Source organism: Aptenodytes patagonicus, chromosome 13 (assembly GCF_965638725.1).
Source record: "Aptenodytes patagonicus chromosome 13, bAptPat1.pri.cur, whole genome shotgun sequence".
Classification (NCBI taxonomy): domain Eukaryota; kingdom Metazoa; phylum Chordata; class Aves; order Sphenisciformes; family Spheniscidae; genus Aptenodytes; species Aptenodytes patagonicus.
In genome coordinates this window covers 17,666,323-17,809,829 of record NC_134961.1, presented here as the reverse complement: position 1 = coordinate 17,809,829, position 143,507 = coordinate 17,666,323, and the positions used below count along the sequence as shown (strand labels likewise).

The 143,507-nt window shown below is 40.6% G+C and overlaps 2 protein-coding genes across 3 annotated transcripts; one reads left to right on the top strand and one right to left on the bottom strand.

Annotated features, from left to right (window-relative positions):
* The first annotated feature begins 21,891 nt into the window (after nucleotides 1-21,891).
* LITAFD (LITAF domain containing) lies at nucleotides 21,892-35,590 on the top strand. The gene is made up of 5 exons (XM_076350924.1): nucleotides 21,892-21,987; nucleotides 30,195-30,313; nucleotides 32,522-32,587; nucleotides 34,268-34,427; nucleotides 34,904-35,590. Exons 2-5 carry the CDS (start codon nucleotides 30,208-30,210, stop codon nucleotides 35,010-35,012), a joined length of 441 nt encoding a protein of 146 aa, XP_076207039.1. The 5' UTR covers nucleotides 21,892-21,987; nucleotides 30,195-30,207; the 3' UTR covers nucleotides 35,013-35,590.
* Nucleotides 35,591-41,672: 6,082 nt separating this feature from the next.
* USP7 (ubiquitin specific peptidase 7) lies at nucleotides 41,673-116,102 on the bottom strand. Of its 2 annotated transcripts, none has more exons than XM_076351279.1 (31): nucleotides 115,721-116,102; nucleotides 83,527-83,631; nucleotides 77,406-77,604; nucleotides 75,811-75,949; nucleotides 74,994-75,082; nucleotides 74,171-74,279; nucleotides 67,902-68,032; nucleotides 64,992-65,046; nucleotides 64,386-64,466; nucleotides 64,201-64,291; nucleotides 63,284-63,366; nucleotides 62,173-62,282; nucleotides 61,180-61,336; nucleotides 59,919-60,063; nucleotides 59,092-59,222; nucleotides 57,869-58,003; nucleotides 57,577-57,678; nucleotides 56,764-56,869; nucleotides 56,270-56,362; nucleotides 55,293-55,360; nucleotides 53,989-54,089; nucleotides 52,450-52,603; nucleotides 51,062-51,129; nucleotides 49,801-49,909; nucleotides 49,628-49,705; nucleotides 49,166-49,266; nucleotides 48,440-48,539; nucleotides 47,487-47,606; nucleotides 46,163-46,234; nucleotides 45,155-45,245; nucleotides 41,673-42,297 (listed from the first exon to the last, which is right to left on the bottom strand). In XM_076351279.1, exons 1-31 carry the CDS (start codon nucleotides 115,800-115,802, stop codon nucleotides 42,191-42,193), a joined length of 3,312 nt encoding a protein of 1,103 aa, XP_076207394.1. In that variant the 5' UTR covers nucleotides 115,803-116,102; the 3' UTR covers nucleotides 41,673-42,190. The 2 variants fall into 2 exon arrangements, with proteins under 2 accessions (XP_076207394.1, XP_076207396.1); XM_076351281.1 differs by lacking the exon at nucleotides 115,721-116,102 and adding an exon at nucleotides 101,264-101,282.
* Between the last annotated feature and the right edge of the window lie 27,405 nt (nucleotides 116,103-143,507).

The window sequence follows — 143,507 nt, the reverse complement described above, 5'->3', positions numbered from 1 at the left end:
AAAACAAAGTCCCAAATCGCCATATAGTCATCAGTAACACAGTGTAGTAAAAGTAGCACTAACATAACCTTCTCAACAAGAACTTAGTCAAACATCTTTCCACCTTTCCCTCAGGGGGAGGATTGAGCCCCCAAACTTAGTTATCAAATCCAGAGCATTCTTAATGGCAGGGTGAGAAATGAGTTCTAGAGCCTCACAGCCAAACTTGGGACACTCCGTCATGGACAAGGAGTAAGTCAGCTCCAGGTTGTAATCATCTCCCATTTTGTACTCCTGGAATGTGTACCAAAACCCTACCGAACAGGTATTGCTTAATTCTTAATTTGGCCAGTTGGCTATTTCACTTGGATAGTGAAATAGTGAGAGCTGGCATGAGCTGGCCTTTAAGCAGGCTTATCTTCTTATGTTCATTCTTCCTTTTCTTATACTAAAACAGCTCCATGCTCTTCCTCTCATGATTTGCATGTAGGTGAAATTTAGTTGTCTTTATTAGGAAGCAAGGGACTTCGTACCAGTGCAGGAGTCATCAGTGAACAGCTTGGCAGGAGGCATAATCCATCTAGTTGCTGCAGATCATTTTTTCTCTTGGCTAGCATGTCTTCAGGTTCCACTCCTTCTAAAGAAAGATTATGTTTATCATGAGCAGAGGAATCTTTTAATGCATGAAATCAGACAGAAGCTACACAGCTACCAAATATTTTAGGGTCAGTCAGGTTGTCTGTCCGTTGGTCCTGAGGCAGTCACCTAATATCCAGCTCCCAAACCTGTTCTTTCACATCGCTTGTCTTCACAGTCAAAAGGATGTTTTTTTACTTCAGGAAAAATAACATATATGGATTGTGCTGAAGTAGAAACACAGAAAAGCTGAGCTTTTCACCAAGGTAAGCTCCAGGGAAATTGTGGTGTTTTAAGACCAATATGTCCTGTCTTCTCTGTGTTTTTACTTCGCATGCAGTAGGCACCCTTAAAATAACCCAAACCCCATTCTAGTAGCAAAACAAGGCCTTAAAGAAGAACTGTTTACTCTGCCCTTTGCTTTTTATTTTGTAAATACTGACTACCTGTCAGAAATAAAATATTCCCCCCTGCTCCCTCTTCAGTTAGCATCTTCTATCCCTTACTCCTGTTGTTTATATTTACTCTCGATCATTATCACAAGTTGCCTCACTGGCCACTCTGCTTGCCCAGCTGCTCTGTGGAAACTCACATCCTCAAGCCGCCTCAGCCTCTGCCCTTCCTGAAAGCTTCACCTATATTTTCAGTTGATGCCCTAGCAGACTCAGCATTGCATTCACGATCAGGCCTGTTTGCTATGAACTTGCCATAAAAAGTCAAGAAGCCAGCTTGATTTCCGTTTTTTACAGGGATCCACACATGAGCATGTGCCAAGTTTTGCATTATGCATGCTGGAAGGTCAGGCCAGGAACTGATAGGCAAAGGGCATTAACATTTGAAGACAAGATGCAACGTCCCAGCTGAAGTTTCCTTTCTAAGGTACAGTGTATTAAGGAGAAATTAATCTACGTGAGCGACGCAGGGCACAAAGCAGTCGTTAAGCACTGAACAGTGGTTATCCTTCTGAGTATACAGCGTGTCACTAGAGACACTAACACACTACGCCTCACTAGTACATAGCATTGAATTAGGAAACTACTTTTTGGAATACAAAATATAAAAGCAGCTGCTCAACAAACATATTACTATGGCCTTTATACAGATTTCCAATTTTAAACAGGGACAGAGATCAAACTGACTCATATTTTACTAGTTCTGATGGATGTCATGATCAAAAGATGACTGCTAGTTAACCAGTCAGACTACTAGGCCAGTCTGACAAATGCAGCATATATATCATGTTGTGTTATCTGTAGTTATTTAAATACATTTGTTTTACCACACACTGGATGATAATATTCATCATTCACAATGATGAATAACGATGATAATGATCACATAATTCATAATGATGACATACTGATAGTTAATTATAGCCAAAAAAACCCTCAAAATGGAAGCTATCCTCTGTCCAAATGAACACACAGAAAAATCTTTATTGTGAAAAAGAGCCTACAAAACAATCCTATCACACAAGTGGGGTGGGTTGTTTTTATGACCTGCCTCAATAGATGGCAACTGCCTGGAGGAAAACCACAAACACCGAGTGTGTAGATAGCAGCATCACTTGAACATATGACAGCTGCAGCTGTTAGGAACTGAAATACAAAGGCTGGCAATTTTCATGGACAGCTAAGATGTTTCTTATTCCCTCACTATCTGTCCATCTTCAGAATATGCACCATTGCCCTCTTTTCCCAGCTCGTCTATTCTGTTTAGATCCCAAACTGCACACAGAGGTCATGTCTGTGCTTAAACTTTACATCCTGCAAAGAGCTCTGTCCATTATCAATTGATTCTTTGCGATAGCTGTGATTAAACTGATATAAATATCTTTACAACCCTAGGGCTGAGATTACTATTTCTTTTGGAAAAAGACTGGCTCTTACTAGCAGCATGACTTGACTGGGCAGCTAGATTCTTCCAAAACGCTTGCAATTGCAACATCCTGCACAGCAAGAAAAAACGGTCAACAACTGGAATTTTGTTCCTGAAAAAAGGATTAGATAAAAATTCCCATGGTGCTAGAACTATTAAGTGAAAGAAAACAGAGATGGAAAAGAATACGATGGAGAGAGATCAGTACAGGACTCCAATGTCCTAGCATCTAGAGGATTCTCTGTACTTCTGTATCCAGAAGTTTGTAGCAGAAACTGCATTCACAGTCCATGTAACAAGACGCTATTTCCTGTGTTTGTGATCAGTGTGATATATGGGTTAGAATATTTGTGTTTGTTTCATTTTGGGTGCTGATCCCATTAGCATTTTCACTCCTACACCAGGGAGAGAAAAATGCATTCTCCCAGCTACATTTCTTCATGTATGATTACTTGTTCCAATCTACAAGACGCGATTAAAGGCACACTCCTTGCTTGCATCTCTGTCCTCATTTTCTCTTAAAAACCACTGGATATAAAATTTCATGTACACGTTACCTCAAGTCTTCTGAAAACTAACAATGGCAAGTTAGATCTGGCGAAACAAGGGTGTTTTCACAGGCTATCAAGCCTGCCAGTCTTGAAAGCCTGCCGATTTTAAATATTTAATGATCAGACATGGCATTCATCCTCCTAATCAATTCTTTTTTTAGATACAAGTCTGAAAAGTCTCAGAAAGTGCAATCAGGCAGTGCTGGAGACCTGCAGAGGCTTCTCACACCAAACAGTAAATAGCTACACTTGCTAGGAAATGAATAGGGGAGGCAGAGTTCTCTGCCCTGTTCCATTAGAGGCACATTGAAGCCATAAAAGGGGTAGATTGCCTTGAAAAAAATTGGCTTTTCTAAAGCCTTTTCTTTAGATCCTTCATGTTGGTGGCATTTTTTACTTAGAATTAAATTAAATGGAAACTTTTACAAAGTTGAAATAGGCAAAATTCTTTCTTGGAAGGCAGTGGACAGGTATAAGTTCTACACATGCAGAAGAACATCTACAAGACGTCTGCTTACAGACCTGGCACGTGCAAACCATGCAGTGGATGCGTGCAAAAGTAGGCATGGGTTTTGGGTTTGGCCAGGGAGTAGGTTACACTACCTGTTTTAGAACCACATAGAGTATGCGTGAGCTGATGTAATATAAGAAATGTAAGTGACAGAAAGTCAGAAAAGCGTGTCTGAAGTCACCTTTTGAAAAGAACTTAGGTACTTTCAGGCAAATGCTCCTCCTCCTCTGATTGGGATTCCTAACCCTCCCTCCCTTCAGGAGCCAAATATTTATCCCATTCCTTTCTGCAAAACCATAGCCAGAGGAGGGTTAGTGCTTTTCCTCTTATTTAGTAGCTGAAGGGACAGGACACTCAAGCTGAACGTGAGAACCTCTAACTAAGGTGATTCCCAGGGGAGACAAGACTGTTCTTCAAGTGTCTGCCTCTCAGCTGGTCTCTGTTGGCCCAAACAGACTGTACAAGTCATCTGAAGAGGGTCTTGAGTACTGGACTCTCCTCATCCAGAAGATTCCCCTCATCAATAGACGATACTGTAATTCCTTCACAACTGGATTAATAAAAATTGGATTATTCTTAGCAAAAGGAACTGCATCAACAAAGAACTCCGAGACTGAAGACCACATAGATCCACAAGAGATATACATGCCAGATGTAAGCTCAAATCCATTCAGACAGAAGAATGGACTAAACCCCACTTCTCCCATATCTTTGGTGAAGTGTTGAGTTTTATGACATCTTTTATTGCAGAGAATAGTTCCTAGGAAATTATTATGCTCTAACTGAAGCCAATAATAAAATTTCTATTGTCTCCCAATGCAATTCAAGCAAGGCTCATAATGCATTCAACAGCTAGAGAAAATATTTGTGAGGATGGCAACGTTAACAGATAATAGCGCTCTCTACCCTCGCATTTCTCTTATGGGCCCCATGGATAAAAGTTTAACTGTGATAGTTCATTAGCACAGCTTTCCTTTGGGCCCAGAGTTTTATATTCTGCATTTGACACTTAGATTATGATGCAAATACTCATGTCTAAACAATAGAAGGGATTTATTATGTGATGACTCAAAGGGCATCAAAAATTGGTTTGAAAGAGATTCAGTGAGAATTCTGGTTTGCAGAAAGAGGGGAATGATGTATACGAGGATAAAAAACTCCCCTAACAGAGCAACAGGATTGATCTGACTTATTATACCCACCCAATAAACAGTGGTGCTGTTGTTTTTTTAACTGCGGCTTGTCCTTATGAAAGAAGCTTGTTTATGCTTTCCACAATGTTCACAGGTTCTTTTTATGGCACTTCATATTTCTCTACTGCACAACAGAATAGAGACTAGGAAAAAAATGTAGTTGTGCTTTATTTTAAGTGCTGTACAATAAAGACTATTGTTCAGTCCTTTGGGTGAAGTCCAGGATAGTGACAACTGATGTCATCTTCTTGCAGGGAGATGAATAGGATGAGCTGATAAAGGTGAACATACTTAAATGATTGTACAGTTATCAGAGAGTGCTTTTATAGATCAGATGCCTGATAAGAAAGTGGATATTAGATTATTGGGATGGAAAATGCATGGGGACATTAGCAGTCATGTTCTTGTATAACTGCATACTTCTCCATTTACACTGCTGCTGCATCTACTTTGGAGGAAATCTTTCCAATCATTGGATAAAGAGGGTCCCAATATAACAAACCATTTAAGCTTGTAAGTTGGTATGTAGTTGAATGCATGGGAGCACTGCGCTGCACTGAGTGGGTACAGACGTGCTCACTTTCTGTATTTTGTATCAGCAGAAACTTTCACGTAAGGTACAGGAAAATGTAAATAATCCTTGACGCAAAGAATTCAATGTACTTTCTGCAAGTCTGTGTACAAGATAAGACCAAACGCTGACAAAGAACTTGACAATTAGAAAACTGAATAAAAAGAGTTCATCTAATTTTGAATCTTCATCAGGAGATCAAATATTGGAAAAACTGCTCAAAAATGTTGGGGGTGGGGGCATCAAGGACAAGTCAAAATCTCCTGGACAAATTTGAAGGAGAAAGGGAGCAAATGTTGCTTTAAGTAAAGAAGTAAATAAGATGTAAAATTTTCAGGCAGTGCCATCTCCATTAGATGAATGTGTATTGATACTGCCCCGTAGCCATTACTGGAGGAAGGATCTAGAATAACTGTAAGGGTGCTATAGCTTGTCCAGGAAACTAATCGGTTACTTGAATTGGTGCCTGCTACCGTCAGTACTTACTAAGTTTCACTGTGTTAGTGTGACCTCGTTTCTGCAGAAGCTATTACAGCACCAATGAGCTACAGAGTGGGCTGGTTACAGTTATTCTCAGCTCTGATTAGCCAGAAAGGCCCTTGTGATGATGTTAAACGTACCACATTTCCCAACAATGACCGTGATCTCATCATCAAGAGGAAATACTTTCCAACCCTTTTGTTTCGAACAGATGAAGCAAACAGGAAATACTCGGCTACCTTGCTCCCAGTCTTTTGCCATCCATTTCACTGCTTCCTGCCTATGTCTATTTTGGGAGAGAACTGTTTAAGAAAATTGCTTCTTTAAAAGTTCAGGTTTCTCTTACGCGGGCAGCTTGAGCGTTCAGTATGCCACTGGCTTCTCCCTCCTCCTACCCTCATAGTGGGGGGAAGGGCAGGAGCAAAAGGAGGATTAAAACAGGAGTGTTCACAACATCTGCTGCTTTTAGTTATTGCCTTTCCTTCCTTTTAATTAAGGGCTACTTTTCGTAGCAGAGAGAAATGGTTCATTAATATTCTCTCTCTAGTGACAGTCTGGGGTCCTCTGACAGTGGGAACTGGGCATGCAGGAGCAGGCATCACGGTATTTTTTTTACTCTTTAAACTGACAAATCCAGGTGTCTGATTCCATTGGTTACTTGAGGAGAGTTAACCCCTGGCTCTGTATTTTTGAAAAATTCAAAGAATTTCATGCAGTCCAACAATTTCCTGTTGTTTTCAGAAAATTTGGAGGCATTAATGCAACATTAAAAAAAGAAAAAAAAGAAGAGGAATTCCTGTTTGAATGATAAATGAGAAAGGATAGAAGGATTTTGTGTTTGTATCATACTAGTGTATGAAACAGGAAAAGAAAGGGAGCATAAGAAAGATCTTCGCACAGAGATGGTAGCCTAAAAATGGTTGTGGTTTCTGCTTATGATGAGCTTCAGGGAGCTGGAAACTGTGGTGCAGAAATGTCACATCTTTGTTGTTTTCTTAGGGAATATTGCATTTTTTTTATGCCAACATCATGGCAGCTGACAAGGAAAAGGCCAAGATAAGAGTGCTCTGATCAGGGAATTTTCTATACTTACTCTCCTTCCACCAGTCATATTTCCTCAGGGGGAAAAAAAATCAGTGGGAAAGTATAAGAAATTCCCAGATACATTGTTTGAATTAAATTGTGTTCAATATTAAATTATATTTTTAAAAGTATATTTTTTCAGAATGACACTGTATTCAGTTCAATTACAGATTAAGATGATCCCAGGACTTACTGCCGTTTCAGTAAATAGGAGTGTTCTCACCAGGGGAGTCAACGTCACACATAATAGGCACCAAGGTAAGAAGAGGGCTCCTGTTCTTCTCTAGGGTTTCTCTGTGTATCAGAGGTGTACCCAGGTGACTACAGTAATGCAGTAGTCCTCTTTGCCTCTTCTTAAAATTTTCTCCTGTTAAGGACAGTAGCCTCATGTTTTTCCATTAATCCTCTACCTGCAGCCTCAAATTCCAGCCTGACGGACTAGAATTTGCTGTATGAAGGATGATTTTATTAATCATATAAATCTTTGTATGTGGTGCAATACTTAGTCCAGACACATAAATGTTTCAGTGGGCATGAGAGAAATAAAATCTTAAGGCTGACACAGAAAGAAGTTCTCACTGAAGTCATTACAGTGAGCAATGAGGTGATTCCCCACTCTGATGTTAAATCTGCTGCAATTCCACCAATGCTATCATTCAACAGCCTCTGGCAATACCACCTCAGTAATTAGGTTAGAAAGCTTAGTTTAATTATTATTATTATTAGTTTGTGAATGTCTTACATTCTGCATCATGGCACAGATGCTTTATACCAAATACAATGTTCCATTTGGTGCAATGTATATTTTTCAATTCAGTTTGTGTTCTGTTTTGAGCTGATTCAAAGTGAAATTGTTTTCAATTTTTCACTTTGGCCATGCAATTGAAAAAACAGTCCTTCAGCCTTACCACTCTGTTGCCAGGTACCAAATTGTTCAGTGATGACTTACAGACTCAGTTATTCTTCTGAAGAAATTGGCCAGTCTCAGATCTCACTCTTGTTTGAAGTTATTCACAATCTATTCATGTCAAAAAGAAAAAAGAAAAAAACAGATATTCATTCACAATTATTTACTCAGGTGCTTTCGTAACAAAGGAAAATGTGCTGACAAAACTGACTTGCAAATAAAGATATTTAAACTCGACAGTGTTTAGATACCCCAGAACACCTGTTCTTTAAAACTAGGAATCAACAGAAACATTGCGTGGTCATGGATTGCAGCATTCACTCCCCTAATTTTCCTTAATTTGGTAAAGATACTCAGTCTGTATCCCAGCTTTTCAGACCATCATGTGGGAGAACTCAGAAGGAAGATCTTTCAGCTTAAATAGCAGAAGGGTTTGAATCGGCCAGCTCACAGCCCATTATCTGAGGAACAGCCATGCTGAACATACAACAAGACTCCCTCTCCTTGCATCCCAGGCCACAGACTGATGCAGTTTTTCCATCTTCTCAAACAACACATATTTCTCTGCTCTTTAAGTACTGTGCTGTCTCTCGAGCAGAAGATCTAGGGGCCGCCAGTTGTCTGGCACAGAGAGTAAAAGAATCAGTGTGTTTTCTGTGGAGCAAAAGGAGACTGAGAGTGAGCACAGGAGTAATGTCCCTTTGACAAGGCAGCTTCCCAGCTTTGATGTTTCCTCTCTCTCCTTCTCTCTTTTTAATTAACTACATGGCTACTCGTTCCACAGAACATGGGAAACACTCTCGCACTGGAGCAACCTTGGTATTATTTTTGGGCTTCTCATGTTGCTGTGTAAGTCTAGTCTATACCAGTGTTCTTCAGTCTGTGGTCTGCAGAGATACTATGGACCTTTTCTTAATTTGGCATATTGGAATACGGAATATTTGGGATACTATGGACTATTTCTTAAGGTAACACAGAAAATTAAGATATTGTCAGTTAGTGCAAATTCACTGTCCCAGGGCCAAGAGCTCAGTGATCTCCCAGTCACAAGAACTGGGAAGCTGCCAGGCCAGGCTGTCTCTACTTCTGCCAGTGCTGTGCCCTATTGTCAGGCCTTTTGTATTCAGCATCACCATAACAGGTAAACATTTACTCTGCAACTATCACATACCATGTTCCTGCCTTCTAAAAGATTTAAAAGCTCACTAGCAGACAGTGAATTTTATTCAAACAACACACCTATCTTGTGGCTCCATTCTTGACTGAGAAACTGATTATATTGGTTTTCCCTCAAGGGCTCCACTTACAGTAAACACAATTAAAGCTAAACACATTATCTACTGTATATCATCATTAGAAATTGCCTTTTGCTTTTAGCTTTGTCTTCGGGTACAGTCTGTTCTAGACGCAAGCCATCCCTTAGTCATTAGGATGCTGCACTTCTGCACCTTAAAACCCTTTTTAAGTTTAAGCGGTGGACAGGATTAGATGCTGCAGGCTCTAAATCACAGTACAATGACATTACTCAAAAAATACTCCAAAAGATTTTAAATCCTGTTCCAAATTTAAGCCGGAAAGGCTGTACTACTACTAGCTGGCACACCAAGCTGGCTCAGAAGGGGGACAGGATGGTAGTACAGGGTTCCCAGCGATGTAGAAACCCATCCTTGCATTTTCCTTCTGCATCAGCCTTGTTTTTCTCGTCATGGTGAGCGACTTTGTCAGGAGTACATGTAAAAGGCCTAAATCAACATTTCCTGGCTTTGTCCTGAAAGTGACATTTGCTCTCTGAGGATGCCAGCAGGACAGGGTACTGATAAACTATCCTTCCAGATTAACTGGGAAGGATATAATTTTTCACACTTGTGTGTGTGTTTGAGTACGTGCTGGTTTAGTTTCACTACTTCCTCTGCAAAAGGTATGTTGCAGAGACAGACATATGCTATGATCACACCTCCTTCCAACAGATCTTGTTAGTCTCTCCTTATGAGAGAATGAGAGGGAGGATCCAAATCTGAACTCTCTAACTCTGGATTGCTCGGGTGTCTCCTCCCTCACAGAACTGCTGAAATACCCAGAGGTACCTTCCTAAACCGCACAAAGGGAGAGCTGACAGTAGGTTGTTTGGATCTGTAAAGCTACTCTTCATTTTCTCAGTCTCTCTTTCTCTCTTCCTGCCCTCCACGCTCTGCTTTACCCTAGCAAAGCCCCACGCTATGCCCCAATGCAAGAACACGGTGTAAGTGCAGAGCAGCGAGCTGACGGGATCAGGCAGAATGTGGCTGATCAGCCCATGCAAAAGCATTGATGAGGTAACATCTGGGTCTTTCTCTGCTGTCAGTCATGTAATTTGGTTTTTGTCGATTCTGCTGATTAATGCTGTTACAACAAGCCAGAGACAGGTTGCAAGGGTAGATGGGAAAGTGTCACAGCTGACAGATTGAGGGGGGGAAGTAGTATTTCTGAGCTTCTCAACGCACTGGCCTGTCTGACTGCTACAGGAAACTATAGCCATTTTACCATAAGCCATTGAGAGCAGCACTCAAACAACAGCAGAGCAAGAGAAATACTTTTATTTGCTCTGCAGAAAAAACTCTGTATTTCACAACAATGCCACTGGCTGATCTATTAATCACTGATTTGACCGTTTCCTGAGAAATAAAATGAATTGGATGCCAGGGACAAATGGGTCAAGGAAAAAGACTAGGTTCAGCAACAAAAGGCTGTATTATTTTTTAATTTCTTGCATAATGTCTTTGTTACGTTCCTAATTGATAGAGGCACCAGGAAACAGATGCATTATAATATATTGCTCTGACCAGTATTTTTGCAAGAGTTAATGAGAGACAGAGCAGTGCAAAGCATTTCCAGAGGTACATAATCTAACTTACTCTTGTTTAATTATTGTTTTTGAGAAGAAACACTGCCCCTCCAAGCAGGGCTGCTTGAGAGAAGCATTCTGTGTGCAAATTAATCTGCTCTCTGATCTGTCACTTGCATGAATTCCTTATGCTCCAAAAGTGAAACCATTTGGTTAGGAGCACCAGTGTGTCTTTTGATCCTTCAGTACATAATCACTGGGCATCTTGTCTGTCAGAAACATCTGAGAAGCAAATAGAGCACCTCATGTACAGCAGTGAAATCCTCCTAAAAACAGTGCCTAGTAAAAGACAGGAAAGATCTGGGAATGAATGAGGCTGGCTGTGCTCTGGTAATAATGGTGTGCTTAGTGCCACAGTGTCACAGTAACAGCACTGTGACTGAGTGCTCGTGATTTCAGTCCTTGAAGGAAGGACTGCTCATGTCAGTAGCATGTTGTCTTTGATGAAAGGCAAACAAATGACAAACCTCTTTTACCAGGGACAGATTTTGCCACTTCTCTCTGCTCACAATTCTTATTTGCCCACAGATGCAAGGCCGGCAGCAGAGACATTCTTGATTAATTTTCTGCATAGAAAATACTGCTCTCTGGCATGAACTTTAAGTAAAAATATATTGAAGTGATGATTTAGTACCTACTTCCCAAGTTAAAGTAGGAGGCAGGTGTGTGTATACCGAGACCAATCACATAAGCATTTCCTTTTCGCTTGAAGAGGGATCAAGAGGACTGAAGACAGGTGTTGGGAGTGGGACTGGGCTGCTCAGCGGTGACTCAAAGCCAAGGAGCCCTTCTCAGGACTCTGCTTCAACTCAAATCACTCCTAACTGAGCAACAGCTTCAACCTCCGGCATAGCACAACTTGCTGCAGCTGACTCATGTCAGAGTTTCATGCGGAAGCAGTTCCCTGTATCTTCTTTTTTCAGCCTAACATAACTCAAAAACATTTAAAAATTAAAAATGGCATGACAGAGCTTCAGAGACTTCAAAACTAAGCTAAACTGCATAACTGGAATACTCAGCTTGTGTTCGAGATACCCTATGCTGGCACAAAGACATCTTCATCTCTCAGATACTGCCTCCTAACAACACTCATGCAAACCAATTAGTTTTGGTTGTGCTATGCTGGCATTATCTTCATCTGCTGGGGTCAACGTTTGAAGGACCTTCCAGGAAAAAACCCAAGGAGTTTAGAGCACAATGACTCTTTCTTTGGCTTATTTTTTGTCTTCTCTTTTTCTTTCTGTACAAATGCACACACTCACACAGACAGCCAGGACAATTCCCAGTTCCTGCACTTAGTGGACTAACTAGCCTGGTCAATTCTTAAGGGTGTATAATTTCTGGTCTTTGGGTGGTGGTTTTCAATTATTTTTCTATCACCAAACAAAGGGATGTTTAATGACTCTCTCAGTAAGCCAGAACAGTTTACTGTCCAAGTGAAAGACATGGTAGCCAGCCAGCTAGGTACCAACGATGGTACACTGTGCACAGGCAGAATACTTGTCTCTTCATGCCAGAAAAGGAAGTGGATCAGTCTGGTTTTCACTTGACCATAGCGATCACAACTAGCAGCCTCTCCAGGGTACGTGACTGCTTTTTCATGTCACAGTGCCTGCAGAATAAGGACTGCATTGAAAAGGGTAGAATTTCAGCAGTTAAATAGGATTGAAACCTGAAATAGCAGAAAATTTCTTTAAAATACTCCACTGAGCACAAATGACTTGTAAATTCAGAAGGGACATACACCAACGTAAGGATGTGTTTTCACAGCCTGACAGGAGAGCGTTAAGCAAGTTCTACAGTACAGTAAGTACCTTAACAACCATCCTACTTACAGCTGATTTCAGGATAATTCCCTCTCTGATCTCCTGTACTACTATTGCACACCTTTAATTCTCTGGTCTTGGCATAGTTCCAGATACAGACTGATAAACATTTGAATATTGCTGGACAACAGTTTCAGGCTCTAACTTCCTCCACAGTGACCTATCGTGTCTTTTGTTTCCATCAAGAATATAAAGTAGATGGGATCATTTTAATTAGTAAGGAATTGATACCTCAGCTGCTGCTCCAGGCTCAACAATAGGGTCATTCAGATGTGAGAGAGCTCTGGGAGCAAGTCCAAAAATAACTTTAAAGGTACATAAATTATAAGGAACAGGATTATGGAGGACTGTAGATTCTGGCCCCAACTTCAGCTACAGAAAAAAAACTCCTCATCCTGTCCCTACACAGATCTTTGAATGGCCAATTTTGAACTCAGCAATGGAAAGGATTCATAGCTTTTAAATGGTAGTCTTCATGTAATACATAGCGAGACGAGATACTGGATTAAAGGCTATGTGTGAGTGACCATTAATAAGCAATACTGTTTCTTCTTATATTTCTGATGGAATGGATGGTAAAAGATCTAAGTAGATGGCTCTGGGGTTTTGTGGGGTTTTTGAAGTTTTCCTTCTTTGTTTGTTTTTGTACTTCTGTAATTTTGTTAATTATTCTGTAAAATCACTTAGAAGCAGGTATTTCAGGATAGCAAATATGAATACATTTAAACCTGAGGCTTCTAAAAGTGAGAAAGGGACCTAACAGATTTGTACTTGTTTTGTCAGTCACTGAATCGGAGAGATCTGGAGCGATGCAGACTGCAGGTGGCAGCATCCAGTAACCCAGCTGCAGGGTGAGCGGAGCCCAGATGAAAGGCAGTACGGGGGTTTGCTGGTTTTGAATCCATGCCCTATACTGCAAGTGCTTTGGTATCTGTACAATTTCAGTCTGACTTTTCCATTTTAATACAATATTGATTCTACTAATTAATGTATCATTAATCTGTATTTTAGTTTTTTACTTTTATGACTTTGCTTTCTACATACTATTGTCACATTCTCATATAACTGTAGTTGCATACTTCGCAGGTAACTTGCATAAATTACTCTTTGACCAACACCATCTTCACCAACACACCAACCACACAGAAAAGCTGTTTTGTCCTTCCTGCCAAGCACAGAGGTACAGGGAATGCTGTTCTCCCAAGTGGAACCTCTTTTCTGGCAGATTTTTAAGTGCTCTGGAAGCTCAGTCAAGGGAAAGGGCTAAAAAAAGATGTGATCCTCTACTGTGAAAAGGGAATGTACGTTCTCTTATACAATGTCATTCTCTACTTACTGAGCAGTTGAAGTAATCTTCCAAGAAAGTCTCAGCTTAGGAATTTCAAGAATGCTTAACATTTCCACGAGTTAACTGATCAGGCTTTCTATCTTTGATTATGTTAGTAGTTCAGCCGTAAACCAACCACAACTAATAGCAGCTGTGCTGAGCTCTCTCCACCTTTTCTCTTTTAGATATGATGCTCTAACATACCGCTTCTTTCAAGTGAAGAAATTGAAGGAAGATCCAGGAGTTCAAGATTTAAAGTTATATTCTCCTCTTGGAAAGAAAAAAAAAAAGTTTCAGATCATCTTGTTCGCTTCCAGAACCTAAAACCGTTAGTATCATAGAATCATAGAATATCTCAAGTTGGAAGGCAAAAGGCTGCATTTGTCAGTGCAGCGCCCCACACTGGGACTAAGGTTAATTACTGCCCCAGTTAATTAGGGGACTCAAGAGCCTCTGGGAGCCTCCCCCAGGCAGGTACTGGACCCTGCAGCATCTCCCTTACCCTCAGACTCCTCCTGGCTGCAGGGACCTGAAGCCCCTCTTTATGAGAGATAGCAGGCAATAGGACTCTGCGTATTTATGCCTTTCATGTCCTTTTCCTTTGTGGTACCAGATAGGTGTGCATTGACCTTTTTGTGTATGGCAGGGTCCCCTGGGAGGGAAGCAACCTCTAAAGTATTTTGATTGCACACACAACTAGTCTTTGCAAAGCCTGTGCAAAGTCAGCACAGTCTTTGCAAAGGAACAGATATTTTTGGCCTATTTAAACTATGTTCAAACTCCTTTCCACATTGTCCACTTTTATAATTAAAACAAAGTAGAGTTCTAGGGACAACTGAAATACTGAGATACTTATTCTTCTGACTGCATCAAAGCTTGTAATTAGACAATAATTCAGCCATCTGAATTTTCAGTGATTTTTCAGATTCCTGCGTGGCATGTGGCTCTTTCTCTTTTCTACATCTTCTTTTAATGGGCAAATTACTAGAAAAAAGACTATGTGTAATACTCTTTCTTACATCAGAAACATCTCTGGCTTGCAAGCCAGCTCTAGCAATCAGCTCTTCCCAGCATCTCAGCCCTTACCATTGAAGTTAATTACTTGGCTGTGGATAATGAACTTTCCAAAATGGCCCCGAGGGCTAATGGTCCAGTCCTCTTCCTTCTGAGATCAGTATGATGATCTATAAGGTGGTTTTGTCATATGCATCACGTAGATGGAAATTCTGTTGATTCCCATTGTCTAGAAAAGTCAGAAAGCCCATTAATTCAAGCAGAAAATTTTACAACTCTTGGACATGCCAAACACAGCCCAACTGCATAATCACCAGTGTCAGCACCACGGTCATGCCAGCAGAATGGGCTTTGTCCTCTCTGCATGAAATTTCTCAATTCTGTATTTTTTCCAGTCTGTGAGTCTACTCCTTCATGGTTGTGGCTGTAGCAGTTGTTAAGGTGTGATAATACCAGTAGATGCAATTTCATTCTTATAGCAGGATCTCTCTGTTGCAGTGTTTCATGCTGTGGTCCATTACCCCAAAGCATGAAGAGCTCAGTAGTAATCTCGCAGCTCCCAGCTGACTTCCTGGAGCCTTGCCTGCCTTGTCCAAGCCAAACTGTGTGGTGCCAGGTTGAAAGCACAAACATTACTGTCGGTAGCAGGGATGTATTAGCATGAAAGTGGAATTTGTTGTGAATGTGAGGACTTGACTTCTCAGCTAACAGAGCAGAGCCTCCCCTTGAAAACCATTAACAGCCAAGCTAGTCAAAAAGAGCAAGAATTAACAACATACTTTAAATAACTTCTCCATCAATTTTGAAACGTTCTCACTGACTTTTTCCATGTACTGTTTCAAAAATATGATTTTCAAATACCAAGTTAGGATTGTGGATATTTTTCAACATCCAAAATAAAAAAGAAAACAATAAAATATTTTTCATAAAGGTATTCCTTGCAAACCAAGGCAAATGTTCACTAATTTTCCTGTGATTCAATGATTAACTTTGAATTAAACAGCTAAGCTTTTTCTGCCTCACACCGTCAATAAGTAAGACTGTGTGAATGCTACAACCATCTTTCTGACACCAGGCTCAGAGCTTTTAGAACTGTTATATTAAAAGGAAAAAAAAAAAAGAAAGGAAAATCATGACTTCTGTGCTACTAACAAAACTAAGTAACGGTACCCACTGTGACTAGGCACACAATCCAGCTATAGCAGGCTGGGGTTTCAGATCAGATTAGTTGTGGAGCATACAGTGATTTTTCAGATTCCTGCATGGCATGTGGCTGGTTCTCTTTTCTACATCTTCTTCTAATGCGCAAATTACTAGAAAAAAGACTATGTGTAATTATTCATATTGGAGATCATTTTTCATTTGGAAACCATTGCGTGTAAGTGGTTTCTGCTTTGTTCTGAGCTATGTGCCACGTGTCACCCAAATATTTACTTTGCACATTAAAGCAAATCATCTCTAGATCTTATCTGAAAAGAATGATGTTTCATATTTGAGTCACTCATCCTTCTTGTGTAATCAGTGTTCTAAGAAATATGTTGCATTCAGGTACCTAACAGGAGAGGCAAGTTCCCAGTCAATAGGATGTATGCTCAGTAATAGTAAACTGGCATTTTAATTGGGAGAGGAATTTTATTTCTAAAAAAAATGTATTTTTTATATAAGGCACTATATTTATGGTAGACAATAGCAGGGATATTCACAGACGTTGAGATTTCTTGAATTACAAAACACTTCCAGCTCCAGATACCACTGACTGCAAACAAATACTTGCTGGTGTAAACAGGAGGGGAATTGTGTGCACAAGGTTTCTGTTTTTTATAACTGGAAAGATTGTTCAGTTTTTTCTCCAAGCTTTATTAGGAAAGGACCTTTATTCATTGTTAGTTTTCCAGTAGCAGAGAAGCTATATCAAAATATGGCTTATCTGTAATAAGATCTCAATTCAGCTTTATTTTTGTCATGTTTTAACAAAGGTTTCAGTCAACTGGGCTAGACCCTGAACACAAAACAGCAAGAAAGAGACAATCTGCCTTCAAAGAACATATGAACTATTTAAAAGGGAGCAAAGGGAGGAACACATCTCACAATTTCATCCACCTACAAGTTGGGAGCACAGCGTGAGCCAGTTGGCTGAGGCCCCCCTAAAGTCAATGGAGAGATACAGAAAACTCCACTGTGCTCCATTATTCCACCCTCACACGTGGCGTGAACAAGGCCTGGCCAAGGAGGAGAGCTGCCCTGCCCTAGCAGGGGCTCGCTGCGCTGCGAGCTCTGTCCTGTGTGCATCCTTGGGATGCTCTTAGTCCTGGGCCAGGCTCCAGACCTCCCAGAGCTTTCACTGCAGCAGCTTCCCCATAACACTGCTTTATATATGCGCCTGTATAGGGCTCAATATCCAGAAGTGCGCTGGCTCCACCAGCAGCTATGCGGGAATCCCCGGGTGAGGTTTTACAGCCTGTATCATACACAGTGATCCTTGTCTTAACTCCACGGTTACAACATCCGCAGTCAGAACTAGGGCAATCAACTACACACAGAAAAAAAAATAATCTTGAATCCAGTTGTCCCATCATATGAGATGATAGGAGAGAAGCCCCCAAATAATTGTCAATGTAGCTCCTACAGGCAACAAGAGGCTATCTTTTGTGATGATAGGAAAAGCAATCAGCTCTGATGGACTCATTTATAATGATTATTACACCCTTGTTTGTCTCTGATAGCACACATGATATTCAGGGGATTGATATAATTATTCAAGGGGACTGATATAATCTTTCTCTTTGCTAAGTATCACACTGTTGCTCTTAGAGCAAACAGCGTAATTAAGATTGCAAAAGAAAGCCAGTGATACGCATGTAAACAGAAGTTTAAAATCACTCACTTCCCCCATAGGCTGAAGAATCACAGTGAAGTTGGTGGGTGACTCCAGCAGGGAGGGAAACGTGTGGCAGGAGACAAGAGGATCTTTGTGTCCTCTCATCTCACCTATAATAAAGGCTGAAGATGTGAGAACACATGCATGCCCTGTGCCACTTGGAACAGGCGAAACAGATCTGGCTCTCAAGTGAGTGCCTGCCTCCTGTATGCTCGTAAACAGCCCTAAGAGCTTAAACAGCTTCAGGTTCTTTCATGAGCATCAGCTTGGCAGTATGTTAAGCGTATTAAAGCTGTTCTAAATATTTAAGCACTTAAGCCACCCTACACCACAGTAAGAATTTCTTGTGCATGAGCACTTTTGGATGCACTCATGGTTTCATCACTTTTTTTCCTCTACTCTTCAGGGAAAAAAAAAAAGGTGCCCCACCCCAAAGATATGGGCCCTTTCTTCCACAGATTCATGTCCTGCTTAATGGTAGTGTCTCTGATTGCAATGTTACAGTCGCTGAAAAGCAAGGAGTGAAAGATTTCAGGGCTAGTGATTACCATCTTCACAATATAAACAAGAAGAATATACATAATTACTAAATTAACATTTTTATATGTCAACATAGAAGAGGGGAACTGTGGCTGAGTCTAAACTCTGTGCCCTCCAGAACACCCAGTATATGTTCAGAGAAAAAATATTTCATAAAAAAATATATAGTCTCACAATATCCTGCCAGAAAGAAATATTAATTTGATATGCAACCACGGCCATCCTAAAATCTATCTTTAACATACCTTATCAAATGTTTCCATGAACAAAAGAAAATCCAGCCTGTGCCAAGTATCCACCTGGTTCCCCACGGAGCTGGGCAGGAGCAGGAAGGGCAGGGAGGCAATCCTGCACAGACAGCCCCTGCAGCACACATCTTGGTAGCCATTCCTCTTCCCCAGTCTCATATGCTATGGACACTTAACTTGAAATCAGAGAAAAACATATGCACTTTTTCGTATGCATGGCTTTTTTCCCCATACACACATGCTCACAAACCTATCGCTGAGGTTCAGATCGCAGGGGACCATCTCACAAGCATCATTTCACAGATACTGAGCTACCATATATATAAACAGACATACAAAGGGACTATCCTTGACTCCAGTTTGTTCTACAGGTGTTACTGTTTTGACACTTCTCTCTTTTCTTTCTTCAATACAGAGTGTTTTCACTAGGGCCTAAAACACCTTGTCAAGGAATGGTATGATGCAGTATGAACATGCAATGACTAAACCTATCCAGCCTCTGCCTATACTGACAAGTAAGTTCTACTACGGAACCCTAAAAAGTTAAGAGCACATTATGTACTTCTCTAGTGCCAGCAGGACATTTACCAGCACAGACATGAACACCCAGAGATGTATTCCGACATCTATTCTCTATATTCTGTAGTGTTCTGTGGTTTCCTCTGAGTTCCAGATTCATTCACAATACGTCGGTTAGAATATCAGAAGGCTCACTACCCTTTCCATTTTCATTCATTTTATTATTTTGTTCATCAACATCATTACTTCATTCTTGATTTTCACCAGTGCAAAGCATGTCATGAATGAACACAGATAAGATGTTTCCAAGAAAAACGTACAAACGTCTCTAATGTGCTAGCGGAGGGTCAGATTTTTATGGATGGATTTGTTGTTGAAGAATTTGAGGCAACTGTCAACTGAAAAACTTGGGCTGATGTTTGTATCTCACAGGAACCATGAGTTGTTAATGACCGCAGCTGCAAGGAACAGAATGAGTAAAGACACACATAGAGTGAGAGTTTGTGGTGGGTTAACTGTCGCTAAAAGCCAAACTCCCACCCAGCCACTCGCTTACTCTGGAATGGGGAGAGAAAATAGGAGTAACAGGAATGAGAAAGCTCATGGGTCAAGATAAAGATGGGGGGATCACTTACCGATTACCATCACGGGCAAAACAGACTCAACATGGGGAAAATTAACTTAATTTATTGCCAATTAAAATAAATAATTTCAGGTAGTGGGAAACAAAAAGACAAACATTAAAACAACACCTTTCCTCCCCCCTCTCCCAGGCTTTGCTTCACTCCTGACTTGTCTACACACCCCGAGCGGCACAAGGGGAGTGGGGGGCTTACGGTCAGTACACAGCGGTTCCTCTCTGCCGCTCCTTCCTCCTCACAATTTTCCCCCTCTCCACCGTGGTTTCCCCCAATACAGTCTCATTCCTTTTACTTATCCCAAATTTCAGCCTCTTCAACACCCTCTTACTACCTGTTGTATTTATACATTATAGCTATACCTCTTGACTTTTAACCTCATCTATGTCTTCACATTAAATCCAAATATCCTCCATCCCCTACCATATTTAGCCACATAAATGGGAGTGATCTTCTTTCTCCCTCATCAGAAATGACCAGTGCACCCTGAGAAATAAAACCTTTCCTAAGAAATGTTGTCAAAATAATATATCTCCCCAAAGCATTTCCGTTTGAATAAAGCAGCATTTTAACATCTGTATTAAAATTGTGTAATAATATCATGATGGATCTATTATCCCCTTTACACAGAGAGAACGTAGAGGAATGAGTAACTTGCCCATTATCACACAGGAAACCTGTGAAAGAGCAAAGACTTGAAATGAAAAAAAATAGGATCAGCCACGGTTACTGTCAGCCATCCTTTCTATATTTTCAGTTTAGCCTAGAGATGTGGCTCTTGTCAGGGGAGTCTGCAACTATTTTGATGGTGGTCAAATGGAAATCATAGTATTTATGTAGTGTACAAAGTACTGAACCTTAATTCTTGCCAGTGAGGCAAATTTGAGCAAGTGCTCTGTACCTGGTCCTTCAAGTCCAGATGAGAGAGGCAGGTGACGCGCTTTCACCATTAACACCATCCATTAACAACAAATCACCCATTAACAACAAAAATCTGTTTCCAAGACTTTCCAAGTTATGGTGACAAAAGGAGCATGAAAACCTGGAGTACTCAACTGTTCGCTCTCTTCTTCCTTCACCCACGTTTCTCAGCCGTACCTTAGTTCAAAAACTATTTTGCTAATTATTGTGCAATCCTGACCACTCAAGGTCAGGGGCTTCCTGCATTGCTGCAGCTATTTCTTGGGTAAGACTTTGGTTGCCCAGGAGCTGAGCAAACAGCATGTTTTGGACCGGCAATGCAAGTCCCCCAGGCAAACCCGATGCATCATGCTCTCTCCTTGTTGGGAGCACTGCGGATGGGCTCCTGTTGTGAACAGTCTTCGCGTGAAACAGTTTTGCAGTGGGTTTGGATGAAGCGAGAACGATCCTTACTAAGAAGTTCATGTGGCCACCATTATACTTGGAGATGCCAAATCTGTGGTATCTGGGGGAGGTGTTTTAGGTTTTGTCTTTGTTTCTCACCATCCAAACATATTTTAATTAGCAATAAATTCAATTAATTTTCCCCAAGTTGAGTCTGTTTTGCCTGTGATGGTAATTAGTAAGTGATCTGCGTGTCTTTATCTCGACCGAAGAACACTTCCATCTTATTCTCACCCCCCACGCCCTGTCCTGTTGAGGAGGAAAGTAAGAGCGTCTGGGGGGGGGGGTGTCTGGCAGCTGGCCAAGGTCAACTCACCACAGAGACAAAGCATCTATTTAACAAAAAGTCCAGTTCAGCCACAAACCTAGTTACCAAGAAGATCCCAGCTATAATGTCAATGGTTACCACCCTGCACAGATATCTTTGCTGATCTAAGTACAAACACTTAATTGATCTGAAAGTTAAAGTGATCATTGACTTCAATAATAAAATATCAGAGCCCCATATACAATTGTACCTTATGGCTTTTCATCATTCTCTGTGATGGTTTGTATAGAATCGCAATGGTTTAGGATATACACTTTTCTCTCCATTGTCCTCAAGTTATTCCTGTGCTTCTTCTAATTGTCTTCATCTAGCTTTCAGGTTAGCACAGAGTAAAATTTCTGGGATATTAGAAAACTGTCCGTGGAAAAACCCTGGTGCAAGCCTGTCACACAACATTCCTTTTGCTGCAGAGCAGGTGTGAGCAGTAGGCTGGGACTGTGGGCAAACTGGGATAATTATACACTGTCTACCAACCTGACTTTCAACTGGATATGCTACTGAGGCATGACAGCAAGTCATGTCGCTGGTCATGTGTGCTGCTTTCTTTCCTAGACACAGCCGCGCTGCAAAGATGGATGAAGTAATCAACTTTTGAAGCGCTTTCGCTCCCCAGATTTGCCAGAGCTACCTAAAGGTAAGAGCTTTCAAATTTCTTGGGATCAATACTATGTTTACTCCTTAGGAAAAAAGGAAAGGGAGGTGGCAAGGACTAAAACAGACAGTGAGCTCGAGGAGTAAGACAGCTGTGGTTCTTGGTTGTAAATGTTAACTCTTTATGATTAAATTGTCAAGCTTTCAAAATCTGCAAGCTCTCTCTCACGTTCCTAAAATCTGGAGGCAAAGATTTTTCTCAGGATATTTTAACTTTCTCCACTTAAAGATTTCCATCAGAGATGGAAAATAGGAAAACTAGCTTTCTGATAAGGTGAAGATGAGAACAGTAATAAGAACAGAAAGTCAAACTAATGCACCATAGGAAAGGGCTTAGCTCACGCATAAAGGCAGGGCACACACCTGCTTTCTTCAAATGAATGTTTATTCATAACTTTTAAAAAGTTGCTAAACCAGGTCCAGATGCTACATGACACATTATTTAAGCTGTTCTATCAGTTTTCAATTGAAGGACAAGTTATGGACATTATTTTTACATGGGTATAAATGAAACGCTGGCTACCCATGATTCAATGCTGTTGGTAAGGGAATGTTAATCCATAAAAGAATTAAATGAAAAATGGCAAACATCAAATTTTAAGGTAATGATGAAGTGCTGGAAACAATTGTGTAAGGCTGCCCTCAATTCCAACAACTAGAAGGGAACATGAAAGACAAAATTGTGTCAATAGAGGACAAAGGCTGAATCTAAACTCGGCATTTCCTATCTTCTGTTGTTTGCTCAAGTTTTAAGACAAGGCATAACCAAATGTGGACCATGTCACTGCAGAATGGTCACAGTGTCTCCCCAGTACAGTGTTTCCGTATACAACAGAGCTGAGCAAAACCAAGACTAATTAATTTGCTCGTCGTCACTGTTGCAGAACAGGAACTGAGCCCATCTTTCTGCCCCCCCCAGTCCAGGTTAATGCACAAACCACCGGACAGTACTTCCTTTTAGTGGTTAGTATTCTATTTTTGGAATGGTAATTAGGGAGGGACAAGTTCTAGTGCAATCCCAGGGCCCAGTTGTGCTCATCCTTCAGAATAAGGGCCCTTTAAATGTGAGTGAAGGTGGTCATCTGAAGGAAGTATGGGATTATACCTCAAACAGTAAATTAAAGAACAATATTTAAGAGATCTATCTGGTTTGCATCAAAGGTTAACGCAGAAATCAGTGATGGAGATTATTCGGTATTTTGATTAATAACCTTGACAGAAATATAGGAGTGGTTAATAAAATGTATGAATGAAGAAACAAATTATGGAAGCAGAAAATCTATCACACAGAATGAGAAAACGTAGAGAACTGCTGTGACAGAATTCATATGTATTATAATGCGACAAAGCAGTGCATTTAGAAAATTGTATCAGGAATTTCAGCTACAAGCTGGGAGTTCATTAGTAGAAAATGACATTGGAGGAAAAAGAGCTACTGCTGGGTAATAACAGCATAAATACAAACCATCAGCACGATGTGGCTGTGGAAAAGGAAAAAGTGCTACTGGATTGTTCTAAAGACAGCATTTCCATTAAATATGAGATGACATTCATACCATTATATAGGCTGAGGACAGCTCATTGGCCACTCATGGCCAAGAAGGATGAATTCACTGTACAGAAACGAGAAGGACTCAGCAAGCTTGCTTAGCCCTGTGAAGGAAAGGCTGCGAAGAGACAGGAATGTTCTCTGGGCCGTCTCAAGGGGAGAAGGTTTTTTTATAAAAGCATGATGCTGGCACAATAACAAACAGGGATAAACTACCGTGAATAATTTTAGGCTAGAAGGTTTGTGAAAGTTTACAGTATTTTGAACTGCTTTAGAGGTGAGAGCAACAGGAGCAGCAAATGTACTAAATTATAGACCGGAGCTCCCTTCATGAAGGAATAACCTAACATAAACGTCTGACCTGGGACAGGACTGGAAAATCCAGGGAGTCCCTGCCGATCCAGCAGCCTTGCGAGTCCACGTAGGCAGGGCCAGGCTGCCGATCTGCATGCACAAGTGCTGCAGCTGCCTGCGCAAGCCCAGTAACCAGGCGACCAGCCCTCCGGGCGCACATCACAGCAAACGAACACTGGGTTGCACTTTTAAACAAAACAAAACAAAAACCAACGCCCAAACCTTCCAAATCTCTTTGCGTCTGTGTCACCATTTACAATAGCATGAAGAAGAAAAGGTATTCTCCAAAATGGAAAAAGCAAAGAGCTCTTTCTTTCTCAGTAGAGCTCAGTTCATGAACATTTCACTCTTCAGTATATGCTTCCTCCTGATTTTGTGAACAATGGTTATGCTCATTTTACTCTAAACTTCCATGTAAGCCAGGGGGACTTGGATTACACATAAACATCTCCCTTTCCACACGAGAGGAGGAGAAGCAGTATCTACACGGTGACTTTCTGGCTTCTGCCCAGCTCTCTGGCTCAGTGACAAAAACATCCTGATGACTTCAATAGATGAACAACCAATTTCCTCCACTGACCACTTCAAGCAGTGGCTAGTGAGTCAACGCAGTCAACAGACAAGCCAATGGAACCAGGTGAAGAGTTTGCAACAAGAAATACGGTTTGTATTCAGTCGAATCCTCCATAGCTGCATCCTCTCCATTTGAGGAAGGAAGCTGGTAGCCTGCTACAGCTGGTAGCCTGCTAAAGACTTAAAAGCCAGAATAACTGTAGGATTAAAAAATGAAATTCGGGACTAAGAATAGGGAATTGGCAGAGCATCCTTCATCTCATTGAAAAGGTTGTCTACTTCAGACATCCTGAATACTTTTTAATGTCCAACTTCTAATTTGCTACCGGCAGTCATCTCTTTTAGCTTCTATTTTAAGAATAAGAATATATGAATACCTGAATGCTGCTTCCCAACTCTTTGTTTATCTGTATTAGAGCTGGAACTATTCCTTCCTGAACATCTGAAAAGCCTCAGCGCATTGTGAATGTTACTATAAACGACCAACTCAGGGATAAAGGGAAAAGATCTTTCCACTGAGGAATTCAGTGTTTCATTGCTAGCCGAAAACTAGAATTAACTGCCTCAATAAAGTAAAACAGAGGCACTCGATATTATTCAAGCCACAGATGCAATTGCATGCCAGCAATGGCATTTTATGGTCACTCTTTAAAATAGCAGAAATCAAAATTGTCTCATAAACGCAGCTGGAAGGGCTAAATGCCCAAGAAAATATTAAACTAGTGATGACAGGAGAACAAGAACACATTACAGCAAACTGAAAGCCTTTGGACTAGTAGCCTACAAGCCAACAGATCACTGGTGAAAACTGCTATACCTCCACATGTCTGTGAAATCTGAAGATCACTTACTATAATGTTTTAATGTTAATCTTCCAAAATACAAAACTTTTGAATGTATTACCCTATCTTCTTCAAATACCTGAATCACTTTGTTTCCTCCCAGATGCTGCATTCCCTTTTTTCTGTCTCTGAACCCGCTCTTACTGAAGTCAATGGCAAATCCCACACTGACATCAGCTGGAGCTGAAATGGAGATAAAACACTTTTCTTATAAAGTCACTGCTTCTTGTCCTGCCTGAGATTCTGGATGCCATCCTAGTACATGATGTGATAGCCAAATATGATAACCTCCCGCCAGATGACATGATACTGGTCCAGCCCTTACTGCCAGCTGTAGTACAGGCAGGGCACAGAGACAGCCCTTTGCAACTTTAGTCCCTCTCTCACATATCCAAGCTGTCCCTACATTTTCTCCTCTGCTCCCAGAAGTGCTAGGTATTTTGTGCTGTTACATCCATGTCTGGGTCTTGGGAGCAGCTCCACTGCTTCAACTGGAATAGAGATAGGCCAGTGCCAAGAACTTTTGAAAACTTTTTAGAAACTTCATTTGGAGTCTGCAGTACAAGACCAACAATTAACCTTCTTGCGAAAAAAAGCCTCAGTTAAGTAAAAAAAAAAAAAAATTAGTAAATCTTGATCAGCTTTCACAGAGGTACCACGTCATTTTTTTAACTAGGTCAATCTACTTCCGAGGAAGAACTGCAACAGAACAGAATACCAAGGTAAGGGAAATGTTACCTGGACTCTGATACACATGGACCTGCCAAATCCCATCTGCATCCTCTCCTTTTCAGACTATAATTTCTGAATCTGAATGGAGAAGAATTAGTACTGCAGTGAACTTCAATTTTCAAATGAAATCGTAAATACTTCATTGGCACAGGCTCATAAGACTAAACCAAAGATGCATCAGCACTCAAGTAATGAAATTTCTGAAATGACTGTCGAGTAGCTCCCAGTTTGTGTTCTGCTGAGCTATACCTAGGTTGAAACAGACATGAATCCCACGGGACTCTCCAGGCTCATGAATGCTTCCATTTCAAATACCACAGCATCATCTTTGAAGAAGTGTTTGTGGGAAAAGCATATTTCCAATGAACTTGAAATCAAACTGGAAAAAGTATTTCTGAAAGGTGAAAAATTATTTGCATAGACGGGACTGTCCTCTGCCTACCACTGCAAACATGCAGCACCTGAAAAACCTTTCTGAAAAATACCACAAAGAGGGGAGGAAAGTCATCGTTCTCTTTGCAACTATTTGAACCATACACGGGAAGCCAAATGACAGCTCTGTCAGGACTCCCAAAAAGATTGTCCTCCGTGTGTCTCAGTTTCCCCTTTACAAAGCACAAATGACAGTGCCTGTGCCTCTTTGCAGGCACACGTTGAACTATTCTCATCTGTGGGATTATTTAGCCGTCAGGGACGTTTGGGAGGGAACGTGCAGGGGTGTGGGTGAGAGCCAGAGAGCGGGGCTCTGCCATGGAATTTCACAGTTCAGCAGCTTTGCTTGGCTGCATGACGACTGCTCTTCACAACAGAACACAAGTGCCTGGAGCAAATCCAGAGGAAGATGATGGAAACTGCCGTTGCCCATTCTCCCCTAGGATATGTCCTTCCTGGAACATAAAGGCTTTGTCATTTCCACCTTCCTTTCCCTGAATTGGCTCTTTGTGTGTATGCCTCAGGGTGTGATTTGCTTTTTTTTTTAAAACTAATTTCCATAGGACTTAAAGTGAGCTTTATTTTCCAGTGCAAACCGATTATACCCACGTGTAGAAGAGACTGAGATTTCAGAGGAGAGAAGGCACAGACTTGTTTCGGTGTCCCTGGGACTATACATTTCTGCCTGCAAATCAAGCAGTTTGCAGTTGCTTGAGTCAATCTTGAGTGCTTCAGATAAACCAAGCCCCCACTTCAAGAGTGCACAAGGGTCTGCTCTGCCCTTGCAGAGAGCTCTGTTTGCTCAGTGTGACTGCAGAGAAGACAACTTCACCTCCCTAGCTATTAAGCGTGGGCCTACTAGATGTTACTGGTTTCTGGAGGGGAGTTTATGGGACATTTTCCTACTCTTTGGGAACTGCTGCCTGATATTTCTCCTTACAACTTTTTCCCACAGGGCTACTAACACTGTCTGTTCTCTCCCATACCTTCCTGTCCAGTAGATGATCACATCTGAGAGGAAAGTCTCTAGCTCTAATCTATGGCAATAACACTTACAGGTTTGGGGGTCACAGCCCCAAAGAGCTCTCAGGCATCACAGGCATGATTGCAACCAAGAACTGAGAGTAACCACTTATATGCCAATTGAAAGGGTCTATTGAGTTGCATAAAACACCCTAGAGAATGCCTTTCCTGGACCTCTGGACTTGCAGCATTCAGGCCCAGAGGGTATCTAACCTCCTGGTACTTTCTTCCAGGTAGGCTGAAGAAGCTCCTGCAGAAGCTGGGGCCCAGCTGTCCATTCAGTTGTCCCAGCTCACCTGCTCTGGGGCAGGTCCTCCATCACAACACACAGAGCTACTGGCAGCACTGTTAGAAGCGCATAACAAGACACCGAAAGCGAGCAAATTCAGGGCACCAACTTTATCAACAGCCTACGGCCCACAGCTTCTGTGCTTGACAGCTCTAGTAGATCAGACACAAACCTGACATCCAGTGGGACTCCCACACTATTCCTGGCTCTGCTGCTGACTCACTTCTGCATCTCTTGTCCTATACATTTAACTGGTGATATTATAGTAATACCTCACTGGGTGGAGCAAGGATTAGTCAGTGTTTGCTTGCATTCAGCTGTTAACTTGCAACGCTCTTGCTGTGTCAACCATTATTATTCCCTCCTACTCTGTGCCTCATGACAGGCCTTTTGCCTGGGCCTATAGTCACTAGATGAAATTCAAAAAGCCCTTTCCTTTTTCCTGTTTCACAGTGACTGAGATGAATTCAGCAGAAATGTCACCCAAACTGACACCACCCAGTGTTTAGTGTATGGTGTTTAAGTACCAAGATAGCAATAAGCCAAAAACTTGAAGAGACTCCCTATAATTTTGCCCACTGATCCTTGTCCCAAGGCAACAGCCCTTGGTCAACACTGGATAATGCAATATTGTCTATCATCACACTCCTGAACCCACAGTTACTATTGACACACTGCCTTTCTTCTCCGTAGATCATTACTCTCTCTTGGTTCTCATAGCTTCATCTTACCCAAGTTCTCTTGATTCTCAGCTTTTCTTTTTTTTTCTCAGTGGGATCCTCATGAAGCTTCAACAATGGCCTATTAATACCTCTGACATTCCCAATCACCCGTTTTAGCTTCTTTATAACAAGTATACCGAGATGCACCTTTCCCCATCCCTCCTCTCCAGTCCATATATTAGCAATTGTCTCCAGCATCTTTGGCCTTAACATTGCCAATGCTGTATTTCTGATTTTTTCTCCACACCATCCTACCTATTCCCTTTATTATTCATTCTGCCAGCATTTTCCATATCACTTCTCATTCATCCCGATTTGGGAAAATTACATCACTTCTTCCCTAGAGATATTTTCAAGTTCCTCCTTTTCATCCTCCCTAAAAGGACTGATGCTTTATTTCAGCACTACTAACCCCCCTCTTTTGGCCTCTCCCATACATACTGCCCTCCAACACACCTTGAAAACAGACCTGTTGAGACCATCTTGCCTCATTCAGCAATTTCTATCCTACTCCAGTTTGCCCTCACATATTCAGGCAGCTTGTGCTGGCTTGCCAAATGTTACATTTCTCAGTCTCTATTTGCTTGTCCAAGTGTCTCTTAACAATATAACCCCTCACTTTCTCATCACCAGTGAGCAGGTGAGACGGGCACAGTCCTGATCCAAACCAGGGAAGGTGTCTGCACAGCAACACAGGACATTTAGCTGGACTGCAAGGAGCTACGTGGAGTTACCTGAGCAGCCAGTAAACCTGCACTAGACTCATTTAGCAGCTCCTCACAAACATCTTTGCTCCTTTTTCCCCCAAAAGTGCCCTTCCTTGCTGACCTGCGTGAAAGGCTGTTAACTTTCTTCTGCAAAGGACTCCTATGGTTAACGTTAGTAGGAAATCAACCAGTTAATACTGGTTCAAAGGACAGCTAGGAATAATTAACACCATTCCATTTAGAGTAATACAAACACACATCTCAAGCTGGGTCCTCTTCCTCCCACTCTCCTTTATTGTGAGGAACAGTTCCTGCTAACACCTGCGAAACACACATATTTTGTGGCCTGATCTTGTTCAGAGCCTCAGAGCCTCAGGCAGCACAGTCATATTTAATAATGGCCTTGCCCAACAGAAGCCTGTCACACTAGTGATGAGACAATAGTTTCACAGTACAAAACTGGACACGGTAATAATGATGATAAGGTTGCACAATAACCAGATGAAACACAGATCTGAATTGCCACTGGTTGCACTGTTGCAGGCTCTGACTTAATGACACATGAAGGTTTTTCACAGGTGCTCCAAAGTGTGCTCTTCCCCCCCTTGATTATTTTGACAATCCATAGAAAAAAATTAGGTTAACTTTTCTGCAAAGGTAACACTTTCAGTCACGAGTTGACATACTTTGAATAGTGTGTTTTCTGGGGGGAACATTTTTAGCTTTCCAGCACAAAGAAATATGTAAAGATGGTATTTTCTGCTCTCCCTTCCCATCTTCCTCATCATGAAGTGTAACAGGAACTGACTGCACTTCAGTCTATAAAAAAGCCAGAATACGAGAACTGCTAATTTTCCTCTACATAAAATCTGAGTGTGAGAACTAGGAATTACAGAAGCAGGCACTGACAAATACAGGGCACTGAAAGTCACTTACAGTAGATTTTATTTTGCACTACTTTTGGCAGGTGAACTGCAGAGATGCCTAGTGAGAAGGGACGCGTGGAAATTCCTATGATTATGTATGAACCGCACCGTGAACCCTACATGCAAGAACCCTCTGCACCAGAGTACTGCAGCCAAGAGGGTAAGCAGGCTTCACCGGGAGGGGTTTGGAAAGAGCACCCTCTTGGTGGTTGTGTGGCAAATATTGATAGTTGGTTTCCAGAGCATAACTGAGCCAGCTCATAAGGGGCCCAGCTTTGCCAGGACATGATGAGTTTAGAAAGCACCTGTGCCAGCATATAAACCCCAGGGTTGGGGTAGGCAAGCTGGTAGGATCTCCTAACAGAAACATCACTTAAAATGGCAAAAAATATTTTTGTTCATTTAGTTAATAATTTTTCAAACAACACATGCTTTATTGGAAAAGGAATTGCAGTTGTATCTCCTCAATAATTACATATTCCTAATGAGCAAATGTTCATCCAGCAAACTTTGTACGTGGATGGCCTACGTCTTGCTTAAATTGTAATCTAGTTTTCCAGATGACTGGCCTTTTCCCAAACACTCCTGCTGCCCAGAGCTGCCCTCCCTAGATGAGTCAGTTCTGCAGCCAGGTTCTATAGGGATGAACAACTCTTCCCCATTACTGTCTCATGGGGAAACATCATGACTGAAGTGCTGACAATTCAGCTCAACGACTGCAAGCAGGCACTGACAGCTGCTGCTCTGCTGGGTTGGCTTTTCGCTCTGAAACCAGGCATCGCTCTCACACCTACACAAGTATCTCACAACACTCCTTTGTCTTCTGCCTGTTCGAGCCCACACTCATTGAAAGACACACTGAGATATCAGTGATTTTGCCTTTGTTACCTTCCTGCTATTGAGGAAATTGCTATTCACCAGACAAGACTGGAGCAAAAAATCATAATGGGAGGTCAGAAGGTGACTAATAAGGCTAGATATATCAATACTGGGCCTCTAAACTGACTCATTTTCAGAGCATTTTACTCTGATCAGCTGTCTCTGTAAATATTTTTGTCTTCAAAGACTTCTCTGGCCTCTTTCTAAACTCAGAAGAGCTTGCAAGAGGTTGGGGAGAAAAAAATCTCACTTGTGAGCTACTCAACCAAGGGACAGGCACTCAACACATCTAACACTGAGTTGCAGTGTCTTGTCCTTGCGCAGGAAGCAGGTCCTTCACAAAAACACACTGAGTGATGTTCCTCTTCTAGATTGGAAGGAAATTCTTTACTTTTTAATTTTTTACAAATTTGTTTTTCCACAAATAACTCCCCTCAAAAAAAAAAAACAAACCCAAACCCTAAACGCACTACCACCACCATTAAACCCAAATGCCACTGCAAATGTCTACCACTTCTGTCAAGCCATTCAAGGAAACATTGCTAACATTTTTTCAACTTTGCCATTGTATTTTGTCTCATTCTGGAAAATTCCTGTTTTGTATCTCATTTTGTATCCATGTGGGCTTATTCCCTGGTTGGGCTCACATTGTTTCTGAAAGGCTCAATGGTACAGACTGGACTCCCACGTCAGGGCTGCTCTGCTTGGGGGTGAGGGCTTCTCTGACGCTGTGCAGGCTTGACCAAACAAGACTTCTCGTAGGGACTGTCCTCCTGCTGCAGACCAGTCTGGTAGTTTGATACCACATCCATGCTAGCTGGCTGTAAAGTTTTATACATGAATTTATTTTGAATGTATTCATGAATGTATTTTTTTATATATTCATTTATTTCATGCTCAGGTAGGCTGATTGCATTCTTAATTTGTAAGATCAGTAAAAGAACCAAAAAAGCAATGAGGTATCTTAGTCACCAGCTTCCCTTCTCCCTTATCCACAACAAAAGGAAAAAGATCTTTAACTTTTTTCTAGAACAAAGGGTATGATGAAATTACTTGGCTGGAAGCTGAGGGCAGATAAAATTCAAACTAGAAAAAAGGCTCTAAATACTAATACTAATGTAGTAATCACTGCAACTAGTTAGAGGTACTGCGGATCCTTTATCAATGGAGTCCTTAAATTAAGACCAAGTATCATTCCAATGTTATGCTGGAATAGACACAGTTACTGCCTTTGTCTTGAAAAACGATTTGGTTTCTCAGCTTATGTTACATAGAAAGTGAGACTAGCTAGTCACTGCGGGCTCTTTTGGCTTTAAAAATCCATGAATCAATTCAGTAGCATTTTTTCCCTGTCCTGTACTTCACTGAGCCGTGCCAGCCCTCCCCTGCAAGGCACCTCCCCACGTAGCTTCTCATCAGACTCCAAACAGGGCTTTTGGGAGGCATAAGCTGTATGCATTTTTACGTTTTGCCGTTTTCCTTTGTATAGGGGGTTATGAGTATCCTTCTCCCCCACCTTACTCCTATCGAGAAACAGCCACCCTTGAGCAACCAGGTAAGTGCCAGGGGACTGTGTTTCTGACAATGTTCGTGGTTCTACATGCTAACAAAAGTGAAATGTTTTTAGTTTTAAAATCAACAGAGAAGATGGAGTTTTCTGACCCAATCACAACCCAAGACGCTGGAAAATTTCCCTCGAAATGTTGGAAGATAAACTAAGACAAGAGACTCAGATTCATTTTTCCAGCATTAGCCAATCTGTAGAAGCACCCATTTTTTTAAAATCAGCTAGGAGCTAGGACTTTCAGAACAAATCATTTTAAGTCCAGTGTATTTCGTTGTTCCTGTTCTAGTCACCTTTATGGCAGTGGAGAAGCTCAAAGGAGACACTGAGAAAAGGCTTCAAAGAACAGTCCAATAACATCTCTTACAGGAGGGAAGGAGACATGCATTTTTTAAAATCCCTAAGACCAGAAGGCAATTAAACTCAGATATGCTATATCCTATCTACCTAACAGACAATACATTCCCACTCCTGAAGTTTTGCTTCAGGCTACAGTGTGAATGTACCCTAAACTTGTTTTAGGATGCTTAAAATGGTATTTTTCATTGAAAACATTTCTGAAAAAATACCCTTCATGTATCTACAAGGGGCGTGCCCCTGAAGGAGTATTACAGAGTCAGGTCCAAACTGAAAAAAACACGAGGGAAGCTACAGACTTTACTAACTGCACCAGCATCTGACTGATTCATCTACTTTGAATTTCTTGTAACTGGAAAAGTTGATCCAGAGAGCTCCTCTATATCCTTCAAATATCTTCTTCAGGGAGAACATGCATTTTTGTATTATTTTAAATATCAGAAGATAAATTCTCAATGTCAGAGTACATCCGCCAGTGCGTGGTGGAGACTGCCTGATTGGGGATTATCCCATAGGCAATTCCATGTATATGTCCTTATCTGAGTAGATGCTGGCCGCTAGTAGAAGCAACATGCTGGCATACACAAAACAAGCAGTGCAGTGGTTCTTACGGATATAGTTGAAAGGGAAGTGATCGTGCCCCCGTACTTGGCACTGGTGAGGCCGCACCTCAAACACTGTGTTCAGTTTTGGGCCCCTCACTACAAGAAGGACGTTAAGGTGCTGGAGCGTGTCCAGAGAAGGGCAACGAGGCTGGTGAGGGGTCTGGAGAACAAGTCTTATGAGGAGCGGCTGAGGGAACTGGGGTTGTTTAGCCTGGAGAAAAGGAGGCTGAGGGGAGACCTCATCGCTCTCTACAACTACCTGAAAGGAGGTTGTAGCGAGGTGGGGGTCGGTCTCTTCTCCCAAGTAACAAGCGATAGGACGAGAGGAAATGGCCTCAAGTTGCGCCAGGGGAGGTTTAGATTGGACATGAGGAAAAATTTCTTTACGGAAAGAGTGGTTAAACATTGGAAGAGGCTGCCCAGGGAAGTGGTTGAGTCCCCATCCCTGGAAGTATTTAAAAGACATGTAGATGAGGCGCTTAGGGACATGGTTTAGTGGGTGTGGTGGTGTTGGGTTGACGGTTGGATTTGATGACCTTAGAGGTCTTTTCCAACCTTAATGATTCTATGATTCTAAATCAGTAATAGTAACATAGGTGCCTCTAGATCAGCCATGTTAAGAACCCACATTCTCCAATTAAGCTTTATAACTTGTAAAAGATTTCCTGTGCTTCTAATTTTGCCGCTTCTCATTTCCTCTTGAACTCAGTTTACTTGGTGTCTCAGCCTCCGATCATCGTAGCAGGAATATTCTCAAGCAAACCAACATCCACAATATGCCCTTCCTGCCGCCAGCACATCACCACACAGGTCACCTACAGACTGGGCAGACTGTCTTACCTTCTGTGCACCAGCTTGTGTATGGTTGGGTAAGCTTGCATGTATACTTTGAAGATTCTTCATAGCAGGTGGTTAAAAAAAGAGTCATTAAAAAAGAAAAGTTCTAGCTAGTGCTTATATAGACAGTTTGCCCTTCTCTACTTGATAAGAAGTCATTCTGCCCATTCTAGATACAGTCATCATGGCTACAGGGAATGCAAACTTGCTAAATTTAACCAAGTATGTTATTACTTTTCATAAGACAAGCAAAAATTAGTACAACATTGTCTACTTCCCTACTGTAATTTAGCTTGAGACTTAGAATCAGACTAATGCATAAGATATTAGCAGTGAAGACACTTAAGTTTTTGGAAGATACTTTAAACACTAAGAGACTTGGGAAAGAAGTGGGTTCATGCAGTGAAAAGGCAGACAGAATAAGGCAGAGAAAAAGCAACAGATGTAGCCAGCAGAAAGAAAAGTCAGTAAATCATTCCATGCACGTCCATCTCCTCTTTGGCTGTAGGTGCTGTTTTGGATGCTGCTTCGTACCTTTCTTCATGAGGATCTTCAAGGATGCAGACCATTACTGCCCATGCTGCAAATTTCATATTTATAGATACAAAAGACTATAGAAACAAAGTTTATGCAACCAGATGATGTCAAGTCTCTGTTTCCTAACGGCCTAAGATTCTACACGTAAAACTACTGCTAGGAAACATATAGAAGTAGGCTTAGGTTCTGCAGCTCCCTTGCTGGTGAATCCATCTGGAGTTTACCATCATGTGGTTGGACTGGCTTTAAAACAAAAAGCCTTGATGACTAATTAATTTACAGTGTCACTTGAATTTATGCTCCATTTGAATCGTCCTGAGCTGTGAAGTGACCAGCTAGTGAGTACTTCAGCGCTACTCCTCCTCCTCCTCTCAAATCTCCAACCCAGCTGGGACACGGACTCTTCTGGACTTTTCAACTCACCAGTAACCGAGAGGTTGGGACATGCACATTTTAGAGAAGCGCTTACCTTCTATGCACTGGAACTGACTGGTCGGGATTTCATTTCTCTCTGCTCTTCTTCGTATGGGACCTACCCCTGCAGGGCTGTGGGTGGTACAGCGTAGCTGATTATTTATTAATGAAACACTAAGTTATGAGACTGTCTTTACTGTGTTATATATGAAGTAAGAGAATAAACCTGCTATTGTTAACAATACCAGCAAAACATCTCCTGTCTGCATTGCTTCCATGACCCGTTGCATCCAGGGTGGAGATGCAGGTCAGACCGGGGCACCCCGTTTACATTAACAAACCGAGACCCAAAAGACAAACATATAAAAAAGAAAAATCAGCAAGCACAGCTTGAAAAAAAGTCACCAAAACTGCAACACAAGGCCCTCATTTTACCTCTCTGCCTTCCCACTGCAGTGCATCATCTCCTAAACAAGGACTTACCAGACTTTACACCTCACAGAGAACTTTTACAGTTCTCAAAGTCACTTATCTTGTAAAATCAAATCTCTATAGTTACTTGCCCAGAAGGTGCCTAGACCCTGCTCAACACTGACAGCAGCAGCAGGTGCTGCTGTTTATTGCTGGCTGGAAAGATAAACAGAAGAATAGAAGAAAACCCTGTATTTCAATATTTTAACATCATAAATATCTTCATGATATTACCATAATTACTGTGGGCAAGCGGGATGCGTGGCACGCAGCACTCGGGCTGCTCCCCTACTACTGCATTTTGTTATGACTGAGGTGCCCTGCCCACGCGCTGAAGGATCTGTAGGTACCACGGAGTTCAAAGAACTTTAAAACTTCTCACTTAGCCTGACATTAAGTTTGACCAAACTCTTTATTTTAGCTATTTGGTCAATTTAAGCCATAAAAAGAGGAGTGCGTCCCTAAATAGCTCTTTAGCAATAGTGACTCCAGAATCCTGGAGATCCTCTTAAGGCCAGGATTTGCCGTAGGAGAGGTTTGCCGGTTCCGTGTACCCCGTAGTTGCTGCCACAGGTACGCACAAGGAACTTCCTCACTGAACACTACGGGAAGACACCGGAGAACCAGACAGACTCTACCGGTTGCACAGCCAGAGCCGGCGCTGCCGCAGGCCGGAGGTGGCTGGGGACCGTCCACGCTGCCGGATCCGGCCCAGGCTGCTCTAGGAAGGGATCCAGAGAGGAAACGTCCAACTGCAGCCAGCAGCACACAGCCCAGGGCCCTTACTAGTTATTCTTCTGAAGCAACACACCGTCCGCCTGTACCCTTTCCTACGGTTTTTATACAAAACCATGACCGATCGTGAGTAGCGAAACGGACCAAAGCCCCTCTGACCGCGGTACCTTCTCAGGGCGGCCGGGGGCGCGGCCGGGCCTGGCGGCTGAGGGAAGCAGCTGAGGGAGGCGGCCGGCCCAGGCGGCTGAGGGAGGCGGCCCGCCCGCCGCCCTTCCCGCCCCTCCTGGCGGGGCAGAGGGCGCGCTCCCCGCCCGCCCGCCCCAGTCCGTGCCATCAGCGGCGGGAGAGGGGCGGGGCCGCCACGACGCGCCACCGGCTCTCCGGCGGACGGCACGGCCACAGACGAGGCGGCAGTTCTGAAAAGGGAAGGTAATGGGTATTGAACGCTGTGGGGTTGAAGGCGGCAGTAGAAATGAGTTCCAGGAACGGCACTCCCCACTGTCCAGTCGTCTTGAACTATCTGGAGCTCGTCTGCATTACAAGTAGCACCTATTTAGCTAGTAGCACACTTTAAAATGGCGTAGCTAAACTAGGGTGGACATGTGCATGGCTTTTTGCTTCAAGAAGTATGAGAACTGCAGTCTTCAGACTATAGAAACTCCAGTCTTCAGACTACAAGACGTGAAAAAAGTACACTTGCATCAATGTAAGTAAAAACTGTTAAGCAACCATTTTCCAGGCAAATCAAACCAATGCATAGAGCCGGATCACGTTTGTGCTAGAGCAGCAGGCTGACCTTTCAGCCTGGTTGACACCACAAACTGAAGATGACGCATTGCCCTGCTGAAGATGAGAACAGCAAAACCAAGAGATACTGTTGAAGAAAACTGTTGCTAGTAGCAAAGCAGAAAGTGTTTTTAGAGCAAGCACAGCGTGATCCAGCTTTCCACGGATCTTCAGCTATAATGCCCAAATCGATGCTGATCAGCATCGCTGAGCCTGAACTGGGATTTAGTGCCAGAAGGATCCCATGTAACAAACCCTTCCGCTGGCCACAGGAGGTGGCCAAGGCAAGCCACTTGAACAGTTTGTTTCCATTATCTGTGTTTCAATTATTTTTATATTTTATATATTTAGACACTCACAACCTCTAAGAGGAGTACAGGCTTGGTAGTGCAATTTCTCAAGTAAGGTATTTCTATAAAGGAGCTTTTACGATGACTCCATGGCTCCACAAGAAGCCCAGAGCCAACACCTCCCAGCCTTCCTTTCTCAACCCACTGGTGCAACGAAGGCAATTCCCAGAGCAGCTGCCCCGGCTTTCCCTCGGTAACAAGGTCAGTAACTCTCCATCCTCTGGTGACCCAACCTACTTTGACCTAATGGGAAATAATACCACAACGATTAAATCCACAAGCAGCCAAGTAGATGTCAGCCCAACAGGTTTTGTACCTTTTCACACATTCTTTTAAAATGTTACGATTTTTCTCCATTTTAAAACAAAACAGCAAGCTTTGCTTTGAAGTAGTGGTAAATAATGCATCAAGCTGGATAACATTTAGGAGGAAAGGTGCACAAGCCAGAACACATGAATATATACCTAACAAAGAAATTATACATATGATTTAAGATGTGCAGAAGACATTTAACAGAAGTAGTTAGAACATATTTACACCAATATTTGGAGGCACAATAGTTTACACAAGTATTTCATAAAAAATAAAGGCTTCCAGCTACAGCCTGGTGGTTCACAAATTTAATTTCCTGCCATGCTTGGTACACAGCTAACTTCAACATCACCTGGGACAGAAATTAAGTTGAGCACAGATTTGAAGCCGGATTCAGGCATATCATCAACTCATGAACACATTCCCCTTTTTCTGACCCTGAAGACCAGGCTGGTTTAAAAGCCAACAATGAATGACACCACACCGCTCACACACCGAACACTGATGCTCCCCACCTCAAAATCCAAATGCTTGTTTAGTTCTTCTGAGAAAAAACAAGAAGAATTAAAAACCTGGAAATTGCCACAGAAGTCAGGAGGTACCTTCTGGCCAGCTCTCCCTACATTGTGAATGTCATTCTTGACACACAATTTGGCTGAATTTTGCAAAATTTATCTCTTTGATCTAAGCAAAATCACCCTGACTTCTGAGCAACCTGTTAGCTTTCGCTCCCAGTCTTTTCTAAAATGAACGGACAAGACACCAATCCAGTGTTTATCCTAGTCTATTTTATTTACATTATATACAGTTCCTACAGAAAACCATTTCTCACAAAGGATATTAAATAGCAAAAACACAGCGTAGCTTAGATCTGGGTACTGACGCCTGCAGCCAGCACAGAGCCCGCAGGACAGGCTGGTCCAAGCTCCAGTGGGATGCCGGGGCGGGATGCTGGCGTGCAAGCTCCGGAGGGGCAGCAGCTGAGGTAGATCCAGTACGCGGGAGGCACTGCACGCTCTGCATGTCCTGTGGTACGCCATCGGCCCGATTCCTCCGATGCGTGTTGCGGCAGCACAGATGTGTCCTGGTGTTGCTAAGCAAGCCTTCTTGTGTAAAGGGTGTTTTTGTTGGCTGTCACTCTCTAGTCGGCAACTATGTCACTAGTATGATTTGCTTAAATTTCACAGAATGCTTTGGACTCCTTTAGGATAAAAGGCACTATGTAAATCTACAGGAACAACGCTTGCTATTTTCGTAGGGAGAATTCAGATGGGCCATTAACATCATGTTGCTCTGATGCTGTGTACCATGAAATTACATCCTTATTGCTTAACACTTATATTATCATTAGCTTAATTTAATGCATTCACTGTCTATTATCCAGATAATTCCAAAATCTGAATAAGAAATGGAAAGCACAGTAATTTTGAAGACTCTATTCTTGTAAATTTTTGAGGAAGAACTAAACAAACATACTGCACCTGAGAAAACCTCCTGTCTTCCTCTGCTCTTCATAGGTGTGTGTTTCCACATTTGAACAAGTTACTTGTGCTCCAAAAAAAAAAATTTCATGAAAACTTCAGTTATTGAAAACTGCATACAGAATGCCTTAATGTATCATCTTTTCAAAACTAATGTGGGAATAGGACAAATACTGAAGCATGTAAAAACTAGTAGTCTAAAAATCAAAAGGCACCCAAAATTTCCTTTGTTAGTGATATTTTCTTCCGAAATAGGAAGTATTGTGATTTCTTAAGGTATTCCCTAACAGCTGCCAACATCCCATAAATTAATGTGAAAACTTAGTGACGTTCAGATACAAGCTCAATTTTATATCAGTCTACCATAACATTAAATTCACAAAATATAATTAGGGCTTACTACTGCTGATCAGAGTCTCTGATTTTACAGAAATATTTTAAATACAAATCCTGACATTTACTGAAAGCCTGTAGAGACAATCCAAGTACTAGTAAAGACACCACTCGGATGGTGGTGTAATTCTCACCAGTTTGACGCAAATACAAATCAAAGGGAAACTTTATCCACTTAAGGCATGCCATTTAAGCACTTCCCTCTACCTGTAAGCTATGCACTCAGATGACAAAAAAAAAAAAGAGTAAACAACTAGTTTGCCTTGATTGGAAATAAGAGACAGTTAAAAGCACTGCAAGATATAAATTAAAAAGAAATCCAAACATACCTAAAACTTGAGTGATTAATTCATTTTAAAGCTAAAAGAATGAAATAGATCTTAAAATTTAATTTAAAAACACTTGCTGGTGTTTTCAGTAATCACCAGAATCCACCTCAGAAAAAAGTATAAAGGCCATCACATGTACACAACCCCTACTAAATGTTTATTGATACGTCTGAGAAAGGGACGCTTCTAAGCACTTTCTGTTTTGGTTATGAATACAGGGAACACATTACGGTGGGAAACTATTACTCTGTTAAGAGCTTACCTTTAGAGACTCCAGATTTCACTTTACACCATTTATAATATTAGACTTGAGAATCTGGACCACAAAATTTTGTACAAGCAGGCAGAGTCAAGTCTACCACAAAGACTCTACTACAAGCTTTACAAACAAACTAGTAAAATAATTTTTCCATTTGTCTTATTTGTACATGGCTCCTTCCTGGAAAACTTTTTATTTGTTAAGCTCAAATGTGACTAGTTAGGAGGTAAAAACGAAAACAAACAAACAAAAAACCCCCCTCCAAACCCCAAAACAATTAAACAGAAAACCCCACAAATTTTCCCCAAAACAACCAATACGAGGGTTATACAATTATCAACACTTAAGAAAAAAACCACAACTTTAGCAAAACCTCACAAATGAAAACATTTCCCAAAATTCTATTTCCAAGGAGAGGAGAAATCTTCTTCAACGTCCATGTCATCACTCACCGAAGAAAAATTTTATAGAAAATTTTATTCAACATACAACATTTTCCAGCAAAAAAAGGCAATATACAGGAAGAGTTGTTGTACACTGCGGCTACAGAAACAAAATAAAATACTGGAAAAGAATGTAAAATTAAGTGTGAATTGCTGATTCTACCTTTACTGCACTCAAAACTAGACACGCGGCTGGCATTAGCTCCAAAATAAAAGGAAGCAGTCTGGGGACTGAAATAAAACTACACACAATGAATATCAACATCAGTGAAATTCACTTGCAGACTCACCCAACAAAATTAACCTCCAAGTGTTAAATTGTACATGTTCATTCATTAAATATACAATTTCATTTTTTCTTTTTTTCTTCTTTTTTCTTTTTTTTCCCTCCTTTTTTATACAAAGTCAACAGCTTACTAAACACTAGTGAGCATGCCCTCTGTGCTAAAAGGCTATTTCTTGTGTTTTCCCCATCTTTTCCCAGGTTAACTAAATTAATGATATTTATAATCCTTTCACTTGCTTTTGCCAACTTTTGAGTGTCATTCTATTTGCCAGAAGATGGCATAATAAATCGCAATGGTATTTATCAATGGTTGAAAATTTAATAAAAAGACCCAAATATCTCTTTTTAGGACTCAGGGCATCCACTTGGTAAAACAGGATGCAAAGTAGTGACTAAATTAAATGAAAACTAGTTTATTAAAAAAGATTCTATGCAGCTGGAGGAGACAAAAATCCCGAATAAGTGCCAACAATGTACACAATGAAGTAGAGATTGCTATTTATTGATGATGTGAGTTTTTTGCATTTACAAATGCACAAAAATGTCATTTAAAGTATAACTGAAGGAAATAAATCTGATGTGAGTCTAAACATAAGACTTACTAGCTGCAGTTGTGGTGAACACCATACCAGGAAGGGCAGCCAGCCAGCTTATGCCATCTATAAACGTACTACAGACAAATATTTTGCCAATGTCAACTGTTCTACTAAACTCTTCCCTCATTATGCTGACAATTGCCTTGCATTACGTTTACCATAAAATAACTCTCATTGGCATCCAAGCTTTATAAAAACACCTTCATTTTGCTCAAAAAGGGCAGTCAATAGATACAGAGAAGCCAAACTGAACAGCCTCAACAAAATAAAATTAACATCAGCAGCAAATCCTCTTGCTGAAGACTTCAGATATAGTGCACGTGTACCAAAGTTCTACGGTTGTTAAAAAGGTGCACACACACACTTATTTTTGTCCCTTGCCTTGACAATCTGGTTAAGTAAGTCAGTTATGGATTTTAATAGCTTTTTCAAGGTAAGTGTAGCGACTTCTCTTTGGGGCTTTATTGAAATGGTCAAGCCCTAGCCATGGCCTTGGATGAGACATGTTGCCTAGAAAAGAAAAGAGAAAAAAAATAATGAAGTTTTAAGACTAAATTGGAAAGTTTCCTTTACACAAACTACTCCTGCGTGGCCTGTTCACAGTTCACTAGGAATCACAGGGTACAGAAGAGGACTGCAGAACAGTCCTACAGTCCACAGCCAACAGGGCAGCTTTCCTGACTGCTGCTTTCCTTCCAATAATACATTTTACAGGTATTTCTGGATCAGGTAGCTGTTTTTTCTCTTCAGTCACTTATAGGAGTTTACAGCAGCGAAGCGTGTGCTAAAGCAAGAAAACTACAGTTATAATTTATGGCCACAGGCACATCAAAGTACCAGCTTTCACCAAAGTGCTGAGCATGTTTGAATTAGGAAGGCATCTGTCATCTAAATATGACAACCTATAGTATTTGCCATATTATAAGTTCTCTGCTGTATTAAGTTATTCTTACCACATGGTTTAAGTGGGAATATTTGCTAAATTCATGTAAAATGCAAATAATCAGTTAATTAAGAAATCATGTAACTGACCTCTTCTTTATTTTCTGAGAAAAAAATTTAGTCATATTTAGATTGTAAAGAAAACATCCAGATTTTTTCACTTGTTCAACCCAATATGGTTTTATGTACCACTAATTTTCATGAAAAACCACAGTCCACATACTTCTTGCAAATGGGAGAAATTCTCTTTTAAGATGTCCTCAATACAGAGCATCAAATGTTCTTTGAAGTGAAATGATAAAGGCAGAAACTAAATAGCCCCCCAGCAAGAAAAGCACACTCCTATGTTCAAAGCCATCAACTGCAACCACTAAAGCATAAAACACATGACCTTTTAGGTTGCCTGCATCTGCATTTTTGGATATATTTTCTTCAATCAAAATTATTTGTCTTTTTGTTTGACATAATGGTCAATGTCAAATATAGAACAGAACTACCATCTTGCTGAGATCACCTGACTGTCTTTTAAAGAAAGAAATGAAATCCTACTCCATTAGTGCCAGCACAATCATTGCTAGAGCGCATCTTTGTAAAAGCAGAGGGACACTACTGACATCAGCTACATCAATCAAATTAAAGAATGCCAAAGCTTTGGTTCAATCAGTCCAGTATGTGTTAAAATTTGGTATTTGTAGAAATGCGTGAGCCCCACACCTTGAAATACTACTTAGATAAGAAGGCATTAGACCATATTATCACCCCATAGGAGAACTTCAGAGGGGGAATGAATTCTATCAAAGTGTATTATATCAAAGGGGCAACTTCCTGTGAACTCTCAAATTAAAACCCTTTAATCTCACATTCCCTACAACTCCTACAAACAGTTCAAGTTCTCCCTTTTCCAATTTCTGCCATGTTCTGTACTTTTGACCTAGTTACCTGGTTAGTCTTTCGTGTTATTTTGGCAATACTGGCTCTGCTTTGCTCAGAAAGTCCGACAGTTCGTTTCAGACTATTGCCTTCCCCTTCCCGCCCCCAGAAAGATGACTCACAGAATAAAATCAGGACTTTGCCTGCTCTGAGCACACAAGACAGTTTTATCTGTCCATGGAGAAACGTCCACCTCCGAGTTCGTCATCCAGACACCCCTCACAACTAGTGCAGAAAAAGAGGTCCCTCCAGTGACACACTTCTCTGCTCACGGATGACTTGTGCAGATGCAGGCATTCAAAGTTTTGGCAAGTCCCCTCATATTCGCAGCCACGAGCCATAAACCTGGCTGTGTAACATACCACAACGAGAGGACTTTTTGCTAGGTTCCTGCAAAGTACTCAGTAGTAGTATAGGTCTAACTCTCTGTGGGTTTTGAAATAAATGGACAGTTACAGGATTTCTTTACAACTGTTACATAAATCCAGACCACAGCTTGAAAAAAAATGAGAAAGTTTGGCCCTAGCACAACCTGCCAACAAAAAACAGAGCTCATAATCGTCAGAAAAATAGAACTGCAGAGAGCAAGTTGTCCTCAATCGTGTTTCTACCAGACAGAGCAGCTCACAAAAAGGAACACTCGGCTAAGCCAGGAGGAAAAAAAACCCGATGAATTCAAGGCTTTCAACAGAGCTCTGACTGCAGATTCAAAGGCGCCATTCCCAACTGAAACTCTCAAAAGATGACTGTGTGGAACTCTTGAAGGATTAACCTGGTTTCTCCTATGTGTAAATTCCTCAGAGAATAGAGCTTTAAATATCAGTCCAGTAAACAAGATGGTAGACCATGCACAGACAAATTCAGGAGAGAGCTGCATTTGTAGCTTGGCGAATCACCTCTTAGGAAAAAAAAAAAATCTAAACAGCATCCTATTCACATATGCAATACTCTTGTTAGATTCTTCAGATTCATTGAAGATATCAAGAACAAACAAGAAGCGTCTTCAATGAATATGAGAATTCAGATACCTCTTTGCAGCACACTTAAAATAAGAATCTTATGAGAATGCACCTTAATATTTTTTAGGAATAACACGAGCACACACTCCAATAACAATGTAAGAATCAAACGTATAAGGGAGCAGCTGGTCAATACAGATAAGGTACAACTAATGTTGTAACTCTCTTCTGTAAAGTATGTTATACTGATATTTGACCCATTTGGTCACTCAAATGCAAACTTTTAACTCACAAGGAAAGAGATTATTTAGTTATTTATGTGCCTATAAAATATGTATTCTCAGACTAACATATACACTTAACACTGTTAAGCGTGCACGCAAGTGTATATCAATACTTGCTTAATTACTACATATAATATATTTCATGTACAAAGAACAATCTCTTTCTGCATCCTGAGTTAAGGATAATCACACTGTAACAACTGGCAGAGCAACTTCAGCGGGTCAAAATAGTCAGGTTGTTTAACAACTCACCAGGTTGGGGCTCAAAATCTTTCAAGTTCACTTCATACTCATCTTCATTGAGATATTGGTGTCGGCCCATCATTACAATTGCAAATTTAAACTATGAAAAAGAAAGAAAAAAAACCTGGTAAGATACCACATTAAAATAAAGCTTTCAAGTCTAATTTCATAATCTAACTCGCAGCTGGTTATAAGTGGTATTCTTTAGGGGGTGATAAAGGCCAATCCTGTTTAAAATCTTCATCAACAACCTTGACAATGGGATAAAATGAATGCTCAGGAAATCATGAGACTGCATCTGGAATACTGGGTCCAGGTTTGGGCCCTCCAGGGAACAAGAGATGGCAACACACTGCAGCAAGTCCAGCAATAGTCCAGTAAGACAGTTAGGGGGCTGGAGTCCATGGCATACAAGAAGCGAAGGGAAATGGGTTTGTTTAGCTCAGAGAAGAAAAGGCTAACAGGGGCATCTAGTCTTCCACCAACTGAAGACTGTTACACAGAAGCAGACTCTTCTCAAGAGCTGCACAGCAAAAGGACAAGAGGCAACCATCACCAGTAGCAAAATGAAAAATTCTGATTACACGTAAGGAAAACAAGTGTCTTCACAATGTTAGCAGTGATGCTCTAAAATACAGTGTCCAGAATGTGGCAGAACTCCCATCCTTGGGAGTTTTCAAATTGCAACTAGGTAAAACCCTGAGCAACCTGACTTAACTTCAAGCTAGTTCTGTTCTGAGCAGGAACCTGAAGTGGGTGGCCTCTAGAGGTCCTGCACCATCTAAACTTTTCTAGGTTTCTTTAATGTTTTGCCGAGTATCTCTTTTGATGCAGGACAGAAACACTACTCCTACACACCCTATCTAATTATTCTCAGAAAAAGCATTATTTAAGTCAAGCAACTGTTCTATTGATCAAAATCTACACTTATCCCAAATCTGTGGTGTTCCAACTTCTTGAAATAAACTCATTTAGGGTCTACAATCAGCAATAAAAATTCTCCCAACTTGCCATTACCTTTTCAAATTCCTTTTCTTGTATGTCCAGCATTGTCTGAATCCGCTTCATAACCTCTCTGAAGTGTTCACCCTAATAATTACAACAAGATTTTTAATGTCAAAAAAAATCTAGGAAAAAAAGGGATACTGATAATATTTCCTGCTTCAAGCTTCATTGAAATACATTGCCTTAATCTCTCAGTTATTTACAAAATTACACAAGTGTCAACATCATCTACTACAATACAGAATAACAACATACAACTTGCTATGAATTCAGCAACTTTAAGTCTTAATGATTCATCATTATGCAAACTGTCCCATAAATTGACCAAGCACTGCTAGGGATATGTGCAAGTCAGGTTAAAGTTAAGAAACAAAGTTAGAGTAGCTTTTTGCAGTATGTTTCTGCATGCTGTGTATGTAAACTGCCGAAAAAAGTGATGAATACCGTCAACTTAAGAGATCAATAATATATATCTCAACTGTCATAGACAGGGAAATGCAGTGCAAATGGTTTCCACCAGAAATCACCACGCAGGTTTTACTCTACCTTGATCAAAAAGATGGAAGTATAGTAAAATTCTACGGGATGCAGAGATGTGGACGTATTTCTCATTCCAAAACTTTTGGAAAAGTAGGTAATTTTCATACAAACTAACACACACGAACCAGAAGAAGTTCAGAAGCAAATTGCTAACTGCCCCCAGAAATACACTTTGATATTAAAAGAATTACTGTGACATTCAGTTGGCGCAGCACCACATAAAAACTTAAGAATTTAAGTTAAGCTTTCAAAATTAGCTTTCACTCTTGTATTAACTTCCAGCCCTAGAAGATAAAGCACATCAAATTACAATAGTTTTGAAATGCAAAGTCATCTTAGAAAACGTTCAAGAAAACAAACTCATTTTTCATAACCACGTGCCTCAGTAAGAAGCCAAGCAACCATGGCCTAGCCACTTTTGCCAGTAAGTTTGCATCGCAATTACTACAGTGGTTATTAGAAATAGGATTCTAGGTTTGGGGCGGGGGTGGTGGTGGTGGCAGCGGGGGGGGTGGTGTTAGTATTGCTTTGGTAGTATTTCAAGTCCCTGGCTGATGCTGAATGCCTACTTTCTAGATATTGCACAAGCTCACTGAAACACTAAACAATCCGTATATGCAAAAGAACTGTGATGGTAAGTGATTTTACCATAAAAAGGCATATATGGGGCAGAACCTTTTATACAGGAGCAGTAGTTTCCTATACACTTTTTATACCAATCAATTTCTTTGACAGTGCTTTAAGAAAACATCATCAATATAATCCCATGGGGAGAAAAAAGGGAGGCATGCTGTACCTGGTGTATCCTCAGCAAGAATGGAATTCCAAATGTCCCAAAAACCTCTTTGTGGAAATGTGCCACTGTGATTAGCATCTCATTTTCTTTATCTATATCTACCTGGTCCAGAGGAATTTCCTAGATCCAGACATAAAATTATGACTGCAATCAGCTAAAACTTCCCCCAAAAGTAACTTATTAAGTAACTAAAATGAATGTACTGTTACTGATGTAAAACAAGTCTATTTAAAAACAATTAAAAGAACCATGCTGTTTGACAGAGTCTTTTTACAAGAGTCGTTCATCCCTGGCATGACAGCATTTCAGCTTCCCCTACTCAGTAAATACTCTCCTGGCTTCCCCAGATGGCTTTTTTGACATGAAATCTTCTATCAGCTTTAGTAGTAGGAATCTCACAGACCTCTTGTCGTCTCCTCATTACAGTTTACATTGGAATTACTTTTTTTTTTTTTAAATTTCTGATCTTTGAGGCAAGTTAACAGATTTGCATGATGAAATGTTTAGAAAAATCACGTTAAATATCAAAATTTGGCTCAAGAAGCTCAAACTTAACAGAAAAGTATTCTAGAAGACTTTGTTTCCTGAAGTTTAGAGTATGAAAGTGGGTTCTAAGCATAAACATTTACATCATGAGTCCTCAAACAAACCTTGGAATTATTGCTAAGGCAGCAAATGTCCTACGGACAAGCCCTTGCCAAGTCTTCATGTATTGTTATAATAAGCACACATAAAAATTTGAAGAATGAAATCATTATGGGGAAGCAGATGGAACAAAGAAAAAATTTTAGAAGGATTATCTTTAAAAATACATATATAATATCACGTAATCTAGCTTGCTGCAAGTATCACAGTCTTTGAAAATCAGAATCCAGAAAAAGAGAATTGCCACTTGAGAGAGTTTCTTCTCTCAAAGTAAAGTTTTAAAGTTTCTTTAAGAAAGTAGCATTTACCTCTATTCGAAACGTTCGACTTGTTGCAGGTGACAAACACTCTAACAGCTCATCTTCCTGATGGACACCAATTATTTTGTAACTTACAATTTCTAGCAGCCTTAAAAATAAACAAACAGGAACAGCATTGAAAAAAAATTTAAAACCATAAAAAATAATAATAATAAAAAAATAAATCAATGCAACATTTCTTTCTCAAACCTTGAGAAAGATTAGTGTATTCAGGATGTAAACAGATACTACTACTGTATTTGTAAAACTTAGAATTCAGTCTTTAGTAAAAATTAAGCTGTAAAGTTACAAGAGGTTAAGTGACTTCTGGGTCATGGCAAAAAAAGTCAGTACATGCACTTACAAGACAAAGGTTTTTAAAGTATTTTTTTTAAACTCTCTTTAAAAGACCTCACTTTTAACTCCTGAGAAGCGAACAGCATGAAATGCTTGAATTGGAAACAATTATTAAATTATGAGTTAACAAATGCAACTGATGAAACTTATGCATCTCAAGGATGTAACTTTATGAAATACAGAATAATTATTTAAAATTTCTATTAGTAGTTACTAAGAACTCTCTTAACAATGTGAATCTGGAAGCTTTTCATTTTTAACATTGTAGCAGACTTCGTTTGATAATAATGGTTTCCACAGTATTTTAAGTTCTACGGATACTTTCCTGCAGAAAATCCACATGAGCACATAAAAGAAATCAAAATCTTCCAGCTTTACCTTAATTTCCCTGAACCTTTTTCAGAGAGTTCTACAACTTTTTTACATTCTTCTAACAGGTCCCGCACACACCCATGCTTATCTGGATATACTGTTATTTCCTACAGAATTTGAAACAGAAAAGTCATTAGAAAACCTGAAAATGTAAACAACCATATTAAAGCACAGAATACTGGATTCTTCTCTTCATCAAAAATTCATCTTCAAAAGATAACAATTACTAAAGTGCACACCTATGTTATCTTCAAAGTTTCTGTTAAGAACTGGCACTATTTTTCTAAATTTATTTTTTTATGGGTTTTGGGGGTTGGGGTTTTTTGTTTGCTTGGTTGGTTTTTTACATAAGGTACAACTTCATTCTAATTTTGTGTTCGTCAGAGTGTGTGAACTGCACCATAATCACAGCCATACCAGCTTTGACATAGAAATGATAGCAAGTATGTAACAGCCAGCCTCACTCACCTCTTCCCTAAACTGGCTATTTAGCCATATGCATTTAAAACTTCTTCTGTTTTCAAAATCAGTTATTTTCATTTTGAGCTTAAAGAAGAAAAGAAAAACACTTTAGGCATACTTTGTATAGGGCAGAATTATTTTTTTTTTAATTCGCACCAATAAAAACAAAAGACTCTTACCTGTTGGTAGTAAAGTTTTTTAGGTTGCCTAGGCTTGAAGAACTGCAGAAGATCTCTTAAAGTACCTTCATAATTATGTCTAAGAGGATTACCAGGGCCATCCCTATAACTACAGAAGGAAAAAGAAAAACATAAATATCTCTATAATCCATCACTGCTCAGTAAATTGAAGTACCAAGTACATTTTTGTTCTTGGCTTCCAGTTTCATATAATTGCTAGCACAGCCTAAACAGCATTATATTCAGTGCTTTAGTGATTTTTAAAAACAGGTGAGTGTATGGGAACAGAAATACCATTCACTGTGTGTGTTAACTCTCTTGGATGTTAACAAGCTCGCCTTGAATGCTGCAGGGTGGCAGACCTACATTCCTCTGAAACTACTATTATAGCAGCACATGCTTTAGATTGTGAAAGGTTAATTTGCGGAGCCATATGACACAGCAAATTCCAGAGTGACCACAGCACTGTAAACTACAAAGAGCTACTCAAATTACGACAGGCTCATTGATGATGAAGGGAGATACCTACAGGTTAATAAAGAGCGATCTACATTTACATGAATACAAAAAGACGATGTAATTTTTGTGTGCGCATTATTCCTGCAGCATATATATAACTACTAATATGCTGTTTTCTGCTATAGTTTTATACAGATTAAAATCGAGTTTTAGACAACTGTGCCTGAGAACACCACTTTAAGCAGAAATGCCCCCTTTTAGCAGCTGTGAACTTGTTAGATCATTGTCATCTTCATAAAACCTCATTTGCAGACTTTGGGGGAGGAGGGGGAAAATCAGTGAAGTAACTCCTGCATTTAAACCTGTAAAATCAGCAAAAATCCTGCTTTTATGTGCACTTGTTTCTGCTCTCCTCCATTCTCGAAATCTGCATTCACTGAAACAGCACTTGCATTAGCTTAATAATTTGTCCCATACAGTAAGTTGTAATTTGAAGTAATTAATGATTTTAGAAATTTAAACAGTGATCCTTTAAAATGCATCTTTTTTCAATGACATTTACTAGAACTCTTGTAAAACGTGGAATTCTCTGGGGCTCTAGAGCCAGTCACTGCAATATTTAAAACTGTCTATGCAACTTGCTGTGCATGCCAGAACGCTAACATTTTACTGGTAAAGAATTTGTTTACAACCTGGAAAAAGCTACAAAGTAACTGCTACCTATCTATATTTGGGCTAAGCATTTGGGCTAAGTATTTTAAAGAATAGTTTAGACACAGAACACTAAGGAAATCCATCTTACCCTTGGGACTTGAAAAACTGTAATAGCATTGGATCCGTATTAAGTCTTTGCGCAACTGTCTTTGCAACCTGCAAATAATTTTTTGTAAGTTCTGAATTATTTCAGTTATGACGTTGCTCTACAATCACACAGTCATTCATTACATGTCAAGAACATTATGCTACTGAAATTCTCAGAGAACCCCACTATGTCTGCTTCCCCAAGGCAAAATAAACTAGTATCTTTAGCTTCTGAACAGCTGACACAGCATAACATATATTAGGGAAAAAAAATGAGGAACCTGTCTGTTTTATTACAATAAATCCCTGTCACCAAAAGGCCACAAAATCAGCAACAATAGCTCTACTCCTCTCTTGGGTTTCTTTGTTTGTTGTTGTGTTTTTTTTTTTAAGTTGTAGTGTTATTGGGGAAATAAGTAAGATGTGCTCTTTGAAAATCCCCACTGTTCTTTAATTCAGTCCAAGGAAGTTAGCTTGCTGGGTAATATCACCACATTATTCCCATCAGCATATTTCATGTCACTGCCTCACAAAAAGTATGGGGATCCTCTGTCTGTTTCTCCCTTACCAAAACAAGCTATAAAGAACATACACTTCAAGTAAAAATGAAATAAGAGAAAGCAAGTTGCCAAAAAGCAGACGATGAGAACTGGGTAGCAAAAGTCATCCCTGACTTCCCCTGTATAAGCAGGTGCTCAAAGTTCCTGCTTTTGGTGACAGAAAATAAACTTGTCTGTTTTTAAGTGATCTCTTTGACACTGATAAAAGCAACAGCAGGAAAACTGTAGGGAGCCAAATCTACTCAGGCTCTTAATAGATCAGACCAACTTTATTTTAATTTTTTTTAAAGTTTCATTGTCCAGTTTTCCTCTTCTAAACACCCCCTGGTCACCCTTTATGAACACAACAGGTTTGACCCGTTAGTGCCACTGAGCATTAAACAGCGTTGTGTGAAGAAAGCAATACAGTTTGGTCTACAAAATGAGTATTGTTGGCGATATTACAAGCAGAAAATAGGTATCCCCAGGTTCCCAAGGTATTTTTCTTTTAACAGCTAAAGAACTTGAGGAAGTTTTACATGTCACTTAGAAAGCAAATGCATAATTTCATTAGAATATCATTTCCCTGACAGAGCAGAATGGCATTTCAACAAAGAATCCTATTGTCAAATAACTCATTATTAATAAAACTGGGTTGTTTTTTTTTTTTAGAGTATTTTCTTCTCATAAGCATTAGAGGGTTCCTTAAGTTTTTCATTACTACAAGGCAAAAAGCGTACAAGAACAGATCTACTCTTTTCTAAAAATATGTATAATGTGCTTGAGAACTAATGCAAAAGTTACTTTCAGAACAAGGAAACAAAAGCAGAGAAACAAATAGGACACATGCCTGAAAGTAATTCATCCTATTGGATAAAGTAACAACAAAGCCTGGGTCATTGGGGATGGTTTTATCACAGAAAATTACATCCACGCGATGATAGAGGTCTCGGAAGTATTCTTTAGCTGTTGGTAGTTCACTGTTATCATTTTCTGGGTCATCCCTACAAGAGCAAACAAATGATAATACCATTACACATCACATTTTTACACATACAAGCAGTTAGGCTTTTAAAAACAGTAAGTCACCGACAGTTGAGAGATACAGAAATACAGTTTAGAAACCTTTTTAAAGAGCCACCACTTGTACACAGTAGAACTAATACAGTCAGTAGTGACCCACACCTCTGAGTATTTCTGTGCGGTGCAAGGGCAAACGCACTCACATGCTGTGCTCGCTCATTTGGCAATCTGGCAGTACTCTGATTCCAGTCGTTTCACAGCGGCATTCTAGCAGTAGTCTTCCCTCCCTCCCACCCTGGCACATTACTGTGTGTCTGTATTAACGCTGCCACAGCTTTCCATATACTCCTGTATTAACTGCTTTGCACAGAGCCCAGATGTACAATAGCACTCCTTGAACCACAGAAACAAAACAGTCGGCACAGATGCTGGTTTGGGTCACTACTGACTGGTACCCCTATCTTCTCAGCGGAGAAATAGCACCAGGGTACAAGCTGTGCACTTACCCAGGAGTCAGCAGCCAGCCAAAGGTGCATAACACCAACTGGGTCAACAGGGAATGCGAGTTCCAAGGCATGACATGAGAAATACATTCATCTCACATAATCTGGGGTAAGAGTGCTGAAGATAGACTAGCTGGCTTCCACCCACTGTCAGCCCATGGAGAGAAACAGAGCAACACAGTTGGGTGTGACCATCAGGAGTGAGAGCATAGAAATGCTGATTTATAGCCCTGACAAGCTTATGAAAGATCCCTTTAACGGATACAAGATGCAGGAGTTCTCCTTTTGCCTTGGAGAAAACTCCAGTTGAAGCACCAGTACACCTATGAGTCGCAGACGCTCAGGCAAATTGGGAGCATCTCATCACTGTGGACCAATATGGAACTTATCGTGAGCCGGAGTAAAAGGAAAAAAAAGGGAAAGCAGTTTAGTGTAGTTCTAGGCTGAAAGGAACTCCAAGCCAAGAGCCTTGTACAGTGGAAATGGTACAGAGCCCGAGATCTGAAATGCCAGTAGGCTCTTCAGTGTCTGAGTTACAGTGGCTCCAAGTAAAAAGCTGCAGAACTTAAGACGCATTGCTGAACCACACTCTTTGGTAATATTAAGACCTATTTTAGGTTATTAGTTTTCTAAACTAGAATGAAACCTTCTTTTCCTTAAATAATGTGGCATGTGATAATCAAAATACTACCAATATTTTCATTTCCCCTTTGAATAAACAAATGAGAACTGCTGAGAACACGTCTACTATTGGAAAATTACACTTTGCTCTTGTTAAAAATGCTAAGTTAAAGGAAGTTCTGCTTTCAAAGTGAACCAGGTGATTTAACTGCAATAACAAGCTGGCCCCTTAAAATACATACTTCTGAAACACTATGATGTCGCCATCCATGAGTTCATCAAGAGCTTTATCAAGAGATACATCATAGTCTTGAATCCTTTCTGTTAAATTGGGTTTAACTTCCTGCAGTAAAGGACAAAAATTGTTGATCACAGAATAAACAAAAGACAAAAATAAAGGTCACAATAGTAAAGAAATCATCAGATAAGGTAACTTGTGTCTTCTTTCAACTGAAACCAATGGCTAGAAATATATATGTAAATTAAATGTAATCTTAGCTAAGGTCCAGATACATCTAATTGCTATTGATAAAGCTGGCTGCTCATTTTTACCTCTGGAGTCTCACTCAAGTTATCTTAATTTTCAAAAGTATTTTATCATTCAGCATTATTTTGTTAGCACTGAAAAGTTTCCAAAATTCAGAGATTAATTTTCTACCAATGCAGCTTCCAGAACACTGATTATGCTCGCTGGTTTTAATAGTGCAGAACTTTTGTACAGCAATTCAATTTTTTTTAAAAAATAACAAGGCCGTATTAAAAATGCATATATTCTAAAACATCTATATGCATATTACATATTTATACTTGCAGGTTGACGTCTTGGGATAAAAGCACCTGTCTAAACAAACTGGAATCAAACTGCAACCCTGACCCGCACAGAGTACAAGTACCTGACAGTTCTGCTTTTCAGCATGGCAGTGTGCGCGCTCCCCTGGAACCACCAGAGAGAGCAGCACGACTGCTCACAAAAATCGCAATTGAAAATCCAATTCCTTGTTCTTACTACAGCAAGAACTTTGCCTTGGCAAGATCTGCATCTTCAGCACTCAATAAATACAGCCGTTATAAAGATTTAGTATTTCTATATTTGGGCAGAAACATGATAGCAGACTAAGTATTTTGTTTGCTGACTTCTAACTTAGTGAAGGAAGAAGATGCAACATTTCCTCAACTCCACTAAGGGGGGCACTGAAAATACAATGGCCAATAATGTTAGCAGCTTTAGCTCCTCTAACACTGCGACTCAGAGGATATGCACAGATTTAGCACAGCAAAGCTGCTCATGTAGGATCCCTCATGTAGAGATTTTTTGTTTTTAAAGCCTCACACTTCTAGTTGTTTAATTTTAAATCTGTTTTGAAGTTAACTATCTGCTGATATTCTCTTGCAGCACTGTAGACTTCAAAGCTACAGGTTACAGAGTGCTTATGATTTATAAATTACCATTGTTATGAGCAACCTTTTTTTAACCAATAAAGCTTCTTTTTCTCTCGTTATAGCATGTAAAAGACAAAAATGGTACAAAAAGTCTATCAATCCAAACCTCATAGAGGATAAGGTTAGTTTCTTGTGGAAATCCTGCTCTCTCACACATAACTGGAAGCAAGTCACCTATTGGAAAAGAAAAGGAATGTGAAATGTGTTGCACTTCAACTGCTAGTGAGACCTCTTGCAAAAAAAAGAGAACATATTTTTCTACCCTGGATAAATAGTTTTAAAATGCCTAAGAAAGAGAGCCTTCCAGGTTAAAGCTTCCCTTATTGACATTCAACCCAGAGCTAGACTTTAAGGTTTCCTTCCCTTCATCTGAACAACAACAGAAACATGTGCAAGGCCATCCAAGATCAAAGAGATGAAATAATACTGTTCCTTCCCCAGAGAAAAAATTTTAATCTCTTTCAAAAAAAAAAAAAAAAAAAAAGTTAAGACAGCTAAAATACAAAATTAGAAAGCATGTACAAGTCAACAAAATGAGACGTTCAAAATGACAAATCGAAGTATTTTTACTCAGTGGACGTTTGCTGACTTCTTTAAATGGACCCATATGAAAACCAAGGCTCCCGCCCAATTCAGTCTGAGCGGCTGTTCTCAGGCTACCATAGTGAAAAGTTGTACAAGAGTTATTTTAAAAGCTATTGCAGAAGTACATTCCACAAAAAAAACTGGAAATAGAAAGAAAAAGACACCCAAACTGGGGAGTAATATCAAATCACAAAGCTTTACAGCAAGTCTGAAACAGCTGTTTATGTTCAGCAACACCAGGTGAACACAGCACACCTGTAACAAAAAAAAATTAACTGACAGCCAACAGTATATTAAGGCAATGCTCTCAGCCTTGCAGAAAGTTTCACTGACACAACATGGGGAAGAAAACTATCAGGTGTTGGGAGAAATCAGAATTTCTTTGTGGCCTACCTTTGATTTCAGTAATAAAACTAATATTGAAAGAAAGATAGATATGCAATCTATTATCTTTAAAAAATTTCAGTTACAACAATGAAATTGAATTTTAGAACTCACGTATTTTACAGGATATAGGTGTGTAGATATGTCCACAATAATTCAAACTCCGAGTCTTCGGATCATACATCTTCAGAAACAACATTACATCATCTACAAGTTAAGAAACAAGATTTAATTTTAAGTCAGACTTATCTGAGTATGTCGGGGGTGGGATGGGGAAATCACCTAGATATTTTTCTTTAAACAGCAACAAAAATGTGTCTTTGATTTATTAATTTGATTAATGCCCTTAAAATATTCTTAAATACTGAATTTTTATACATCAACTTTATAGATATATAAATTTATTCAGTGATTCTAAAAACATGTGAAACATGCCTTACACTTGAAGATAAATGAGGAAAAAACTGCATGAGAAAAACTAATTTGAACACTGTAGTTTGATGGGTACATCAATGTCACCATTGAAAAAAGGAGCGCACAATATTTTCTGAGATATACCCAAAATAAAAGTATTTTGTATTTACTCAAGTTTTAGCATATATGCTTACGATCTTTATCAAACTTGGGTAATGTTGCTCCAGTAGCAGCCATCTCTGGATCTACCGTTTCCAAAAATATTGTCCATGGATTTTCATTGTCACTGAGCTCAATCATCTATGTAGAAAGATGTGGAAGAAGAAAAAAAAAAAGTCTCTGGAGAATATAATATAATATAACATAACATAACCTGATATCTGCATTTTCATCAGATACAAGAACTTTATGACATTCTGTGAGTGGGAGAATTATTTTTTTTAGTTGTGTTAATGACAGGAAGTTTATGAAGTTTATTAAGGGAAACAATGACAGATATAAACACACTAAAAAAGTTTTAATGAAGCATAAATGATAGGTTTTATTAAAAACGGACCCATTTCTTTTTCATTTAAAAAATATACCTAGAGCTATCTTTATTATGGCAAGAAAATTACTTCACTTTAGAAGTAACAGGACAGTGAAACCAGTCACTTTTTTTTTTGCGGTATTTAGACACAATGTTTTACATTTTAAGCAACACATTTCATTAAATCCATAGTTTTTGCCCAAATAATGGAGGACTCAAAAAGACATTTCTGTTTGAAATCTAACAGAAAAGTCATGATCATGCTTTTTTGCATGGAAGAAAAATCATGCACCACACTCCTCCCTCCTGTCCAAATCAATCCACTAAATCTCAAGTCTTCTCACACATCAAACTTTACCAGATACAGGTTAAATTAAAACCCTAAAAAAATCTGATGTCCCAAACTTACAGATTCTTGAGAGAACTAAAAATCATGGGCAACATACAGAAATAAGGTCCTCTATCAATGAGTATTTACCGTTTTATTGCCATCTGCTTCATTATCTAACATTGCAGGTCTTTTTGTTCCATTACTTCTAGCTTGCATTGGCCATAATCTGATCTGATCCTGGGGAAATCCCTAAAATAAATGAAAATTGTGACAGGAAACAAAACCAACCAACGGCTAAGATACTTTTATTAAACCCAAACAGATCTTCTATTTTAAAAGGTCTAAATTATGACTGCTGCCAATACCTGGAGAAGATAAGACTATGAAGTAACCATAATGTAATAAAATACATACAGATATTCAGCTACAGAAAACTTACCATCGTTTGAGAGAGATTTTGAACAAATTCTGTAAGCGTGGAGTTTTTTAATACTTTGAAAACAGTGTATTTCACTTTTTCTTCATCATACATATCATTGCCTTGGTGACCACAGAACTGATCCTCTGCCACTATCTGAAAAATTACATTTAAAGGTTACTATTCATATTAACTCAGCTGCACAATGTAATACCTTCTCATGATGCTTTACTATGCAACGTCACTGGCTCTCTGGATAGTGGCACACTGCTAACACTATTTGTGTTCTCATGAAGAAAATTTGCAAGTATGCAGATGATAATGAAATTTAAAAATTGTGATTGATAGTCAAATCAGTGTAAGTAATTAAAATACACTAATTCTTACAAATAGCAAACAATTAAAAACCAGTTGCGCTTAGATCCCAATCTTGGAAACGTGCTCTAACAATCCTGGCACTTAAAAAAGGCTACATAATTATTTTACTGGTGTAATGCAAGGAGGCTGGCCTAAAATGTTTCCTGTATCTCCCACAGCTCCCATGCATTCTTTGTTAACAGAAAGACAAACGGTGCAACTCTGCCAGTCTCTCCACTGAAAACAGCTCTAGTGTAAATGCAGTGTAGAACAAGCTGAACTTCACCAATATCTCTATTTATGAACACCACAAAGAAGATGCAAGGAAACATGGAGGCAAATGGAAAATGGGTTCTATTTTCTTCTGCCAGATGGGCTCTGGGAAGAGCCATAAACAGGGTTCCTTAAGGCAATTCATAACAATCTAGTCCATCTGGCTTTTCCAAAAAGATAATTGCAAATATAAGCACTCTCTCCTTCTGCTTCTACTTGATGAGCTCAGTTTGGCAGTGGTCCAGGCTTGCAGCCTATGGCTAGATACATTCTAATTTTAGAAAATAATTCCTGAAGCAGATAGAAGTGTGGTGGCAGGGCAGCCATTTAAAATAACCTGGTCCTTTTCCTTTCACCCGAACTTGCTATTTTTGCTTGCAAGCGCGTAAGTTCTAGAGAAAACAGGAATGTCTGTAACATACAGTACTGTTTGTTTCATTAGGATTCGTTGCATGTGTAACTATACTTACAAACACTAAAATCTTAATTTCACTTCAAACGCTACTTCCAAACACAAATTAAAAAAACTGAAAGTCAAGGTTTGTCTTGGGTGGCTCAAAATTCTGAATTTTAATGGTAAGGTAGTTGCAACTTGATCTGTTTCAAAAGCTGACCTGCACTTGCATATAGAGGTGAGCTTCCTGCCTCTCCTTCCTCTTCTGAGCTTCTATCCTCTTCTCTTCTTGTAGCCTTTCTACAAGTTGTTGAGGAATATCATGGTCCGTGACAGGCTGCAAAACTTCACCTACAAAGCCGATTTTTGTGATGTCATTTCAAGATTTACATCAAACAGGGTTTTCTTCATACACACTTGACTTCCCTCTGATTTGAAGTCAAAACCAGCTTTTTTCATCTTTTAATTAAAAACATGGTTTGATATCATCATGTTTTGGCAAAAGCAGCATTTTCTATGCTGAGCCAAAACGCACTACTTCCATGAAATATGTATCAGACTTCCGAATTAAATATTCATTTTCAGGATTAAAAAAATATTTACCACCTCTCAATTTTTTCAGTATACATGTATCTATATATTTATAATCAATCGGATCTAGCTTCCATCACTGAAGTTAGTTCACTAATTTTTCCATCCTATAAAACAATCAAAGCTAGGGACATGGTTTAGTGGACATGGTGGTGTTGGGTTGACGGTTGGACTTGATGATCTTAGAGGTCTTTTCCAACCTTAATGATTCTATGATTCTAAAGCACTCTGCAGATACAGTCTTGCCTTACTGTGCCAAGACAAAACGACACCAGATTAGCCAATACTTTCCAAAAGTGAGAGAAAGGGTGGTTGATCCCACAGAATCTATGAATTCCAACTATAACTAATGAAGCCCCTTTGTATAGGAAGACTGTCAACAATTCAGAAGTAAAATATAGCTGTAAATCCCTGCATGTAAAAATCTAACTTGGAACACATGCAGATTATACATACTTAATTTTGATTCCCTGATGTAAACCAACATGTACGCATTCGTACAGTGCCGTACAGATAAGTCATCGTCATGACCTCCATAGTTGTGTTCAATCGCTTCTTCCTTTGTACATCTTGATACAACATCGTCATCAAATTTACACCACTAGAGAGAAAATTTTATATAAGTATAACTTTACACACAAAAACATGTTCCTGAATGATAAATTAATCCTATTTCTGGCATGTCTTTCAGCTCTTTGAAGTAACTAAAATCGCTCTTCAAGCAGCATGAGTTTAAAAAAAAAAAAACTAGTTCAGTGTAATTTGTGCTACCTGCTACTTGCGCTGAGCATAAGGAAGGCCGTAAATACCAAACCTTTACTGAAATATTTGAACATTTCACACTGAATATCAAAAGCCCAATTATTCAAAGAACTTTTTCTTAAGACTGTTATTCAAATATCTAACATTTCTATATGAATTTCAGAAAATTGACCTTATTTGTTGCAAAATAAAATAAAAAGCAGCGATGCACACAATATCTAGTAATTATTTGTACATTTGAAGTAATTTACAGCAAATTTTAAATTAAAACAATAAAGCCAATTAAGAATGAAAGACAAATAGCAATGAATTCACAGCAAAATCTGACTTCTACTTTTACTGTGAACAGTCATGTACACACAAAACCAGTCAACTCAAGGGAAGAGGCACCTGACCTATAAACATCCAATCCAATCAAGTCACCTAAACCTTTAACAGGTGACATGCAAAGATATTGAACTTCTGAGTCATGGAAACATTTGAAACATTCATGTTTGCTTCAGCATAAAGTCAGCCTAAAAAAACGCTGGATAAATTTGACTGCAGTAGAACTTCAACACATACACACACACAACTGAAGGGATTCCCTTAGTTAGAAGTCTTTTGCCAAATGCCAATAGCAAAGAGGAAGCTGCTCCTCTTAAGAAGGCAAGTGATTCTTTGATGCCTCCAAATGCAGGTTCCTCCCTAAAGAGCAAAAACTAGACATGAGGGCTGCTGGTTTTACTTTTTGTAAATACAAAGTAAGTTTCCCGAATACGTTAGAATAGGCGTCAAATGAAAAAGCATCAAGCTAAGAACTACATGGAGAAGTCAAATCCCTGTGTGATGAAGTGAGTGTGCCAGCATGCTCTTCTGTTAGGGAACAAAAATTCCAAAGATTTGCTCATTATGAAAACTGCAAGTATATATACTTGCAAAACACAAATATGTTTAGGTGCTTTTCAATACTCACTTTGCCATCCCCCTTTGGATTTAAGTAAACAACATAATGTCCACCATGGTTATCTCCACTGTGTACTAGAACTGCATGAAGAATGTAATTGGCAGGATCTTTAGGATCTGTTTTTTGCAAAAATTCATCTAGTGGCAACTGTTCAGGAAACTCAAACCTAGTTTTGAAAAGAATTAAGACAGTTGTATTTGTAGTTAAGACAGACACATGCTATTATGCAGGACATCAGTACTTATTCCTAAAGCAAGTTACAAAAATTGAACAAGTTATTGTTACAATGCCAGGATATACTGCACACAGTGGCAGACTTTACACTGTTTTAATATGGAATAAAAATAATCTTCATAAGCATGTGAGAAAAAACATGCCCTCAGTAACAAGGGTAAGAGCATTTAACTGAAATAGTGCTGCTTTGGATTCACTATCTCAAGGGAAAAGCTCAGAACCTGTTATTTTCTGGTACACAAATACAGCTTTTCTAGCACAGGTACCACTGGACTGGAACATTATTTTGAAGTGTCTTTCAGCTACTGCAGTCTCACCTTCTTGGTGAGACTGAAATCGCTGCAATACAGATTTAGTTCACAACTGACAATGTATCTCCTTGAGAAATTATCAGCCTCTACTTACAGTGAGTGGGCATGGAAATAGATGGAGGGAAAGCAGAGGACTACTTACTCATCCTACTCACTCTTGTGGCAGCCTATGGGAATGTACCAACTTTCCACACATGGCACAAAGAATGTTACACAAAGTGTTAAAAGAGACACATTCACTTGTTTCATATCCAAAACAACAGCTACAAATGACTATTTAAGTATTCAGTTTGTCATTCAGATCCTTAACGTTCAATCAGTGCACCTTTTGGGGACCTCTAACATGTGCCAGCGCACACACCTTCCTCTTGGAATTGATTCAAAAATAGGATTTTGGCAAATTATGTTTGATAAAATACATTAACAGGTACAAATTGTACAGTGAAAACACACTTACCTATCGTTTATCTTGATGTTTTGGTCAGTCTGAGGATCATACATAAATCTCATGAGCTGTAGGTGTAATACTGGTGGCAATGTTAGGAACTTCACACCTTTCTCTGCCTCCTAGACATTTTAAAGGAAATACAGGGTTGAAATTGCAAGATTTTTAGCAACTCAAAATAGTTGTTTTCTGCAGACACTCCTTCTATGGACTTTTATTTTATAGGCTTGACAACACAACGTGCACCAAAGAATGTTCAGAACTGAGGTGGAAGTTAACTGTCTTAATGCTCACCAACCTTCCCATGAGCTACTCCAATAACACTTACAAGAACTCAGTTCATTTAAATTTAGGCCATTCATATAAGCACATGTGAACATTTCACTGCATTAAGAGCAAGTTACCCATATAAATAAAGTTAAAAGAGTATACGGAGGAGAAAACTAATTTTTGATCAATTAAGAATTTCATGCTCATTGTATTCTGCCAACAAATATTCAGCTACCACGCTGTACCTTCCTAAGAACAGCTAAAGAATATATAGAACATTACTCACAAAAACTGGTATATGGAAGCTGCAAAAATAAGCTTTAGTAAAACAAGGGTTTTTAAAAAGGACTTCAGCTTCCTACAGTGAGTGCAGCAAAGTGCAGCTGAAAAGCTCAGAAACATGTGCACACACATAAATGTTTAAAATTCCATGGGTTCATTTGGCATTCTTGTTGATGATAAAAAAAATGACCTCGCTAAAGTTACTTTCAGAATTATACCGCGTTTTTACTAGACACATGGAAGAACAGACTACTCTTAGAGGAAGAACTTCTCAGTCTTGAGATTAGTAGAGAAGTTAACCATTCTAGTCACTAAAACACTTACAGGTATAAAAGTAAAACTCAGTGCTGAGTAGACTGTTTTAAAATCCAAGCTCCATTTTAAGAAACCTAACAGCAATTAAGAGGAGCTATATAAAAGCTTGTCCAAGAAGAAAAAAAAAATCGCCAAAATCAGTTGATACAACCTAGAATGAGCTTTGCAACATTTTTTGTCTACCATAGCTTTGTTAAGTTATTTTATCAAGGACAGAGAAATAAAATTTAAAACCAAATTAAAAAAAGAAAAATACCTGCAAGCCATGTTCTCCTGCATCATACTTGTTATCACCATCCAACTGTTCCACTGCAACGTAGTCAATGAAGGACTCAAAAACTAAATGGAAAAAAAAGATCGGGGAATTGTAGAGAAGGAGGAAGAAAAAAAATGTGAGTTCACTCTAGCCTGGCGGCTTAACAATGTATTAATCAAATAACATATTAAGACATGAGGGCTTGTGTTTGAATTTTACTGTTTTTATTGTCAAAAAAACAGTTTTATATTGCTTAAGAATGTCAAGAAATGCACCAAATTGTAGGGGCATACATAAGAATATAAACAGATTTTAAAAATCACAGTTACAACTGTCTGCCCAATCTCCTATTCTCACTTTGCAACTGTTAAGTATCAAGCTAGATGATTCTGTTTGTTGGACTCTTACATGTCCTTTTTCATGTCTTGTATGCCAAGTACTTGGTAAAGTGATGATAGGGGACCACTGTTATGCTGCTCCAATTAGTTCACTCTTTTTATTTGCCTATTACTATGGTCAGGTCTAAATAAGAATCTATTTCCTCCAAGTTCATCTTCATATATAAATTATAACCTACTGTGACAACACTACTGTTATCACCATGGCACAGTATGCACTTTTACGACACCAGGAAAACTCCTAAAATTCAGAGAGTTTTATGGAAAGATATCAGTGAGAGAATTAGGGAGGAAGGAGCATGGAAGGGAAATGGGAGAAGGGAAAAAAGGTCACGTAAGCAAAAAACATTTTCTGCAGAAAATGTTTTCAATGAGGTGTCAAAGAATCTTTCCTCTGAAATTAAAGCAAGGATATTTCAAAGTGCTGAACACCAACAAACCCATTTGAAATCAAGAGGCACTAAAGGTGTCCAATATGTTGAAGTATTTGATTGGTGCATATCACAATGTATCACTTACTATTTTTCTTTCCCTTTATACTTAGCTGGATGTCATAATAATCTTCTATTCGTTCAGATCGATAGTCTACGTGTTTGCATTGGATATAAGACTGTAAACAAAAAAACAAAAACCCACAGAATTTCAATGTAAACAAGTAACAGTTAATTTAAATTAAAAAAAAAAAAAAAAGATTAAATACATACCACCATCTTCCCTCTGAACAATTTAGGAATAGTGCCTTCTACACATGTGCCTTTCATTTTATTTTCCACGTTATCAAGCAGCTGAAAGAAAAATTAAGTTTTTACATAGGATAAACTTGCAATTTTTTAATTTATTCATCACACACAGATGACTACTTCACTGATTAAACTTTAAGTCACTTGCATAAAAATGAAATGTTAGTCTATTCATACTGGCATCTCCTTTCTAGTCCTTTAAACCCTCCTCTTCCCCCTAAAAACTGCACTGAGGACTACCCCAGCTACATTCCTCTGAGTATGGAAAACCTCATAAATGTAACAATGCATTTGCATCTTCAAACTATAGCTATACAAGGACCACTAGCATACGTGCCATTTATTTTCAACCTTCCCTATCCTTTACAAATTCCTCACCCACAAAAGGCCACAATCAATTCCATTCTTAAAAAAGAGAAACAAAACAAGGTAAAACCTCTATGTCTTAGAGACCTAATTTAAATTAACCAGTGCCACTATTACTAGGAGTGTTACTAAATTGTATTATATATACACAATATCAAGAGACAACATTATGCATCACATCAGTAATAAATAGTAAAAACATACCACTCGACATAATTCCTGGACATCATGCTGCATGAAGCTGTCTAAAGTTTCCCACCTTTGTAAGGCAAATTAATACAAAATCATTATATTATGAAGAAAACTTACAGCTCAAAAGACATTTTTGTGATTTCTTTGCAGATCAAGAATTTAATACACAGCAAGACGTAAAGACTCTCAGATTTAGTACTGGCTGATGCACAGGTTTTTTTAGTTCTGCAGCATTTACTTGGCAGTAAGAATGGGCAGTGAACTTGTGGGACATTTTGGCAGCCGTTCTGTGCCCACCTGCCTTCTCTCTGTGGATCTGGGGACGGGGACCGGGAAGGCAGCAGAGCCAGCCGAAGAGCCAGGGCCAGGCTGTTGCTAGCAGAAGAATTCTTCCAGTCTACAACCTAGTCTCAGTTCACGTCAAAAAAAAACCTCTTAAGAAAAGGCCTGGGAGCAATTCAATGCTGTCAGAATAGTTTCCACAGCATGCTTCTAGCTGCCTCTCTTCTGAGGGCCCTTCAGGTGCAGTCAAGTAGCGTTCAGGGATTATTTCGGCACATGAAAGGAAGTAAATGGATTTATAGGAAATACTGGTTCCTTTGTGCTCATCTAAACAGTTAATCCTGGACGCACAGTAACTCCAAGGATGCAAGGTGGCATCCAGCTTCCTGAACCGTCCTTGTGCAAACACACTCATGTGAAAGAGGGGTGAGAGCAACAGCCTCTAAACACCTCGTAGCCAAGGTGGCACACTGCAACAAGGGCATTCAGCACTACTGCCTTAAATAAAAAAGAAGCATAAAGTGTTTTTAGTTTCAGCATGAAATACTTTCTCCTATGAACTCTTTAACTTAAACTCAAGAATGCTTTTTAAATTTTAAGTCTCTGACAACTCTTTTTGCAACAATCACTCCCAACTATATGAAATAAGCTATGTTTACTGTCGGCTTTAGCTTCAGCATGAGGTTCAACCCCGGCCCTTGAAGCCACAAGCAAAGGGGTGATCAGGAGCAATACTAACTTTATCTTCCCCTCCCACTCTCTTCTCTGTGACTCATCGCCACTGTCACACGGCAGCATACTACTCCAAAAAGTGTGCCAAAACAACTATGTGGGGGTCCACACTTAAACAAGCTGAATTAAGTGACCTGTTGGATAATCAAGAATGTAAAATAACCTCCTGACTCCCTAGGTTTTAAATACTAGCCAGCTTAAAGGACAAAATCAAAGAAAAAGGTTACATACTAATATTAGGATAAAACCGGGCTCCTTCAGACAACGGCATCACTTTCTACTGAAAGAAGCCAAACTTAGAAACTCACAATACCCAGTAAAAAGTTACACTCTACACAGCATATAGGTAGGTCTCAAAAGGTCAGAAACCCCTCTCTGACTTAACGGGGGGGAAAGACCAAATCTTCCAACATATTCAAAAATTCCTTACCAAGAATGAAGGCAGGCATGAACACATTTTTAAAACCTTGCCCTCAGATACAAAATTTAGCATCTGCAACATCCTCGGAAAAGATCTCTTCATGCTACTAAAGATGACACAGTTGGGATCTTAACTCAAGATGAAATATTTATGATATCAGCAAGTCTTTCCAGTGTAACAGGACAGCAGCAGTGCTGATAAACTAAAATATACAGTGTGCTAGTAGGAAGAGGATACAACCAGATAAACATACAACACTGAGGTTACCGATTCCCCAAAAGGTGAAAAGGAAAGGTTACAAAGACGCAAGGTTACAAAGAGTCTTATCAGGACTGAGTGCTACTACAAGCTTTAGCAGAAGATGCGGGATCAGACACCTCACAAATGTGATGGACACTAGGACAGCTATGTGAAAAAGATGATACAAACTTCCTAACCTGTCTGTAAATAAAAAATGCTTGTCAGTATTACTACAAAAGACCAGTCTACAAATAAAGTGTGACAAAGTAATGCGAAATACAATCTTTTAGAACAATTTTTGATAAAATCCTACTCCATGCTTACACGACATGCAAAGATAAGGCTCGTAAAGATTATGCTAATCTTAATCTTCTGTCCTAACTTGTGCTCAACTGCAACATCAAGCTAGTAAAAAAAAATCCAGCACCCTCAATGCAGCTATATCATGTAATTCTATGTCTAGAAACTCCAGATTTAAAATTACACTCTGTAACACCATCTCACAAGAAGTACCACCAGACTGGAAAAAATACTGGGCAGTTAACTGGATACTGGGCAAAAATGAAAATAAAAAGCAAGCCCTTTTGTAGATGTTTTATGGAGGAAAAGAGGGTGCTAGAATGAGGAAAATGCAAAGAATTACTTTGTGTGTGCGCTCCGACACCTTTACTTCATGCAACAGATACTCCTCTCAAGCTTTAAATCACGAAACAGAATACAGCATTAAATGCGTCCAAATTGTGCAGAGGCAAAAACATGTGCATCTTTGATATGTCATAAGAAAATGTTAGAACAGTCATCAATGCAGAACTAACAATATGGAAAGGCAAATTACTGCTATTTCTCTAAATTTAAAACATTTAAATTTTTTAAAAGAAGACATTAACAATACATGAACTGCAATGTTTCAACAGCGTATTTTGTCCTGAATTTTACTTAAGTAACATCATACAATTTTCAGGTAACAGGTAAACTATAACCCTGCTACTACTAACAGTTGTCTTCGACTGTGTACTGCTCCCCTCCCCTCCCCCAAAAATCTGACTTTTGGATCAGCTGTCTTTAGTACTGACTATAAATAAAAACCTATCCAAGTAAACTAAGTAAAGTTAGCAATTAACATAATGCTATATTAACACTTCTCTGCACCTTTCTGAAAATAGCCTGATTTAAATAAAACCTTTTTAAAGAAAAGCTTTATGAAGCCTCTAATAGCCCAATAAATAGTCCAAATTTCTGAAACTTACCCAAAAGATTTTGTTAACTTTTTAGTTCCAACTGGTTTGTCACTATGTTGCAGCTCATAAAACACTCTTTGCAATGCTAACGGAACACTTTTGGATGAATCATCTCCTTCTGTGGGCATCATGTACACAGCCTGAAAAAGCATGTAGTTCAATTAGTATTTAAGGAAAAGTTTATTGCTCATATTGTTTATTGCATTCTTTCCTCTTCAGTGTCTTCCTTCATATAACTCCATTTAATCATCACTCCAAAAGATTCTGAAAAAAATCTCACACTGTAGTGTAAAAACAATTACCTGGAATCGCTCTTCTTAGAGCATAGTGGTTAGAAAGATGTGAACAACAGATTCCATTCATGGTTACTTTATCTAAATAGTTCCCTTATTCCACCCTAGAAAAGTAAATGCACTAAAGCATTCAACACCTTCAAACAACTTATCACCAATAATTAATACCAATCATTATTGCCTGGTACATCTACGCAATCATCACAGGACCAGATATGCTGATCAATACTATAAGCTTTTGAAAATAACTTCAGTTTTGTGCTGTAGCTTGGCTATTCTGAATATTGTCACCTACAGCGGGGAAAAAAAAACCAACCAACAAACAAACAAACCCCAACCACATGAAACCATAAAGGGCAACAAGTGAACAAAACCAGAAATGGTCCACATGGAGGAGAAGGATGTCAGAGGAAGCTTTGAGATTCCCCCAATACGTTCATTCCTACTTAACATCATCGCTGTCCAGCAAATAAACAGCTTAACAATTCAATTCACTGATTATACTGATCTGGGAACGATTGAGAACAAAGAAATTACACAAATAGACCAAGCAGGGATTAGGAGAGCTCAATAGGCACCGAAATGAGATTTACTTTTAAAAAAGTGTACACCAATATATCTAGGGAAAAGTAACAGCAAAGAAGAGGTATTTACAGGGAGATGCTCATTTAGAAAGCATGAACGTAAAAAGAAAACACAGACAACTCTGGAAAGAGATTAGGTAATAACACATGAAAAAATGAAGACTCCAATATTAAGTAGCATATAAGAAAATAACCTGTTAAGAAACAGAAAAATTGCCAGCTGAATTTTTGCCTGTGAAACAACAGGGAATGATACATTTCTGTGAGTGAAGCACTGAACTGGATCTCAGTAGTTCTCACTCGGTTTCTGCATCAGCCTAGATTTCAGAGGTGTCCAGCACCTCTAACTTATCGTGTACTTCAGTTCCCAATATACAGAACAAGTTTATTACTTCCACTATGTAGCTGAATTGTTGGGGAAACACATTCATCGCTATATAAATGCTCAATACAGAGCTGATGGGAACCAGATGATATGGACATTAGATACAGACAAGGTTGATACAAAAAGAACAGAAGGGAATGTCAAAAAAGAAAGGAAGAAAGAAGAAAAGCAAAAGAGTTCTTAAGAAGTTGGCAGGCCGGTTTCCTATTCCAATTTTGAATATCCACAAAAAGATTTTTCAAAAGTACAGACACATAAACACTTAGAAGAATAATATAATAAGAAACTATCAGCAGAATAGCTACAGTAGTAAGATGAAATAAAAGAAACGGTTTTACTGACATATTGAACAGTTTCATAAAGAAAGCAAATCCCTTATATTCAGACAAAAAAACCACTGGTTAATTATGCAACTGTAAAGCAATATGATAGTTCACATGACCTTATCTTTTAAATCTAATTTCCAAAATCTAACAGTAAACAGAGATGATATAAAGCATAATCATGACTGAACACTAGTAGCCTCCAAATTTTATGTTTCTACTTAGTTGTGAGCTACATCATTAATAGCGGTATTTATGCACATAAAAGGGAAAACACGAACAGAAATTAGCTGAAATTTATCATCAACTTTTTGTTGAAGGACAGCCAGCAGAACCCTTACTATGTTAGCACAATTTTAAGAACAACAGCCCAGCCCCACCCTAACGGCAACAAAAAATTCTTCCTTTGCTCTGCTTTATTTTCAAAATTTGCTTAAACTGCTTTTTCAAATTTCATAAATTGAAGAAATTAGCATCTTCAATTTTATCATTGGCAACAAATTTTAACGGTTGAAACTCAATAATCCTTCATGGCATTGTTTTTGCCAATCCATTAGGCTAAATACCTGGCTAACCCGGAAAAATTAAGAGAACAAAAAATAGTATTGTCTCATGCAGTTTCATCAGCAACTTTTTTAATGAGCTAAGCACTGCTTTAAGAGTTTAGAGCTTATAGTGATTTGGTCTGGAAGAGAACTCTGTAGGTTCTGAACGCTGGTTCTGCTCACAGAGATGCCAAGTTCAAAGTTGGGTCCAGTTGCTCAGGGTCATATCCAGTTGAGTTCTGAGCATCTCCAGGAACGGAGATCCCACAAGCTCTCCACACATCCCATTGTAAAGCTGGACCACCCTGATTGTGAAAATTTCTTTCCTAAGATTAGAACATACAATTTCAAAACAATTCTAGTAAGCTAATAAAGAAAACTATTCTCAGTTGCTTCTCTATTTTCAGTATCCAAATGCAGAGTTACAGTTAACCATGCTGATCTGGGCAAACTCCAATTCAAATATGAATAGCTAAAATTATACCTTTGATTTTACAAGCAAAAGTTATTTTTTGATTTAAAATATGAACATCAAAACGAATCAGCATCTTGCAGAGTCAACTTAACCTTTCCCCGCCCCTGGTTTATGAACCCTTTTATGACCTGGTCTTCACTGGCTAAAGGTAGAAACAGGAAATACTTGAATGACCAAGTCTCAAGTCTTCCAAATTTTTATAATCAGCCCCTATTCATTGTTTTTAACATCTTGTAAATGTTTTTAAAAAACAAAAATATAGTAAGTTACTTGCTATGTTTTCACAAATAGAAATAAGATGAAAAAAAATCAAGTAATGAAAAAAATTCAAATATAGTCAATGCTGACACATTTTCATAAAACATTTTTGTATAGACTTATAAATAATAAATTTTCAAATGCTAAATATTCTTCATAAGAAATCAAGACGATACTACAACAGGCTAGAAGTCAACCTAGTGGTTTTCACTAGTCACCTCCATTGAAAAGGTATAAATGGGAGTTCAGAATACCTTGATAATTAATCAGAACCAGATCCTTTGCATTTAGTTCCTATCTGGTTTCCTTGTATACCATCTGGACAATTAATTCCTTTCCTATCTCTCTCATGGTAAATATTATTACCAATTAATTAATGGTAAATATTAAAATAATCATTTACCATTTATTTAAAATGACTACATTCCAGCTGCCATTGAATAAAACCACCACTGTTGTTTCTTGTGAAATTCTAAATGTGTTACTACAAACTAAACATTTAACACATAAGACTTTCTCCTTCTGTTTGTGTATGTAAGTATGATTGAAGCCCATTTCTCAAAGCTTAAGTGTTTCTCCAAGCTAAAACAAACCACTTTTCAAATACGACCCTCTCCAAACCTTTATTTTTATGCCTTACCCTCCCAAACTCTGAAACCTTGACCTCAAGATCAAGGAATGAGGCATTTTGATCCATTTGAAAAAAAACAGAATCCCTAATTTAACACCTGAGAAGTTCCCTCAGGAAATGAACACAAAAGAATGACAGGGACATGTATAGGCAATGGCTATAAGGAACAGACACAAGAGATATGAGAAAAATTTTAGATATTTATATGGTAAAAGAATGCTACAGATAAGCTTGAACACACTGCTTAAAGTCAAGACAATTACTTGAAGAAGGGAAGAAAATACTGCATACGGAATTCCAAGGTAAGGTAAAATAGATAAATCGAGGCAAGCCAGATGAGGGAGAAATGTACTGGATCAGTATTTATGATTTTAGCATAGTTATATAAACATTCTGCAGTGTTCTCATTAATTGTAGGGAATTTTTCAAGCGAAGCAGCAAAGAGTTTTAAAATGGACTGGATGCAGCCGCAAGTACTGACTGTCTGGAGGCACTGATGACAGCCACAGGAAGACTCATGTGATGTGGTCCAGGATCAAATCTGGACCTATTTGGGAAGTTACCACATCCCTTGCCTGGGTGGACTATATTTAAGCATGGACAGACAAGTAAGATACGCTCTGAAGAGAGTGTTCCTTTGCTTTATTCCCTACCACTGAAGCCACCTGGTTGCTAATAAAGGGAGGTCTCATTTCAAATACCCAAGAACCTCCCATCTGTTGTCTGGAAACAGAGCAAAGAAGAAAGGATCTCTCCATCAATCCTCACCCACACTTCACCAGAGTCTGACTTTCCATAGGTACGTGCTTGCCTTCGCTATTGTTCATTGCTTTCCCAGCTCTACTCTTGACAGCAACTTCTCTGTTAACAAAGCTTTAAATAACACCAATAGAAATCATTATTTCTTCTAAGTAAGGAGGATTAACAGAAATAACTGAATTGGTGATAAGCAAACTGAGGATACCAGACACTTTATTTTACTCTGTTTTAAGAGGAACAAGTTTGCTCAAAGTGAAAACAAAAATGTTGTAGAAACTCATTTTTTCAGACAAGACAACTATTAAAACTGTCTGAAAGTACCGCTGTAGTCTGTTCTGTTTATAGGGGCTCTGAAAACCTGAAGAATGAGCAGAGAATCGGGCATTTCAGCTGATGTCCAGTAACATTTTCATAAAGGAAGCTGCAGTTACCAGCTAGTAAATGAAACTTTCTCATATGGTTGCTATCCAGATATTAACACTCCCTAAAAGCTGGTATTTATTTGTGGGCTGGGGGATAAGTGCAGGGGAATGCCTGAAAAGATCAGTTCAGTTGAAACAAATCTGTATCACCAAAAGAATTTCTTCTTCACAGAACAAGATTACTTCATGGTACTTATTGATTTATTGACTACAAGACAGTCCTGAAAGGAACTACTCAATTGGATTAGATGTAGCTATTATAAAAACACATTTTTCTTTCAAGAGCAACGTGAAGTTGTCCAAGAAAATAAAATGCACAAACATTATGAGTGCTGAGCAAAAAGAACAGGCATTATAATGAATGATAAACTGAATGAGTAAATTATACCTCTTGCAAAAAAGAAACAGGTGCATCATGTAAAACAAGTCAAGTATTTATTTCTTGTACATGGCATTGGTAAGATCTCAGTTACAGTCTACTGGAGTTCGATGTGCTATTTTTTGCAACACTTCAGAGTAAGCAGCACATTGCAAAAGAGAAAAAAGAAATCCCAACTGGGACACTTATAGGCCACAGTGATATAAATAATAAGATGGTGGAAAATCTAAGGCAATGAAAAAGTAGGTACATTAAAAAGGGAGATTTTGGAGAAAAGAAAGCTTAATGGAAATGTAACAACTGGTATAGACAGGAGAAATCAGAAGTCAGAACAGTTCATTTTCACTAAGAGATACACAATAAGCACAGGAATGTGCAGAAGGATGAATTAGTATCAATAGGACACTCCAATAAACTAAATGGTGCCAAGTCACAATTTTTCCCAAGTATATCCCCTCTTCCAGATAGCCACCTCCAATATCAAGTCAGCATTTATGTTATCATCCCATTAAAGCTATTGCACTATTTTAAACCAATACGTTATCTAGTATATTTCATCCTGGGTTTGGATGAGCTATTTATTAAGCTGGTATTTAAAGCAGTTCTTCCTTCCAGAAAAGAAATAACATCTACAGTAAATAAAAAACATATGAATGAAGCAAATATAAAAATAAGTTGTTTAAACTACTGAAATTATAACGCTTTCCATCACTACAAAGATGCTAACCATAATAACAAAATTCAACTGCATAATATAAATTAAAAGGCAAAACAAATGAACTACAAAGGTCATACATGTTTATCTTTTTACAATGTTTATGGGCTGAGAAGTCATAATTTATTTCTCTATTTTAACTATTTCAAGAAAGGAAAATTACTTCTGTGTCTCATCTGTAAGATGTAATCAATTTTTAAAAAAAAAAATTCCAACAATTCATAGCAACAGTAACACATCAGACAGTCTAAGAAACACCCCTTAAGCTCAGATCTTCACCAGGTACTCTGTGTGCTTTCACAAAAACCAAGAGCCTGTGTTCGACAAACTATAAAAGGAAGCTTCCTGCACTCAGCCTCAAGTAAAACGCGCATCACCATGTAAGTCATAACTTCTCTAAGAGGACAAAGCAGGCAAAAGGAACCGACAGCTCTGTTTTGAAGCATTTATAAATATAACATACTGGATATTTCAATTAGCAATCTAATTTTCTTTCACTTATCAATTACCTTTCGTAGTTGATTTGTGAAAAATAAAGTCTGTAACAAACTGTTCATGTAACAAGTTGCTCCCTGGTTCTTTAAGCCAACATATCCTGTGTGCTTCTTTGAATCCCACCTAGAAAATAGTTAGTAGTTAAAAACAAGATAGTTTTGTATTAACTGTAATAAAGAGTATTTATTCTAAGGTAGCACTGCTGGTAGGTATCAGCTACCCTTCATCATTGAAGTTCAAGTAACAGGCTACACTTCACTACTGCCTGCCAGTAACAACAGTCTTTGCAATTAAATGCTTTGTGATTTAGTTAGGTTTTTTTCATTATTTTTTAAGAGATATTCTATATGGCAGAAAAATTATTTACTATGAAAGTGTACTGGAGCCCAGAATAGTACTTTTAAGGGCAAGTCTGCATTTCAGTACAACCGATATGTTTAAAAGTAACATGAAGCAGAAAGACTGAGATGAGGCAGTTTTAAAACAACTGTAAACCAAGGCAAGTTAGATAGCAGAGCCACCTGACTGTCTCTGAAACCCTTATCAGCTGTAAAATCAGAAATGTTGAAGCTAGATTTGCAGAGGTGTTAAATCACAAATCAATTCATACAGAAGTTAAAGTTCCACAACATTATGCTGACTAATGCAAATGGAAATTTAACCTATACAAAAATGTATGTGACTAATGAAAAATCTTGCCATGCGAGAATTCATCAATTAAAGGTGACAAGTGAGAATGTCTAATGAGAGCTACAAATATTAATAACACAAAATACTTGAACAATCTCAAGCAACATAAAAATATTAAGAATTTTATTTTTAAACAAAGATACTTACGCCACTCCATGTGGAGCATCTGCTTGAACATAGACTTCAAAAGTAACTTTGTCCTCTTCTATAAAGCCTTTTTCAGGATCAGTAACTTCCTGTAGAACAGGAATGACACACGAACATGAAAACTGGATCTTGCAACATGACTGTATCCAGTTAGACTTCACCTAATTTCCAAGCCTGAGCTATCAGTAATAATAAACTGAAGAAAGAAAATTGAAGGACACCAACAAAGCTGTTTTTCAGCTTAATACACTTTAATTCTTTTTTGATGTCTCAATACAGGAAACTTGTTCCTGGCTTTTAAGGTTTTGCAGTACTATTTCAATTTTCTGTGGGTAATAAGAGTCAGTAATCAAAGGCTCTGCTTCTTCTGGACAATATTCCAGCCAGATGAAAAATTAAGGGCCCAACCTTTGAAAATGCTTAAAAAGCCGTCTCAATTCAAGATAAGCCTTAGTAGTATTATTAGAGCATTAAATATCTGTACTCATATCCAAGGAACACATGGAAATGCAGGAAAATCTATGTTGCTTTAGAATAACATTGATTATCACATAATAAAACCAAAACAACAAGCATTCAAATATGCAGAAAATAATAACGAGGGAATACTTAAATCACAACGTAAGTAAAAGCAATCTACAATAATTAAGTACAGGAATTTATAAGATATTGAAAAAGACTCTTCAGCAACGACAGAAAAAAAATAACAGCTTGGGGGGAAAAAAAAACCCTTTTCTATAGGTATCTCAGTATTCAGGAGTGCAAGTTCAAAACTGTTCCTATCTAGTAACAGATTAATACATGTCCAATTACTTACACTCCAGGCCATGAAGTTGGAAAAACCCCAGTCATTTTCCTTATGAAAGAACAAGTGACTAATACGACGACTGAATGATTTTTCATCATCCTTGTAGTTTATTATCTTGAGAACTGCTTGTGCATGACAAGACCATGACCTATAAATACAAAAGAAACATTTGAAACTCATTCAAAACCAAGCTTTTTGTAGTCATTAAATTTTTTTTTTTTTTGTTAGGGATTTTTGGTACATTACTTTCACATATAGGAATTTATTTTTTTTTTTCCTTATTAGATGTTAAGATTTGGTTAATTGTTATTGAGGGCATGAATCCCTGGGGCTTTCTGAAGCCACATTATGAATGTGAAGGTGGAATGGAGATTTTCTTACGGCAATAGTGTTGTTAAGAAAGTACTGCGGGGCAATCGCTCGCAGGTAACGGTGGTTTAAGAAGCTAACTGCTCTCTAAGGTGAGCTATTTCTAATCTACTTCAGTGCAGATGGGTAGGCCAACTCAAAGCAGTCTTGGTGTCTCCAGAGTGTGAAAACTCAGCCTTTGGCTAAGGAAAGGAGGCGGCGGTTCTACCCTCCCTCCCACAAGATAAACTCCCCAATTTTCTCAGCAGCACTTCTTTATGACCATGCCTGTTCAAATTCATCCCACTTGTGCAAGACAATCAGACTGAATATCAGTTCAGACAAGGTCTTGTCACTCTCTCATGCAGTGGCATTACTGCTTGCTTAGCTCCACCAGCTACATCTTGGTTGATACTTTTGAAGATCACGTTATCCTTTATCTATGACTACTTGTGTGTGAACCACTTCTCCTGTGACTACTTAATACACCCTCAACTTTCTTTACCTTCTGCACTGAGCACTCACCTTTCAGATTACAAAGGTGATGGAAAACAGCAACTTATTATTCAGAGTGAACTATAAGTTGTGTGAGATTTGGTGCAAGAATGGAGTTACCCTACTGGAAAGGATAGCTATGAGGGGTCTGCACTCTAGCTGGATAAGCTGCAGTAATACACCAGAAATTTGTATTTATCTTTTTAAATTTCCCTATCATTTACAAAAGTGGTCAAGGACAGCCAATTTTGATTTGCACACAGGACTCCAAGAACATGTACATGTTTGTATCTCGCTTGATGAGCAATGAACTCCATTTAAGGAGATGAGTACCTCATACACCGCTCTGTCTCAGTTGCTAGCAGCTACCTGCTCACACGCTTTACAGGGCAGGATTTATAGCTCAGCAGGGTTAGAGAAGCTCCAGTAGCATTTCAATTTGAAATAAACCCAGAACTTTTCCCATGCCAAGAAAACTGTTAGTCAAAGGCTTCTCCCCAGCAATCAAACAGAAATATATCTAAATTCTACCACAAACTTGTAGCTACACAAGCTACTTTTAGCTCCTCCTAAAGAGAGGATTACTCTTACGATTCGGGATTTAGAAAGGGGTGGGGGGGGAAGGGGACTGAAACCCTTGCAAGAATTCTTTCTTCTTGCAGAAAGCTAGGTAAAACAATTTTTTTAGATGTTTGTATTTCTTGCAATACAGATTAACTAGTATCAAATGAGAACTTGTACAATAATTAAAAGGGTCTTACGTGGAATCAGATTCAGCATTGCACTGAAGGAAGAATCCTACGCTTTTTTGGTGTGGTCTGTCCGGGTAGAGTCGTGGCATAACCATGATCTTCCATGGCAAATTTCGTACAAAGCAAGGAGGACTGAGAACTGACTCGCTCAATCTGTTGAAGCGTTCAACTGTAAACTGAAATGTTGCTTCTGATCGCCAACTTGTATCTGTAACACACACACACAAAATTATTTGTAAAAACTGATGTTCTTCACTCCAAAACGTCATTTTCAAAAATCACACAGCGTGAGCATGTTTTATGTAGTGGGGTATTGGAAGCAACCAAAAAAAAAAACCCCAAAGCCCGAGAGGCACTGAACTCCTTAGCAACTGAAGTTTCAATGTTTTCATTTTGAAAAACACTGCAGCACCATTCAGGAAAACAGAGCACTGAAAGACACATTCCTTTTGTACACTATTTTCTTAGATAATTCTTTAGCACTAGAATTTGCTACCACTCAAGTTTCTGCTAAAGCAGTGGGTACAACAAGACAGAGACATCAAATGCTTTACAACATACATCACAGCCCACTCTAACTCTTCTATGTTGTGTAGTATCTTCACAGCCCAGTTTAAGTCAGCTGCTTGCACGAACCAAGATGTGCAAAGGATTTTCACAATCTGTTCAACTGCCCTATTGATACCAGGTCACCATTTAGTTGTTTTCTGCATGCAACAGTATCTTTTCAAAACAGATTAACCCCATGGTTGGTTGTTGGGTTGTTTTTAAATCTCATACCAGTTTGCTGAATAGCTCAAGAGTAGGTCCTGTATTCTTTCTGGTATGTGAAAATCTTAGAGATTTTTAGTGGTCTAAAACAAAGTTAAATGAGACGGTTGGTTTTTTTTTTTTTTTTTTTAATAGCTTATTTTGACACACACAATTAAACTAATTTTGCCTTCTTCCCACATCCCCAGTTCTTCATATACCACAATCTGTTCTGCTTCTGTTGTACACAGCTATAACAGGGTGCTGGAGAACTGTGACAGCTTCAGGAAGGCACAAGACTGGGCTCTCTTTATTGTGACACACCTCGTATTGCATACAGGGAGGAAAAACCTGCAGCTTATCCCAACAATTTTACAGGGCAGAGATGAAATACAGAATACGCACAAGACACTCTTCTCCTTTTCTGTGGTTCCAACTTAACACCTGTGTAACATGGAAAGATTTGCTACTGGGCGTAAGGAGGTTTGAGCAGCATACAAGGCGGCAGACAGCACCCATGGTCAGACTGCTATTCTCACACCACCCATGGGTGATGCAGAACCGAAGCAGATGTGTCACACGTGCAGTGACACCCAAAACCAAAAGCACTGAGGTACAACGACACCAAGACAGAAATCAGATCATGAAATTATGTGACAAGGTGCACAGTATACAACAAATGTATTATTTCTGTACATGCAAAACAGTTGTTCACTCAAAGCTTGGCATGGCACCAGAGACAGTGTTGAAAGATTTTTAAAAAAAAAAAAAAAGTCCTGGTTGCTACCTTACTTAAAAAAATGAAAAACTCTCTTGATTACAACATGAAACATTGTCAAGATCATACACTTCAATACAGAAAATTAAAAAGTTTTGCCCACAACTGCTGGGGAGCTTTGACAGATTTCATTCTTCTCCCTTGCAAAATGGTTTTCTTTTTAAGCAGTTGTCCTACTTCTGATATTGATCTTGGCAACACAGTTGATCTTATCTGTGTATGGCCTGACAGCCCTAAGCATTCCAAATTATCTCTTAAAAGTAATAGTACTACAGCAGAAACCAGCTTCCTCTCTCTACACCTGCAATGACCTTCACATTACCCTGTGCTGTCAGCGTCCTCAGTAACGGAAGAGTTCAAAGGATTATTTTCTCCTCTTTTTCCCTACATGTAAGTGTAGCTAACCAGTAGTCTACCACCTACTTAGAAACTGTTCCCTACCCATTTTACCTACTCACTGCCTGTTAACAGAGTAGAGAGCTGGTCTTCTATGACCAAGAGCCAGACAGGCTGCAGCCAAAGGAGCTGTACGCTCTCAAACTTGATTCGCAGGCAGAATCAAAAAAATCCGTAACATGGTTAACAATTTAAAAATCAGTCTTGCATCACATGTATCTCAAACCAGCTCGAGAACGCCTCCCTGTTCACGATCAAGATCAGTACTTCTGGGCTTAGTCTAAGCTTCTGAAAAATGAGCCGACCAAGTTTGCTTTCTGCCTCCTTTGATGCAGCTTTCAGAGCGCTTCAGCACAATGATGCAGCAGCGCTGCTACGGCGTCAGCTAAAAAAGGCAGCCCACGCAGCATCTGCAGAGAAAGTTTGCCTGTATTTCTTGATTTCTTTTCAGGAAAGCCTGTGCATGAGAACTCACCAGGGAAGGGTACTCTTCTCAGTAAAATATTTGAGCAATCACTAGTAACTACTCCACAAAAATGCAGCCTCATAACAAAGGTCAACCCTAAAATAGAAGTTTCTTTAAAAATACAAAACACAACCCCCTGAAATAACAACCTTCCTTTCCTTCCAGAAAGCCCATATTTTTAGCAAGTGAAATCGATTAAAACATGAATTATATTTTAAAAAGAAGTTTAAATAGTAAGTGCGATGAGCATTCTGAGCACATAAATAAATAAAACCTTTTTTCACCATCACAAACATGTCCACCAGTTTTCCAATAAAAGACTGCAATTGGCAGCAAGATAATTTAGTAGTGTGTCCTGGTTTCGTAACTGGCAAGTAAGACTATAAATCCCTGAACTACAAACGTGACACATGATCCTGAACACAGGTGAAAAGAACAGTCCCAGCTGACAATGCCCGGTGAAATTACATGCAACGGATTATATTTGCTATGTGGAAAAGATTTTTTCACTCTTGAGATGAATGTCACATTTAGCACCATGATACGACAAAGATCCTTCAAATTGGAGATCCAAATACAGAACATGATCCATTTTATGACTGAAGTACATATTTAAGTGTTTATACCTTTGAGAAAAGCAGATTTCTTTATTCTCTTAGTAAATGTTGCTACCTTTAAAGTACATTGAGGTTATTAAAATATTCTGAACCTGAATTATTAATGGAGAAACTGGCTGAATATTCTATGAATATTTTAATAATGATCCAAATAGCCATGTGCTAGTATTGCATGCTGTAAGATGGATGCTTCTGAAAGCCTCCTAGCCTCTGCAATTCTTTACAGAAATGAGACTTCAGTAGGTAATTGCAAAGCTGTAAGTTTATGTTTAGCTAGGGACCTTCTCTTTGAACTTTAACTTCTAAAGGGAATTTATTCTGTGTGCTGTTTCGAATACTGATGCACTTGCAAACAAAATTTGATCAGAACCTTGTTTTTCTTATTTTTTATTTTATTTGTGGAAGCTGCTATTCCAGCTCACAAAGCTTGCTTCATTGAGTCATTCTCTATACAAAGCATAGCACATTCCTTCAGCTGGTTCTTTTTAATTGCTAAGACATCACGCATAGCAACAACAGGTTCTAGTCAAACCGCTTGGGAGAACGCAGCCTTATCTGAAAGTCCTGTTGGTGGTCCACTGCTGCCCCCATTACGTGTTCTTCACAATGCCTGTGGTTAGTTGCCTAGCAAAGGGGATGAGAGCTGCACTTTTTTTCCCCATCTCGTCAGTCGTTTCCTTTTGTGCTAAGCAGGAAGAACAAAACCACCTCAAAAGTTTCTTGAACTCAGAAATTCACCAGAAAGCTGGTTTCTATGATCCAGCTGGAAGCATCAACCTTTTATCCTACTCTTCACCACTTTCGCAGGAACCGTTAAACTCTAAGATTTTCATTGAAGGGGTATCTAAATTCTCTTCATGCATTCTTTATCAGCTCAGTTTGCTGTTCGTCATAGCAAGTGGGATCAATGGAAAACAGAGCATGTTTATCAGAGGCCAATGTCTCCCTCCATTTTTTCCTATCTTGTGGATCTCCAAGCTGTCCATTATACATGTACATCATGCTGCAAACCAGGACAGCAACAGAACAAACAGCAAGAGAGCAATTGCACTGATGTGTAAATAATGCAAGAGCAAGCAACTAATCTGATTTAGAAGACTTGGAAAAGAGGCATCATCCACTTACGTGATGCAAGTCTTCAGGAATGTTTTTGCAATTATAATATTTTGCAATAACACTATTTTCCACCTGTGTCAATGCAGAGCTATAACAGCACCAAGATGTAGCCAGACACTCCTTATTCAAATATGATAATGAGGAACTATTAGAGTATTGCTTAATAATCACATTTTAACCCTGAAAGATGTCCCACAGCAGGGTGGACCAAAGCTCCTGACCATACTGAAAGTCCACAAAGACATGAGTACTATAAACACAGAAGCTTTCACAAGCCTTTTGCTGAATACCTTCAGATACTTCTTCCTACCGCGACACCTTCATATCCAGGTCTCTGAGACAATTCGAATATTTGATAAATGGCAGAAACTGTTTTACAGCAGCTTTTTGGTTAAAAAGTCAATGTTACCCTGAATGAAGAAGTATACATCTGATTACTTGCCATCCTCGATATGGCCTGGGTTTCATCAGCTGCTTCTGCAGCTTAAGTCCCTTTTGCTTGATTTGTGCAAGTATATACAGACCAACTTCTGGACAAATTTTTATACTAACTGACCAATGTGTTATCTACTGGCTGTATCGATAGCAAACACTATCAGGCTTTCTACCTATAAACACCATTACTGAGAACAGAAGTTCAACAGAGCTGTCCTTGCCAGTCAGTCTCAACTCATGGGATCTTCTCTTGCCACCCTCCAAATCCCATGGCCCGACAAAGGCATTTAACATCTTTAGAACAGGTAACTTGATTTTGATAAACACAGAATTCCCTATTTCAGTCTCAGCTAGTTACTCTGAGCAAGAAATCAAAGCCCCCTGAATGAGATCAGGCAATCAGACAAAAAAAGATTCACAGGCTAAGCAGACCTCATTTTTACTTTATTACGAGAATCTGATCATAGGAAACCTTATCTTTGCCAATAATACAGAGGCAATTCAACCATGAGATGCTTTTGTCCTGAATTTAAATCATATTCTCTTCATGGAACATTACTATTTTCTATCAGTATTCTATTATATGTTCCTTGAATACATGAAAGTAAGCACTTTTCTGACCTTTAACCTCAAACTCTGACTTTTCTCAAATTCACTTAGTATTTTGCACAAATATAAATAAATATTTAAGCCTAGTCCTGAGTGTATTCTGACAAGACAGCAGGAAGTAAGGAATCGGAGGGGAACAAATCCCACTCATATTTTGCCTCCCTTCTCCCAGTTCAATTTTATTTAGTTCTTCAAAATAAGAGTAGCCTCCCCCCCATATCCTCTCCTAAGAAAAGAAATATCATTGTACATTTTCCTCACTAAACATAATAACAGACTTAAGTGAATTACAAACTCATTATCCTTCTTTAAATAAGCCTAGACACATCTACTTAAAAATTATTTGATCTTCTGTAACAGAAAAAACTGTACACCTTTATTTTAATTTAATAGACCAACAAAAAGATTTCAAAACCACATGTCCCCTTTTATTAACAGGACATCAATACATACTTCTTCCTTTGCATTTGCAAGTAAAAGGGCATCAGAATTGGGGGGTGAATGTTCCTCAACAGAATAGGTACCACTGACTTACCATACAAAGACAAAAACTGATCACAGCTGCCACCTGACAACAGAGTAGGACAGATAAGGATTCTAAACATCCTGAAGGAATTGCATAACTGACAAAATTACTATTCAGCAAAGCACCAGCTGCAGTACATTTAAAGGGACGTATCACAAAATATAACAATGGACAGTATCGCTTTCAGCAATTTTTAAATGAGTACCTAGAAAGAGTAAGAGAAAAAAATCCCAAGCCCTCAGATGCCTAATCCTATTGTATAGCTATGTTAAAAGGATGCCTTTACAGAAAACCAGCAGTTGTAACTACAGAGGGTTTCATTTTTTTAATGAGCTGTAGGTCAGAGAACACAGGTAAGACATGGACCGCTTTGTCCTCAAAAATCATAAAAATAAAGAAGCCAACAATCCACATGTTTTTATCAAATATTTACTTACCATCTTCCATGTCTTCTTCAGTGTTGTTATGTCCGTCAGCCATTGCTACATTCCCATTAATGACAGGATTTTGAGTAATTCTCGGAGGATCATCTGTATCTCCAGCTAACACAGAAAAAAATATAAAGATTAATCAGCTATATTAACATTTCTGTCTCAGGTAGTGCTTATGAGACACAAATGGCACACTTTTGTGCAAAACAGTATCTACTTAAATTATAGCACAACAATCGTACTGGTATGTGTCTAACTGTAAAATTCCTCGAATAGATGAATACTTACGGATGAAGCAAAAAGTCTGCATTAATGCAGAACACAAATACGAAGAACATAAATTGGTTCTTAAGTTACCAAAGGCCTTACAGTCAGCATCTCATAATCAATTTAATGTTCATTAAATAAAAATGGAACTTTTAAATTACTTTTTCTGGCGTTCCACATTTTTATACACATACAAGTTTCTAATAGCAGACTTTCTAAATGAACAATTTACTTTAAGACTTCTTCACTCCTACTGCTTTTTTAAAAAAACCTAAACATTTCATCAAATATAATGGTTAAGATTGAAATCTTACTTGGGAAAAACTGGAAAGGAAATCCTTTACCATCTCAGGAACATTTTAGAGGTAATATTTTCCAGTTTCTAGCCATAACTGCTATTAAGTTTTGTTACAGAAACTGTTTAAAACATATATAAACACCACTAAAACAAGAGATATGAAACAACTCCATGAACTGAAACCCCACTATTTTAAAGATGCATTGCTTTGACTGAACAAGCATCTTCCTGATTTACCCAACAACTGAACAATGCCTCCTTCCATTGCTTGCGCATCAAAAGCTGATGGATCATTTCTGCATGATTACAGGAAAGCAGATATGTTCTTGAATAAACTGGGTTTTATCATCAAACTGTAAAGCCTATCACCCCTTGCAACCATGTCAAGGACAAGCACTACTTAAAGGCACTCTTTAAAGTGTCTGGTAAGTTTCTCTTATATACCAGTCCTGCTATTAACTTGTATGTTCTACTACACCACAAAACCCCAAAAGTCACCGATTTCTGTAACTAAGAACAGCTTTATACCCAAACGCTACACACAAGCTATTGACTGCGTGGGTAGCCAGGGATGCGGGTAACCTGTCCCCCAGGAAGGAGACTGCTCCTGAGGGGAACACCACGACCTCAGCCACGACGCTCCCCGGCGGCGCCCCAGCCCGCCCGTGCCCTCGCCGCGTCAGCACCCTGGACAGAGCCGCCCTCGCCTCCCGGCGCGGCCGCACCCCCCCGGGCCGGGGCTGAGCCCAACTCCCCACCCCTGTTCGCGCTCCCCACCCGCACGCGTGGGGGTGCTTGCGGATAGGGATGCCTGGCTGTTTGCAGGAACGGCTGAGTGGAACCAACTAGCCCAGACGCTCGTCTGCTATCCGAATTTCTCCTACACAAGATGGACAAACACATGCGACAAGAAGTACAACGAGCTCTGGCAATCGCTGCGCAATAGTCACTGGCGTCTTTTAAAAGCCGGGGAACTAAGGCCAAAGCTACGGTAAGCCACGTGAGAAGTGAAGTAGGATCAGTCACCAGTTGCTTCACAGTCCTCCCCCTCTCCTCACAGCCATGCTGAGGTGTGCACAACATGCTTTTGCAGCCTCATTCCAATTCACAGTACACAAGAAAAGATGCTTTCACAACTGGCATTCCTATTCTGATTATTTACTTTCCTAGTAAATCCACAGAACTAATAACCTCTGCCCTGAGCACGAACAGAAACAGATCAGGTTAGAGACCTGGATTAGAGCTACAAAAGATCATAAACCTAACACTCAAACACGGCTTTCGAAAGCTTATTAGGATGCAGCAAATCTCAGAGGCATGAGTGAAATGCATATGCTGAAACATACAGTATGCAGCACCCACAATAAAGTGCGCACCTTTCTCATTTCTCATTATTAGTACGAAAGCAAAATAAAGTATGATTTAAAGTTTTGCTTTTATTAGAAACAGGTTTGCAGAAGATCGGTTCCTGGGCAATACAGCTGCAGAAGCCCCCACTAGCAGCTACCTGAACTGGCACCGCTGCAGCGCAGTACAACAGCAAGTTAAAACAAACAGAACTTAATTACTACAAAATTAAGGGGGGGAACAGGTTTGAACTGCTGCATCTCGGGAACAGGAAAAGTGACAAAAAGAAGAGTAAGAAGGAAAGATCACTAAGTTTGTTTCCACAGCGGGCCTCCCCCCCCCTTTTAATCTTTTAACAGCATTGTGATAGCCTAACAAGGAAGCTGTCCTGCGGGTCACTTCCCGCAGGAAAAGTGACATACAGCATGCCTACAGCAATGCAACAATTGCTTACACTAAATTAATACTAGAAAATTGTTATTATTTTTATTTTTAACATTATCATCAAGGCAACTTAGTATCTAGAAACAAACTGCAGCAAACACCTGAGGAACAGTCAGTTCTTCACTAAAAGCGCATCCAAAATACTCTTTTAACAGAGGATTTAAATGTTGATACCATATTTTATGGGGAAAGAACTGTCCTTAACTAAGAAAATAAAGAGCTTTCTATGAGATACTGCTCTACATTCCTCAAAAGTATGAATGGTTAGCAGAGAGGAGGGAGAAAATGCAGAAGAGTTCACAGCAAAAGCAATCAATTTAAAAAGATAAACAGAGGCAGCTTCTGAGAGATACTATTTAGTGATAAGATAAACTGAACCCTGATGTATGCCACTGCTGCTTTTTCTGACATATATCGACACACATTTTGTAACACAGCTTTCAGATATGGAACCTAGACAACACTAGTGAGTGTTTTTGGCTTCTGTGAAGAAAGGGAATTTCTGATTTCTAATAAAATTCAACTATTACTATTACAGTCCTTTTTCAACAGATTTACTAGCAAGCAGCATGGCAAAATTTATTTTCAACTATAGCATTGAAAACCAGTAATCTATGTTTTCCTCTGTTGTCCTTAAGAGCTCCTGGGAAAGAATTGTCAAATCATACCAAGATTTAATTAAGAAACATGTTTTCCTTCGCCTCAAGCAGAACAATGCCAAAGACTTATTCAATTTATACAATACAGGATTAAGACAAAGAAAAAAAAAACCCAAAACCTGTCCACACTGGCCGGGAAAACCTTCCTACCAAACATACTACGTAATACACTGCCGTCTTTAACGCAGCTTAAACTGCAGTGTGTCAACATCACCCCAGTCATGTCAACTGTCAGTTCCCAGACCAGAATACCCAGTTTTAATCGTATCCCTGGAATAAATTAAAGATGCGGTCTATTAATCAACCAAAAGTTAACATAAACCACATAAATTAAGAAAGCACTACAACAAAGCATGAAGTGACCTTATGAATAAGGAATGTTTTTAACTCTTTAAATACAGTACTGCAAAATATTAAATAAATATAGCTTTCAATACCAGAATCTTAGACACTGTCAAACTGTTTGGTGAAGAACACTTAAGCTGTTTTCTACCTCCCCAAAATGCAACACATACAACTTTAACTATTCTTTCATTACAAAAAGAAATGCAAGGCAACATGAAGAACAGTGATGACCATTTCTTCTGAAACATTTAACATTTAAGGTTATATAGTTTCCTATCTACCCACACCACTGCATTACAAACAAAAAAAAAGAACAACACAGCTTGAAGTGTTTAAAGGGGGTCTCCGCAGTTTGGAGGTTAAGACACCTTCCAAGAGGCGGCGTTTCAGATATTAGTGAGTTTGAGTAAAACAAGAGCTTTCACTTATTTACTGAAAGATCGTGAATGCTGAAATGAAATCGAGTCTAAAAATTGACGTATACAACTGGAAAGAAACTGGACTATAACAATATAGTTTGGGAAGTTAGTAAGAAGTGTCAGTCACCTTACACAGACAAATTACTGGATCATATATAAATGACTCTGCAGGTGCACACTTCTCATCGCTCATTAACTAAGTCTGTCACTGAAGTGTTGAGATGAAAGCCTGAAAGCAAAATGGTTATTGCAATTGATGCGGGGGGGGGGGGGGGGGGGGGGGGGGGCAGAGAGAAAAGAAAAAGATGAAATTCTCTGAAACTACAATCTTGCCATGGGATGGCAGACATTACAGAAAGTATTAAAAAAAAGAAATCTCCTTGTTGTGGACTATGACCTCAACATTATCACACTCAAATACTCACACTGTTAAGTAATCAGAACAAAAACAGTGCCAACAATTAAAAAAGACTATACTCAAAAAAAGCTGTTCAGATGGATCCAACTGGTTTAATAAGATGAACTCAATGTCACCGAAAGATATATTGCTCTGTTGTTCTACTGTTCACAATAATTCACATCTACAGGGAAGGAATCTCAAAGTTTGCTATATTTTTCTCCTATTAATGAGAAAGCAGAAAAGATTTTGTCAAGACCATGTGGCTTTTGGCACAACCTAAGTCCTGTTATAAGACAGGAGTACTGCAGAATTTCATCTCTCTTCAAGATGTAGGATACGTTGCTCAGCAGCAAACACGTGCTTGCAGTCACATGTGGACAAAAGCTACAGAATGACTCCACTATCGCAGCAATTAAATTATGGCAGAATACTGCTACTACTTTAACAATGATGACAGCAAGCTACTAACTTCATAGGTTTCAGTCATGACTCATATCACACCAAGCATTCAAATTTTGAAAGATTACCTATAATGTTTGTCATTAGCTTTTGGATCTGGCAGCCACAGAGGAGAAACTGAAGCAGTCTCCCTAGCAGGTTATGAAACATTTCCGTTTCCTTTTGAGGTTAAAGAGACCACAATGGAGGAGTAATAGTGATACTAAAAACTTGCTTACAGTTATCACATGCAAGCACCTCACGATGGAAATTACTAGTACTGAGGACTTTTACATGTCACTACAGACAGTTTGCATAGACCTCCATGCAGAACTGCCACAGCTATCCCAGAAACGACGAGGGAGTTGCAGTAACGGTAGCATTAGCAGGCCGAAGAGAAGTCAGACAGTCATTCACTGCTGGCAGCAGCTTGAAGACTTTGACACTCCAAACTTCATATCCAGGGTTCTGCCTTTAGGGGGGGGAAGCTGAAAACACAAGACTTTCTCCCCTGCTGCTGGACTAAATGGACATTCCAGAATCAAAGCCTTCATAAAAGTTTTTAAAAGGTCTTTTAATACTTTTTTTGTTTTTTAAATATAAATAGAACTGTATGTACAGATATGATAAATTCGGGGTGGGGTGGGGTGTGAATTCCAATGGATGAGTGAAGCTGCAGTAAACACTGAGAAAAGGGACTTACTGAGCAAAAATACAAGGTGGTAGGAGATAAGAATAAAGTCAAGCTATGTAAATCTCACTGAAAAAACTGAGCAAAGTCAGTCTTGTAGCAGTCAAATTACATCAGCATCAAAGGATATCAGTTGCATGCTGAACACACAGTCCAGGTCCAGCTTTACACCTCAGTGTCAGAACTCACTGGAGCGCTTGAAAACAGAGGAACCTGTAACGACCCCCTGGGGCAGCCCTGCTGAGCCGCTGGTCCTCAGCGCTCGCTGCGTTAACTCCTCTTCAATTGTGGAACATACTATAATCTCTTTTTAAGAGTTTTAAAAATGAATATTTAAAAATGTATCAGGCAGTATTTCAAATAAACCTCTGTAAAAGTTTGCTTCTTCAGTGCCTAATGCAGAATGCCAGTTTCGCACAGATAATACCACACAAGTTTAAATAAAAAAATAATCACCATTGTTAGAAATTATCATGAAGAAACGTTCGGTGATTTCAAGTGCTATATTAAATATCACCTCTTTCACCACCAAATTGACCTTTGCTATTGTAACTATTGGGCAGCATATCAAAATACATAATTGAAAAATTCCTAAGGCAAGCAGTAAATGCAATGCTTTCTGAAGCAGTTACCAAACTGTGGCGGTGCAAAGAGGACACTGATGAGACTCATTGAGAAAACCTTAAAGCAAGAATATTACTTCTTGAAAGCAAACAGGAAACTTAGAACAATGGAAGAATAAATACCTGCCTTAAACTGGAAAAAACGATGTGAACAGGTTACTTCACAACTCTCTGTAGCAAAGACTCCCCAAACCATGCCTGTAAGCAGTCTGCAGGTAGTCTACTGAACCAGTGAAACGGTTTTTTATGTGACTATACTAACAGCTCACAAGGACAACCTGTGGACTCCAGCGACTTGCTTCTCCAAAAGTCTGGAAAGCATTGCTATGAAAGCCAGATTAATAGGCACTACTCCCAGGAGGCAGGGTTAAAAAACAAAACACACACAAAACACCACCACCACCCCCCCCACATACCCACCCCCCACCCCCCAAATTAGCCAAACAAGTTCCCAGCTCTGTGATCTGAATGAAATTAACTTACAATAGTCAATCTTTAAACACCTAGAAGTGTTCAAAGCAAAAATTTTCCCTCACTTCTCTGGAAGAACTTAGCCTTTCAAAAGTAAGAGAAACTATTTGGCCTCTAATCCCTACCTGCAGTTAGAATACAAACACCACTTACTGCACAAAGGGACTCAGCAGCAAAGGAATTAAATGAAAAGTGTTCTACACAGTTTCATTTTTTCAAGACAGTCCTACATTGCTGTAATGAAAACTTGAAGAGCTACCAACCAATTTCTGTAGTGTGGCTGCTTTTCAAAAGGCATGCAAAAATAAAGCAATCCACCTAAAACATTTTTAAAGGATGAAACAGTAACAGACACCAAGATTAATTTGGCCAGTAGAATGGGAGGAGGGGAAAGAGAAGTACATAAATCCCTAAGGTCCTATGGACTGATGTCAAGGTGTAGATAACTGCTGCCACAGAAGTTTCCATGACTTGTAAACATCATGTAATTCCCATTTACAGCTAAAAGTTAATTCTCACATTAGCAAAATAGTGGGTAATTTGCTTTTGTTTCATTTATTATTTTTCTTCCTTCGCGGTTCATTACTTCTTCATTAGTTGATCCAGCGTCAAAAGGTGTATCTAGCAATGTAAACCTCTAAACAAGAAAGCTATGAAGGACAATGACTAAGTCTTAAGGGGAAAAGGCTTCTAGAGAAGTATCAGGAGGCAAGCTTACAGATTAAGGGAGAAAGGTGTTATGAGCATAGGAAGTGAGATGACTTGTAGCTAGGGAGACAAGGTTTAAAGGTCTTCAATCCTTTCAAAATTTGCCTTAGCAGAGAGAGAGAGAGAGAGAGAACACATTTATTTACTAAAGAGCAAGTAGCCAACGTTAGAGCTTAAAAAAATAGAAACATTATACGGAAGTCTCTTGCCCTCTAATTGTCATCTGAAACAAATAATTATTGCATTATTGACTGTGAATTGCAAATCCCACACAGAAGGGGATGATGCTACACAAGACAGTAAATGAAGAAGAAAACATTACTGTGATGGGACAATTTCCTGGAAGCAGACTCACCATCTCTGCCATGCCTAAAAAAATATTTAGCAATGACTAGACAGACAGTAACACTGCAGCCACCACTTGTTACACTGATCAATCATTATATTGCTGTTGCCTTGTATTCCTATTATTATGTCTGCCTGTCCAAAGAGAACATTTTTACAAAATGTAGGATGGCAAGACTGGTTTTAAATTGCGCCAATGTACCTAATGAATAATTAAAAAAAAAAAAACATATTAATAGGTTACATGACTATTCTATTCTTAGATAAAACAAACGAGTTATTACTCTAAGCAGCTCCTAACACTAAACAACATGCATGAAAGATACCAGTCTGTAAGCGAAATATTAACTTTCTCAGTAGGATGAAGTTTCAGATATCTTTATTTGAAAATAAAAGGGGGGTACAATGTAACTTTGTGGATAAAAAAAATAGCTGAGAACAAATAGCCTACACAGAACCTGCTCTATAAGCTAGGCAATTTGCTGCAGCAACTCATTTATCTGCTTATCTTTGAAAAGAGCAGCAGTCTGATGGCACTTTACAAAACAAAATTTTAAGTCTCAAAAATGTGATTAACTTCTTATAGACATGTATAAAGCATTTAGGGTATTATCAATGCAATTACTCAGTGGAGCAAAAGCTGCCATTTAAGAAGTCACCCCCAAAAATTTACTAAAACAAACAGTAACTAAATTACTGCCTGCTTTCAGCAGTTTAACTCATTGCTTTATGAATAATTCAGTGTTAAATGAAAGACTGCATGAACCAGAGTTCAGTTTGGACACTAACACCACACTTATAATTATCCAACATATTTACAACTTTATACTCTTGCTGAAGGAGTTTGTATAGAAGGCTTCTCATTTTAAGAAATTTTTCATATGCTTTTTAAGCTCCAGGTGTTTAATAACTTGGGGTAGACAGCAGCACCAGCATGAGTTTTTCTTCAGTACAGTGATGTTATTTATCAGAAAGATACCAACCTGCCTGTCTCACTAACTTGGCTTTACCCATTCTACAGTGCCACAACCCTTTGGCAGTCATCAGGGCAAGAGAAGGTCTGCTGCAAACTCTTTCACAGTTCTTTTTCTTAGTCTGATAAGCTTTGTTAGCTTAGGTTTCACTTCTAGAAAACTATCAGATCGGGATGAAAGGAAGGAAGACTGCTTCTGGCTCCCATGTAATTCTCAAAAACCAGTAACTAAAACAGTTGACAAGACAAATTATTTTCTTCCATGATAAGGAAAGGCTGAAACATCAGAAGTGTCATGACCTATTACGGCAACAGTGCACTACCTTCTCTTTGCTGTATCTAGAGCAGCAAGGCTATAGAAGCAACTACCCTAACTCGTCACGTCTTGTCTCTGCACATTCCAGAGACGGTAGTACGATTACATCTTTGCTGAAGACAAGGCACTCGGACCCAACCTACTGAACACACCCTAAACAATGTGTTTTTCCAGTATCACACCCCTCTTTATGTTTTACTGCTTCACTGAGTAATGGACTTATCTCTTGCAACAACAAATGCTAAGCTCTTCGGCAATCATCACTAGAAAGGCTGAAAAACTACTCAAAAGAAAATGAGCTTCTGACACAGGGAAGAAAAGGATACACTCTCAACTGGAGCCAGGGCAGTCCAAGCATCACAGAGCATTTATGTTTATACACGACACTATACTCAGCATGCTATAGCACTGTGATCACATTCTTGGTGTTTTAAAAAAAGACTATTAAATAGCAATTAAAATTAGTTTATTTGGATAATAGTATGAGCACATTATGGAATTGGTAATTATGCTCCCGTTAGCACCTCTCTCTTTTCTTGTGAAAGTGTAGAAAAGCATACACCTTCACCACCTGGACCAGCATAATTTTTAGTCGTCAGCTACATACATTTTCAGAACTCACTTCTGTATCATTTTGGATGAGTACAGTCCACAGTTTCAGAAAGCTTTGGGGTATATCTATTAAAGTAAATACTATGACTGAATGCTTGCTTACTTAAGCAGCAAAAAGGTTTTGCATGTTTAACAGTAATATAAAATGTTGCCTTACTCTTTCTGAAAAATGGATTAGTACGATTACATATACCACTTGCCCAAACTAGCTCTGGAGGTAGACTGATTCTGTGTAGTTACTTTGTTACAAAGTCAAAATATTATTTGCCATTATTTCAGATTCCAAAATTCTGTTTGAGAATGGATTCATACTTACAGCAAATGCTAATTGCACTGCTCACTGCTGAACTCAGTCTTGAAGTATGCTGAGCTTTGCTCACACTAGCAGTAGCATGGAAAGGTAGCATGAATATGTTAAATCTTTTTTTCCTAATACTGACATGATTTTTTAAACTGTTGAAACACTGTTGATCTGTCCATGTTAGAGTTTAAATGCAAAAATCATTTCCTAGCAAAGAACAACAATGGATAATAATACGGATTTTGCACTGCAATTAAAGCTTTACAGACACTAGGAGGAAAAAAAATTAACTTTTAGCCTCATACCTTAGTTTACCTTTAAACAGGACAGATCACTGAGCTAGAGAAACTGTGCAATGTGCACATCAGATACCTCATACCTAGGATCTAACACCTTCAGCATTTCTTCCTGTTATTTTCAGTAATGCTTTTAAAGGTCTTCCTTTATAATTGGATTTGCTAGTGTTGATCTTGTTTTACCTCTTCTTCCTGACGCTTTCTGCTGTGCAGAGAAATGGATAGATATGTAAAGTAGGTTCACAGGAATCTGACTTAGTGGTTACAGGTAGCTAGTAGTTCTGAGACTAGGCTTTTGTGAGAGGAGGGAAAGGCAAACAAATCAGATTCAGGAGAGTAACTTTAAAAACTGTCATCCAATTGTGAAAAAGAAAGCAAGCAGAGTTAATGGTATTTCCTTCTCATTTCACAACACAAACAAACTTAAATCCAGGCTTCTTCACTGAACAGTAAAGGAGTCTAAAACAAATATGCTCATAAGAAATTACTCCTTTTAGGCTAACTATGCAACTACTAAACTTGTTTTAAAGGTGGCTATTACAGCGAAGCAGCATGAAATCACAAGCCAAATCATCTACAAACTTGATCTGGTAGTCCTACGGTGAATCTAGAAAAATGCAAAAATGTCCTTGGGTACACAGACAGTAGGGATCTATGCCATGCCACATGATGCATACACTGCTCAGTTGGGATGCACAACTGGAAGATCTTGGGACTTCCTAAGCACAGTATCTGACTATATTGTTCTTGAAGCGCTGCTTCTATAAAGAAGAACTACTATGGTCTCTAATTAGCACAGTGCTCCGAATACTACAACAATCTGAATTATAATATGGAAGCAGAAAGATACTGTAAGGGAGAAGTGTAAATAAGGCCTGCCATGTGTGCTGGTTTGACTTCTTCATATGGACACATTAACAGGTTAAGAATGAGGACAGAGAAAACAGACTAGATATATCCACTTCAGAGAAAAGGTGACTGAAGGCGGGTACGGGATAGGCCAGACAAATATCCTGAATAGCATGGAGGGGGAAAAACCAAACAAAACAACGAGAGAACAATTATTTTCTACTACTTACAATACAAGGGACTTTACATGAAGTTACCAGAATGCGAGTTTAAAGGAAACAAAAGCCTTTTTCATGCCACATGTGAAACTTGTGAAAGCTATGAAACATTTTGTCAGAAGATGCTGCAGAGGCCAAGACACCTTCCCAGCTCTCTCTGGCTCAAAGACAGTGGCACTAGTGCAAAACGGGAGGTCCACAAAGCACAGTACACAGGTTTGACACCAGCCAACAAAGGAAGCCATGGCAGACTGAAGGGAACAGGGAGGGACACTGCTGTAGGGCACCCTCCCAGGCCCCCATCTCATGGCTCTGGGATTTCCTGATCTGCGGATGGTGTCTCTGCATTTCAAAATGCCCCATAAGCACGTGCCCCAACTTTGCAAACCAGTAGACATTACTAGCGCTTACAACATCCCAGCAAGGAGAGCCACAGTTTAACTATGTTATACAAAATAACTCTCTCTGTTTTCAACCTGCCCTCTGATGTTACATTCTATGTTCTCCAGGTCTTACATTGCTTCTGTTCCACCTTCTCCTGCCAGTTGTGCTTTCCTGACTTTTAGCACATCTTCCCTCAGTTATCCACAACACTAGGGCCAGACGTACACTTCCTCATCTACCTAGTCATTACTGCTACAGAGGCCATTTGATACCTTTTATGATCTCTATTTTCCTCTTTGTAACTTCTTTACTTCTCCTGTACCTTTTTAAGATGGAGGAGGAAAGCAGGGCTGTTAATCAGCCTGCACTCAGTGTTCAAGATGCAGAAGCGCAGTGAACTTATACAAAGCATATATTATTCCTCATTCAATTCCAAAGGCAAAGCAATAAATGGAAGAAGATTCCATCAGGAGCAGTGAAAAGGCACGGAGGCAGCCTGGCCAGGCTCAGACACCCTCGGGGTGAGAAGAGCAGGGAAGGGAACTCGCCATAGCTCCCCTGCCCTGCCCTAACATTTAACATAAGCATCTGCTACTGACAGTCCTCAAGACAAAAAACACGAGGTTAAACACAATTTGTGCTCAATCCAGGGTGGCTAATCTTATGTAGATATGCAGGGTTTCTGTAAGAAGCTTTTGAACATTCATGCCAAAAAACCCATTACCAGCCTAAAGTTCACACTGTGTAAAAATGGGGTAAAATGAATGGGGTAAAAAAAAAATATATTCCGAGATTCCTGACTCAGAAACACAGTTTTGCACTGTCTATAAACTTTACTGTAGAAAAAAAATGCCTATCACAGAAGTGTTCAGCACTTTGCATTCAAAATAAGAGCGCACCCGAGTCATGCTTCTCTTCCACTTCAAGAAAAACAATCCCAGTTGCCGAGAAGCATCCACATAGTGTGGGGCAGGGAGCAGGATCAGCCCTGGGCTCCCCACCCAGCCCTACACCCACAGGTGATGGCTTCGCCTCCCAGCCCAGCGTCGGTGCTTCTGACAGTTTCCTCCTCGTTTGAGCGTGCCGCACGAGGAACTGCATCGCAGATTAGCGGCCGCAGTAGCAAAGCGCAGAGCTGAACCAATTAGCGTGGGTCTGCCCAGCACTGATAAACCCTAACCTCATGTCAGGGTCGCTTTTACAAGTCTAGATTAACCGTGGGGAAAACAACAACAACAATTAAACCATTCAAGGTTTGTTGGTTGTTGGGTTTGGTTTTTTTTTGTTAAGTCCTTTATGTGAACTGATACACATGCACACGTGCACGTCCTGGTAACAGAGGAACATTTACTGTTTCCTCCCAGCGATGTAAGCAGCACTGCTGGCAAAATCATTATTTTCTACTGAAATTCAATTTTCACTATGTTTATTAACACATATGTTTCAAGCATAACGGTAAACTATGATTTTAAGAGACTCCTACTACCAAAAAAAAAAAATCTACACTTTGGGTGGATTTTACCATTTGTTTTCACTGTAATTAACAAGACGTAATTATGCTCTCATCTAAAATTAACAACCGCAGAATGAGCAAAACAAAAACCATGCCTTTTTCAAATGGGATGCTTTACAATGAGCTGGACAAGAAACTGCTTTCTTGTTCTCTAAGACACAGATTTCAGAGTTTGCTATTCTCTGCCAGTTTCCCAAATTCCTGAAAGACATGGTTCCCAGGAGTTTTTGAGGTCGTTACTTAATAAGCTCAATTTTCCAACCTCGTCTGTTAGCATTGTTCCATGTTCTACAAAAACTTCAGAGCCAAAGAGGACAAGCAGAGAATGACTGTACGTGGGAAGAGTGCCTAGGTGGGACAGGGGACTTGGTGATGTCCCTGGCTTTGAACCGGCCAGAGGCTCAGGGCTGGTGCCCTGAGGAGCAGTGCCTGTGGGGTGGTTTACCCCATCCCGCTCCCGTTTGGCATGGAAACCCCCTTCCCTACATAAGAAGTGTTCCCATTTTGACCAGAGTCTCCACGAAGATTTTGGGGTTTGGACACTCCCAAGAAACCACTGCCATGAAATTTCTGGCCAGCCTTAATTTACTGAATCATCTGCCAGGTGGCTACTCTGTGTTCTCCTACTTTGTAGCACAAACACTAGCAATCATTAAAATAATTTGAAAAGCCTTAACAGAGGATTGAACCAAGAGTCTTCCTCAGTCTTGACAGCAGAACCATTAGGTCCCAAAGCAGTTTAGGCTTTCCTCAGCATTCACTTTTAAATTAAGATTTAACCTTTATTTTCCCTTTCCATTCTGACAGCAACCTTTCTACCCCCAAGCGTTAACGCAGGGAAATAATTATTTAGGCTCTGAGAAAGAGCTGATTATTGTTGTAAAATGTTCTGACGACCAGCTTCTCTTTACTGCTTTGAAGATGTAAGTTACTGTACTAAAAACATCCAAATGTTAGCAGACACCAAAATTAGCACTAAACTGTGTTAATTATTTAATACTGTCTACATGAAGAACAACTTTCCTCAAACAAATAACACAGCTGAAAAACTGTTTTGTATAGAAAACATATGGAATCTTGGGTGTTAGCTTCCATTATTTACCAAGGAATTCTTAAAAGAATGCAGAACACGAATTTTATAATCCTCAGTTAAGCACTCCCCTGCCAATTTTCTCACTTTTTTGTCAGCAATTTTAAATCATTTTTTTTAAAATGGAAACAAAAGAAAACTTTTAAGAAGTGACAAAAAAAGCTTTTCCTGTTTAACTATTCAAGTGTTAAGTAGCCAACCAGTTGTTCTGGTGCCAAAAAGGCTGCTATGGGACCACGTAGCCAAGTCTGCATATTAGTTAAGCAAACATAATCAGAAAAGAAGTTATACCTTGTATTCTAGAGAAAACAATATACATACAAAAAAAGGCACAACCATACACACCTTTTGAGGGTAGCTTTCTCTTTTAAAGCCTAACACAAATGCACTGAAATCAATGAGGCAAAGAAGCTAGTGTACTCGTCCATACCTGCCTTAGCTGAGAACAGCTAAAGTCAGGTCTCCAAAATTAAGCTACCTGGAACGCAAATAAGAATAAAAAAAAAAATCTAAACACTGGAACACCTGTAAATGCAGCAATCATTTTTAATACAATTCTTTATCACAGACAGGGCTTCTTGAACCACGTACATCATACGGTAACGTTTGCAGCTGCAAACTTCAAAACTACGTGGTTTATGCAAATCATGCAAACAACTATTTTAGAAACAGAAATTTGAGAGACACATTCAAGAAATGAGACCTTGCACCCATATAATTTAGATTTCATCTTGCAGTGCAACCAAGTGGATGAACAGTGGAGGGATGATGCTTCGGATGGAGTTTATTTTATATGCTGAGGCTCTTGCATATTCCAGCACTCTGATTAATGCCCTGATGTGTCACCACCCCAAAAAACCATCCAACTTAGTTTTTCCCTGAAAAGGTAGACAAACCAAGTTGGTCAAAAATTCTTCTCCTTCTTCTTTGGAAAGCCAGTCACCTCACATGTGGCAGCAGTTATAACTAGCACATTTTTGAGCAAAAATACATTCTGAAGAGGAAGTTGTACTTCACTGCTCACATGTTTGTTGTGTATTTACTTTCTTATTTATTACATATTACATTTTATTTTTTGTTTCATGAGCCAAATCCTCAGACAGTATTTCAATAGCTTTCTGGTCAACTATTTTTAGAGCATAAAGGCAACAAAACAGACTTGAAAGTGTGTTTTAGAACAGCTGACTACTGCATGTCACCCAGTGAATTACATCTTTCTTATGCTCTGCAGAACACCCTAATTCCACAAATACACTCCCAACCTCAATACTCTATTCTTTCCGGCAAATCCTCCCAACTACTTCTATTTTTGCTCCATTGCTAGCACCACTCATATGAAGCAAATTTTGAGGACTTCCAAAAATTAAATTACTGCCTTCCTGCTTTGCCTCTGGCTAGAAGCTGGTATAAACATCACCACCAAATTAAGCTGTATCTCAAATTCCTTATTCTATTGATGATGAATGATTCTTCCTTTGTCTCAGGAAAACCATAAGTCCCTTAAGTTTTCTCCCCACCCTTTATTTTTCTCTCTAATAATGTAGCATTTGTGCCCTGTGTCATCACAGCCACTAAAACCTTACACAGCTGGAACTGAAACCCTCACTACTCACACTTCTTTTGCTCTAGCTAGTCCATTTACATTTCCTGCTGTAACTTTTATCCCACAAATGCTCTCAGTGTATTGAGTATACCCCTGGAGCATGCAAAAGCAGATTTTTTTTGTCAGTCCTCCCCACTATTGGATTCTCATCTCATTTCCTCTCTTTTCCCTGGACTACTTTTCCATGACTTTAAAACTGCTAACAGTTTTCCTTGGGCGGGTGGGGGGAAGCATGGGACAGTGCATGGCAGCGGATCACAGTGGAGGAGAGAGAAATAAATCCAAACATAGACGTACACCACAAACTGTCTAGTATGTAATTCCTGGCACTTCCTCAGCTCCAGACCTTTTTCACAAAAAAAAAAAAATCAATTAAGAATCCATAAGGATGTTTCTCCTTTCAGAGGCAGAGAGGACACAATTTAAGAGAGCTTGCTTAAGAAATAAAAGTACATTAAAAAAAAAGTATCTGCAACTAATGTGCATTATTTGAAGGTTTCTCATCTAAAAGTCACTATTTTTTTTAATACCTCAAACTGACAGAACTGAAGCAGGGAGCTCCAATTTAAATGTCATTACAGTCAGGTCTGACCCAAACCTGAAACGAGCTCCAGATGTTACTGGTCAAAGTCAGCCTAAGACCAGGATTTAAGAATTACTAGAGATGGTAATAACTTAACTGCAACTGTTATCCATACAGGAATACCTTTCCCTTTCTGAAAGGGGAAACTTTCTTTCAGAAAAAAAGGAAGAGACATGCCATGCCATACCTTTGCAATAAAGAATAAGAAGAGATATAAAAGACAACAAAACCAAAGACAAAATAGACTGGGACTGAAAAGAGAATGGTTATTTTGCTGGAGGTTATCAGGGAGAAGAAGCTGCACTCTGGGACACAGCACTCAGACCAGCAAAAGAACCAAAACAACCCTTTGATACAACATTCAGTTATTTCACCTGCAAAAAACAGGTGCCTACCAGTAAGTGGCAATGTGTCATGTTTATCAGGGTGGTAACACAACACTGGCATACTTTTAACAGCTAAACTACACAAAACGAAATTTATCTGTGCACATGTAACAGGAGAGTCTTTACCTGTTTAAGCTTGTTCACAAACTCCATCAGACACAATACATTGTCTAGATTTTACCTAGCAGATATACTTCCCCCCCCCCTTATATCCTTTGACAGTAAAAATGTTAAAATAAAGAAACAAACATACACGTTTTGATTTGCTCCAATTCATACGGCCAAATTCAGGTATTTTAATGTCCCTGTGGATGTTTTACTATTGATGCATTTTCAGCACACTTTTTAAGATCAAAGAAACCCCACAAGACCAAAAAGAGACAGACCCAGACAAGGCATAGGGTGAGTAGATGTCTGTCTCACTTTGGCTTGGACAGTCTGGGTAAACAAGAGACTTCACTAAACATCCAGATGATAATCTGTGGTATGCTAGAGATCTCTGGGATTTTATTAGAGGGAGCTTCTATCAAGCTGGAGGATCTCCCCATACTCCCCTTTCTCAAGGCAAAGCCCTGGGACTTAACCCACGTGCAGCTGTATGGCAGGAGAGAGGAAGTCCATCGCAAGGACCAGGCTGCACGCACAGGGGAAATATCCCACCCACTACTGTTGGGTTGCACAATCCAAGACAAAACAAATGTTCCTTCATTGTACAAACCACTGCAAATGTCACCCTCTCTTCTTTGAAATTAAAGTATTTGCTTCAAAGTGTTGACACAGAATAAACGACCCCAGAACAAAGAGAAACACCTTTCAATGGATCTTACAGGCACCTGGTTTTAGCTTTTACTATTGCTTCTGTCATCATACCTGCCTAACAGATGCAGTGTTCACAGACAAATTTTGTTTTAAGATTTTTGGGGGGGGGGGGGACGGGACGACACGACAACAGGGGGACAGTATTTTCTTTTCATTATTTTCTGCAAATGCTATTAGCAACCAACACCATGAATTTCACAAGCAAACAGAAAGGCTATAAATGTAAGAATTTCAATGCCAACAGTGTTTATTCTCTATCACTTAATACAATCCAGCATTCTGAAGTCTGAGCACACCTCAAATCCCTGCAACCGTCCTCCTCAGGCACAGTGATTCTGAACTCACCCTGCTGAGCTGTACAGGGAACATCCACTTGAATGTTGAGCTCCAGCTACTGGGGAAAAGGAAAGGTTATTTGAGATCCACCACTAAATGCACCCCCCATGCATTTGCACACATGCAATAAAACTCAAGACACTGGTGTCCAAAGCACTCCGGCAGAATTATGGCATCCCGCTATAGCTGAAGTTAAGAACCTGCATTAAATGACAAACTTCTGTTACATGACAGCATTGCCTGTACTGCATTAATTGCATGTTACAAGTACTATTCTAGGGTTAGTTTTATACCTTATTTTCCCATTTAATGTTTTTAATGTACAAATATGAAATATTTTTTAGAGGAATGGCATTTTGAGCATAAAAAAGCCTGCTGGACATGCACAGTTTCCATGTGATTTCTGTTACCAATTTTAACACGTATGCAAACAGGCAAAAGATTGGATCAAACAAGATACATAGCTTTCTCATATTCTGTTCTACAAGTGAGGAATAAAATCAGAAACAACAGTATTGGTATTACTTACAGTATTTAGTATTATTTTACTATTACTGATACTTTTATTGTAATAGTCTGTTTACATGAATACTTTATCCGGGATCAAAGAAATGACCCCTACGCTTTAATTCATATACTAGTGTACTTGGTTTGGCCAGATCTCAGACCGAGATCTATCTAGCAGCAATCCAAGTGCCAGCAATACCGTTTTGTCAGCACTCAACAATCAGAATCTCTGCTTATGCAGGTTCATAACCCTTGTGATGCTTTATCTTAAGGTGGAAACAGAAAAGAAAAACAGTAGACAAAAAGCATGAGTTCTAGGTCATTAAGGATTTTCAAGACTAGATTGCATTTTTTAGTTTTGTTTAGAAATACAGAAAGGATCAGTGGAAACCATGGCATGTACACGATGTACACAGAAGAGCTGTTATTGCCAGTGGTGTGTACTGCTATCTGCACTGGTGCTTTTTAAACTTTTTACAATGGTAACATGCATTTCAATACAGCTCCAACAACTTAACTCTAATCCTTGTATTTGATTATTGTTGCTTGAAAAACACATCTGAAAGAACTGGTAGAGCTCTGTGGAAAAGAGAAGGTATTTCTCACCACTGCAAGTGGCATAGCTACAGCAATTTGTATTTTCTCCTAAATCTTACTACACAGCAAGTGGTTAAATAATCTGGGTAGGCCATAAACCAAATTATTCAGGTATGTCCAGGTACTGAACTACCATTAAAATATCATCTTAAAATAGCTTTTGCTGCTGATGAATATCACAGGGACAGTCCAAATTTCTCTGCAGATCCGGAAGGCAGCTGCATACATTCAACTACGACACATGACTTACAGTTACAGATCTCAGTGAGTGAATTTACACAGGAGAGAAATATGGTAGGTTGAGGAAAGCGTTCCAGCTCCCAGAAAATTCAAGCCCACCTCAATATAATCAAGTATACAGCTATCTTTTGAATATAAGCTGAACTTCTGAAGTTAACATATACCACTACAAATTGTGAGTTATCCATCTGAGTGCTGGTGCCACTCCTTGCCTGGCAGGCAGTTAACATACCATCTTCTCAGTGGCGGCAGAGGAATGGGAGCAGATACCCCTCCAGCCTCTCCTCTGCTCAGGTCCAAAGAGCATCTAGACAAGGCTGCAGCCAAGAACAAGGCACTCTTCTCAGCTGCCCGCTTCTCCAGGTGCTCTTCTGAACTGGACCAGTAGGTAGGGCAAAACTATTCTTTTGGAAGTGGTGACCTATTTTCAAAGCTTGTTCTCCCAAGGCACCTCGTCCTCTACCTTTGGTGCACCCTCACCTAGGAAACACAGGGGCATAAAGTGGGCTTCTGCCATTCCCACAACAAGTCACCCAGCTGGGAGATTGCTCCCAAGGAAAGAGTGCTGCCAGTAACAGGACGGTGGCCAGATTAACTGGCCTGGCACACCACGTGGCTATGGGTAGGCGATGCATCCCCACTGGAAAAGCAAGTTACCAAATCAACAACCCCTCCCCAAATTCCTGAGCACCATGTAGAAATCAAAAGTGCAACACTACCACGAAGAATGGGTTTATAATGCCGAGAGTTTCACTAGCTCTTCATAGTATGCAACTGTCCATATTTAGGGTAGAAATGACCCATAAACTACTCAACAATTCCACTTACTTAAAAAAATTTCTTACTTCAGAAAACACAAATAGCTCTCTATTTACAAACTTGTATCCTGCCAAAATTTCAAATACTTTTACTGTACACCTATCCTTTGATTTAATAAAGCATGCGTCTGAAGTGGTTAATGTGCATTTCAAGGTATATTAAAAATGAGATCAAAAATTAACATTAGCCCATTTAATCTCTGCCAATATTTTGCTCCAGCTACACTAACTAGACCCTGTCTAGCATTAAGCCAGTCAGTACCAAGCCAGTTTTATAGTCTTAAGTCTAACCTGTGAACATGATGCTAATAGCAATAGGTATACTTTAAGTTGAATTTAAAATGACCGAAATTTCACGCATCTTCTCCTGTAAACTTTCCAGATTAGGAAGCAGGTTAACTCTGAAATTTCTTTTAACAGACCTGCTAAAAACTTGTATGATCCAACCACATTCCAGAACCCAGTGGCTCCTGTTTAAATTAGGACCATTACACTGGCCAGAGAGCTTGGCTGATAGAACAGCTGCAGTAAGCACCAACTCCACGTCTGAATGCGACCTGGAAATTTTTATCACTGTGCTGAAAATATATCAGAAGAAAAGCTAGTTTGGACAGGAAGTTAAAGCCCCCACAAATACATTTAGATTATGATTTGAGGTAACTGTATGAGATTTTAATAGGTACTTAAATCGGAAAATAGTAACCCACTTAGTATAGGTGAGAAAGCTGAAGGTCCTTCAGATATATCTTCAAGTTGGAAAATGCAAGAGACTATTTTTAGCTACAAGGAATACCCTTGTGCAAAAAAAAAAAAAAGTAACAGAAGCGAAGACATTTAGAAGCAGACCTGCAATGGGAACAATTTCATCCCCAGAAGTGGTTTGCATCTGAACAACATTCAATTTTTATAATGGTAAAACCATGTGTCTGCACTAAGAGCTCTGTAAGCTTGGATTTGATACTCGCCCTTGGAACTTTGCTACAGCCCTGTCCCCTGATGCATTTCTTGGGGGAGACAGGCCCCGGTGTCAAAGGGTCTTGAGAAAGTTTAAAAAAAAAGTTATAGAAGTTATTAATGGCTTAAGAGTTTTCTCTCCCTCCTGCCTCCTCAGTCAAGCTGACCCACTTGTTTGTGGGGCCAAACAATAAAGCAGACCAGTGAACTGAGCTAGGTTAAAAATAAATCCAAAATAAGAAAGTTATTTTAAATTCAGATCTCTTCATTCATCTCATTTACCATGTGCTCCCACACAGTTGTCAGTGCAAGTGAGGAGGCAAAAGGGAGGCAGAGAGGCAAAAAAAAAAAAAAACAAAAAACCTGCTCTAGAAGATACCTCTTCTCCGAGCAGTGTTAGAGTGAACTAGACACAAACTATTCTCCGGGCTCCCAGGAGCACATAGAAGTCATCTGATATAATGAAGTCTGGTGCCCAGATCAAAATCCAGGACTTTCCCTGCAGCTTGTGCTCAATTTGGGGTTAGACACCTCTTTCTTGCAGGCACTATTCTCAGCTGGACTGCTGCACAGCACAGCCACCTGACCTCGTACCAGTTAAGAGACAGTCCTTGGATGTGGGAGATGTTTGATGCCTCTGACTCCAGAGAGGTCTAGCATGCACATCTGCTAACTGGAGTGGGCTTCCACTATACCAATTTAAGCAAAAGCTAGGTAACAATAATAATATTCTTGAATAAAATGGGCCTTGATGTGCTCTGTGTTGAATTCAGTGCTACTAGTATAACTTTACTAGCAAAAGCATGTGTTTACACATTTGGACACATAAGGCATTAGGAAGGCTCCCATGGCTCGTGTTCAGACCTTGACTATGCTGTACTTCAAGCAACCAAGTACTTTTCTTGGATTTGACTTCAGTTTTGTTCTTCAAAGGTGCCACAAAGTATCTAAATTTTTATTCATCTCCATTATTAGTTTGCAATATGGATTTATACAAACGCTTCTGGGGCATGCATAATTTGTAAGACAACCAACAGATAAACATACTGAAGAGAATCACTTGAGGCACGGTCTCTCACTGCATTGATGTTAACACCTCTCAGTTCATTATATTGAAGGCTGCTGAAAGGTCTTAAAGAATTAGTTAGAATGTTTTCTTAATCCAGCAAGAGGTCACTGACCAATAAAGATGAAGTGTTTTTATCCCATGTTTAAAAGTCTGAAGACAGATGCTGCAGTTCCACACACATTTCTTCAGTGGCAATGCCAACACGCCCAGTCCGTCCCCATGCTCATTCACACCTCTACACCCTGCTCTTTGCCAGTGTCAGATCAGCTCTTTGTTCAGCTGTAGGGACTGGAGAACCCACCGGTTTCACTACATATCCCCAGCAAAGCAGAGGGGACAGAACAAAGTCACAGCTGAACAGGGGTGCTTATGAACGGGCAGCTGACACAGGTGAAACAAGATCTGTTCTTGTGCAACTTTCTGGTTATTTTTCCCCTTAATCTGTGCTATTATCAAGATCAAGAGAGGGTTTCCCCAGCAGAGCTCCACTGGTAAGCAAAGGAGCTGCACAGCTTTCCCTCCTTCAGAGGGAAACCCCAAGAATCCTTTCCAGTAAGGACCCTATCCCTCCCACACCAACCCTCTCCTACTTTGGACGATACACTTCAGGGCACAGGTTGTAAGCCAAAGCATGAGCCCGATGAACAAAACAGGTTAAAAAACGAAGACAAATCTGCTGAGAACAAGAAAATATCTTAAAATCAATATGGAACTGAAGCAATACATTTGAAGAAACAATTATTATCAAATCCTGTGGTTAAACTTTTAGAATAAAGTACTTTTAAAAAATTATTAGTAAGTTTCGATTTCTGGCAGATTTTAGTTTGATTTTACTGCTGCTTATTTTTAATTCCTCAACTGTAAGGACACGGGGGGGGATGACCCACATACAGAAAACTTATGCTTATGGTTACTACCTTCATGGCATGATGGAAATATTGCAAAACGTTATACTAGTTTTTAAGGGGACTGTTTTTTTGGTGCAGAGTTGAAGTCCAAGAAGTATCTGAAACAGTCAGACTGAAACAGAGGAGATAAAAACCACACAGGAAGAATGAGAAGAGGGAAAGGAAAGCAGAAGAAAATTGTGAAACACCACTATTGTAATTGCTACCAGTAAGGAGGGTTTTGCATGTGGCTTGTGACCCACTGTTTAATTCATATAATTTACAGACACGTTTGAGTTATCTCTGTGTTCAAACTTCTAATAATATCTACTGTTCTCCAGAAATTATGTTCACCCCTCGATATTATTAAGCAACTAACACTTACCCAGGTGAAAAATTCTTTAGAAGAGGTCAGTTCCTTGCTACTCCCAATGAAGAAGGAAATCTAACTATACTTAGCTTGATTTAATGAACAATAAAAGAGGATTCACACAGCCTCTGCTTAAGCAGATTTCCTTTAAAAAAAAGTACATCTCACATTGCCTTCTTAGGACTTGAAGCCTGCAAACCCATGCAACAGCATCTGAGTGTCTAGTCAGCTCTAAGATCTGTAACAGAAGCAAACGAACCATTTATCTAAATGGAATAGTTAAGACATGCTGTGAAGGCAAACTTGTGTCTAAAAATTGTTACCTGATTATGGTTACCAGAAATATTCCAGTGATACATAACTGAGACATATTTCAGACTACTGAACAGCAACAGCAAAGAGTCAGCTGCATCAGGAGATCCTTTACAAGCAGGAAAGGAAAATGCAAGTTCTTCCTCACCTCCAAATGAAGTGATCTCTGATCTTGAAAAAAAAAAACAAACCCCAAAGATGATGCAGAAACCACCATGCCCCGGTACCAGGATTGCCAACGACACCTTGACTGCCTAAAACAAAATGTATTTTTAGATGGGGGTGGGAGGGAAAAAAAACCCACAACAAAACAAACCACTGATCAGTCCTCAAACACTTTTTAATCTCTTCATTCTTTTCCAGTAATCAGACTATCAAGACAAAAAAATGCAATAGGTTGCTGTCTAAAAACTGTATAGTGCTAAATAAGTGCAATTCAACAGACACTCCTCTAGTCATACAGGGGCTGTGGCAGCCTAGTAGGACCAGATCAGTAACAGTCCCTATCACAGCTGATGGATAAAATAATGATGCATGAAAATACAGATCCCAGATGCAAGGTGGCCAACCCTTCTGATCTTAAGACCTGCAAATCAGAATGTTCCTATCACTACAAGCCACAACCCTGCGCCGCTGCCACCACCATGTCCAGTGCAGTGGGAGAACTGCGGAACATGTGTAAGTTTAAAACCTTAAAAGCCTACCCAAAAGTCCTCATCCTCTTAAGGGCTAAACTGCACAGGTGAGCAACAAGAGGAGGTGGTATGCCTGCGCCTGCCCCAGGGCCCGTGCAGGGCGGCTTCCTCCTCAGCTGGGAGGTCAGATTTTCCCCCAGCCTGCAGAGCATCCCTGCGCCGCTGCTGGGTCCTGAGGGACCACGGGCATGGGCAACTGCATGTGAGATGCTCAAGAGTGCAGACAGACCACTGCGTGGCCTAGACTTGAACATGTGGTCCACAATTTATCCAGTACTTTCATGGCTCAGAAGCAAGTTTTACAGCAAAAATTTCCTATCTAGTCACAGAATAACATGTTGATCTTATAATGGGAAGTCTGTTTCTTTTCTTAAAAATGTAATTTCCCTTCTCTTTATATGTATCAACTCATTTACTAATATGTTTACCACAGATTTAAAGTCTGTACATTTTTAATTCACGAATTACCCATTTTATGAAACAAATTTACACCACTGATCCCTGATCTATTTAACAGTAAGGATATTAACCCACTAAGATGCATGTGGAATTTAAAACCTTCGCCAAGTTTTAATAGACATTTGCACCCTCATACTTTTATCAAAATCTCCATCAAAGTTCTGCTGAACAATATCAGCGATGTTAGAAAGTAACCCTCTGAAACATATGGGAAGGAAAAATTCTGTTGTGGAAACCCACAACCATTCCGTTTTGTAAACACAGCTCAAGAGAAATTCATCCAATTGTTGTATTAGTATAACATCACATTTAGAGCCCTAAAACAAAATTTTCCTTAGGTCTTTACAAAAACACACATGTACAGCTGGAGATGCCACATTTTTTAAGAACATCCTCACAGTTGCACCTTGTGAAATCACCAGATGATCAAGCTTAGAGCTACGGTGAACACCAATGGCACTCCTACACATCCTTTCCTATTTACACTAGGAAAAGCAAAATTACAAAAAATGACCTTAAGAATTTTCATACATTTCTGCATTTAAAGCATGTTCTACTGAAGTGCATTCAATCCTTTAACATACAAAATATAAAGCTCCAAGATCTGTTTTCCAGCACTTTTATGATGTTTCATATCAGAAGTGTGACTGTATTAAAAAAAAAAAACTTATCACCTCTCCTACACTGCAAAACACTGCAGTACCGCTAAAAAAAAAAAAAATCTATTTTGAACTTTCTTCTCATAGGACATTCCAGCTCACTATCCACATCATCTTCCTCTGGCTTGCAATATGCTTTGGAGTGCAAGTCCAGGTGCTGGTTTCAATGCGGAAAACCCCAAGATGTTCAGGATGCCTGGAAGACTGTCTATCTCTACATACTAGCATATACGCAAGAATAAGCTGAGGTACTAGTGTTTTCTCTTCCCCAATTTAAATAGGATGCTCCTGGCACATCTTCTCTGAATGGCACCACTCTGGAGCTCGCTTTACACCTGCAGTCAGGGACAACTCCTGGTTTGCAGACACTGAACGTCCTGTTCTCTTAAGATGTTTGATGCTACAAAGCATGACGGTTTTGTTTAGATCTTCACTATTAAATAAGTCAGGAATGACTTCTTTCAGTAATGTTTAAAACAGCTGCCAAACAGCAATTAAAAACACAAACTGAGATATGCTATACTGATTGCATCACAGAGTTTTAGTTTTATCAAAATTTACCATTTAGTTTTAGTCTCCATATTTTTGAGAGATTTTGCTTAACCAATACGCACATGCTGTTACGCTGAACAATCAAGCTGCATTATTCTAGATGCGTATTAAGTCCAATATAAAACAGTCTTCAAATATGTTTTTATACTTTGAAGAGAATCCCAAAGATTCCTAAGCACTATGGTAAAAGACTAACACTGTCTTCCCCAAATTGCAAATATTCACTACAGTTTCAGTATTTTCAAAATCCGTCTACTAATTTCCAGAAGCTTAATTATTTCCGGTCAACAAAATCTCAGCCTTCTAGGGAAACTAGGCAAATACAAGTCAGAATAAAACATTATTTCCAAGCTGACCATTCTTCATTTTGCTGGCAAGTCATTCAAACCCCATTCAGTGTTTCTAAACTTACAGAGCTTGTTTTACTACAATCAGTAAGCCAAGCTGAAAAAAAATGATTTAGCAGAAATATTAAAATGTGTTAACTCTAAGCCTGCAACAATATGCACAGATACATTATGCTACAGCCGTTGCCACTGATTACGTGCACTTTTACTCTTTTTGCTAGTGTATCAAATTAAAACGCTAAAACCATTGAAGCAAAATACGTTATCTTAAGTGACCAATAAAAAAAGTTTCTGAAAACACTGCATATTTAGCAACTTGACAAATAAGATAGCCAGTCTCCAGCCCCCATTCTACTTGTCAAGACACTTTATAATAACTGTTAATCCCATTGCTGGTAATGTCAAACTAGCACACAGCAGATTTTATATATATTAATATACATATGTATTTGAGGAGAAAAAGCACGCTTGCTATGGATTACTAATGCCTTGTATTGCAAACCACCTAATATTTTACCCCTTCACAAACAACATTTTACAGCCACAAGATACAAAGTTAAAGCAACTGATCTGAGACACCTCAAAGCACAAACTAAAGCAAACAATGCCCTATTTTAAATTTATTATCATTTAAGAAAACTTGGATACTTCACAAGCTCTAAACCAGTCCAGTTCATTTTCACCCTTACCCCAAATATCGAATGATGTCATGCAAGATGTACTGGCTAAACTGGTTTAGCTGCTACAGGCTGGATGCACTGTTTAGATTTTCTTGTGATAAATTATTCTGCAGCAATGAAACCGATTCAGTTAGTCTCAAACAACTATCTCCATCTGCTTTTTTAAAGTTTGGGCTTACATTTCTTTTACACACACAACTGGCTACTTTACTTAGTATAGCTACCTAGTAATGACAGGGAGCAGATTTTACTTCTCTTTGGAATTCAGTCAATAGCATGGAACAATGAGTGGAATAAGGAAGTCTGATACATCTATAGAGAGAGTTCATCCTGAATAGCGTGCTATCTACACTTCCCTCTGAATTTTACACACATTTTCCACTATTCCACTATTTCCACTTCTCCTTCACAGAAAGTTTACTAAATCTGATGATCTATTGAGCACCCATGAGCATCCATGAAGAATGCACAGAAGAAACTCTAGACATAGTTAGCACTCTTCAGAAGTCACCGATGCCGCTTTCTCAGTTGGCATTAAGCAGCTATCTGAGAACGATGCAAGGCACTTCTTTTCCCAAGGCCAAGCATGCTGTTTCCAGAGGTACAAAACATTATCGTTACTAGGAAAAAAAGGCCAGGCCTGGTTCTTCGCTCTAGGTATAACCTCAGAATTAACTTAATTTTGCGTGTTGTCTGCTGCATCAGCACTTTTATCTCTCCTCACTTGAGCATCATCTACCTCATGGAAAAATGTCAAGGGAAAAAAGAAATGTCAGGGAAAAAAAGAGGGATACGGGCCTTCAGGAGAAAGGCATGGAAGCAGGCAAAAAAAGAAACGAACACGGTGTTATGTATGCAAATGACATTAAACTGCCAGAAATTGAGAATACTAATGAGGACAAAATATGAGAGGGAAGTAAGCATTCAGAAGACAGGCAAAAAAAATAAGCTACATACTTGAGACCAGTATCACACAGTGCGTCAGAAATCTAGTAAATTCTGTCAGTAGTGAGCAAACCAGGAATGAACAGCAAACACCACAAACTTTCAATCGCATGGAAACTGCAGGAAATTGCAATTTTAAACTTTTCACATACATACACACACACACAGAGACATGCCCTTTTTTTTTTCTTGTGCTTTGTAAATATCTTGCATCATTTCACCTGGAACTCAAATTTCAACTTTAAATTGCCCTAACTAGGGAAAAACTTAAAAGACAGCATTGCCTGAGAGGCTGCAGAGCTGACATAAGGAGAACACAGGTGTGCAACCTGAACTACCAGTCACCGCGTGTTCATGGACTGTAACACTGTCTTGATAAGCTTGTGCTGGCTACTTCGGAAAAGAAACTTCCATAATGAGAAACACGTACATACGTAACTACGGGCAGAGGCTGAACCTACAAAAAAGCAGATTCAAACTATAAACAAGGGAAAGTTGCAGTTATTAAGCTGCAAATGAGACTTTCCATGAAAGAACTTTATGAAATATGTAACTGTAGATTTGTATTAAGCCAAGTTCTTTGAAGTTCAGATACATTTGTGAAAAGACGTTACAGAGGAAGCATATATAAAGTATCGGGACTTGGATTCAATTACACTTTATAGAGCAACTCACTAGCAACTAAACAGCCGTAATTCTTTGCATGATAAAGCACCATACATACCCTACTTACAGTACAGAAAAACTATTATTTATTTTTTCCACGAAATTTATTTAGCATACAAATAAACTCTTCAGAATTTCTACAGGATAATTTACTAATCACCACCCCAAACTATTAATTTACCTAAAGCTCAGGCACCAACAGCTCATCTGCACACTCCCACTCTGTTTCGGCCCAAAGGCAGCCCCAGCAGCCAGAATCACACGCTTTCATGCAGCAATGATGAGGGGTGCACACAAAATCCATGACTAGTGACAGAATTTGGGCAGATAACTGCCAGCATCCGTGCCACCTCAAGCAGCCCTCCTTCTTCCTTCCTGCCCCAATGCCAAACCTTCACCACATTCATACTACACTAAACGGGGCTGCAGGGTGAACCAAATTAAAAACCTAAACTGCATTTTAAAACCCCACTTTTTGTTTTTAATTTTGAGCACTTCGTGGTCACAGGGAGGTGCAGTTAGCCCAACTGCTGGTGTGGCACACGAGATGGAAATGAGTGGCAGCAAACGCTGTGTTTGTCTAACTGTACCCTCAGCTAGGGAAGCAGCTGGCTTCAGCCGAGGGGACGCAACCTCTTCTGATGGTTCTTATAAATTTAAAGTTTCTCTGCCCATGTATCACTACTGCCAAGCCTCAGTAAGGCTAAAGCTGATTACAAACAACATCCACAGGTAACAGAAGACTAAATACACAAAGAGGTGATTTGTAACACCACAGCATTCTAGCTAAGTATTGCAAGTAGGTGAGCCTGCATCACACCTGGTTCCGCTGAGCGGGTACCTGCCCCTTATCAAGGCTGTCATTGCTTCTTTCCTTCATGATGCAGAGATTAATTTTTCTTTCTAAAAGGAATGTCTTCCTCCCTTCTGAGGTCCAATAGCCCTGCCTAGTACTACTCTCATTTACACAGACTGTCCATAAAGTCATCAAGGAAGAGTAAATTAGTCATAAGGGAAAGGGAAGGGAGAAAAACAGGGACATGAGAGCAGACACTCAAAATACCATATCTGATTTAATCCTAAAGAGTTTAATTCCACATTTTTATTACTATGTCTGAAATGGCTATTTCACTCATCAAAAATTCTTCATCTAGTATAGCTGTACACACAATAAGCGAACCTTCACATAATTCAAAATCAAGATGTGCAATTTTCCACTGCACATTCTTCACATGCCTCCTAAATCTAACGTGATCACTCACTGAAGAATGGCATCCAACACTGTTCTGTGCATGTTAAAATTAAGCTAACTACATGTTATTAAGTATTTTCCTCACTGCGTCAAAGCATCTCTCTCAAGAAAGCACAAACACCCGTACATTAAGATGATGAACATTGTTTTACACACTAAATGAATATATACCCATGACATCAACTTTTATTAAAAAAGTTAGCAATAATCTGATCTCTGCATTTGTAAACTTCACACATTTCTCAAGAAAAATCAAGTATGGCAAAAAAACCTCCAAAGGCTAAACTTTTTTGGTTTTTCTTTTGCATAAATAGACAGTTCTGTAAACTCTCACAAATTAGCAAGTTCGTAATGTCACCCAGAATCAGTTCTGTGCGGCCTAATAGATCTCAAATAGATTTCTGAGATAACGCTGTATTCTCAGTGTCACTATGCTGGTACATGCAGACACTCTTTCCTCACCCCTCCAATGGAGGTGACCACCAGCGTAAGATTTCCACAACCATCAAAGGGACTTCCGCATGTATTTTGGACTCCTATATCACCACTGACAGAGGGGATGCAATCCAGAGAAGTTCAGGACACCTTCAAACTGCCTAAAAACAATCAGCATTTCACAGCGTGCCCAGCATGGTAGAGCATCAAGCCCATAAAAACCAAAATAAAAACATTAAATACAGTCAATATCCTGAAGGACTTGAAAAGGATATTGAGAAAAAGCAGATTGCTAAAGGCTATCAAACAATCTGCTGGAAAATATAACCCACAAGATGTTAATATTTGTATGCATACAAACAAATATGAGGTATATTTTAAATCACCTCCTTTTATGTATGTCACACAGTATATAAACACCAGTTTGGAGATTCTTCTAAAACAAAACCAAAACCAGTCACTCTGAAAGTAATTAAGTTTTAGCTATTATTTTATGAAATAGAGATTTATGTTTAAGAAAGCAAGGCTTTATGTAACGACCTTCTAATCTTGAAATGTAATCTCACAGTCACTGTGACAAACTTCCACTGAAACACCTTTGCTCCTCCTGATTTCAATGGCTATTATTTAGCAGAAAGGCACATTTGCTAAGTCGATTGTCACGTTTCCAAGCAAAATATCTTGTGTTGGTGAATATTTATGTCACTGTTGATTAAAACGGCCGTAACAGCATTGGCATCTTCACAGCCAGGCATTCTAAACGATATTTAGGTAGTTGGTGTTTTTGACCTCCACGTCAAACACCATCGGTACGAGCAGCGTACTGTGGCTGCCCTTTCTTAGGGAACAAAATCCCACCGTACGTTTCCCCAAAATAATTTTACATCGTTGAATTCAGACGGAAGGTGTTGTTCAAAGGAGGGAGGGTGTGTAAAAATAACAACACAATGCAAAAAAACGCTAAAGGCACCACTGGAGACTACACCGGACGGGAGCAGGGAACAAGCCTGAAAATGTAGTGCCTCCTTTATGAAACCAGCGCAACTGCATGACGGTGCAGGATCCGGGCCGAGGGCTGTGCAGGCGCTACACATGGTCAGCGCAGCCCGCCGACCCCGCGCTAGGCCCGGCCGGCAGCGGTTTCTGTAAATAACCCTCTGAGGAGGGTTAATTAAAAATGGCGAGCAGCGTGGCTGCCTGCATACAATGAGCGGCCGGGCCGAGACGCCGCCGCGCCGCCCCGGGCAGGGCAGGGCTGAAGCCCACCGCCCACCCCGCCGGCGGGAGCGGGGGACGCCGGCGGCGCGCCGGGCCGGGCCGGGCTAGGCCCCGCTGCCCACCGTTCACCGCCCGGCAGCCCCGGGGGCCGGGCAGCCCTCGGACAGCCGCGTCCCCTTCCCCCGCGGAAGGCAAAACCCTCCCCCGAAATCATAACTACTTTTGAGACGGACCCCCGTCCCCCCCGGCCGGCCGGGCCCCCCTCGGGGCGCGGCTGCGCGCCCCCGCCGCCCCCCAGGCTCACCTCCCGACGGCCACCCCCGGCGGCAGGCTCCCGGTCCCCGCCAGGCCGAAGGTCCGGGCTCACGGCCGCACGCCTCGCCCCAGGGGAGCGGGTCCCCTTTTGTAGCAGCGCTTCCCCCGCGCCCTCCCCCTCCCGCGATGCAAATTCCTGCGGAGCCCCCCCGGGCCGCCTCCCCCGGCCCCGCACCGCTCCTCACCGCCGCAACTTTCCCCGGCGTCCCCCCGCTCCCGCCGAAGCACCGCCACGCAGGGCTCCCCGCGCCCCGGGAGGGGCGACCCCGGCTGCCGGGGCTGGCCACGGCCGGGCACGGGACGGCGACCTGCGGCCGCCCCTGCTCGTAGGGGAGGAGAGGGCCGGGCGCGTGTTTACCGCGGAGGGAGGACGGGAGCTCCCCGAGGGGGACGCGGCGCCGGGGGAGCCGGCAGCAAGGCAGGGGGGCGAGGGGGGGGAAACTCTCCTCAGAGTTGAGGGCGCGGGGCCTTGCCCGGCCCCGGCTTTACCTTCCATCTCCATGTCCTCGGGCTCGCTCAGCTGCTGCTCCCCGGGCTTCTGGTGCTGCTGCTGCTGCTGATGGTGGTTCATGTCGGGCTGGGGCTGGGGCTCGGGCTCGGCGGCGGCGGCCTGGGCCTTTCCCGCTGGGGGCTGCAGGCCTGTGTCGGGAGGGGAAGGGGCGGAGGAGCGGCGGGGCCTGGGCAGCGGCCGGGACTGGGCACCCGCCTCGGGGGGCTGCGGCTGGGCTCCGGCGGGCAGGGAGCGGGCAGCCGGCGGAGGCAGCGAGACGCGCACGTATTTGCTCGCTATTCGCCCAATCTCGGCGGCGGCACCCGGTCGGGGGAAAGGGGTGGGGAGGAGGGACCGGCCGGGGGTGGCGGCTTCCCCGGGGGCCGGAGGGGAGGGGACCGGGAGGAGGGGAGGGGGGGACGGGAGACCAGGAGTCAGGGCCCGGCGGCGGCGCCCGGCGCTTCCCCCTCCCCCGGCGAGGTGTCCCCGGCGCTGCGAAGTCGGGGAGGCGCCGCGGGGCCCCTCCTCTGCCCTCCCGCCCCCCCCAGCGCCCCGGCACAGCCGCTGGCCGACGCCCGGCTCGCTGCTCCCGGCCCGCGGGCCGCCCCCGTTGCCTGTGCCCCGGCGCGCTGGTGCCGCTCCGCCGCCGCCAGCGCTCTCTGTCTCAAAATGGCGGCTGCGGTAAACGCCGTGAAATGTCACATCCGCATGAGGGGCAGCCCAGCGAGCCGGGGAGGGGGAGGCAGCGCCGCGGCCGCCCCGGGAACAGCAGCCGCTGCCGCCGCCGCCGCCACAGGAGGCCGGAGGGGCGGGGCCAGAGGGGCCGGGCCCGGCCCGGGCGCCGGCGCCGCCGCGGCCTCCCCGCAGGCCGCCGCCACCTGCGCGCGGCACGGAGAGCGCCGCGGCCGAGGGTCCCCGCGCGGGCGCAGCAGCCCGCCGGCCGGAGGGCCGGGCCCTTCCCGGCCGCTACGGCGGAGACCCGCTGCTCCCGCTGGCCCGGCGCGGAGGTTCCGGCTCCACCTGACGGAGGCCTGGGGCCGCGCCCTACGCTCGCCTTGCGGGAGCCCGGGCCCGCCCGCGCCTCCGCGGGGAGCGCCTCACCGCGCAGTCCGCCGCTGGCCGGGGCCGCCCGACGCCCCCCACGCCCCGCCGCCGCCGCGCGCCCCCTCGCGGCCGAGGGCGGCCCCCAGCCGCAGCGGGGCCCGGCCGGGGCGTGCCGAGGGGCTGCGGGCCGGCCCCGGCACCTCAGGCCCCGCGGGGGACCCGCTGGGCTCGGGCCGGGCCCCGGGGGCCTCCGTTGCCCACTGCGGGCGCGTTTCCCCCCTTGTGCCAGGCCCGCGGGTGCCTGGCTGGGTGCAGGGCTTACGGCGGGCTCGGGGCCTGGCAGGCCCTTCCCAGCGCTGTGCTCCGGCCTTGGAGCCGGGGCACGGCCGGGCGGGGGGCACTCGCACTGGCCGTGTCTGAGGCCGGCCCTGCTGGGCGCTCGCCCCATCCCCTGACAGGGCGCCCCGCTGCCCCACGTCCCTGGGCTGCCGCACTCGCAGGGCATGGGCAGGCGGGTAAAGGACATAGTTGTTATGACGTGTAGAAAGAGGGAAGAGAGAAATCTGCTGTAAACAAGACTGTTCCTCGCCTGGATGCCACTATTTTTCATGAGTCTTGTATGGAGGACATAGTCCCTCCCAGGGAAGAGACCTATCTGTTTTTCTCTGATGGAAGGAGATGGCGGGGTGTGGATGAATAAATAGCACCTGGCCGGTCCAGTTTGGGGTTAGAGCAATGAAGGAAGCAACTTCACTTAGGGATGAAAGAGTAGTTGGAAGGCTGCGGAGAGTTGCGTTAAACAGCACAGTGTTTACTTCATGGTCCTGGGAAACCCAGGCAGCAGGATAGTCTCTGAAGGGAAGAGCTCAGGACATGCAAAATCGGGCCTCTTGAAGGGACTGATAATGCACCTGAGCCAACAGTGCTGGTCTGACTGCAAGTGGATAAGTGAACTAAAAGTTTATTTATTTTTCTAGTTTATAAAATGAGCAAATCAAAACCAATCTGGGGGACAAGTCCAGCCTGTCTGGGCTCCAGGTGGCCCCTTCTCAGCAACACGGGAGTCTGCAGGGGTGGGCAGGAGAGGAAAATAATTTCCAAGACTGAAGCACTGCCTAAAGTAGTAAAACTCCAGGGCTAGAAAGAGGAAAAATAAGGGAAGTTGATGGTATTAGTGGGAAGATCAGGTTTTACAAACAGTTAATTGGACAGTTTGCCTTCCAAAAAGTACATTCTGACTTCCCCTTTTGTTCTCAATTCTCAAAAGCTGTTTAAAGAAAAATGATTTACAAACCTGGAAAAGGTTTGTTGCTATTGACCCGGGCAAAAACATGACAAATCTGCTAAACCTGGGTTTACAATATCTCGGCAAAAGAGGGGGATTAGGACAGAGGTTCGGACAGAGATTGATGCACATATCTCTAGTTTCTTAATGTCCTAAACTTTGAATTCCCCACCGCCAGTCTTTCCCTATAATTACCTCCCAGAACAATTGCTCTTTCCTAATGACTTCCATTCCAACCCCCTAAATCATACACAGGTTTAAACTCATCCCTCCGTCCTCCATCCACAAGTGATCCCCAATACAGGACAAACCAGTATGTCACAACAAGAAGGTGGCGACGGGTTATCACCTGATTCTTCAGCCGCAGACACTGGGTTTGTGGGCAAGGATCAACTGAGGAAAACAATTTCACTACTGTTTCACTACTGCAAACAACGAGTCCCTGAAGTTAACCATAAGCTGATGTTATCATAAGCGTCAAAAACATGCTTTTATATACAAAAACTTCTCTGAGCTTCAGTTCATTTTAAGGTAGCTAATTTTCCAAAATTGTTGAATTTTACTGTTTTAGAGGAGCAGAAGTCCTGCAAAATCCATCTGTACAAATCCTTTGCTGTGGAAAGGGCAGTACAGAAGAGAGGCAGGAATTTTCCTGTTGGTAACTGGACGCAGGAACAATGTATCACCGGTTTGTGAAGACGGCATATTGCAATCAAGCACCCCCCTTTCTCCATATTCCTAATTTAAGTGAACTTCATCTTTTCAAAGTCCAGCTACAACACGAACTGAAGTACCTCATAATATTTTGAAAGAACGTGAAAATGTGTCATTTACATTGTGTGAAAATAGTTGTGAGTAAAAAAAAAAAATCCATTGAAAATTGATTCAGGTACTTATATTTAAGAGGGAATAAATTTTACGTATGTGTATATAATCATCTCAAAAGCATTTCTGAAATAAGTAAATAGTAGGCATTTTATACCATCAGCCAGTGATTGTAGCACTGTGATTTGATTGTTTCTAGACAGGAAATAGAAATCTTATTAATTGCCAAGCCTAAGGTGAAGTCCAGATCTCAACGTGTGCTAACATTTTATCCTAACTACGTGAAGAATACTTCTGCTGAATATTTCTGGCCCATTGCCGCTCCCTCCTGAAACTTTCTCTGGTACAAGACACAAAAGCTCTGTCCTTTGAAGGAAAGGACGGTCACCTTTTGTGTAACCACCTGGCCGTATCATTGCTGCCGGCATTTCACTCAGCCTCTACTCCAGCACTGGTATCCAATCATTTATTTATCCAGCTGTTCCAGAAATGCCTTCTATTTTCTTAATAAATCCATTTCTGCACTGCACACCCCATCCTCAACAGCCACATTCCTCTGCAAGTGATTCCTGTCGACTGTAGTTCTGATGGCAAATTCCTTGTGCAGAAGAGTCGGGCAAACCCCCGACAAGGGTTACTGATATTTAAAAAAAATAAAAATAAAGATCACAAGGGGGAACATGATGAATACAGTCTATGTATCCATTCCTTTTGCTTTTATTCTTCTCCTTCCTTTTCCACTCCTTCCTTTCATTTCCTACACCCACTTACTGAATCTTGTCTAAATTTAGGCCTTTATCCTGCTAACAAACCCAGTCCCTCTTGGCCCTTGTGCCCACACAGAGCACTGGGGAACCTGGTGAAGCTGCACCTGAGCAAAGGATTTCATCCTCCAGGTCACAGTCCTAGATTAGTAGGCAAAGGAGATCCCTCACTGTGTGCTCTCGGGGTCAATAGGGCTGTCAGACCGGCTGCAGCTTCCTGGCGTTCTCTCCACATTAGTCATCGTAATGAGGGATGAAGTTAAAGAGGTGCTATCATCTTTAAAATGCCATTGAAGAAATGGGCTTCGTTTGTGAGGCTGATCTGCTCCCGAGCCTCCCTGAAATTTAAAAATAAACCCAACTCAGGCTGTTTATTTTTAAAACACTCGCAAGCCAGTGTTCATCTGCCTGTGTGCCAGGCTGAGCCTTTAGGAACCAGAGTGAGCCCCATGTCTCCGCTGCATTTCTGCCCTCTGGGTGGGAGATCCTGACCGTGGCGGAGCCGGGGAGGCTCACCCTGACCTGCCGCTGCCCCGCTGCTCCCGGAGGCCACTGCACTGGGATTCCCCTCCATCTTCAGCAGGGCCTGATGGCCACTCCAGGGAAAACTGTAGGAGGGAACCACAGAAAACTGGACTGAAGGAAAGGAGGGGGATGCTTAGTCCATCCTCTGCCCCATGGCAGAATCAGCTAGACCAGGAGTGTTTCTGTCAGTCTGCTTATTTCCTCCCTGCTCCTCAGCTGCTTCAGGAAATCTTGCTTCCCGCTTGGCTCCATTTGCTGCCCTGGCTTCAGCACAGATGTCCTCTCCTGGCCAGTCTCTACACTTACTTCCAACACTACTTATGGTGCTCCACAATTCATGCAGGTGGCCGTGTCTATAATTAAGATAATTTATAGCCATGTAATGACAGAAGGACAATTACACCAGCACACACCCTTAATATAGATGCACTAAACCAGCAAAACTGGGGTTGCCACTTGTGCAGCTTACTCTATGTTTCCAGATGAATATACATTAATGCAAACGTGCCTCTGCGCCAGCACCGTGCTTCCTCAAGACGTTGAGTTTGCACTTGTGGGACCATACCCACAGTTATACCAGGCTGCCTTCCTCACTCAGGCAGCTGCTTCTGGTTCCTCACAGTTTTGCTTCTTCATCCCAAGTCCGTGATCAGAGATGCTTGGTACTACAGTGATAAGAAGGAGTTAAAATATTCTCATTGTTGCCAGAAGCTCTCTGTTCTCTTGTTCATGGTCCTTCTGATGCTTGGCCACATTGCTAGTGCTGCCTGGCTTGCGTTCTACCTAGAAAGTGAAAGGTGGATCCCAGGAGACCTTATTTAGGGAGCCAAAGAATCAAATCCAATGTCCTGGGTGCTCTAGACTAACGCAATTGCAAACCACAGACCTTCCAGCTGAACTAGGCGATCAGCTGCTCTTGTGAACACCTTCAAGCTGAGTGTAGGGAATGAGCCTCCTGCAGCACGTGAGACAGGAAGGCAACAGGCAAAAGGCAGAAAAAGTTGTTAAAGGCACAAAATTAGATGGAAAAACTAGATCATTTGTTTGGCTGCAATGTATGTATTTAGCTATAACAACTTGTTGCACACGTAGTGGGATGGATGGAGTTTCATGTCCTACAAACGTATTTTCCACATTTTCTAACCCTCAAAATCCTGCAGTCACCCTGGACTTTCATGGCTTTTCTTTCCACAAAGTGACAAATAGCTCCAAATAACCTCAGTCTTTCTCTGAGCAGGGGCTGGACCCAATGACCTCTGAAAGTCCCTCCCAACTGAAATAATTCTGTGGTTCTTTAATTAGCTGGCGATTTCCACAAAGTTTGCAGGTATTTATTAGTTCAGTCTTCTACCCCTTTATCATTTTTTGTTGAGAGTGACAGGCAAACAGTGCAATAACCTAAGCTCTGTTTCCTCAGGAAACTAGGGTAAAATCCATAATTACAAAATTTTCAGGGATGTTTTCAATTCAGAGATCTTTGGTTTGATGATTTCTCTTTAATTAAACAAACATTATCTTTTAAGGAGAGATATAAATCATTATTCCTTAATAAAAAAAGATGGTAAATCCCTTACGACTGAATGCATCCCATAGTTCAAAGCTTTACATGATTTAAAGTATATTTTTGAGAAGTTTTCCAAAGCCACATCTTTCATATGACTTTCACAGAGAGTCAAGACATCTAATTTCATAGCTATTTAAAAAAAAAAAATGATGAAGTTTAATTTTCACAATAAAACCAAGCCTGTTATGCTAAAAGGTTGTATGTTTACATCTAAGCTGCTAGGCGGTGACTCAGTATCTGTTTACCATCTTTGAAAAGTCTAATGATTCCTTTTTCTCATCAAATTTTGTTGGACACAGTAAATTATGAAGTCAAGTGTTACAGTGATATATATCCAAAGTAAAAAAGGGAATGGAAGGTACTTTACTGGTCCATGTTTTTCTTTACAACTGTAATTAATCAGCTAAGGGTAGCTGTAAAAGTGGTGTCTTACTCTGAGTAGAAGGCGGAAGGTGAAGCTGAAAAGTATCTATGCAATTAGATATACTTGCAACAGCCCTTTTTAAAATAAATGAATTATTAGTGGAAGGTAGGGATTGCCTGAAAGAAAACTGATGCCTCTCATGCAGCATGCATTGTTCTGCCAAAGCGCCTCAACCTGCAGAGGTTCTCAAAATGCTTGTAACGTGGTGTTGGAATACTCTAGACATCTCCTCCTCTGCAAGGGAGGTGAGGTGTTTGAAATCACCCTATTTACAAACAGGCAGCAAAAGATGAAGTGTCTTCTTGTGGACCAGAGGTCATACAGCAGCTAACTCACTGTCAGCACCAGAATGTGAGCTATGTATATGTTAAAGAAGTGAATTATGTGGTCTTTTTTAGAAAAAAAAAGATGGTTTGTATGTTCTGGCCATCCCTGTATCTCACATCCAAGGAAAGGTGGCACAGAGTAGTGGGATGAAAATTAGGTGAATTCTTCAGGCATGGCATAGCAATTGATCACCCTGCTGCAAATTTTCTATTCTTTAAGTCTCTCGACTTTTGACATCAAAAGCAAGTATCACCTGTAATGGTATTTGGCCACTTGTCTGTCCAACTGTGGAGGATACCAAAGAATTTCTGTGCCCTTTGCCCAGAGAGTTCTTGAAGACAACAAGAACAGAAACTTTCCGGTTAAGGTACCAGGCTGAGACTTAGGAGATGGGACTTCAGTTCTTGGCTTTGTCACAGACCTTCTCTGTGACACCTCCTCTGCAAAGCACCAGATGGCTGATCCAGAAGACTGCAACACATTTAAGTTGGGTCTTGCTAACTAGAGGAGTTAGTTGTGTATCCACAAATGTAGTTCTTTGCTTGCCTGGTCACAGGAAAGGGTCACAGACATGGGCAGGTACTGTCTCTGCTAAATAAAATGTTTCCTGATGTTGACTAGGTCTGCCAGGTGTTAGTGCTGCTAAGCAAACAAACTATTATGTTCAAGTGAAAATATATAGAATATAACATGAAAAAACTGAGTACTTCAAAATTTGAGCCGTTTCTTCTCCCTGAGATCACCTCCCTTTGCCTGGCCGCACATCAAATCCCCATCTGGACGCTGAGTTTAGCTTTTGTGTACCATGAAGCTGATGACAGCCCAGGCATCAGCCTGAGACCTACAGTGCCATCTATCCACTGCAATTTCCTTATCTCCTTCCTCTACCTTCTTCCTCAGAAGAAAAACCTGCCTCCACAAATCCTTTCCTTCTTTCTAGAGTCCACATTAATGATTACCTCCTCTCTGCCACTGATTCTTCTTCACCCTGGTCTTCACTTTATCCTGGGTGTTCAACAAACTCTGAAAACAGGGCAGGGGCAGCATAAGCATAGCTGATGCTATGGCTACATCGAATCTTTATCGATCATATTAGAATAATCTGTCATATATTAAGGGGTAGATTTGATTTCTTTTCAATGTGTTATTTACAATCTGGCAGAGTTCAGTACAAATGTAGGAACTGATCCTGCAATTTGATCAGCCCAGGTAAACCCAATGAAGTCAGTGGAGTCTGCACGGATGGATCGGATTCCAGTATTGGAGATTATTCTTGTGAACTGTTTAACAAGCAAACCTCACAAAATCTTTAGTCACAAAATGACTAAATAAAGCAAGGCAACTGAGATCTGCAGTTGGCATTTTTACTTCAAATGAATGTTACAGCATTGGCTGAATTAATCCCGTTGTTTTAAGTGGCAGAGAAAAGATCCCAGAGAGGGAATAAATTAAAAGAAGTGAAACTTATAACAGAAAGAAACTTTTTAAAGATAAGCTTAGGAAGATACACCTTTTGCTTTGAAGTGAATAAAACTAGGTCCTAGAAGACATGACTCTCTTCCTATCACTTTCAAATGAGAGCCGTGATCCTGCAGGGAACTCTGTGCAGGCAGATCCAAGAACCAATGCAGTGTCCTTCAGCGTCTTGAGTTTTGATTTCAGGTCAGAAATTCCCAGTAAAATGAACAAAAATATTTTTCCTTTTTTTTTTTGTGTGTGTGTACGTGTGAAAGGAATATCAGAATTATGAAGCTTCATTGTTCCTACAAGAAACTGCTGAAGTGAAAGCCCTTTGGCGTTTGATAAAGAGTGACTGCTGAATTTTTCCCAGAGTAAGTTGTCTCCTAAGTATTATTAGGAATTTGAGTTCAGTAGGAAGAAGAAGAAGAAGAAGTTTGATTAGAAATCCCTGCCTTCTGATTGTTCAGATGTCAGCCCTCTTGTCATTGTCATCCTCCTGGTTTTCCTATGCTATCTGCCAGCTAGCAAAGCTGGAGAGGTCAAAGTGCAAGCAAGCCAAAAACCCAGAACAGAATAAAAAATGCTATCTTCAGCCTTTCTTCATAAAAGCCATAAGAAACAAATGAGATGCTTTTTTTCTTCTCCTTTTTAAGATACTTTTCAGAGGCGTATGTGAACAGGAATGATTGCTACAGATATTTGAGCAGAGACTGAGAATTAATTGCTAGAAAACTGCTCCTGTATGTGGGGTCTGAGGAGGAGGAGTTTCTCACCACGGCAATGCCAGAATTGTGCTATGTTGCAGAGAGGAGGAAGATACCAATTAGAGTAATAGAAAGAGCAGGGCTCGGAGCACAGAGATAAACATCTGGAAGGCTCCCTGGGGCAATTGCATCTGAAGACTTAGAAAAGGGAAGGATGAATTTAACTGGGATCCTGAAATGGAACTGAAACTGGTGAGTTGTTTGCTGGTGGAATCACATAATTGCACTTCTTCCTATTGTCAGCGTAGTTTAAATTTGGGAGAGTTTAGGAAGCTGGACTTTTAAAGAACATAGAAGGAGAACTGACAATAGAGTGTGGGAGGCAAGATGAGAGCATGAATTAACGTTTCCACAGTGGTGAAGTCAGAAACAAATGTGGCATCTGACTACCTTTATTTGTTCTCAATATTTAGCAATTAATATTAATTATATTTAATATAAGCTGTTTCGTTATTTGAATATGAACATTGAACATTCAGTTGGTGCTAACATCACAGCTTAAAGCAGGCTGTCATTATTTCAGCATGCCTTGCTTTCTAGGCAACGCTTCCTATGTCCACTCTAGTGGAAGTGAAGTGGCCTTTCACTCAGGGTACATTTTGGCTGAGCTTGTTTTTTAGCAAGAATAAACCATTTAATTTGTTTGAGAAAATTGGGGGGAAAAAAAGATCTTTTGGGCAGTTTTAGTTATATTGTATTTGACATACTTCTGACGCATGGTGTGGTCAGCAGTAGTAGGGCATAGGGAGGAAAGAGAATTATCAGTTTAATTTTTCAGATATGCTATGCGTAGAAAACCCTTGAATTGATCATTTTTAAAGATAGCCTCTGGTCAGAATTCACTTATTTTTCTGGGATCCTTAGGATAAGATAATTTTCAATAACTTTTTGGTTTGATCCTTCATGTCTGCAGTTGCTGCATTAAGCAAAAAGCAGGATTCCTATGGTCATTACTTACCCTTTCCACCAAGCATATGTACATGTATATTTAATATCCCCCATCATTTCTTCCTGACTGTACCTGGCAAAGGAAGTCCTTGCAGAATCATCACTGCTTTGCCAATGTTGAAGGCTGTTGCCTGGAGTGATATGATGCATGTAGGAACCTGCTTTGACACTTGATTTCCCTGGCTTCTCTGGAGGCTACTTCAGTGTTTTGGCAGACTGCTGTTTTTGGTACTCATTATACTTCTTGCCTTAATGCTCAAGGTGCCTTGATACTTTCAAGAAGTTTTTCTTTAATAGCTTAACACGCAGTATCTTCTACAAAAGTGTTAATTTGGTGCTTCTACATGCTCAGTGGGATGGCTTTTTTCCATCCATAGGCCCAATAAACTATCACCATTAAACTGGAGGATTCTGCCAAGGGTTAGCTCATGGACTCATCCGAATGCTTCTGTCATGGCAGGGGAGAGGGATTCTTCTTTATTAATAGGATTTCATGCTTCTGAGTAGCTTCAAGGAAGTCAGTCACAGAGGTCCTCCACAGCAGAAGCTGAAGGAGCAAAAGCCATCTTTCAACACAGACCAAGCCCCAAGAGGTTGGAATATTTAAAGCTCTTGTCAGGAGCTTTCTAACAAAGGCAAATCTTTTACCTCTGGCCTCAGATCAGAACAAACAGAAGATTTTGAGCAATGTTCAGCTGTGTTTCAAATCCAAGAAGACCTACAGCTGCAAGTGAAGAAGGACTGACACTTTTATTTGATGATTCTTTGGCGATTTGGTCTGTCAGAAGCCAAGGCTTAAAGCACTGACCTTCCCCAATACACATGGGAAGCAGTACATCCAAGTAGTCAGGCTCCTTGATGTAAAAATGCCAACAAGTTTTACCTAAACTGCATTACTCCAAGGTAGACTCTTAAGACTTTGTTACGAGTTCATATGGCAATGGGTATTTTTGAAACCTCCTACAAAAAGCTCTGTTCTAGGGTCTTTATGGGGTCTGCCATTGCTGACTTCCTTGAAACCACTCATTGTCTGGTTTCTTAAGTACCTTCTTGGTGACATCAAGTGAGTTTCATGCATCAGTCACTTATTTATCTTCTCTCAGATCTTACATGGTAAAGTGCTGCAGAAAACTCATCTGAGAATCACTGCTAAGAGGAGACTTGAGCTACTTTGCCATTTTCACCCTGCATCTTATAATGAAGCCTGGTTCTAAATTTTTGATAGAAAACAGTTGTAAAGTGCTACTTGAGCAAACTAATCCCCTTGGAAGGTCCATCTAACTTATTGTCTCACTCGGTATCAACACAACAGGCAACTCTGTTACCGATACCTTGTCTAAAAGCTAAGCTACACCAGTACAGTTTGGTTTTATAATCTATCTATCTGGCCTGAAGTTTTAAATTATGTCAAACTGCATTTGATATCAATAAAGCAGCCTCCGCTATTTGTCTCAGGGATATTTCCATCAAAGGCAACTGCAAGCTAGCTATGTGGACTTTCTCCATGCATTTACAAAACCACTATGATTTAGATTTGGTCTACAGCAAGAAATCCTATTTCAGTCATCCTGCGCCGTGGAAATTGTTTCCAATATTGTAGGAATCAAGCTGTTCAACCCAGTAGAAAATTCATCTGTTGCAGGATAACATTTCTTAGCTCTGAGTTTCTTTTGCTGTAGTCTTGCATGCATCTTTCAAAGTAAGTAATGCCATGCTGGAGATTGCTCTGAGTTGTCTTACCTTTTGTTTTAAGTATGACTTTGCTTTTACATCCGTCCCTTTTTCCTACCAATTCCATCCTTACATGGCTTTTCTCATTGTTCAAGCCTCTTTTTTGTCACCTCCTGACACTCCACGGGTAAGAATACAGACAGACCTCTGGAGAGGGCCACCACTCACTGGAATTGACTTCTCTGGAGAGACTGTTCACCTCTGTCCTATTGCTGGAGAGTCTCTGATAAGACATTGATTTTGTAACTTCTGTATTGTTCTGTCAGACTTTCCTCCCATTCCCATCCTCTTTTATTTTCTGCCCTCCTTGGCTGATTTATTTCTCTGGCAAAACATTAACTCCTGCTCAAACTGGGAGCTGCACAGAGCAGCTGATCAGTTGTGGAGACCACCAGTTTGTGCTTGGAACTAGTACCAAGACACCGCTGTATGGACCCAAACCTCTCAGGGTTATAAAGGCTTGCTTTTATCTCATTCTGAGTAGTCAAGAAGTAGGACTGAGATTCTTCACTGAAATGAGAATCTGAATGTTCTCTTCAAATGCAAAAATTATCCATTAGTAACTTTCTTTTTTTAGGCAATTGATATTTCACAATCAATACTGTTTGGGATGTTGCTAGTATAGTATAAGATCTCATTAGGCATTCACAGCATTAAAGCTTAACCAAAACTAGAGAACAAACCAACAACTAGGCAAAACCATGCATACATTAATGCAGAAATGGATTATTTTATGAAATATTTTGGATTTACACAGGTACAAAGAAAAAAGACCCATTATTCATTCTGGGAATTTGAGTAAAGGTAAGAGAGGAGAGAGAATGTTTTTCAAAAACTTTAGGCTGAGTATGTGAAAAATGTCTTATTAGTGCTACTTACTAAATCATGGATATATCTTTCAAGGAAAAAGGTGGAAGCCTGTCCCTTAAGGGGTTTAAATAGTAGGAAGCAATCCTGCATTAGCAGATAGGATGGACTGAAGTACTGGTTACACAGCCACTTAGGACTTGAGGAAGACAATAATTGCCTTAGCCAGCACAGCTGCAACTGGGAGAGGATGAGTTGTGAAACCCTCAGGCTCATGCACAGGTTTTCAATGGGGATATTCCTTTATATACATAACTTTACGCATACACATTTGCAGACCTGCAAATCTAATGCAATTGATTTCTTCCTCTCTATATCCTGTAATTTGAGAGCTGAAAATTATTTATAGTAGAGGGAGTGTTGTTTAAACATGAGGGTAACTTGATGTTCAAATAGGTTGTTTTTTAAGGATACTTCCAGCGTGTTACTGATCATCTCTCAATACAACAGCTAGGCACTAGTTTCAAGGAAATAGGAAATTTTTTCCAGTCCAATGTCCTCATTTCCTATGTTCCTGAACAACAACTTACAGCAATGTCACACAGTCCCAGAAACGCTACGTTGCAAAGGTCAGTATGCTTAAAGATGTCACTACTGTTAGTCACCTTTCCCATCCTCTTGCCGGGTGTCACTGCCCTCAAAAGCAAGGACAACTTTTTGTGAATTAGCCCTGGGACTGCTGCAGTTCTGTATTAAGGCCAACCCAGGCCGGAGTTATTTTCCTTCAGTATATTGGGCTGACAACAGTGGCAATCTAGGACCTGATTCCCCAGAGGATCAGATGTCTCTGCCTTGGAGAGGAGTAAGGCTGAAGGCAGTGTAACCTCAGACTGCTGATTTTAATCTACAGTCCCAAGTGTGCTGGAGCTTGGTTAAGCATCAGATAGTGGCAGTGATGGAGAGGTGCTGGGCTATGTGACAGGTACTACAGGCCAGGTAGATTGTTGGTCTGATTTTGCTGGCTGTGGAGAGCTTGGTCATACTGTTAAGCTATTCTTGAACCCTGCCAGACAAAAGCTTGAAGACTGGCTACCTAGAAATCCATGGGACATCCCCAATCCTCTTCTGCCCCAATGGAGGAGACAGAAAAGTGAAGTAGTTATCTTATACACACAGCAGCAGGACAGCAGGGAAACATGTGGAGGAGTCACAGCTGGAAGGACCCTAGCTGACTTTCAAGGGGTTGCAAGAACGGCCACTGATTTTGGGAATCGGTGGCTGAGCGGAGGGAGCTACAGCTGAGTGTGGTGGTGGGAGGAGGCAGGAGTGGAAGCCCAGGCTTACCCACTGCCTGAAGGGAAGGGAATTTCCAAGGGTAGGTGGAAGTCCTGGTGGGGGGTGTGTGAAATAGCACAGATGGGGGCTCCTGAGAGTGGGGAGGCGCAGGCATGCACCTGGATCCTCTGACAGGGTGCAGCCATGAAGAGGGATACAGTTACTTGACGTGTACGTCACTTTGCAGTACGACATCGTGTACCTAGCTGATGGGTTTCTGCCTGATAGTTGGTGTGGTCTGAAACACTGCAAGGAAACTGCTGTTTCACAGAGAGACACGTGCAAACACATGCTCCTTGTGCAATGCTTACACTCCCACACTTGCCCTCTCTTCTTTCTCTGTAACATACAACTCGGGTTCATTACTTTTCCTTCCCCATTATTTTGGAAAAAAATCACTGTTTAAAAAAAAAAAAAAGAAAAAGCCATTTTATAATCATCAGGGAGGCCAGAGCTTTTCAAAGCTTAATTCTTCAGAGCACTTTGAAAATTCCCACCAGAAAACGTCGTATGAGGAAACTGGAGGGAGCCCAGGATGGTTCAGGAGTAATTTCTGGGGATATGAGACTTGGAGGAAGACAAAATAGCAATAACCTGCATGAAGGAGAAAGGCCTATTTGTCCTTGTGTTGTTGTTCTTCCTGTTCTTCTGGCTCCATCAGCTCTCTGCCGGTTCCTGCCCAGAGGAGCTTCCTCATTCTTTCCCTGTTATGTTTGAATCCACCTCTCTCCATTTCCAAAAGACAGAACGTGAAGCGGATCGATCAATGAAATAACAAATCTTGTGTTCCTAATGCACAGCAAATACTCCCAGAGCCCGCCTGACAATCCCCAGGATGGAGAATCACTCTGGGAACATCAGCCTGCACCAGAGGGAAGCAGGAGGCGGCCAGACCCAGCAGCAGCAAGGCCGACAGAGTGCACTCTCTCTTTCCTTGAGACTAAGGGAATTAAGCCTTTATACAAATCTTTATGTAGAAAATATTTTTTTTGTTTATTTTCCTAGGTTGATGGTGTGTGATTCTTCTTGCTTTATTTATGGAGAGAGTATTTGGCCACATGATTAACTAAAACAACAACCAATTACACGCATATTGTAGTAATTGGGAGTTTGTGTACAGAAAAATTACCTTAGAAATTATAGGAAACAGGCTAATCTCAGTGAAACACAGGAAGGCAGAGGAAGACTGGCTATGAGAGCAGGAAGAGTATTGACCATGTCTTCCCATATAGATCTATCATCTTGCTTTGCATTAGCAGATGCAGAGATTCTTTTTCAAAACATACATTTGGTGACATTTTTTAAAAATCTGTAGTTCACTAGATGCTCACGTATGGCATTTCTTATATCAAACAATGACACAAATAAAGTCCCTGTGGCCTGTATTTGTTGCTAAATGCTTTTACTATGCAAAAGACACTTGAATAAGGATGTGACAAACGGAAGGCATTTGTGTGATGTTTTGCAGCCAGCAGCCTGGTGTTGCCTCTGCTGCTTGGGACAAGTTCCTTAACACTTAACGCTAGAAAAAAACCCATATGTTTAGCTATCGCAGATGTCCTGTAGGAACTGCTCCCAAGAAATAAGAGGCTTCAAATATCAACGGCTTCCCTGTTGAATCTTTGAAATTTGAAATCTTTCCTTCAAGGACTGTGTAGCCTTAATGGTTGAATCCGGGAAGCAGAAAAATAGGTTAAGTCAGTGAAAGATGCACAAAAGGATAAAAGTAACCTGTAGGTAATCTCAGTTTGTCCCAGAGGAATTTTGTAATAAAAAGGCAAAATGGTTCTGCAATATATCTGGAATTCAAAATTCACAAATTCAGACTACCACTCCTAAAATAATTTGCTGTAAGATTTATCACCATCTTAGCACATTGATAATGAGCTGGAAGAAATGCCAGCTAATTCAAGAAGAGAGGGGACTGGGCAGCGAGGTAAAGAAAATGAAGAGTTCTGTGATTTGTATCCCACCCTAATAGAAAAGGTCAGCACCAAAATAACAATTCTAAGTCTAATTTTTCTTCATGGATTTAAAATCATTGTACACCAACCAGGACAATACATCAATCGTGCCCCTGTACTCGGCACTAGTAAGGCTGCATCTCGAACACTGTGTTCAGTTTTGGGCCCCTCACTACAAGAAGGACGTCGAGGTGCTGGAGTGTGTCCAGAGAAGGGCAACGAGGCTGGTGAGGGGTCTGGAGAACAAGTCTTATGAGGAGCGGCTGAGGGAACTGGGGTGGTTTAGCCTGGAGAAAAGGAGGCTGAGGGGAGACCTCATCGCTCTCTACAACTACCTGAAAGGAGGTTGTAGCGAGGTGGGTGTCGGTCTCTTCTCCCAAGTAACAAGCGATAGGACGAGAGGAAATGGCCTCAAGTTGCTCCAGGGGAGGTTTAGATTGGACGTGAGGAAAAATTTCTTCACTGAAAGAGTGGTTAAACATTGGAAGAGGCTGCCCAGGGAAGTGGTTGAGTCCCCATCCCTGGAGGTATTTAACAGACGAGTAGATGAGGCGCTTAGGGACATGGTTTAGTGGGCATGGTGGTGTTGGGTCGACGGTTGGACTTGATGATCTTAGAGGTCTTTTCCAACCTCAATGATTCTATGATTCTATGATTCTATCTGTATAGCTACACTATTGCTGTCAACAATGCTAAGAGAGAGAAGGAAAGGCAGTCGTTATGGTCACCAAAAGTATAAATATAAAATTAAGGTTAAAGGAAGATACAGAAAACTGATAAAGGGAACTAAAAAAATTACTTGAGCATATCCTCTGAATATCCTGGTCTTTCACGGAAGGCACAGCCTGGAGCAACTCCCCAAAGAGGAGCCACATCAGCTCGTTCACCAGCAGCAGCTCATCCTGCAGGGAGAACACAGGACAGCAATGGGTGAACGCAGTCCCCCTCCCAGGGAGCTGTAGGATAGTCCGGTAACAAAATTACAAAGATAAGATATTTAACATGCTATAGGCTTTGCAAGCTAAATCCTCAACTGCTGTAAAACTGAACAGTTCAATGCAGTCAATACATATATGTCTGTTCAGTCCACTGGAGGATTCGGGCCTGTTGTGCACCACAGAGTATGCATCTTGCAAATCTCAGGTGACACCACGTTCCTGGAGAAGCACAGTAAAGGGGAAAACAATGTGCCATAAAGCACAGTCGTGTTAAGCCAAGTCACCGTCAGGTGACTTTCCATGTAGCCTTTACAATGGCCATAAACCAGGCCTGCATCGCCCGCCCGTGCTGCACGCTCAGAAGAAACACAGACATCCTTACTGCAAAGCAAGTCCTGGCCACTCGTATTTTTACATACATAATTTACATACTCACAAATGATCTATTCACTGAGAGCCTTAAAAGGGCAAGTTATGCTAGGGCTGATGGAGACCCAGCTGTTGGGGGTATTATTTTGGTGATTTGAGGACAGGGGCTCCCCATGTGTGCAGTGCTTGGGATGAACCAGGAGTGCCGGGAAGGGCTGTCTGCCTTCTCTGGCCAGCCACGCATGCTGTGCATGGCTGGAGAAGAGCCATGGGAAGTCCGTTAGGAAAAGGATTGCCATTTAGCTTATAAAAGCAAAGATGATCCCCAAGTTAGACACGTGGTGTTACTTGTGATTGCCTGGAACAAAGCTCAGGCATGCCAACCCGCTTTTAATGGCGAGGAAGTGCCCTCTGCGTTGGTCCCTGGCGTGTCTGTGTTGGGGTCAGGCTGTCCCCGACACATTTTTCATTTTTCACAAAAGAAACACAGAGATTAGCTCCCAAATGAATAAATCCAGAGTGCTCCACGTGTCGTTCTATTAGAGTGCTGCACAGGGGAGAAACGCACCACGTCTCCCCAAGTATAAAATCTGCAAGAAGAGCACAACTGTGCTATCAGACATCAGAGAATCTGCACAGGAGAACGTGCAGAAACCAAGTCTCATCATTTCTGCTGTTCGTAGAGCATTGTTCATAAGCAACATTTCTTCCTTTTGTAGGGTCCTTAGCCCTAATTGACTATACTTTAACAAGATTCTTGTCTGTTTTCCCTTATTTCTCAATGGGTTGCCATGCTGAGAGAGCAAAGGAAGCAGCCTCCTCCGTTCCCTTCCCTCCTCCTCCCCTGGGGATCTCCCCCTCCTCAAATTGCGGGCAGATTGAGACGTCTGGCATCCAGAGAAGTGGGAAAACAAACAGCTCTCTCAGAGTCCCAATTCCATTTTTTGCCTCCTCTTTGAGACCAGCTTGGCTGAGCGTGCTGTCTGCAAGCACGCAGGCAATGAGCTGTTGCACCACTGGGCTCGGATGTGCAGGGCCATCACTTCAGCGTGCCACAGTGAATTTTGTCCCTGTGCTGGTATGGAAAGACACATGCTTTTACACTCTAATTCTGGCCCATGTGAGGGAGGTTAGACTCCTGAAAAACTATCTGCCTTAACTTTACGATTATCCCCCCCCCCCATTCTACAGGCTGCAACATAGTGAATTAAACTTCTAGAAAAAAAGGCTGCGGACTTTTTTTGCAGCTTTCAATGGTTCAGCTCAGGCGAGCAATCAAAGGGCAAAGCAGAGGCATGCCTTTTCATTGCCTGCTATAAACAATCAAACTCAGACTTTACACCATGTAGAAGGCTGTGTTATAAACAAGCGCGGCTGCTATCATATTACCATCCTGAGGCTGATTTATATAAACTGCCTTCTGAGCTCTGATTAGGCTCAAAAAACCACGTGCTGTGGAGGCAGACCAGATTGCTGGAATAAAATTTTCAATAACACCTTTAATTATTCAGGTGCCTACTAGTGGGAGTTTTCTGGTTCAAGGAAGTTGCGTGCAGTTTCTTAAATGTTTTAGGAGGAAAGCAGTTAAGCAAATGGACTGGTTTTTGTCTTTGAGGGGGCTGTCTCTCTATTCTGTACATGCTGTATATTCAGCAGTAGTGACTTCAGTTTGGTAGATTACTGGAGGGACAAATAAATGTATTGTAATGTTGAAGTAGTGTGCAAGGAGCTGCATCAGGTCTTTCTAATTTATGCTATGGAAGGAATATTTACAGCTAGTGAAATCCAAACAGTTTTCAGAAAAACTTTCTGAGGTTGTGATCAGGGCTACTTTAAGTCAACCTGCACGGTTCATACTTAACTATAAAAAGACTTTCTATCAAAGCATATGATAAAAAGAACATTATTTCTTCCAATCAGTAATTCAGAAATCACACAAGCCCTTGATTATAGACTTGTCTTCCGCTCCCACGTTATAAACCCCTCCTCCCCAAAAATTTTTGAGGCAAAGACTCCCTCCTTATTTATGTGAAGAGCCAGACATACCTATGGCTAGAATATTTAACTCATGCCTGTTCAAATGGCAGTGCAGTGAGGCTGGGGACACAAGAATTAAACATTGTAGTGGAGGCTTAGCTGCTTAGAAAAATGCTGCAAGTAATTAGGAAACAGCTGCCCAAAAATAAACTCCAAAAGGTCCTATTTAGTGCAGCAGTTCAAGCCCTGCGTTACTAGAAAAGTAGTACAAATGTGCTAACCTTTATCAGTCAGAAGTCCCCGCTGTCCTCGATTCCCATGCAATTGAAAGCAGAGTCATCTGCAACAATGGGAGCTTTATTTATCCTGCACAATTGCTGCCAAAGCAGTCCTGGGACTTCCATGAGACTGCTATGAATATGTTTGGAGCGGGATGAATCTGGCAGAGTGCTGCAAAACTGCTGTATCACCAGTCTCAGGTCTGCCGGCTGGCTGTACTGACTGGCAATTTTTGTGCAGGGTTGCTAAGGACATTTTAAAGCTTTTAGGAGACTGAAATGGCACTGTTCAACCTGCCCGCCCTGTTTGAGACTCATGATTGCTCTACCCTCTAGAGGCAGTGGAGAGGATATAATTGCTGCTGTTATGACAGCTGATGGAGATTTAGGGTAGGGACTGTGGTCTGTGCCCAGCCCTGCATCCTGCACATATTCACAGTTCTCATTCTGACGGTGGGAATTTCGAGGAGTAATGAATAAAGAGATGAGTCAAGAGTAAAATGGGAATCATTCTGCATTGTCCTTCCGATGGCTCCCTGGACCCCGTTATGAGATTGTCCGTTCTTTTCTTTATTCAAGGTAGAAGTAGGTGTGTACCCAAGGAATAAGAATTTAAGTCTTTCCTTTGTCAGGGACATTCAGCACTTTCAGATGTGCTGCACGGTGCTTGTCAGCTGCAGCAGGGGAGAAATCTGTGGCCTTCTGAGTGTCCTACTAAACTGGTCATAATCCCATTAGTCTCCCTAATACGACCTACTTCTTCCCAGGACTAAGAGTCATCCTGCTTTCATGGGAGATGATAATCAAACTAAATCTGCTTTCCAGCATGTAGGACTCCTGAAAGAAGAGTCATTTGCTGACAAGTCTGGACTTGATACTAGAGAGGCAGCTGGACTGATAAGTTCCCACCGGACAGCAAGCTCGGCAGGTTAGAAGACTTTTCACTGGACATTATTACCAAGCTTGTAGGGCTTAGGGAGCAGTGAGAATTTGCGGGCATCAAACTGATAACGTACCTAGAAAGCTCACTGATTGCATCCCAGAAGATGGAGCCATTACAGCGGGAGGACTTAAGCACTCTACAACCTAGGAGAGCTTGGCATCCTTATGAGACATGTGAAAATACTTCACTGCCTCATATCCAGGAAAAGCTTGCGTCTTTCTTGTAGGGAGAATTTTCAAATCTTCACTGAAAATAAAATAACAGTAAGAATTTTAAGGAGAAAACCTTTCCTGTTTCATGAACGTGCCTTTTTGTTTATGCAGTCTTCCTGGCTCCTCACTACATGGACCCTCCAGATGTGAGGGTTGAAACAAAGTTCAGACTAGATCAGGATTGCTTTTGGTGAACACAAAGAAATAGGGGACAGCAAAACAACGTGGAAGGTATTCTCCGAGGTGATGCTGACCTTATTTCCTAATAGGCTGAAAAGAGATAGGCAAGAAGCAAATACAAGATAAAAGGAAATTTTATATTAACTGCCTACTTGAACTCTTTCCAGAGTGAAGGTGAGAACCTTCGTGACAGCCAGCTTTCAGGCATCTGTGGTTCTACTCTTGAGTAAATGTAAATGATGCCTCGTGGAAAAGTCACTCAGTTCTACAGTTTGAATTTAGTTAATTAAAGGATTCTGGGGGCATATTTCTTCACATGTGAGCCTTCATGTGAGAGGAACACACTCAGAAACTCTGGTACACCAGAGCAAACGTGGATGCCAGGTACACCAGAGAACCAGAGTTTTCAATGCATTACCTTGTTCCTTAAGAAAAAGGCTTCTATTCTGCTTCCAATATTAAATTTGTACTTTTATTTAAGAGACATATCAAAGTGAGGGGATGATGGTGAATGTTTCCCAGCAGGAGTCATTCTAGGCTATTATTAGGATTGGCTTCCAGAGGCCAGACAGAGCAGCAAGGGTGAGCATATATTGAGGGATTCTCATGTCAGATTTTCAAGATTTTAACTTTTCTTTGAAGATATAAGCTTGTCTTAATGATTGGCTGCAGTAAGTTTCCCAAGATAAGGTCTCCAACGTGGTCTTTGAGTCGTACTGCCCAGGCAAAAGGAACTTGTCATAGATCCAGAATTAGAGCCCGGCGTAAAGCCCAGAGTATCGCAGTGGCAAGCCCCTAACACGCTAAATGTCACAAACTTCTAAGCAATGCACGTAGATGTAGCCAAAGTTTCTGTGCAACATTCAGCTGTTATTTCTCTCTTGAGATCTATTGCAGGAAGGGCATTACCACAGCTTGCAAGACCACCAATGTGAGGTATGCAGCGCATGCGAGACCACGTAAGAGAAGGATTCTCCCTGGTTATCAGATGCCTGAGAGAATCTGTGTCATCCTGATACTAAGAGCAATAAAGTGATAAGTCAATGGAAAGCAAAGCCTGTAGGTTGACAGTGGCTCAAAAAATATTTGGCAGTTCCCAAAATGTTTATTTCCCCCTCCCATCATCACCTCCAGTTTGCTTAATGTCGTTTGCTTTTCATTTTGGTTTAAACCTCCATTAGCTCTGGCATAGTGTCAAACCGTGAGGCTCTTCGAAAACAACTTGCTTACCTCTTGCCTCAACTCCTAAATCCCAAATTGTAAGACATCTTTCAGGGGGAAAGCAAAATGTACTGCCCTGCTTTATTAAGAGACTGTAAGGATCTACAGTGCTCTGGTGAAAGAGGCAAAGCTCAGCCGTGGAGGAGGGTTGAAGGGCTTGCAGGAGGTCATGGGAAGGCTCTATAGCAAGGAGACCAACTTTCATCTCCTGTTTTAGCTATATCACACTCTAAATGTGTATTGCAGTCTCTGTCCCGAGAAGCTTACAGTTCATGTTACAGGCACCTACGATACAATACTCAAATATTAAGGTGGTTGGTTGACAGTGATAATGTGGCTCAGTGTTGGAAGGCCCTCAGTGGAGGAATGGATATTTGGAGTACAGTGGTAGGAAAGATAAAAGGTCGTGAATGTTGAAGTAGAAATGTCACCATTAGTATACAAAAGGATAGAAAAAAATCTGTTAGTATGAAAACGTGATAAAATAATGTAATTGTTGTTGAGCAAAGTAACACAAGGGCCTATCTGAAACCTCTCTTCAGTCCTCCCACATTCGAAGTATTAGACGAGTAATTTTATTTCCCTGTCACAGCTCATTGTGCATCCTCTCTGTTTCTAAGATTGGTATTTATCTCATAATGTTCTGTATGTGAAAGTATCCTGTTCTTTGATCGACGTTAGACCTCCCCAAATAAAGTTACAGTAATTTCACTGGATGTTATCTCCAGAGAGGGCAGAATTAGGAACAAAAGTTCAATTTAAGGTGCGTTGACAGAGCTGGATGCTGAGCTGTGTCTGAGGAGTACTCCAGACAAGAGCAACGCACAGTTTCAATGCTGTATTTCAGCTCGTTCTGCTCTGTGTGGTAACTAATATTACATTCACCCGGTGGAATAACGTAAAGTATCAGATTAAAATAGTCTTTCAAGTACAATTTGCTACCAATCGGGTTACAAGTGGGTTGAAAAGCTTGAAAGAAACTGACTCATCAAGTTGAAGCTGTTTGGTTTTAGCCCAAAACTTCCTTTAAAAACAAAAACTGCACCAAGAGTCCCAAAATCTTTAATAATATGCCCCAATTTAAGAAAGAGTATAAACCAGAGATGCAGGCTCCACTACGGCAGGATTTCTTGTGTAAGTGTGTATCATCGCTACTCAGCAGCCAGACATGGATCTGGTCCTCCAGTGCCAGCCCTTGTGCTGACTCTCCCATCCTACTCTGAATAACGTGATGCTGCACAGTGCCTCAAATGATGCTGTCAGTGACCACGGTGTGAGATAAGCGTGATGGCTCACTCCTTTGGTCTGTTAAAGAAGGGCGTAAATATTATACAGCTTGTCTTGATGCTAAAAGAAAAAAAATGAAGAGTTTTTAGAGTTTCTGAACACAGTACATGGCAGAGCCACAAGCAGACTGCATTACATTCCTGTGAACTGGCAGTTTCTCTTTTTTTATGGGAGATATTTTTCTTTCCTTTCACCAAGACAGGGGAGGGCCGTCTTCCCGTCCGCCTCACATTCTGCCTCCCACAAAAATGTTTCACTTTTCTGATGGTGCCAAAACCTGATATATAGTACATAAAATACAGCACTATCAAAATATGAATCAGTCACAAAGCATCTCACTCCTGGTGAGGTGACACAGGTTAAAAACCAGACTGGGGAATTCCTGATGGGTTTTCTGGAGAGCCTCAGCCACCCAACCTCTTTTACTGTTATGCATAAAACAAAGAACATTTTTATTTGTGGAACGTATCAACTTGCTTAAAACAATACAAGCAAATGAAAACACAGCCCTGACTCCTTTTTTTAGTAAGTTTGCAAACCAGCATGGTCTAACCATTCATCCAAGAAAATTCAGAGGAATCTGACACTCATTCCCTTGGCAGCAGGATGGAGGACTGAATTAAATGGGAAAGCCAGCTCTTGACAGCAGAGAAGTTCCTTTCCTAGGTGGTATCAGACATATAGCTTCACATCCTCAGCTGTTAAAACAGAGATTTATACTACACCAGGAACCATCTCTTTCTTTCTCAGGTTGACTCCAATAGGGAAGATGAAAGGAGAAAACATTAAGGAGGAACCAAGATATTAAAAAAGTTAATATTTATAGCACTGACCTATGACCGATTTGGACAAATAAACTCCTGTCATCAAATGGCTTGGTTATCTGAAGGTGCCGTATGCCAAAGAAAGGCCACTGGCATCGGACGTTGGAGTTTTGTTTGTAACCGGGAGGCACAGCGTGCCACCTGAGAAACCCTGAGCACACATAGACCACGGCCCTCAGCCCCCTTCTCCTTCAGACTGCTAGGTGAGCACTCTTCTGATCAAATGTAAGACTCTATTCCTCATTTACATCAAATAACGCTAATTGCATGTAGTCTGTCAGGAAAGGCACTGGCAATAATAGCGCAGTGAACTCTCTGCAGGAGCCTGCGGGCAGTAAGCGTAAACCATGGACCTGGCGTGCTGCCACCACCAACTGCCACATCATTAGGGTGAGATTGGCCTGGTGAACTTGTCTGAACAGCGCTGTTAGTCACCGCTGCCGTTAATGGCAGACGTGTAGCTAAACTTCTTGTGCAACATCAAAGTCTCACTTGCAGTCTCCTCTCCGAAAGCTCACTCATGGATGACCCGGTGGATGGTAGTCTTCAGGCCAGGGATCCGTATCCTTATTCAGTCTTACTCAGTAAAAGACTGATTAATTTCCATCTGGTGACTTAAGGAGTAGTTACTATACTCAGATTGCCTCAGGTGGTATATTTTGTCTATTTATATCCTTGCAAAGGAAAAATAAATACAGGTGGATGACATGGGAAAGTGCCCTGAACCAAGCAGAAAGCTTTAACGATAGCAGTTTTATCGTATCTATTCCAGAAGATGCTTTAATATTGGAGAAAATGGTAGAACAGAAGTGAGAAGAAATGAAAATAAATTGTATCTTTATGGATGAACTGTAAACCACGACACCAGGGCAGTTCTATCCTGAAAAGGAAAACCCACCCCCCTAACTGGTTTCTGTTACACTCAATAGTTAAAAACTGAAGATGGTGGGTAAATTTTACCTCTAGAGAGAATAAAGCATGCCCCAGCTGCACTACATAGTTTATTCTCCTGTCTGTGTGTGCACAGTGTGCACTCTATGTAATGAAGAATAATTATGTCAGTACATAATTAGAGATAAAAAGCGGGTGAGTGAGATGCCAGTGATGAGATCAGTATGGCAATCCTTCTGAAGAGATAGATATCTACTTGCCACATGGTTTCAGGCCAGGTCTGAGACTAAGGTCAAGAAACTACTTCTGTAACTGGACTGTTGCGTGACCCTGAAGAAAGCATTTAACTTTTCTTTGTCCCATTTCCCATGTGGTGCAAATTAAAGATGATTGTTCAGACGAACGTCACCTCTCTGCAGAGGACCCATGAAAAATTCAGGCAATATTTGAATCATTTAAAGGTTCTTTCCAAAATGCACCGTAGCAAAGTTGACAGAGCAGCCCAAAGGCTGGAAGACTTACAAAAAGCGTTTAAAGGGATTATTTATGAATTAACTAAGCATTGATTAATGGACAGTGTACAGAGGCAGCCAGGAGGCATGTCTACTATTTTTATACAGTAAAAGTGCAGAAACATCATGAACAATAATCAAAATAATAAAAAGAAAGAAACTATCAAGAGGCCATCCAGCAGCTCCAGAAGCCATCCCAGTGCTTGCTGTTTCCCTGCATCAGCCTTCAACACGACATTTTGGAGATACACTTCTCAGAAGCTGGCAATGGCTGCTAAGCTGAGAGCAGTGCAACTTAGAGTCTCAGTATCTGTAGGAAAGGGAACTCATTTTTCATCTCATGATCCATCACTTTTAATTCCCTTTTTAACACACAGTCAGCAATGGATTTGTAGTGACAAGTATGAACAGGGGGATCTAATACAGACCATAAGCCATAATCAGGACTGTAATCAAGAATTGGCTGAAAACTTTGAGCTTTATCATTAGTCATCATTAAAAACCACAAACAAAACCCCAAAGAAGTTACCATTTACTGTTTCTGACGTGGATTTTGTTCTTATTTTAAGAATATTCAGAAAGATGGGACTCAACATGTCTGCTCAGGACAGGACTTGGGAGACCTAAGACGTGCTCAGGAGCGGACTCCAGCTGAAAATAGCCTCAGCAGCTGCTTCAAGAGCAGGTTTGTATCAACAAGACAGTCCAGGGCTAAGCCATGCAAACCCTGTCCTTCTCCCTCCTTGGGTCAGTCTCAGAACAGATCCTCTTTTCCTGAGATGCAGAGCCAACATCTCTCCCGCTTAGTAGCTGATGGGTGAGGAAGAGGAGGGAATGGACAATGGTGAAGGCATCAACTGTACTCTTGTAGGTGCAGCTGTTGACATAACAATTGGGATGAGTCTAAGCTGTGCTGTAAGTTGTGGTACTGAACATGAGATCTTATTTTAGAGGCACAGTGGAAGAAGGGATTAAGGTGGGGAGAGAGATACAGGAAGAAAAGGGGTTTGCAGAAGAGAATAAGGTGGGGGAAAGAGGGATTGCAGAAGGGGAAAGGAGCCAGGAAGGGTCAGACAGCAGGGTCAGAGTTGGGAGAGGCTCTCCCTAGACATCAAGGACAGTGGAAACCTGTTCAACCATGCCTAGGAGGTGGTGGGACCTCAGCAGTGAGACTGGAGCATGGGTGGGATGGTCCCTCCATGACTGAAGCAAGCGTTAAACATTTGATCTGGGCAGCACTTCGAAAAACGCGTGTGGATCCAAACCCCCACATACTGTTGGAAATGTGCCCCCGAGTGCCAGGTGAGGATCATTAGTCTTAGAGCCCCAGATGAAGGGCCATTTTTAAAGTGCAAGTGGTCTCATGGTTAGTGACATCAAGAGGAGGGGACCGAGGAAGAAGTTGACCACACCATGATGTGAGCAGAATTGCACTGACTTGCGAGGGAGCGTGCTCAGCTGTGCAGCTGAATGTGGAGAGAACAGGGGCATTGTTAAAATCCATTCCTTTGTGGGACATTCCTTTGTGTTTACTTCTCCACAGCACTTTTAAAGGCCATTCATATAATGCTGGAACAAGAATGGGAAATGCCTTGTCTCAGACTTCCTGTTGTCAAAGTGAAAAATAATCCAATATCCTCCCGCGCGGGTGCTGGCGTGGGCCCAAAATGCACTTTATTACAGCACGGGGGCCTTCGGACAGCTGGCGCTGGAGCGGGGCTGCGGGGCTGGCACGGCACGGCTGGGAGCGCTCCCTCTGCTGATGGGCACCGCGCCTGCTCTTCCGGGTCATGTTTTATTTTTAATTCAGCTAGTCAGAGGGATGGAGAGAGGAAGGGGCGGGTGCTGCCCTGGGTTGAAGGCCAAAGAGCATTGTTTTCTCATTATGAGCATTGTGTTGCCATCATGGATAATTACAATCTTACATCTCCATTCATTTTTTTTAAAAACCACACAAAGGCACTGAAGCCAGAGACTCCTTGGTGACAACCCAGGAGATGTCTGTTGTTCTTCCTGACTGTGTATTTTATCTTATGGGGATTCTAGGGTATTGCTGTGGAAATGCCAGATATTAAAACCTCATTATATTCTGTTTGCAAAACAGATCTTAATCGCTCGCCACCCTAGACAATTACCCCAGCAGGCAAATTCTGGAAAAATTAACAGCCAAAAAGGATGAAAAATATTTTCTTTTGCTTTGTTGAAGCAGCAAAGTCTGCATGCAAATTCACTTATTCAGCCAAAATACCCTGCTAACACAGCCCTATTCCCAAGGAGGCACTTCCCCAATTTTCTAAAGTGAAGCTACTTGTGTCTCCTAAACCTTGTTCTGACTATAGCTATAGTATAAAGTTAAATGTTTTTCTGCAACCTGTACCAGCATATA

Bases quoted from the DNA above. Each gene is read 5' to 3' on its own strand.
- LITAFD (XM_076350924.1), top strand. From the start codon at position 30,208: ATGCCTAGTGAGAAGGGACGCGTGGAAATTCCTATGATTATGTATGAA. The intron at 30,314-32,521 runs GTAAGCAGGCTT...TCCTTTGTATAG, and splicing joins AGAGTACTGCAGCCAAGAGG to GGGGTTATGAGTATCCTTCT. The intron at 32,588-34,267 runs GTAAGTGCCAGG...TCTTGAACTCAG, and splicing joins AGCCACCCTTGAGCAACCAG to TTTACTTGGTGTCTCAGCCT.
- USP7 (XM_076351279.1), bottom strand. From the start codon at position 115,802: ATGAACCACCATCAGCAGCAGCAGCAGCACCAGAAGCCCGGGGAGCAG. The intron at 56,363-56,763 runs GTAAGCATATAT...CTTAACTTGTAG, and splicing joins ACCCAAGTTTGATAAAGATC to ATGATGTAATGTTGTTTCTG. The intron at 48,540-49,165 runs GTAAAGCTGGAA...TTTATTTTTAAG, and splicing joins AAAGGTTCAGGGAAATTAAG to GCTGCTAGAAATTGTAAGTT.